Consider the following 144,179-nt stretch of genomic DNA (forward strand, 5'->3'; position numbering starts at 1 on the left):
TTAGATTCCCTACAATTTGCACTGCTTAAATGTCTCTGTATACCATATACTTACAAAGATACTGAGCTTCAAAGCAATGACAAGTTTCTCAAACGAACAAAAAGGTGCAGCTTTCAGCACAGACAAGGTTATTACCACACGCATGTGTGGTGGCACTCAACTCTTGAGATTATCTGGTTGGTATCCAGGTAGTGGAAAATTTTCACTACTACAATCTGGCTGGAAAGCAGTAGGAGGGTGGAGGTGAGCAGGAAGTTCCTAACCACCAGCCTTTGCACCAACACCATGTATTAAATTCCTAACCACTCTACAGTGTCTCAAAATGTGGGCATGCTAAGCTGTTCATTGTTATCCATCCATCAGATGGGGATGTTAAACTCGGCAGCCACCTTTGTGCTATTCCAGAGGCCTATGCTATTTGTGAGTTGCACATTGTCCTTTCACATTATCTATAACAACAACACTACACTGTACTACAACTCATCACAGTCACCCACATGACAGATACACACCTGACACTTCACAACATGTTGGAAAATGGCTCTGAGCACTATGGGACTTAACATCTGAGGTCATCAGTCCCCAAGAACTCAAAACTAGTTAAACCTAACTAACCTAAGGACATCACAAACATCCATGAACGAGGCAGGATTTGAACCTGTGACCTTAGCAGTCGCGCTGTTCCAGACTGAAGCACCTAGAATTGCTCGACCACAACACATTGGAATAAGACATAGTAAACCACCTAAACTACAACCTTGCCTACAACGACAATGCAGGATTCCTGCAGCTGCTCCCCTATGCTCATTTCCTGAGCACGAGACTACTTAGACTGAACTTTAAGTACGTTGGAGCAGCTTACCATTAGGTATTTGAAAACTGTTGTAAAATTATACTGAGCTTCAATTTTGCAACAGTTTTCAGACATATAATGGTAAGTACCTTCAACAGTCAGTGTTTATCAAACCAAAAAGCACCCCTCACCCCTTTTCAGGCTCGCTCGTGCCTACTGCCACAACCTTCCATCACTGCCTTAGCTGTTGTTGAAAATGGGATTTCTTCACATAGCATTGTGGTCCTACTGCTGCACTATAATTCAGTACCTCTACATGTGTCCCCTACTGATAAACTACATGAAAGCTGAACAGATGTGGGATTGCAATCTGCGTGTCAAAAGCGTCAGAGAAATAACTTCCTTCTTCCACACAGCAGGTTATCTTTACATCTACATACATGCTCTGCAATCCACCATACGGTGTGTGGTGGAGGGTACCTCGTACCAAAACTAGCATCTTCTCTCCCTGTTCCACTCCCAAACAGAACGAGAGAAAAATGACTGCCTATATGTCCCTGTATGAGCCCTAATCGCTCTTATCTTATCTTTGTGGGCTTTCCGAGAAATATAAGTTGGCGGCAGTAAAACTGTACAGCAGTCAGCCTCAAATGCTGGTTCTCTAAATTTACTCAGTAGTGATTCACGAAAAGAACGCCTCCTTTCCTACAGAGACTCCCACCCGAGTTCCTGAAGCATTTCCGTAACACTCACGTGATGATCAAACCTACCAGTAACAGATCTAGCAGCCCACCTCTGAATTGCTTCTATGTCCTCCCTCAATCCGACCTGATAGGGATCTCAAACGCTTGAGCAGTACTCAAGAATAGGTCTTTTAGTGTTTTATAAGCGGTCTCCTTTACAGATGAACCACATCTTCCCAAAATTCTATCAATAAACCGAAGACAACTATCCGCCTTCCCCACAACTGCCATTACATGCTTGTCTCACTTCATATCGCTCTGCAATGTTACGCCCAAATATTTAATCGACGCGACTGTGTCGAGCACTACACTGCTAATGGAGTATTCAAACATTACGGGATTCTTTTTCCTATTCATCTGCATTAATTTACATTTATGTATATATAGAGCTAGCTGCCATTCTTTACACCAATCACAAATCCTGTCCAAGTCATCTAGTATCCTCCTACAGTCACTCAACAACACCTTTCCGTACACCACAGCATCATCAGCAAACAGCCCCACATTGCTATCCACCCTATCCAAAAGATCATTTATGTAGATAGAAAACAACAGTGGACCTACCACACTTCCCTGGGGCACTCCAGATGATACCCTCACCTCCGACGAACACTCACCATTGAGGACAACATACTGGGTTCTATTACTTAAGAAGCCTTTGAGCCACTCACATATTTGGGAACCAATCCCATATGCTCGTACCTTAGTTAGGAGTCAGCAGTGGGGCACCGAGTCAAACGCTTTCTGGAAGTCTAGGAATATGACATCCGTCTGATACCCTTCATCCATGGTTCGCAAGATATCACGTGAAAAAAGGGTGAGTTGCGTTTCGCAGGAGCGATGCTTTCTAAAACCGTGCTGATGCATGGACATCAAATTCTATGTCTCAAGGAAATTCATTATATTAGAACGGAGAATATGTTCAAGAATCCTGCAACAAACCGATGTTAAAGATATTGGTCTGTAATTTTGAGGATCCGTCCTTCTACCCTTCTTATACACAGGTGTCACCTGCGCTTTTTTCCAGTCGCTCAGGACTTTACGGTGGGCAAAAGATTCGTGATAAATGCAAGCTAAGTAAGGAGCCAATGCAGTAGAGTACTCTCTGTAAAACCGAATTGGAATCCTATCAGGACCTGGCGATTTATTTATTTTCAACCCATTCAGCTGCTTCACAATCCCATGGATGTCTATCACTATGTCCTCCATATGGGAAACTGTACGATCCTGCTGCGTAAAAGATTTCTCAAATGCTAAATTTAAAATTTCAGCTTTTGTTTTACTGTCTTCAGTTGCCAGGCCAGACTGATCAGTGAGTGACTGGATGGAAGCCTTTGACCCGCTTACCGATTTTACATAAGACCAGAATTTCCTTGGGTTTCCAGCAAGATCTTTTGCTAAGGTATGATGGTGGTAGTGGTTGTATGCTTCACGCATTGCTCTTTTAACAGCAGCATGAACCTCGAATAACTTTTGCCTCTCCTCATTCTCTTGATCTATCTTGTATCATGAGTGCAACTGTCTTTGCTTCCTCAGCATTCTCCGAATTGCGCTGTTAAACCACGGTGGGTCTTTTATGTCTGTAACCCACTTTTTCGGCACATACTTGTCCAATGCGTGATTTACAGTCTGTTTAAAATTTGCCCATAATTCTTCCACATCCATCGTACCGGAAGTAAATGAAGTATATTTATTTACTAAGTGGGATGCTAACAACTGCTTATCTGCTCTTTCTAGTAAGAATACTCTCCTAGCCTTCTTGACTGACTTTTTAACTTTCGTAACCATAGTCGTAATGACAACATCATGATCACTAATCCCTGTCTCAACACTGACACCGTCGATGAGGTCTGGTCTGCTAGTGGCTGCCAGATGCAAAGTATTTCCATTATGCGTTGGCTGTCGATTTAGCTTCTCAAGACAGTTTTCGGATAATGTGTTCAAAAGTAATGGACACGACGGCTTGTATGTACCACCTGTAATAAATCTATAGACATCCCAGTCTATACTAGGTAGGTTGAAGTCGCCTCTGACTAATGTAGCATGATCCGGGAACTTCTGCGATACACAGTGTAGACTCCCTTTGAATGATTTTAGAACTGTCACGGTGGAACCTGGTGGCCGATAATAACACCCAACAATTAACTTTATTTCTCCAAGCGCTGTTAAACGTGTCCAGATAACTTCACAATCACACTCTACTTCGACCACAGTAGACACAATATTTTTGTCAACTGCAATGAAGACACCACCTCCTACAGTGTCTAATCTGTCTTTCTGATATACGTTCCAACCCTCACTAAATATTTCAGAACTTCCTATCTCAGGGTTCAGCCAGGTCTCAGTCCCAAGAACAATTTGCGTGCCACACGCTTCCTGGAGGGCAGTAAATTCAGGAACTTTATTCCGAACACTGAAAATTTACTGCTAATATCTTGACAGCTGAAGTGTCTTTACACTGAGCACGTCCTGATTTCCCTGTCTGCACGTTGACTGGTAAGTGTTCATCAGGACACCTCGCACTACTGCCTAACCTAAACACAATGTTATTACATTAAGAGCGCATTTATTTACTACCAGGACAAGGTCAGCCTAGAAGACAAAAATGGATGCTTAGGAATTTAATAAACTCACATTTGAATGTTGCACCATTTGTCGCATTGAAAGATAATGGTTGCAGCATAACAGGTACTGTGCTGTCTTGATGGGCTTTTGGTATGCTATGCATTCACATCTGTAAAGAAATGTGTATGTTCATTGTGGTACATTCAGAAGCATCTGAACAACACGCAGATATGAGACCATCCTATGTAACCAAGGTTCTCTGAACATCTACCACTCCTTGAGACTACAGAGAAAGTCTCACTTAGTACAGGAACAATTTGTCATAAAGAGGTGAACTGTTATTTAGCTCGAGGAATTGCCATCAACTGCATGACGTAAATGGCAGGAGAAAATTTCGAAGATGTCAAGTTCAAATGAAAGAATAAGATAGTTACTTTAGGCACAGCACCACGTGCCCTGAAAATTGCAGGCAAAAAAGGTACACTCTTCCAGTGAGTTTCCACTGTCAAGGAACTGGTTGGTTGGGGGAAGGAGACCAGACAGCGTGGTCATCGGTCTCATCGGATTAGGGAAGGATGGGGAAGGAAGTCGGCCGTGCCCTTTCAGAGTAACCGTCCCGGCATTTGCCTGGATTGATTTAGGGAAATCACGGAAAACCTAAATCAGGATGGCCAGACGTGGGATTGAACCGTCGTCCTCCCGAATGCGAGTCCAGTGTCTAACCACTGCGCCACCTCGCTCGGTGTGTCAAGGATCTGCTGATAACGCCAGGAGAAATGTTCAAATTTGAGTTTGCAGCCTTTCCAGTGTTTCTTCTCACAGACAACTGTCTGTGAAAGGGCATAAACATATTGAAAGTTGTGTTTACTTCCATCTAAGAATTGGACCTAGGGATCTGCATATACGCAGTAATTGATTTAAGACATCTTCTACATAAAGTGGTATGGAGTACAACTGTAACAGTAAGTTTGAGTTAGTGTGTAAGACAATGTGGACTATGTGCTTCGGACGTAATGCTGTAGTAGTTTTCGGTGGGTATCCCAATAATGATCATTACCAAATCAGCACACTTTGAGGGGCTCATCCAAAACAATTTGTCTTCTGACAACAACAACAACAACAACAACAACAACAACAACAACAACTGCTACAGTAACACAGGATTTTTTTTAAATCCAATGACACCAACAAACAGAAATTCACTCCAGTGCTGATGGTTAAAATGGTAGCAAACGACATTGTTGTTAAGCAGGCAATGGATGCTGATGTGTTGATAATGAAGAGATTGCTGACTATGATAGAGTTACCATCACAGATGAAGACATACACATCACGTTATTGTTGACAGCATAAACCTCTTCTCAAAATAAGACCTATTTCCAGAAGTGCAGGAGGGATAATTGCCCCAGAACTCTGTACTCATCAATATAAAGCAAATTCAATCCAAAAGATGTTCTTTCCTTTCATGCAGCAAGTGAACATGACACTACTTCAGTCCCCTTTGGCCAAATGACAAAGAAAGTCAGCATCATTTACAAGAAAACCTTTCCCTGTACAGGCATGGATGGGTAAAGGAAAGAATCCACCAGTGCAGGCTGGGCTTCAACAAGAGAGGGTGGAGGAGGGATTCCCAGAACAATGAAAAGTCATTTTTATTTTTTTTAAAATGTACCTTTAACTAGTAAGAAATTACACTGTATTAGAAGGAATGGGGTTCTTGGGGTTGTCAGGCTGTGACTGTTACAATCACCTACCACGAAAAAAACTCATTTTTTAAAAATATTTTTTCACAAGCTTAGGAGAAGTAAGCATCCTGTAGGGGTAGGGTTAGGGCGGGGTTGGGTTCTCAACGTTAGGTGGTAGAGGCACCTGCCATTATACTTTTTTAAAAGTTGTACTATTAAATATTAATGCTAAAACCTGTCCTTGTTGATAGTTTGCAAATTTTGTCGACCTTTTTAAGCTCTATCTCGGCATGTAAATGGTGTTAAAGCATAACTGACCAGAGCAAACTGTAAAAAAATTTACACTCTAGAAAAGGGTCCGAGTGCTTTTCGTCGTCACATGAGGCTACGGAAAAAATTTAGAGAGAAAATTCATACAAAATTTTGTCTTTTTCAGTTCACCTCAATTTAGTACAGTGCTCTTGAGAACGAAAACTCTTGAGTCTGCACTGCATGCAACATATTCATAAAATCAGAACCTTTCGTAAGGTCCAATGTACTTACCAACTGGAGTATAAGGTACTGTAGCAAATCTTTTTACAACTGAATGTAACCAAACACTAAATGCCTAGGACTGGGGAAGGTGACTTAAAATTTACATCTTATCAAGAGACCACCGCCACCAAATTGACAAGGTCACTGGAGATTGCAGGTAAGTTCAAATTGGATAAGAATATAAAGGAAATCGGCTATTTCCCTTTTAAAGGAATCACTCCTGTATTTGATTTGCACAATTTAGGGAATTCACAAAAAAAAACTACGTCTGGATTACTATATGCTTCTATGACCACACTATTTCCCAAGTACAAATCCACTGTCTCAGCTGCTGCACCACCTCTAAGTAATTTTGATCAAATTTATGTTGTCAACACTGGCCTTGGGTGCAAAGCAGCTATACACTTACAAATGCAGGTGTTTCTGCTAGATTCTGTTACTTTCACTTTTTTCTGACAGTTTTTTTACAGGTTGGGGGCAAATGATTTTGGAACTTATTGAACTTACGATGCTTTAAGCACATTCCTGACTATAAAATGAAATTACTTACCTTCTTGTCCAAGTTTATTTCTCTTCTATTAATGTAAGATTATTCTGGAAATAGCACAACTGTCTGAGCAACTCGTGTGACAAAATTTGCAACTTCTGCCCTTAGCTTAAAAATCTAAATAAAACTGGATGAAATGGAAATAACAATAAATGCTACAGTTTTACTATTTACAATTTGCAAAAGTTTGTATTCATTTTACAGTTTTGATGCTTTTAAACACATTAGGTCTCTGGAACATAAAATAAATTAGCTAAAATTTAATACATTTTCAGTTCTCAACTACCATCAAGTCCTCACGGTAACCTTTCAGGTCAGCATTGCAGTCACTAGATTGTGAAATAGTCTACATTGTCATCACATTACAAAGGCACTCAAAAGATCTGTGAGAAAGAGTAGATTGTTCTATAGATTCCTGTATACGTAGGTGGAATAACTATTGAAAGCCACACTCTTCCCTTCTGATAAACAATAACAAAATTTCACACACTACTTATGATCTGCAATACATTAAAATTTATTTTTAGTACACATTTTAAAGAGAACATGCCACATGCACCAGATCGTCACAAAATGAGCTGCATCCCGAAGGACCTGAATGATCCACTCCAAACTGGGTGGGTATGTTGCACACCATCAACTGTGCCTGTACCAATGATTGCTTCTGCATGGTCAGCTATACACTCAGGTAGCACGATTGGGACCATGTTATGCTGATTGGTTGACATAAGAGGCCCCAAATGGCCATTCCAGCCAGTGTAACAGCTGGCAGTATCACTATGGCACCACCACAATGTGCACTATGCCCAGGCAACACATGTGGCAGCATGGTCCACAGCTATACGAGTTTGAGAGGGTCTGTATTGTGGGGCTGCAAGATGCGGAGTGTTCCTGTCATCATATTGTGCATCACGGCAGTCACAGGAACACCACCATTCCCGGTTGGTGGCAATGGATACAGGAAAGCAAGTATGCACTACCTGTAGGATCTGGGTGTCCAACATGCTCCTCAAGAAGGGAGAACAGATGGGCTGTCTGCCACACATGTCAATGATAGGCACCACTCAATGGGATGTCCTGTCCTCTATGCAACATCCCGTAAATGTTAGTACCACTGGCAGGCAGTTACGTGACGTAGGGCTTGCTGAATGCTAACTGTTACAATGCCTGCCCCACACACCCGTGCAACATAGTGTCCGACTCACCTGGTGTCTGCAATGGTGTACATGGGGCTCTGCAGACTGGCAGCAAGTCATCTTTATCATTAGTCTCACTTCTGCCTTTGAGGCGACGATGACAGGGTCTATGTCCACAAGGAGTGATTTATGCTTTCCCATCACACACCTGCCCAGCTTGGTGTGGGGACCAATATCCTATGGTGCACATTGAATGTCAGTGTACCTAATGGGTTCCACAGCAGTCACACGGCACATGGAGGACGTAATGCAACTAGTGGCTCGGCTCTGCCACTTGTGACTGCCCACACCCATGCCTTATTTCAGTATAACAACATTCATTCTCATATCGTTGCCACTTCCTGAGCATATCTTGTAGCTATGGATACTCTGCTATGGCCTTCTGCATCACCCAAGTTCTCCCAGATCAAGAATATGTGGGGTGTCATGGAGTGTGCAAGCAGCATGAGATGAAGTATTACAGGACTACATCAAAGACCTGTGCAACTCTATACTGTGATGTTTAGACACTTGTATTCAAAAACCATGATGCCCCGACAGTACGCTAATGTGTAAATTTTGTGATTGTGCGGCACAACAAGTGTAGGTCCTTCAAGGCTGAAAGTGTAATGATTTTGTATGTATGGTACCATTTATTTAGTTGAGATGTTCTTTACATCAGTACTCCCCGCAACCCATAACTATTTTTACATGAAGAGTTTGAATGATTCATTCAGATTCCAATAAAACCTATGGAGCATAATAAGGTACAAGTGCAACACTTAACGGCGATGATGAAGTATATACAGAACTTAAAGTACCACAGAAATGATGTCACTAGACTCCAGCATAGAAAACCTGAATTTGTCAAATCAGGAATCAGCCATATCACAGCCACATGGGGAGCACATGTACCTTAGGAATGCTATGGATATTGTAAATATTAGATTCTGTTGCATGCTACAACCTTCCATCAGTCACCATCACCACTGACATATTTTTATGCATTCTGTAAGAAAGGCTACTCCCTTGGATCTTTGTTTTAATCACAGGAATTCATAGTAGCAAGAACACTGTGGCACATTTTTCTATTCTTGCTTGAGGTGTGAAGTTTATGATTTATTTTGAATAGCATGTAATGTCAATGAATGTGAATTACATGAATGGTATCTTATAAACTCTGAAGAAAATTCATCTCTAGACCTATCATCCTCCCATTCTCCATGTTTCATCATTCTAACAGTCATATAACTATCTTGGGAAAAATTAATCAAATGAAACACATTTATTTACTTTCACCTGTGCACATTAACATTTCACACAACAAAATAAGACGATGGAAATCTCATGGATGCTGAAAGAAAAGTCTGTGTTCAACACAATACCCACTTCATAAACCAAGACAGCAATTAACATCCATTAACTGTCATTGAAAAACAGAACTACGTGATACCACACACAGCCATTTAAATTTCTGAAGACAAACCAGGGATATTACGAGTTTTAAGAAATTCTGTTCTTATTCGGTAAGCTCAATTTGCCTTTCATTACAGAGCATGCATCATGACACATTAGCCGTCACAGCTGAAACTTATATATCCTGGTTAGTATATCTCTTACACGCTTCGATTTCATCCTCAATTTAGACCCGAGTGGCTTCATTTCCACTGTCACTCCTTTTTTTTTTTTTTTTTTTTTTTTTTTTTTTTTTTTTTTTTGACACTGTATTAAACTGCAACAATACTTGACTCACACTTTCTTGTTAATGTACATCAGCAAATTTATTTCCTCATCCCACATGCAATTAAGTATATTTCATTTCTCAATGCACTGTTATGAACTATCCCTGTGTATTAAAACAGTTATATTTCAATACTCCAGTGAATGGATTTACCTAGAGCCTTATATGTATATTTTACTACATCAAAACAATCTAGATTAAAATATATATTGCAATGTAAAATAATCTTCAGGATACTCTTTTCCTTTATTGCTTATTGAGTAAGTAAATATCTCTGAAGTACATAAAATTCTACATATGATAAAATGAATGAAATATTCAACTGATATTTGAACAAATATAAACGATACAATGCAAAATGTCCAATAGCATAACAACAAGCAGACTTATAAATGTGTAGTACAAAAGACTAAAAATACATATATATTTCACAAAGAGACAACAATCAAGTACAAGTAACTGTCTTTATGTACTGCCATCCACTTGGTATAAAACTAATATTGTAACTAATTAAAAAAAAACTTAACAATCTAATACATATAATTTTAAAATGTCGAATAGTAGTGAGTGAATGGAGTAAGTAAAGCTATTCACATGAAATGAACAAACACTAAATTAATATTTGGCACATTGTCTGCAGCTATACTTATATTTAAATGTTGTACTCAAAATAAATTTGGTCCTTTGGTGACAGACTGCATTTTTATTTCATATGTGGTGTGGAATACACAATTATCTGAAGACAATCAACACCAGAGCAGCAGTATGCACATTTTACATTTATGTGTACTTTTAAAAAATTAAGAATACCTGACATTCCACTAACTTAACTAAACAAAAGCTCGCACTTTCACATTTCCCAATGTGTCCAAATATCTGTGTCTTAATGAGTGTATTTTATATTTAGATTGTACTGTGATGAACATTGAGCATCGAAATATATACTGCCTGGTATGTAAATGTTGAAAAAAATATGTAGCAATTTGTAAGCAATCTGTAAAATGACCGAAGTCACCAAAGTGTCATATATGACTTTATATAGCTGCATGCTACAAACACTAGAACTATTTATTTCATTACATGTTCAAATTAGTGTTTTGAAAGACATATCTAAAAATTTTTCTGAACAGGCAGCTCAATTATGGAAATACTATTTTAATTATTTCTCACCTACTAGTATGTGATTTAAATCCCCATTTATTCAGGGACCATTCTGCAACTGCCAACATTTTTCCTGTTATTACCACAACTCTTGATTTCATATCTAATAGTTTTTTTAATAAAATTAAAACAGTGCCGACAGACTAAAACTGATGAACAAGAAGTAGTTGCCCGAAGGAGAGAAGGAAGGAATGAGAGAAGAAAGATCGAGGTTTAAATGAAATCACTGATGAGGTTGCTAAATATGGAACTCAAGATCAGACTGACAATGTCAGGGAAAGAGACTGTATGTGCCTTTTCCAGGGAACTGTCCTAGCTTTCACAATAAGCAATTTAAGGAAATTGCGGAAAACCAAAGTATAGATACACAGATGGAGATCTGAACTGTTATCTTCCCTAACACAAATCTTGTGTCTTAACCCACAGTGGTACTTCACTCAGTTACTTTGCCTAATTGATCATTATTGGTAGCTGCAAAGTGAGATGCTATCTAGTCTGTTAAAGAAAACAGAGGAAAACAGCACACAGGGCATGTATAAAAAAAGTCAATGTTTGGTCCTTATGTACTGTAGTGCTGTGTATAGTGTCTCAAAGTTACTATTATGTTACATAATTATTATTTACTGTAGAATATGAGATTTTATGTGGTGTTCATTAAAAGGCTTAACAAAAAGTAATGCATTGGTGATAGTGACAAACATGTAATATGTATGCTGACATGCCAGTGACAAAGCTGACGGAAAGGCATGCATTTCAAAAGTAGTCATGTAAAGAAAAGTTCATTATAACAATTTCTTTTTGTGCTTTGTTTAAGGACTAACAGTCTTTGCACAAAAGAGAGGGAATGGTAAAGGAGGGCAGGGTAGAGAGAGATTGTCTCTTTTCTTTAGGTCAGGCTTGTAAAAGTAACAACCACAAAGCAGTAAGAACTGCAGATGAAGAGCAATAAGTGACTGGCATTTCACTTATTTCACACTCTTATACTTTTCAGTCTAGCGAATGTCGGAAAATGGAGAATACTTCGATGTTTTTCTGCACTGCCAGTATCTCTGCTTTTGTCCTCTGGAAACCTCATGTTATAGATATGAGGATATGACTCCTTGAACTGTAAAAGAGAAATGTATCAAACACAGTTTTTAACAAAACTTTACTGATGAATACTACTTTTGTTCCAGGAAGAAGTGACCACTATCCGAAGAGAACAGAAAGTATATCTCATGGAGCATCCAGCAAAAATATTGAGCTAAAATTATATATGGTTTTGGGAGAGAGAGAGAGAGAGAGAGAGAGAGAGAGAGAGAGAGAGAGAGAGAGAGAGAGAGAGAGAGAGAGAGAGAGAGAAGTTTGTACAACTAAGATAAAGGACTTCACAGGAAGGAGGCCGACAAACATAATTAAGCAAACAATTAGCAAACAGCATAATTTATAAAACCATGTAAATCCTCACGTGCATTTGTTTCTCTCACACTTAATCTAAAAAAATAACATGACTACATGTTTCAAGGTGCACACTCACTGAAGCACAAAAACAGTAACTACTAAGAAAACCTAAACTACTGTTAGTAAAACAGTACTGCACAAAATTATCAAATGGCCATGAAATGCACATTGATATTGCAGACTCCACTTCTAACACCTGTGTATAATGGACATCTGTATATTGATATCTATTTACTTAAAGAACTGCAGTGGAGGGCCATTATAGATTTGAATCAGGTCAAACTCAGCTAATGAACAACAGAAAATACTTTATTACCTTTTCATCTCTGTATGTGATGACAATTTGTAAACATGACAGCCTGAATCCCAAAAATTTAGCCACAGACAGTAATGAGTTATTGTGTACCAATGTCATGTTCATTCAAATGCACAGCAAATACTGAACAATGGCCCGGTCCCAACTATAGTCTGCCACCACTAGAGCACATGAAAGGACTTGTCCTCAAGTAATGTGTGCCGAGAAATTCATAAAGGTGATATGTTTGTGAGGCAGTCAGTCACATCTGAACCTCACAATATTGCTCATGTGAGGAAGTGCACAAGTCAACACAGTACAGTTCTCCCTACACATGAGCCACACTTTAGCTTCAGCTTGCAGAGTGACTTCAAATGTGTTCTAATTTGGCGAGACTCAGTAATCTAACATAGACGGAAGGTATCTGTCCAGATGAAGTATGTGTATACATCACTGCCTTGCAAAGTGATGAACTGGCTATTGTACAAGGTATGGAAGATACCTTGCACTGTTTGCCAAGTATGCTCCTTAAGCAACACGTCAAACACCCCACTGGACATTTTCAAATAATACCCATGAGAACACATTACAACATTGGTAGATCACTTCCACTTCTGCACATACCTAAATAAAACAGTGTTCACCACACTGGATTTCCATAAGTACCAGTTGAGTCTCAGGACATATCTGTTAGTGATAATTTTTATTTTTGAGGATTTTGTTAGGACTTATGCACTCAGATATAAGGCAGTGATGTCGTTGATGCAGACATTTACTGAAAATTGAAATCTGTTGTGGAAAAGATGGAAAGTGATTCTTGTGTATTGTGGGGTGGGAAGAGTGAATAAAATATGACATGTGGAAATCTTGTTTGTGGTGCTGGTGGTAGTAGTAGTAATTTAATTATTGACGTACATTGTGTCCTCTTGGAACACATACGTATATAATGGCGAAAATCTTACTATTTGTGCAGCAACTGGGTTTTTACTCACCAATAGATGTTGCATAATATCACCTGAAATGAAAGAAAGAATTACAAAGCTTTTTAAGTCTGCACACTGAACTTGTGCCCATCTGAAGTGCTCAAGGCAAGAAGTCTTGTATCCTTGGTGCAGGCTGCTATAAATATGGTTTCTTCAGCACTTGTCAGTGCATGAGAATTGCTATCCCATCCCACAATCGCCAGAAACACTGTCAGCACTATGGGAAAGCAGTACTGGATTCACAACAAATGGTTTGGCAGAAGTACGTGTGCCACTATTATATCACCCTCAATTGCTATTTGTAAGCTGGAACAGCAGAAATAGATTTTTTTTGCTCTGCTAGAATATACCCAGGTGACAGCTCAAACTGATGAGAATATCTGAAATCTCATAATTGTAGATTTTCCGGTTTTGTCATCAGCAGTGACTTGACAAAAACAGTGTCATTTTGTCACCGACAAGGGAGCAGGGAACAGGACTTCTTCACTGTTCTCCACCAAAAATATGACCATAAAATTATTACTATAGACTCCAAATGATCTGACAGTACACCCTACTTGAAAAGTATTAATGTAGCCCTTCCCCAACCTAGTTAAGTAAAAATGTGGTAACGGGTAGATAACTTCCACAGTTATGAAGAAGATAGATCAGTGGAACAAAATATGGGAACTGTCACAGAAATAGCTCCAAAGATAATGAATTAATGAATGAAACAAATTCCTTTTATGAGTCCATGATCATTCATGAATATTTTCTGAATAAAACTACCTAGATTTCTAAATAAAATGTCTTTATTTATTATCATCAAATATAAAAAGCTTTGAATTTCTGCCAAAACATTGTACTGAATAAAGACATTTTATTTAGTGATCTAAACGGTTTTATTCATATAAAAATGACAATGAATGCATTGACAGAGATGTGGTGGGAGGTACAGTGTCTGAATTCCATTCAGAATGTTTGGGATGCCGTCAGGTTGTGTGTGCATACATCCTGCATTCCTCTTCCACCCCCTCCAAACCCAGCTGTAGTAACTGAAGTCTTTCTAGCAGTGACTATTTCAATGTTCTGTGTTAGCGTACATGTACTTTATGCTGATAAATGGCAACAAGGAGTTGTAGTGTGAAAGACCATTCCATAATGATACTGGCCAAATTTGTAATATTAAAAGAATAGTAATGTACAGCTTGAGAGCAGACCCAGTAGATATTTTGCTACCCTATGGATAGTAAAAAGTCAAAGATTTTGCAGTAACAAAGTGACAGTTGCATATCATACAGTTTGGCCCCCAAAGCAACTACTGTTGTGTCAGATGTGTTCCACAATTTGAGTCGAAAGAGTAAAAATCTCTGGACCAGGCGAATAGAACAATGCCCTCAATAACGTTGCCCAATCAGAATTTTGTTGACATCAATTCAACTTTACCACTGACGTACAGGGAAAATATAAACTTTTATCATCTGTGGTCGATTATGGAAACCACAATGAACAAACCAATGCAGATCATTGTTATGACAGTTCATTAAGATGTGATTAGTTCATCAAATAATAAAACAGCTACTGTTACAAAATGTCTATTGTCTGTGAATACACAATTAATTCCACAGATATTTGTGATCTCATAGAAACAAAGCATACTACCAATACAGCATAATTTTGAACACAAACCTCTTGTTAGAATGTTTTGTGAAACAAGACAATCTATGACAACTATTTTTGTAATATAGTGGTGCAATTACTGATAGCACAAGAAATAACACTAACATGATAACAAACCTCTAGTACTTAATTATTGTAGTGAACATTAGAAAAAATACATTTACATTTTAGAATGTAATATTGTGACATGTTGTATGGAGTTGATTACCTGAGACAGTGTTTCTAGATGCTATCTAGTCAGTTTCCACAGAGCTACAGAGATTGAAAACCTTTGATAGATTCATGAGGCAAAATGTTGTCATCACCTTTGGAATGCTTTATAACAGGGATTCTGAGTGGCACGGAGTTGACAAGTCCTTGGTAGTTTCCAGAGGTAAGTGGTACCGTATGTTTATGCACAGACCATGCGATTACCACAAATTACAGGCTGGTGGTTTGTATGTGCAAAACTGGCATCCTATAGTGTCTCAGTTGTGCTCTATTGGGTTCAGATATTGTGAATTTGGTGACTGAGACAGCAACATCAATTAACTATTGTGAATCTCAAGCAATTGGAGTACAATTCTGACCTTGTGACATGGATGGTTATACAGTTAGAAGATCTATTGCCACTGGGAAAGGCATTAGCCATGAAGCAATACAGGCTGTATACAATATTATTCACATAGTTTACAGCTATTGTGGTACCTTCCATTAATAGTAAATGTTCTATGGAAGCCTAGATGAATGTTCTCCCAAAGATAATACTTCCCCTAACAGCCCAAGTCCATGACAGTCTCATCAACCTGATATAGCAAGAAAAGTGATTCGCCAGACCTGGTGAAACGTTTTCATTGGTCCTGTGCTATAACTGACAATGTTGTCGTGTCCACATGGGAACACACAGTGATTTTCTGCTGCAGAACCTCATGTTCAACAATGTGCATTGAACAGTGTGCTCCAAAACATTTGTGCCTGCACCAACACTGAACTCTCTCACTAGATCTGCCACTGAATCACTACCTTTCCTGCTTTACAGTATGGGCAAGCCTCCAACCTCTATGTTCTGTGATGATGCAAGGATGTTCAACACCTTGTCAGCTACTACTTGTTTCAGCATCCTTAAACCATTTTCCGTAGATGTTCACAATAGCAGGATACGAACAGGCAACAACCTTGGCAGTTATCGAGATGATCGTTCCCAGATGCAGTGCCACAACAATGTGCCCTTTGTGAAAGTCATTTATATCAGTGGATTTTCCCCATTTACAACTGTTATCATCACTAGAATGATTACTCATTCTTCTATGCTGCGTTATACACTTTCCTTGCCACATTACATGCCCGCAATGCCACCAGGTTGCACCCAATTGTGCAGTAGGCAGCGGCCATAATGTTTTGGCTCATATGTGTATTCAATACAAGGTGAGGCAAGCTGCAAGAGTAACTCAGTTTCAAGTAGCTGCCTAAACCAGTGACATTAAACCCATAGCACAAGTAGCTGTCATCATCCTATTTTTCATAAAAATTGCCTTCAAGGAACATTTTTCATGATCACTCTATACACATTTTTGTTCGCATTGTGTATTAGTGGAAGATGTTTTTGTGCTTTCCATGTATGCGGTACAAATCTTTGATATGGTGGTTCTTGAAACACAAGACACTTTGGCTACCTTGGTTAAACGGAAACACCGAGCATACATGCACCAACATTTTACCCCCATTCGAATTCACCTAGATCAGACGTAATGTCCTCACAACTACACAGAACACCGTTCTGACCTTGACTGACACTTGCCATGTTTTGAGGACATTGCATGGGTGCCGTTCACAGTCTATTATGCCAGTGCAACTTGCAGGCTTGGCTAGCACCTGCCTTTATGTTCAAGCATGCACTGAATGAGGTGAGGTGAATGAATGGGAAAATAGAAAAATGTGTGAATCTCTCACTAAAACTTACAAACTAAGACATCTTTCTTGTGCATGTATCAAATATCTGAAACGCAAAACTAAACAATAATTTTGGGACTAATTTATTCCTTTTGAAGTAACTGCTGCAACATGACAAACAAAATCACATTTACTTCCTGAATTGCTCCCCCCTCCAATCCCCATCCCACCTTTCCACCTCATTAACATTTATCTTTTAGTCTAACTGTAACGAAATGAAAGGAATGAAAGAAAAATGTTAACAGTTAGTGACAACACAGACTTTATCTCAGTACTTATGAACATTACCTTTCAGATCTAATATCCAAGATCTCCAGATGATTAAATAAAAAGATGAATGAATGTGTATGAACTTTCAATTTAATAATGCTCATACCAGTAATAAAAATTGCTATGAATTTTGTATTTACAAAATGAATATTTTTATTTTTTAAGGATGGTATTTTCATTTTTCACTGATGAAGATTGCAGCAGTGACTAAAAGTAGAAGTATAATTGGTATTTAATTCATTGCAAGAATTAAAGTATGAGTAAAGTGGTTTTCAATTTTTGCTGTTAGAATAAATTATAGAATAAAAATGCATATTCTAATAGTTCACAAGCAACACTTTTAAGAGAGAAAAGTACAGTTTTAATCCATTAATTTCCCACAGTATGAACTTACCATCTTCAATCGTTTCTTTCTTTCTTTAATCTTCATTTTGCGGTCAGACAAAATTTGTTCCAGAAGTTCTGAAAGCGCAATCTGTGAACTCGTAAGTCGCTGTTGTTCAAATTGTTGTGAGGAAACTTGTTCACAGAATGTAACTTTCTCTTCAGTTACCTGCAATGGCAAATCAGTTCATTGCAACTCCATTCACAGAAAGAACCTAGTTTCTGAATTACGCTGTTGGGTTTGTAAGTTCACTTTGAGATGACCGCCCTTTTACAATTCTAACTACAATGGTACCCTGCCATCCTTATCCACTTCCAATGTGAACTGAAAATTCAAGTGGAGTGAATTTAAATATTACAGAAACACAGGTAGTGTTTCTACTCTGTGAGGCTACAAAACAAATGTTTTAGATATTAGATTACATTTCTGGATGTCATGGTAAGAAGACAAGCTGGGACACAGCGCCTTCTGCAAACTTTCTCACACATAGTAACATTTGGAAGCCAGAAGCTGTCATCACCACGCACAATGTGAGAGTTTCTTACATACCTTGTACACAGAGCACATGTGGTTTAAAATCCACATAAGTATGGTGTTCTGGTAAACAAATGTCTAATTCATTCCACAGTGGACTTTTGTCATATTTTAGAAGCACATCTTTAAGAATAGGAAAAATCCTCAAGCAATTTTTGTCAAGTTGCAAAATTGAGGACTCCGTTATGTTCAGTCAAGGAAAATCTTGACCTTAAATAACGCGGCATTTATAAGGTCCCACGGAAGTGTGGGAAGTTTCATATTGGGCAGACATGTCGCAACATGTGAGAACACTGTGTTGAACAACACCAACATATTTGCTTGGACCAAACTGACAAATCAGCAGCAGCATAGCATTGTCTGAACATCAGGCAACACACATTTTGATCAGACTGAATTTTACCCTCAGCATCGCTGTTCTGGGATTGTGTAATTAAGAAAACCATAAATATCTGTATGGCAGACAATCTAACCAACAAGGATGCAAGATTTCAGTTAAACACTGCGTGGAAGTCAGCACTGGCTGCTACTAAAAATGGGAGAAACAAGAATCTCTGTTTACAGACCAGATGCAGTGCACTATATAGTTTAAATTCAGCTTTTAATGACAGAAATATAAAGCTGCACAGTTCTAGCTCATGGGGCACATGCAGGAGGCTTCTCTTCAGCTCCTGGCAGGTGGAGCTATGAGTGCTATTTTTGACCAACTTCTTTTAACACCAGTGACTACCTAAAAATTTCAAACAGGTGCTTCAATGAAATATTGTGGGACTTTAACAATGTTATCTGGTGGCAAACCCAATACATGTATTTGCAATAACAAATTAGCAGAAGAACCTGGACAGAACAGAGCAATCTCATCAACTCATTAAATTCAATGACCCCTCCTCAGTTGGACATAAAAACAAAACGTATTTGTGTGTGCCATTTAGGTGTATCAGAACACTTAATAGTTTGAAAAACATGACTAACATACTAGCTGTACCTTATTGGTATCCTGCAGTACCTGCTGTCTCTCTTTATGTCTCTGAGTTAATGTGCAGACTGTAGGTGGCAAATTTAGTAAATCGTCTTGGTGGGTAATCATAAAGTTCACAATTTTCTCCACAACTTGTCGATTGAAATTTTCTCCACAGTCACTGGATATCACACATGGAGAAAAAGTTGAAATAACCTAGAGAGATCAAATATGATTATTATTTCACACAGAGAATACTTTTTTAACTTCATATTGTCTTTCATATTAAATATCAGGTGTTGACAAATTGAGAATGGAACACAAATGTACTAAAGCATACAGATAAACAAAGTTTATTCAACATTTATGGGTTTTAAATCTCATTTAAGATATCAGAAACGCTATTTCCACGAGAATAAATGACTGTACTAAAATTTAAAGATCTGTAATACCTACTGCACCAGCGTCCTACATGGGTTCATCACAGCAATAATTGATCACCTAGTCCACAAAATATGTGAACTGGAGGAATGACAATTGAAAAGCTTTCTGGAAAGGTGACTAAGGCAGTTTACTCTATTATAGGGATGGAGATGCATGCTTGACAAACAACATGGGGTTACTGACTCATTATCCATGGTGTTCAAAACACAGGCAGGTGGCAGCAGTGGTACAGTGTGAAGGGAGTTAGTTTATAGTTTAATGTACTGTCAATAAAGAGTCATCAGAGAGAGAGAGAGAGAGAGAGAGAGAGAGAGAGAGAGAGAGAGAGAGAGAGAGAGAGAGAGAGAGAGAGAGAGAGACTTACAGACTCAGGCTACACAAGAATTAGGCAGGAAATTTCCAATAGCTTTCTCAATGGAACCATCTCAACATACACCTTAAAAAGAAACCATACAAACCAACATCTGGACTGCTAGACAGAACTTTTCACCCTGCTTCTCCCATATATAAGCCCAAATCCTTAATTACTACCTGTGGTGTACATTGACATGACAGTGCCCACAGGCAGGTTTATGGAACTAGAATCTCACTGAATGGGTGCATGAAGAGGATTAATGAGACAGACTTTTCACAGGCACAGCCACTACCACCTTTCAGAAAACAGATTACAGCCTACAGTCTTCAATGGCACAAAAAATCACCAATTATCACAGATCTACTATGCACTTAAGCAGCCTTTACATTCTCCATGTCTATGTCAACAGTAGATGTCACACTGAACACAGTGGGATTAACTGTAATGCAAAACTCTCAGTGGCATTTTGTTATAATGCCATGATGGTTCACTGTTTTATAGATGTAATGAAAAATCTTACAGATTATTAGGTGGGTGATCATAATTTAGCCATCCCACAGCTGAATAACTCTAAGGTTTTCAATCTCTCAAATCGACAAGAACAACATGAAAGCGGCAAAATACATAATGATTTTCCTACATGTGAAAATCATAATTTTGCGTTATCCACTTACAGCCTGTGGTAAGCAAGGTCAGCACAAATGTGAAAGTATGTTTTACGCAAATTTTGAAAGTATTACATTTTTCCTGTTCATGTTCCTGTATGTACATCTGTCCACACTCTACAATTTAAATATTCTTCCAAAGAAAGAGGTGGTGACTTTTACAGTAACTGTAGTGGTTTGGCATCCACTTCTAAGAGTTTGGAAGTGCCCATATGGAAATATCATCTTTGGTCAGTGAATATTAGTGAAACAGGGTGCTAAAGAGCTACTAACATAAGCTTTAAAGTTAGTCCTCACAAAAAAAATATAGTTTGGTGAGAGCTATCGGCAGCATCATGCAGAAAATGATGTTTACTTTTGTTTTCCAGAAGCAGAAGTAACACATTCACTTGTTTGGTTATTTCTTTCAAAGGATATATTTACACTACACACTAATGCTAGAGAAAATTTCTCTTTTCCACAGTAGTTTCATTGTATGGAGAAAGTATTTCATTTCTGCTACAGCATATAGCAAGAAAAACTACATTAATTGTAAATGTAAACAGTACAAAGTCTTATCTCTCTCTCTCTCTCTCATTTCTGTGTGTAAATGGTTCACCTCATGTTAGCACAACATAATTCAACACTTTCTACTAAATATTTTAGTATACAGGATATAATAATTTCAAACTCTGGCGTGGATTCGGGAAAATGCACCTTCACACATTCTCCAAATAGTATTAATTTTGTTCCTGTAATGTAAGTGATTTATATGTTGATCAAAATAAATTTATAAAATGCTTTAACATACAGTGTCGCAACTCTCAACTTTCTTGTAACGTATCTTCACTCATATGTTATTCAGATATGTGCTGTTATCTAATCCCCTATGAGCAGTGACCATCATATGTGCTTTATTTCAAAGACGTTTGTGGCAAATTTCATTTCTTATTGCTAAGAACACATTTTAACTCAATAGTAAGTGAAATTATTATGTTTCACAATTTTGTGCAGCCATTTACATTCTTATAAATGAAAACAGATAGAAATTTAACAATTTAAATGACCTAAAGGACTTTTAAAGTTTTCACATTTTTACGTGGCACTTAATATGAGTATTTACTTTGGCTTGTCTTGCACAATAAGTTCCCATTTTGGCTGTTTAACACTCTTGCCAAAAAGAGAGAAACTAAATTTGCATGGTTTATGAATGATCACGATTTCAGTCTACTTTGTACTTGGAGTTAGTTTCTGTCACATTTTGAGTGCACAAATATCTATAAGGACAGCAACTGCAAGATGCTTGGTGTATTTAGTCTAAAACAACTTCTGTAACGTGTGTGTTTCAGTAGATTTGTAGCAATCATCCACCAGCAATCATGTCAAATACAAACACCTTCAGTCGTCTAAATTTCCAGTTTTATTTTATTTGTGCTACTGGTTTCAACATTACATTACACTATCTACACGAACTCCTCACAGACTTGCAGGAAGAACCCCACAAGGAAAAAAATTGAGAAACTAGCACGAATACAGAGGCTTAAGACAATCATTCTTCCCACATGCTATTCGCGAGTGGAACGGGGTTGGAGGGCTCAGTCAGCCGTACGAAAGTCCCTCTGGCACAAAGTGATCCTTTCAATTTGTAAAAAAGAAGTTTACAGATACAAGTGACTGCATGCTGGCCCTATTTCGATTGTACAATAGGTGGGATTTTTCCCGCAAATCAGTCAGGTGGCCTGAAGATGACATAATGCTGAAACTGGTAGCACAAATAAAATGAAACTGGAAATTTAGATGGCTGAAGGTGTTTTGATTTGACATTTTATATTGAACAGCCAAGGTCCCACAATCATCTTGTATAGAGATGGACTTACAGAGACTATCTTTAAGTTGTCAGGCAAACAACAAAACTAAATAGAAAAATGTGTAATGCATACGTGCATTCCCATCAAGTGTTTATGCCAAGTATTATGCATATTTATGAGATCAAGAATGCTCAGTAGCAGCCAGGCTACAAGTACATTTGACAATTAAGCGTCAGCAAGGAGCATTACTGATGAAATCATACGAGGCAATGTTGTGCAACCTTAGTAGGGACAAGGTCCGACTATTTGGGAGTAGGATCTTACAATCTGAGACAGTGTTCCAAGACAAACTTCTGTCACAAAGTCTGCAAATGTGACGTCAGATACGCCTAGCAACAGCAATCTGAACGCCCATTGGCTGAAAATTTGGCTGGATAACGAGAGAAGTGTCCTTACTGGCTGAGGGAGAAAAGGGGTGCCTCTCTTGTCCTGCGGGGAGACAGGGCGAATTAGTAGTGAGGCGCCACTCAAAAAGCACGGCTGAGTAACTGGGGGCAGCTCCAAAAGAACGGCCGCGAGAAAATATTCCAGCTATTAAACACGAGATAAATTGAATGTTAGATATCAGTGAACGCCATGTGTCGTGGGCAGTATGTATCACAATTATGGAAAGTCTGAAGGGTGTTAATGTGTTGTTAAGGTTTGAATAATGGCGTAGCAAGGGCCACCATACTGGAAACTCTGTGAAGTGTTTCAAAGTAGGTTTTTTTAACGAGTATAGTACAAAATGTTGTTGACATTTAACAGCTGACATCCTGAAACACTCCACTTCAGCAGGATCGCACAGACATTGAACCTGGCGCCTGAGCGCTACTACTGTGCGATGAGGGACTACCGAAGCAGCAAGACTCCAGGTTAGTGATACAGAAACCAGATAAGCAAGGCAGAGTCGCTTCCTATAGCTACAATGCCACTGAGGGCATTGTAAATGGTCATTCACACTTCGTAACTCACAGGTAAATTATGTATCCACAAAGTTTTTCATTAACTATGTAGTGACATAAAAGGCCAGGAAGCTAAACTCTTTTTCATGTATACGTCCATACTGAAGTGATGAATGAAAATATGTACTAAGTCCAGGATTCGAACCCTTATCTCCTGCTTACTAGACAGATGTGCTAACTACTACGCCACCCTGGCACTGTGTCTTTGCACAACTGTACAGACTACTCTGTGCAGATGTCTGAGACTTGAAAAGATGTCTGGAAACATTACAGATTCATTGGTTAAACTTTTTTGAATGCCAACTATGTTTTCATAACTTTTCCTCCAATGAATTATTTCTGAGAAATCTATGGCTAGTCTGACGCAAAATACATATGTAGTTTTATTATTATTATTATTATTATTCCACACTGATCTACAAATGACTAGTAAGTAGTTAGAATTAATACTGAAGTACTTATAATAAACTGTTTTAAGCTAACACATTCCGTGTTAGTATATAAGATACAATCATTTGTCTAATAAACTTTAAACATAAGAAAATAAGCAAACAGCATTATCACCTGTGGCAAGTCCCATATAGTAGACTGACAGTTCTCCTCCACAGCAATGGATAACAGTGCCAGTTGCTTCATAAAACTCAACAACAATTTCAATCTTGTACGATTGTGTGGAGGCACAAACAATAATAGTATCTGTAGAATTTCTATAAGAAGTCTTTCCGATGTATGCACCCATAAAACAGAGTCTGTAGAAACAACATATGAAGTAGTTAAAAGACTGTGCAGTAATATATCGTACTACTCTAAGTAAATATTTATGTATAAAAATTTCCAGTATTTATGAAACTTATGCAGGTAAACATGGTGGCTTCAGGGCATGGAGGAATGGAATAAGAAAGAAATATATACCCATAATGAGGATAACAGTTTTGACAGCACTTACCAAACCTGTGCCCTTCTACTGTTTCAGGAATACTCTGGCTACTTCCTCTGGAGCTATCTGCAGAACTTGTTGCTGTATAATATGAACTGCTTTCACTTCCAGTACTATCAAGTGATGCTCTGCTCTATAGAATATCATCAAAGCTACAGTTAATACAGGAACAAAATAGTGAACATCTGTTTCACAAAACATGTTAGTTGAGTCAGAAACATGAGAAACACGTGCATAAATTCATGTAACTTGAGATTAACAAGCTCAGGCTTATCACCACACGTAAGACGCAAAGTGACAAAGAAATTTAAGGTACACAATCAGTTGATACTGAAAAAACTGTTCCCAGTGGTTAAGCAGTGCCAAATCTAGTGTGATTTCCATGCTTTTCCCACTTACCAAAAGTATGTTTAATAAACGTTAACGTGCCACAGCAATGCCTGTGCGACGTGCATGGCGTCGTCGCTGGCGGTGCAGTGTACCTGTCTATCGCAGTTTGAAAGCCATTAATTTACTTAGAAACAGTAGTGGACCTAAGATTGAGCCTTGGGGAACCCCATATGTGATTTCTCCCCAGTCAGAATTATCTCCCTGGATTCTGTTGGTTGAATTACTACTAAGTATAACTTTCTGCATTATTTTGGTTAGATATGATATGATCCATTGGTTGGTTATACCATCAGTCCCGTAAAAATTCCATTTATCTAGGAGTATACTACGATTCACACAATCAAATGCTTTGGATAGGTCACAGAAAATACCTACCGGCACTATTTTATTATTTAATGCTGGTAATATCTGGTGTGCGAACAGGTAAATGGCATTCTCAGTAGAGCAACTGTTCTGAAACCCAAACTGTGATTTTCTGAGGATATTATTGTTGCCAAAGTGAGATACTATTCTAGAATATATCACCTTCTCAAAATTTTTGGTAAATGATGTCAACAGTAAAACATGTCAGTAGTTATTGATGTCCCTCTTATCGCCTCTCTTAAAGAGGGGTTTAACAATTGGATATTTTACTCTCTCTGGGAAAATGCCTCGAGTTGGTGATGTATTAAATATTTCAGACAACACCGGACTTATTATATTGGAACAAATCTTTCATACTCTATTGGAAACACCATCAAAACCAGAAGTGCTTTTATTCTTGAGAGACTGTATGACCATCTTAATTTCAGATGTAGAAGTTGTTGGTACATTCATATGATGTAATTTTATGAGAGTTACTTCAACATATTGCTGTGATCTTTCTCTTGACCTGTTAGTCCCTATGCTTTCTACTATATTTAAGAAATGATTATTGAATACATTTGCTACCTGTGATTTGTCATTTACAAACCTTCCACTCGATTCAATAGTAATGTTATCCTCTTCTATGGTTGGTTGTCCTGTCTCTTGCCTCACTATATACCATGTTGGAATAACTCTGTTGTCCGACGTACTGATTTCTCACATTATGTGCATGTTTCTTGATTTTTTAATAACCTTTCTCAGTAATTTTGAGTAGTTTTTGTAATGCACAATACTGCAGAGTCTCGGCTTGTTCTTGGCAAAAGATACATTTCCCTTTTCCTTTCTCAAGATATTTTAATCCCTTTAGTGATCCACAGTTTTTTACATGGCTGTTTAATGTCCCTTCTGATTAGCTTATGTGGAAAGCTATTTTCAAATACAGATATTTGTCATGGATGGATTGAATTTTATATCGGCAATTGGTTCTTATAAATTTCATACCAGATAATTTCTTGTAAACTACTCTAAAAACATTTGATCTGAAGTCATTAATGATTCTGACTGACTTCCACTGAGGTGTATCCACACTGTAAGGCACTATGTTATTTATCCTGACTAACTGTGCATCATGATCAGAGAGATCATTTGTTACTGGGTAAACATTTATTTTCTTGCTTTGTGCCTCATCAAAGAAAACACTATCAATTAGTGACCTACTGTCTTTATCAAACCGTGTTGTAAAGTTAACTACTGAGAGCAAATTGTAGGATCCAAATAAGGTTTCCAGATCATTTTTCCTATCAGAATCCTTTAGAAAATCTACACTGAAGTCACCACAGACTATTAACTGCTTGCTGATGTCTGACTGCCAGCACAGTAAGGAATCCAGGTTCCTCATAAATAATTCAAAATTTCCCAGTGGGGATCTATAAACTGTTACAATTAAAAGTGAACTGTTTTTCAGCAGTAATTCACAAGTACACACTTCTATGCAAAATCTACTTGTGTCAATGCTTCTCAACTTGTGTTCTGTCTTAATATATGCAACACCTCCTCCTTTTCCCATAATTAGTTCTGCATGAGTAAGCTGGCAGACTGTAATCTTATATGTGTAACTTATCTAATCCTGTGGTTATGTGGTGCTCAGACAGACACAGGATGTCTATCTTTTCGTCTAAATTTTGCAAGCAGGGAAGAATAGCTTCTACCTTATTACTCAATCCTGTAATATTTTGGTGGAATAAGCTAACCTTACTTTTCTGTGCATTCTTCTGGGTCTCTTCTGTTATAGTGACTTCTTTCAAAACAGGGTGCCTGAAACTTGATTCTAACCTAAAAAAAAAGGTGCCCCTCTGACACCAGTAACCACAGGGATCTTACACTGTGTGATGACGGCCCCCGTACATACCCTGCAAGTAGTTCAGCCAACCTATCTTTCCCTCTCCTATTCAGGTGTAGGCCATGCCTAGTGTAGCCCCATCTCCCAATTGTATAGCATTATCAAACCAGGGATGGTCATGGGGCTGCAGGACCTCCATGAAACTCACATTTGTGTGTTTAGTTGCTACTCCTGTTTTATACAGGTCACCCCTAATACTTTAATTACTGTTCATAGCCAGGCTAATTCCTGCTCCACATAACCAATCCTCTCTGCGAAAACCTTTGCACAATTTTCCTGTGTCCTCTGTCACCTGGCTAAGGCTAGCACTTGGCTTCACAATACTTGTGACCCTGCTTCTAACTTTTCCTGCACCATCTGTCCTACACCCATCCCATGGCTATCTATGACCTAGCAGCAAGTCTCTTTTCTTCCTAATCTCTTTTGGTACTGACCTACACTGAGTTTCTTGGCTAGAAGCCTGCTGCACCCAACTGTAACCAATAGCTGTATGAGGCTCTTCCCCTCCTACTTTAGGCAACATTCCATATTTATTCAATATTGTCTTGCGGCCACATGTAAGCGTTGCTTCATGCAGTGGAGAATGGCAAAACAGAGGCACGCTGGCGACTGAGGCGTTGCGAAGTAGGCAGGCACAGATAGCCTTGGTGACAGCAGCAGTCTACCAACAGACTGACGCATGGACACACACAGACTGAGTGAAGCCTGGGGAGTGCTACGTAAGGGGAAGTGAGGCCAGCACACTAAGTTACGCTGCAATATACTGTGGGAGTAATAACAAAATGCTACCACCGAAGGTAAAAAACATCCTACTGCAGGATAGAAATAGTGGATCACAGGCAGCAACAGACAGAAGCCATTAGGAAGCAGTTTGGATATGAGGACGGATGTGGTCTGTGTCCGAATGTTCAATCTTCGTAGGTGACGATTCCGGAAGTCTGTTCCAGCTCGCAGGAGTCATCCGTTTGCCGTCAGATGTCAACTTCAGCTCTGGAGGTCGGCCCGAGATTGGTCGGCACCATGGATGACCAACTACAGTGAGAACTTCCAGCAGCACTGTCTGCAGCGAGGTCTTGGTCACAGGCGCCGCTGGGGACTGATGCCTGGACTTCACAGAAACCCGGCCTCGTGGCGCGTGGTCCGTCCACGACGGAACCTCCCAGACATCGCGACTGACGGCTTACCAGCCGCAGGCGTCGGCAACTGACCTCACGGCGACGTGGCTCCGAGCAGCGACGAGTTCATCTCAACCACAGGGCATCCTGGCTTCAGCGGAGCACTCGTGGCCTGAGGCTCCCGAGCGCGATCAGCAGTGTGCATTGTCAGAGAATCTACACAGCAGCAGCCAGGCGGAGGGATCCGCAGGGCTGGTCAACGACGACGAGGGAGAAATTGTGAAGTTCAATAAATAATTATAAAACTCCACGCCGTCTCAGTCTTTGGCACAGCCACTGTGTCTGCTGCTAACAAGGGGTGCAAAACACGTAACAAGTGGTGTCAGGCACACCCACGCCACGGCTTTGACTAGCACCATGTGGAGCAACCAAGAAATACCGAATAGGGTGAGTCCGACAACTGCCTTCTCTCTACGTTTTCTGTGTAGCTAGACATGTCGAGGGTAACGTTAAGGGATGTGAGAGTGTCATCTGAATGGCCAAGCAGCCCTGTAGACTTATCGCAATTTCGTGGGAATGATAAGTCATGTTAACTTAGTACCATCTAAATGTGTAGTGTGTGGATTAACAGGTCACGTCATTCCTTGCGATAAATTTGTCCCAAGCACTTGTGATGTGTGTGGCTTCTATGGTCATGTAATGGGCAATGTGGTAAGTCTAGATGGCTTGCCATTAGACGTGCATGGAATTAACTTGCTCCTGGGCAATACAATTTTATTTTTGTGAGGTGAGGTATACCAACGGAAAATACCAGAGACACGTGCAACCGGCACAAGTGACGCCATAGTCGCATTGACAGAGCAAGTTAAGAAACTGATTGAAGAAAATAAGTTGCAAGATCAGCACATGCAGAGGATGGAGCAAAAATTGTTGCAAAATACTCAATCAGGCTCGAGAAGCGATAGTGTAGAATGCAGGAGCACTGTCTTTTCCGGTATGGCAGATTGTTCAGTGGCTAATTTGATACCTTCCTTCTTGGGTAAAACATCAGAGAATATGAATTTTTCATTGGTGACGTACATAGTACGGCTACACTGTGTGGCTGGTCAGATGAAATGTGTTTGCAAATGGCGAGGTTACGGTTAGTAGGTGTTGGTTGGTTGGTTGGTTGGTTGGTTGGTTGGTTGGTTGGTTGGTTGGTTTGTGGGGGATAAAGGGGGGGGGGGGGGGGGGGAAGAAAAAAAAATCAGACAAATCGTAGGCCATAGGCCAGAATCAACACAAAAACACACACTTACATTAAGCTATAAAATCCCCCTGCCCGAATAAAATGCAGAACTATGTCCGCTATGGAAGAGTCGTCAGATAAAAGCGCAGAGAGCGTATCAGACAGCGCAAAAGTCTGCCTGAGCACAGTTAAAAGGGCGCACTCCAAAAGAATATGGACCACCGTCAAGGACGCCCCACAACGACAAAGAGGGGGATCCTCACGACACAGTAAATAACTGTGCGCGAGTCGGGTGTGGCCAAAGCGGAGCCGACGAAGGACGACTGATTCCCTGCGGTTGGCTCGCATGAATGACTGCCGCACAGTAGTCGTCTCCTTAATACGGCAGAGTTTGTTTGGCACGGGCAGGTTGCGCCAATCAGTGTCCCATAAATCGAAAACTTTGCGGCGTAATAGTGCCCGCAAATCAGTCGCCGGGAGGCCAATCTCCAGAGATGGTGCACTAGTGGCCTCTTTCGCCAGGCGGTCAACAGTTTCATTTCTGGGTATCCCAACATGGCCCGGGGTCCAAACGAAGACCACAGATCTGCCGCAACGGGCAAGAGTATGCAGGGACTCCTGGATAGCCATCACCAGACGAGAACGAGGGAAACACTGGTCGAGAGCTCGTAAACCGCTCAGGGAATTGCTACAGATAACAAAGGACTCACCTGAGCAGGAGCGGATATACTCTAGGGCACGAAAGATGGCGACCAGCTCAGAAGTGTAAACACTGCAGCCAGCCGGCAATGAACGTTGTTCAGAATGGTCCCCTACAGTTAGTGCATAACCGACACGACCAGCAACCATCGAACCGTCTGTATAGACAACGCCAGAGCCCTGATAAGTGGCCAGGATGGAATAAAAGCGGCGTCGGAAGGCCACCGGAGGGACTGAGTCCTTTGGGCCCTGTGACAAGTCGAGCCGAAGGCAAGGGCGAGGCACACACCATGGGGGTGTACGCAGAGGGGCCCGGGAAGGAGGTGGTACAGGGAAACACCCAAGCCCATAGAGAAGCTGTTTGACGCGTACGGCGATCGGACAACCCGACCGGGGCCAACGTTCTGGCAGACGGACGACTGACTGCGGGAACAGGACACGATAATTTGGATGCCCGGGCGAGCTAAAAACATGGGCAGAATAAGCAGCCAGTAATTGTTGGCGTCGTAACCGCAGTGGAGGGACACCTGCCTCCACAAGTATGCTGTCCACAGGGCTGGTCCGGAAGGCACCAGTGGCAAGGCGTATCCCGCTGTGGAGGATTGGGTCCAGCAGCCGCAACGCAGATGGGGATGCTGAGCCATAAGCCAGACTCCCGTAGTCCAGACGGGACTGGATTAACGCCTGGTAAAGCCGTAGGAGAGTAGATCGGTCGGCGCCCCACCTGGTGTGGCTCAGGCATCGCATAGCATTTAGATGCCGCCAACACGCCTGTTTAAGCTGCCGAATATGAGGCAGCCAAGTCAACCGGGCATCAAAAACCACCCCCAAAAACCTATGTGACTCCACCACTGAAAGAAGCTCGCCGTCAAGATAAAGCCGCGGCTCCAGGTGAACAGTGCGTTGCCGGCAGAAATGCATAACGCAGGTCTTGGCTGCCGAAAACTGAAAACCATGCGCTGCAGCCCAAGACTGCACCTTGCGGATTTCGCCCTGTAGCTGACGTTCAGCAGCTGCAATGCCAATAGAGCTGTAGTAAAGGCAGAAGTCGTCAGCATACAGCGAAGCGGAGACAGAATTTCCCACGGCCGCAGCAAGCCCGTTAATGGCTATTAAAAACAGACAGACACTTAGAACAGAACCCTGTGGCACACTGTTCTCCTGGACTTGGGAGGAACTATATGAGGCCGCGACGTGCACGCGGAAGGTACGATACGACAGAAAATTGCGGATATAGATCGGCAGAGGGCCCCGAAGGCCCCATCCATGAAGCGTAGAAAGGACGAGATGACGCCATGTCGTATCATACGCCTTCCGCATGTCGAAAAAGACAGCAACCAGATGCTGACGGCGGGCAAAGGCAGTACGGATGGCCGACTCCAGGCTCACCAGATTGTCGGCGGCGGAGCGGCCTTTACGGAACCCACCCTGAGACGGAGCCAGAAGGCCCTGAGACTCCAGTACCCAATTCAAGCACCGGCTCACCATCCGTTCAAGCAACTTGCAAAGAACGTTGGTGCCGCTAATGGGACGGTAGCTGTCCACCTCCAAAGGGTTCTTCCCCGGTTTCAGAATGGGGACAACAAGACTTTCCCGCCATTGCGACGGAAACTCACCCTCGACCCAAATGCGGTTTTAAAGGTCGAGGAGGTGTCGCTGGCAGTCCACTGAAAGGTGTTTCAGCATCTGAGAGTGGATGCTATCTGGCCCAGGAGCGGTATCAGGACAAGCGGTGAGGGCACTGCGGAATTCCCACTCACTGAATGGAACATTGTACAATTCAGGATGGTGGGTGCGAAAAGAAAGACTCCAACGTTCTATCCGCTCCTTAATGGAGCGGAAGCTCAAGGGGTAGTTGGCAGAAGCGGAATTCAGAGCAAAGTGCTCTGCCAAGCGGTTTGCAATGACGTCGGAGTCAGTACAAACTGCTCCATTCAGTGAGAGCGCAGGGACGCTGACAGGGGTCCGATAGCCATAGAGGCGGCGAATCTTGGCCCAGACCTGCGATGGAGTGACATGGAGGCCAATGGTGGACACATACCGCTCCCAGCACTCCTGTTTGCGTTGGCGGATAATGCGGCGGGGTCGCGCACGCAGCCGTTTGAAGGCAATAAGAGGTTCGATTGAGGGATGTCGCTTGTAACGCTGGAGCGCCCGCCGGCGAGCTTTAATCGCTTCAGCGATCTCAGGTGACCACCAAGGCACAGTCCGCCGCTGAGGGGACCCAGAAGAACGGGGAATGGCAGATTCGGCGGCAGTAACGATGCCGGTGGTGACCGATTGAACCACTGCATCAATGTCATCGTTAGAGAGAGGCTCAATAGCGGCAGTGGAGGAGAACAAGTCCCAGTCAGCCTTGTTCAGAGCCCATCTGCTAGGGCGCCCAGAAGACTGACGCTGTGGTAGTGACAGAAAGATCGGAAAGTGGTCACTACCACAAAGGTCGTCATGCACTCTCCACTGGACAGACGGTAAGAGGCTAGGACTACAGATCGAAAGGTCAATGGCAGAGTATGTGCCATGCACCACACTGAAGTGTGTGAAGGCACCATAATTTAATATCGAGAGATCGAGCTGCGCCAATAAATGCTCAACGATGGCGCCTCGACCTGTTGCCACAGACCCACCCCACAGATGGTTATGGGCGTTAAAGTCGCCCAGTAACAAGAAAGGTGGCGGCAATTGGGCTATCAGAGCAGCCAGGACATGCTGCGTGACATCACCATTCGGTGGAAGGTAAAGACTGCAGACAGTAACAGCCTATGGTGTCCACACCCGAACAGCGACAGCCTCTAAAGGTGTTTGGAGAGGTAAAGACTCGCTGTGAAGAGAGTTCAGGACATATATGCAGACGCCACCAGACACCCTTTCATAAGCTGCCCGGTTCTTATAATAACCCCGGTAGCCACGGAGGGCGGGGGTTCGCATTGCCGGAAACCAAGTTTCCTGCAGAGCAATGCAGAGGAAAGGGTGAAGGCTGATAAGTTGGCGGAGCTCAGCTAGATGGTGGAAGAAACCGCTGCAGTTCCACTGGAGGATGGTGTTGTCCATGGCTGAGAAAGGCTTGAAGGGGACTGGGAAGGGAGATTACGCCGCTGGGTCACCTGCTGCCTCCGATTTAGCACCTGTGATAGTGCTTTCCATGGCGTCTGATGGACCGGCGAGATCGAGGTCCTCAGCGGACGCCAGAATCTCCACCGCATCCTCAGACGCAGAGCTGGAAGGTTGCGGTGGGATGGCTGCCACGAGTTCCTTGGGCTGAGAGCTCTTCTTGGGTTTCTCACGGCGTTCCCTGGGTCGCACCGACTGGGAGGGCTTCACCGATTCAGTCTCCGGGACGGAGGAGGATCATGAAGCCCTACGACCAGCTGATTGCGGGCACTTACGCCACTGTCGGTCGTCAGCCTTCTCGCTGGGGGAAACCTGGGAAGGGTGGGACCCAAGGGACCCTTTGCGAGCGTGAGAAGCCGAAGAAGTTGCGACACTTCTCCAGCTTAGAAGTGGGAACGGACGTCCCCGACGGGTGGGATGGTGTTGCTCCTGAGGTAGGTGGCACAGGAGCAACCCGGTGGGTAGAGACCCCCACTGGCGAGGGGGCAGGAGTAGTTTTACTACTCGTCGATCCGGCCACAATTTGAGAAACAGACGGGGCTAGCACAGGTGTTGTAGCAGCAGCGTAGGAAGATGTCATTCTCACAGGATGGAGTCGGTCGTATTTCCTTTTGGCCTCAGTATAGGTTAGTCGGTCCAGGGTCTTGTATTCCATGATTTTACGCTCTTTCTGGAAAATTCGGCAGTCTGGCGAGCAAGGTGAATGGTGCTCCCCGCAGTTGACACAGATGGGAGGCGGGGCACATGGAGTATTGGGATGTGATGGGCGTCCGCAATCTCGACATGTGAGGCTGGAAGTTGCAGCGAGAAGACATATGGCCGAACTTCCAGCACTTAAAGCACCGCATCGGGGGAGGAATATAGGGCTTAACGTCACATCGGTAGACCATCACCTTGACCTTTTCCGGTAATGTATCCCCTTCAAAGGCCAAGATGAAGGCACCGGTAGCAATCTGATTTTCCTTCGGACCCCGATGAACGCGCCGGACGAAATGTACACCTCGGCACTCTAAATTGGCGCGCAGCTCTTCATCAGACTGCAAAAGAAGATCCCTATGGTAAATAACTCCCTGGACCATATTTAAACTCTTATGGGGTGTGATCGTAACGGCAACATCCCCCAACTTGTCACAAGCGAGTAACCGTCGTGACTGGGCAGAGGATGCCGTTTGTATCAGGACTGACACAGCGCATTTTTGACAAGCTCTCCATCTCCCCAAACTTGTCCTCTAAATGCTCGACGAAGAACTGAGGCTTTGTGGAGAGAAAAGACTCCCCATCAGCCCTCGTACAAACTAAGAAGCGGGGCGAAAAACTGCTACTGCCATCCTGAGACTTACGTTTCTCCCACGGTGTGGCCAGGGAGGGGAACGTTTTCGGATCGTACTTCTGAGCGTTAAACTGAGCCCGAGAACGCTTAGAGACTGCTGGCGGCTCGCCACCAGCGAGAGACGATGTACCACGCTTCATTGCGGGTCATCCGCCCTGATGCCACCTACTCCCACCAAGGGCCCTCCCCACGGGCGCCACCCTGCCACGGCAAGAGCCACCTGGCAGGATGGCCATTGCCGGGAGTCCCGATACCCCAGGAGGATAGGCATCTACTCCTTGGCATACGTGGGGAGTTAACGGCGCAGGCATCAGTAGATCGATCCCTGTGTTGTCAGGGGGCTACAACCAACAGGGTACATGGCGGCCCCACCACAACGGACTGGCTACCGTGCTGGATGTTAGGTAACATGTGGTCCATGGTCGCCGTCGGTGCAGAAAGAGGCACTGCACAGTGCAAGGTATAATCTGCACGTAGAAACAGAGTCATGCCCAAGAGATGGAGAGCGGACAGGACTGCAGTTCAACGGTGTATAAGCTGGCGAAAAGTCTGATCGTAAGATGGACACAATGCACCAAGTAAGGCGCCCTTCCCAAATCGGCTCGCTCTTCGGAAAATTTTGAGAGATGGAGGTCAAACCCAACAGGGGACCATCATATAAGCCCGAAAAGTTTGAGACTCCTTTTAGTCGCCTCTTACGACAGGCAGGAATACTACGGGCCTATTCGAACCCCCGAACCCGCAGGGGGAGGTTAGTAGGTGATGCAAAGACTTATGTGGCATACCATGAAGGGTTAAAGGATGCTACTATGTTCACAGAGTTGGCTGAGGGATTATTGCAAAGGTTTAGGAAACAAAACAGTGCCAGTTTTTTTTAGAGAAAAATTGGGGAGGATGGTGCAAAGAACAGGTGAAATGGTAAAAGAATTTTCAGACAGAATTAGGAGATCGAATGCGCACACGTATGAGTTAACGCAAGATGTAAGTGCAAATGAAGTTCTATTGAAAGAAGCAGAGAATAGAGCTTTAGACGCATTTTTGTGAGGGGTCTTGCCGGATATTTCACGCCGGATACGAATGCAAAATCCAAGTGACTTAGCAGCAGCATTGCGCTGCAGGAAGTGCATTGCATTGCAGGAAGTGGATAGCGCCACTAGAAGTCGCAATTCTTTCGTCTGTCAAAGAGTGTTACCGTTGTGGGAAGCAAGATCATTTTATGGGACAATGTCGGGAACTGCAGTGTTTCAATTGTCAGAAAACAGGGCATAAGGCACAGCAGTGTAAAGCCAAGAAATGGGTTAATGATACAGCAGTTAAAAACCTGTTAAACGAAAAAGGGAGTGTTCCTGCCATCGGGAGGCATTCCCAGTAAAAAGAGGTACTCAGAGAGTGCACGAAGAGGCGGATTGTAATTTGATGGTTTGGATAAAAGATAAGGGGCGAAGAGTTTTAGTGGATACTGGAGCGCATGTATCAGTAGTCAGTGTGGACCTGGTGCGCAAGAAAGGATTCGAAGCTCCGAGGTACAGATTGCGCGCAGTAGGTGATAAAAAATTAGATGCACTAGGGACAACACAACTCAAGTTTAAGATAGGGAATGTGTGGTTCCGGGAGCAAATGGAGGTGTTGTCAACTGTGGGACAGGGATTTTCAGCGATACTTGGGTTGGACTTTCTGATTAAACATCACACCAAAATTGACCTTTCGCAACATATGCTGGAACTCTATGGGAACTTGTTCTCAATGGGTACAGCCGTTGCAAATGTTTCAGAGTCACAAGGTGCACTGATGGCTAGGATGATACCAACTAAACTGCATATAAGTGCATTAAAGGTGATTTCGTGTCACAAAGTTCGAACAGGTACAGGGAAGTTGATCTGGGTACCGGTGGATGTCGATGCGACACAGCAGGGGTTATTCTTGGTAGAGCCACTACCGAGTAATGAGGTTTTAGATGGAAAGCATTGCTTTATTTGTAGGAGTGTATCACAGGTAACAGACATAAATGGGCAGTTTATGGTCCCGGTGAGTTTAGATAACTTTGGGTGGGATGATGTCGATCTGCCGAAGGGATTAGTAATAACCACAGTAGAGTTAATGGAGGAAGAGGACATCAATAGTTCGAGGCTAGACTATGATGTAAAGCAAACCATCAACACGTCTGCACTCTTCGTGACAAGAGTAAATCATTTGAGAGGAAATGGTCATTCGGGTATGGAAGCATTATTACTAAAGTATAAAGCATTGTTTGAAACACAGGGTATGTTACCCGCTACGCCGATAACACAGCATCGTATTCCAACAGGGAATTACGCTCTGGTGTATCGTAAGCCATACAGACTACTGAAACAATTACAACCAGTAGTAGAGCAATTAACAGAGCAACAAATGGAAGATGGGATAACCCAGCACAGTAATAGTCCTTGATCAAGTAGAGTGGTCCTAGTTCCGAAGAAGATACCGGCTGAGTCGAAAAAATTTCACTTTTATTGCGATTACAGACATTTGAATGAACAGGACAGTGGCAACTGTATATCCGATTCTGAATACCACAGAAGCGTTAGACAATCTAGGGCACTGTAAATTTTTCTCCACTATGGATTTCCGAAGTGGTTATCTCCAGATTGAAATATATGTCCAGAGGAAAGGCCAAAAACAGCATTTACGACGCATTGTGGTCACTTCGAGTATAAAATAATGCCGTTTGGACTAAAAAAACGCTCCAGCAACATTTCAGAGGTTGTTGGATGGAGTCCCTCGCGGATTGAAACCGAAAAAAATGCATGGTTTATCTGGATGACATTATAGTTTTTCAAGAGATATAGACCAACATGTGGAACAGTTAGAGGAGGTGTTTAAAAGATTAGAGGCAGTATGGCTGACATTAAGTTTGGACAAATGCCATTTTGTGCAAGCACAAGTAAATTATCTCGGGCATGATATCAGTCAGGACTGGGTACAGACAGATCCTCATGTAACTTCTGCAGTATAAGATTTTCCGGCTCCGCAAACGGTTAAACAACTGCAATCGTATATTAGTCTTGTGAGCTATTATCGAAAATTCGTACAGGGGTTCGCAGAAATAGCGAGGCCACTTACTAAGTTGCTAAGAAAAGGTGTTACCTTCCAGTGGACGTCAGTGTGCGAGAAAGCATTCCAAGAGTTGAAACGGATACTGACATCAAATCTAGTTTTGAAGTATCCAGACATTTCGAAGGGGTTTATACTACAATGTGACGCGTCTAATCACACTCTTGGGGTTGTACTTGGGCAAGAAATTGATGGCAAAGAACATCTGATTGCGTTCGTGTCTCGTCAACTTAACAAGGCGGAACAAAATTACTCCACGACGGAGAAGGAATTATTAGCAGTAATATATGGGATTTCGTACTTTTGATGTTATCTGTATGGTAGAAGGTTTAAGGTTGTGACGGATTATTCAGCTCTGAAATGGTTATTAGGTCTGAAAGACCAAGTGTGTAGGCTAGTGAGATGGGTGCTGAAACTCAATGAGTTCGCTTATGAGGTAATACACAAGCCAGGTCTGAAACATACCAATGCTGACACATTGAGCAGGAAGGTGGCAGTATTACAAGTAACAGGGGTGACTCAAGATGAGTGGAAAAGGGTGCAAGCTGTGGATAGTGAGTGCCAATTGTTCAGAAAGCAACCGCAGTTCCTAGTACAGCACGGGTTACATTGCAGGTCGGCGAAATGCAGATCGCGCGTCGTACCAGCAGTGTTAAGATTCGAAGTTTTGCGACAGGTGCATGACCATTTTCTTTCAGAACATGGCGGGAGAAGAGCTACGGATAGGCAGGTAAGTTCTGGTGAATGACACGACGTCAAGACGTGGACGAGTACGTCGGGAATTGTGTGCCATGCGCACAGTGTGTGGACTTGAGCCATCAAAAGATTCAGCTTCAAAGATTACCAGAGGCAGACAGACCTTTCCAACAAATCTGAATTGATGAATTAGGCCCATGTCACAGGAGTGCAGCAGGGAATAAGTATGCGTTAACAGCGATTGACCACTTTTCTAGGTATTTAGTCATGGTCGCATTACCAGATCAGAAAGCAAGTACGGTGGCACAAGCTTTAGTTAATAATTGGTTACTCAGGTATGCGATACCTCAGTCCTTAATCTCCGATCAAGATACTAATTTCACATCTGATCTGATAAAGCAACTGTGTAAATTACTGAAGATAAAGAAACTACGGACTAGTCCATTCCATCCGCAAGCAAACGGACGAACGGAGAGAGTGCATCGCACAATCGCTGAGATGTTGAATCACTATGTAAATAGTCAACACACCGACTGGGATGTGTACTTGCACTTCGTAACCAGTGCATACAATAGTAAGGTACATACGTCGACAGGATTGTCGCCGTACGAAGTGGTGTATGGGCGTAAGATGCCATCACCTTTTGACATGCTTTGTCCAAGGCTGGGAGTGGAGGGCGAGCATGTAAGGCAATTTGGAAAAACCATTAAGGAAGTATGGCAGAGCATTAAATGAGCTAACATGAAAGTGTTGGAACGACAAGAACAGATGGGAGGTACAACGAGGAAGATGCCACAGTACAGAGTAGGCCATTGGGTGCTACTAGCTAATCCGTATGTTCCAAAAGGGAGAACCAAGAAGTTCACAAACAAGTTCCGGGGACCATACCAGGTAGTGGAAATGACATCACCTGTCAATGTAAAATTACAATTGCCTACCAAGAAAATGGTGGTTCATGTTAGTAGAGTTAAGCCATTCCATGGGGTAGTAGATCCGTGTATATGTACTTCTCCTTCTGGCAGAAAGCAAAAAGAAGCACCAGAAGCAGACAGTAAACCGGGTATTACGTATAAGTTGCATTTGAGGGATGTGTAGTTAGCAGTAATTATTATGTGTGCATTATTTTCGTGCACGGACTAGGGTTATTTTATTGGTATTAAGGGATAGTGATGGGAGTTTTTTCCTTCTCTCTCCATTCTGTAGGTGACGCAGGATGGGGTACAAGTGGATAGTATGGGGCGTAGTCCTCTGGCAGCCGACACAAGCTGGCCAGGTACAGGATATGCCGTTGCGGTGTTGTTTGGGAAACAACCGGATGTGGTCCTCACGAGTCGGCGCTTCAGCTGGCACTCAACATCCTGCAGGTAAGGAATGAGATGTGGCAGCTACAGGAGGTGGTACTGAGTGTGGAAACGGTTGCATCTAAGAACGGAATATTACGGGACATGCAAAAAGAGTACGAGGCTTTGGATAGGTCACGTAAGGAAATGAGGGAACAACTGCGTCAAGTCGTGAGCACGATTCCAGGGAGGAGAAAGAGAGTAAAGAGGGGTTGGTTGAATGCTGGTGGGAGGTTGCTGAAAACAATTTTTGTAACAGCAGATATAAACGATATTGGGGGTTTGAACAATTCTTTAACAGTTATTCGCGACAGGGAGGAGAGCATAGGGAAGTTAGTGGATATACACACACAACAGAGATACAGGGATTAGGTACAGAGTTGTTGAATGTGACACGCGTGGTGCGTGGGATGGCTACATGGTTATGAGCATATATAGAACAAACACAGAAATTATTGAATACGGATCTGGAATAGGTACAAACACAATTGGATATAGCGGAAAGGAAGCTGGAAATGGCTACATTGCTGCAGAAACTGGTTAACAGCATTGGTGATGCACGAGTGAGGATGGATGAATTGCACGGGCACGTGAGTGTGACGTTGATGTCACCAGAAAAATTCAGACATAGTCTGAAGCAGGCAGAGGGAGAGTTTCCAGAGGGGATAGAGCACGTAGTGCCGATAATTGAAGCGAGTATGTCACTTTTTTATCATATGTCTAGGATTAAGGTAATAACGGATCTAGTTAATATGTATATAGAGATTAGATTTCCAGTAACTAGTGTGGGGAGACAGTATCACTGTTACGCAGTGCATTCTTATCTGGTCAGATGGGAGCACATGGGGAAGGGCGTACAGTTAAGGACACAGGAGGTTTTATTAATTTCTAAGGAGGAGGATACTCATGCTACTATGTCAAATTTAGAGTTGAGTAGATGTCTAATGGAATCAGTTTCCATTTGTCCATCATGGGTTGTTTTCACGGGCAAGGGATTGTGAGAGATCCAGTTATTTAGGGCAGAAACAGAAGCTTCGGAGTGTCGGAGAATACTAGTGAAGCCTACGCCACATTTTCAGCAAGGTGGGAGGCATTGGTTGTATTCGCTACGGAGAGGATATCAGACAAGTGTTATGACCATGAGAATCTGACAGCAACTACAGAGATGGAATTACGGGACACTGGTTTGCTAATCAACGGGACAAATTGTAAAATAGTAGGAGATCGTTTCAGCTTACCAGCAACAGTCACGGGAGTCACCAAGGTTACAGATACTCATCTGACGTTGTACTGGCCAGACGCATCATTCAGCATCGCTCCAGGAGAAAATTTGACGTATATTAACAACATCTTGGATGCTACGCTATTGGAAACGATAGATAAACTAGAAGATTCGGAGGAAGGTCAAACTTCAATGCAGCAATTATTAAGGCATGTGGAGGAGTACGATACCAGGTGGAAATGTAGCATAGTGACCATTGGTATTTCAGCCAGTACTTTTACTGTGTTGATTGTATTTATTGATGTGGTATATGTCTTATTAAAACGGAGGATTCAGCATGTTAATGCAAGACCGCTCCATGAGATTCCTGTAGAATGGATTACCAGTAGGGCATGAGTCGGGGCAACCTGGATGTATATAAGGAAGTAGTAGAATATAGGATAGAACTAGAGATAACGTATAAGGTAAATTCGGGGACAAATTTAATTTTTAGGAGGAGGCAGTGTTGCCGCCACATGTAGTAAGTGTTGCTTCACACAGTGGAGAATGGCAAAACTGAGGCACGCCGGTGACCGAGGCGTTGCGAAATAGGCAGGCACAAATAGCCTTGCTGATAGCAGCAGTCTACCAACAGACTGACGCAAAGACGGGCACAGACTGAGCGAAGCCTGGAGAGAGCTAAGTAAGGGGAAGTGAGACCAGCACGCTAAGTTAGGCTGCAATATACTGCGGGAGTAATAACAAAAAGCTACCACCGAGGGCAAAAAACGTCGTCCTGCAGGATAGAAATAGTGGAGCACAGGCAGCAACAGACAGAAGCCATTAGGAAGCAGTTTGGATCTGAGGACGGACGTGGTCTATGTCCGAATGTTCAATCTTCGTAGGTGACGATTCAGGAAGTCTGTTCCAGCTCGCAGGAGTCATCCGCTCGCTGCCAGATGTCAACTTCAGCTCTGAATGTTGGCCCGAGTTCAGTCGGCACCATGGCTGACTAACTACAGTGAGAACTTCCAGCAGGACCGGCTGCAGTGTGGTCTTGGTCACGGGCGCTGCCAGGGACTGACGCCTGGACTTCATGGCAACCCGGAACCACGGCGCGTGGTCCGTCCATGACGGGACCTCGCGGACATCGCGACTGACGGCTTACCAGCCGCTGGTGCAGCAGGCGTTGGCAGCTGACCTCACGACAATGCGGCTCAGAGTTCATCTCAACCACAGGGCATCCTGGCTTCAGCGGAGCACTGGTGACCTGAGGCTCCCGAGTGGGATCAGCAGCGCGCATTGTCAGAGAATCTACACAGCAGCAGTCAGGCGGAGGGATCTGCAGGGTTCGGCAGTGACGAAGAGGGAGAAATTGCAAAGAAAGTTCAATAAATAATTATAAAAATCCACGCCGCATCAGTCTTTGGCACAGCTACTGTGTCTGCTGCTAACAAGTGGTGCAGAAGTAGTAACAATTGATAGCTCAAATGTAAAAGTTGATGAGCTGTTCCCCTTTCGCCCATTGTTTGTTACCTTTACCATTCCCACTGCCTTTTTCCCCTTCAGTCTGTCTAGTTCCAATTTCGCGTAATCTAATCCAGTCTGAAGGGCACAAATCTTTACCTACTGTGCAGCGATTCTCTTGTCTTTTTTGGAGAGCCTACAGTTCCATGGGAGAGCCTCATTCAGTTCTCCCCTACGATCATTCCAGTGGAATTCCATCCCACAGTCTACACATACCACTCCCTCTTTGACTATGCTACGGCAACATTCACATTTATGACACATTGCAAGGCAGATTACACTTAAAAACAGAATTAAATCACTTAACAGGTTTCACACTACACGAATGTTCATTGTTTATGAGCAGCAAAAATTGGGCCTACCGTTTGGTGCTTAAGATGTTTTATAAAACGTAAAAAGTTAGACGTTGGATATTTGCTGCAGATCACAGCATCTCAATCATACAGTTGATTACAAAACGTATAAATGTGACGATGACCAACTAGGACAGACTAAAACTGACATGTCAAAAAACAAAGCAGAACAGAAGTTACCTTTACTGTACTGTACCATATTGTGCTGTCAGTTCATCAGATCAAAATTTTTACTTCCATACATAGTTTCTCTAATTTCCAGTACTGTTCAAAGCAAGCCATCACAGAAAAACATTTTTGTTTTTTAAAAGGTTGTTAGCATTTCCCATACTTGCATGCTGCTTTGACATGTCCATTGATATTTTGCACCCTGTAATTGTTTGCAAACTCTACCGCTTGTTGAGTTGTGCTGAGCCATTTACTCCAATAGGATATAGTGCAGACAATTGTCTGATTGTATCTGGTCATGGATGATCATCTTTTAATTGTTAAACATCTCAGACTAACACACCAACTTCAAATCACTTACTCACTCGACTACAAATTATACTGACTCTTATTGATGAGACATTGTACTGTGCTTACTCACACTGAACTGAACATTAGCTCCTAAAACAGGTGACCCCTACAGTTCCATGACTTGAGGAATGTTCAGTTTACATCACATGAATAGTTGATGTTTATAAGAGGAGAAAAGCTTTTCTTCTTACTTTAATCATAAAGGGCAATTTTACTGCAAGTTGTCCGACATTCAACATTCTCCCCATGATATCGTTACAAATCAACTAATTATTTTGATCAACATTTCAAGATTTTTCTATCCAGCCAAATAACATATTATTACAAGGTCACAAAACTGTGAGTCATATTTTACTTTAACTGTTTTTTCTTTCAGAGGTATGGCAAGACACCACAATACAAATACATAGTGCTGCACAAGTTTAAGTTTAGGTGACAAATTGAAAAGGAACAGTAACATACATGAACTGAACACAAAATTTAGGAACAATATTTATGGTGCAAGTATATCCATAAGTGCTGTTAAAGTGTGCAGCAACCAGTAAGATATGTTTTCAGCAAGTTTCAATAACTTTTGAGGGTCATTGGTGGGATAATGGAGGAATTCTAATCCAGTTTGAAATTTTTTTAAATTTATTTTTGCAGAAATTTATTCTCTGCAGGAGATACTTCATATCCATTAATTGGGCTGAACCAAATAGTATCGGTAGGGAAACATTATTTCATCAAAAATATTCCTTTCCTCAAGATTCAAAGTTTCTTAGTTTAGGTTTTAGTAACACCATCTACAGAATACACTTACTTTATTTGCAGTGTTGTTAGATCCTGGATCACGACTGCAATCCATAAGCTTGCTCAGAGTTTCAAGGGCTGCTTCATAATCCAACTGAATGGATCCAAGATCTTGTCCCTCCACATCATCTACTGATTGTGACAAAGCTGGATTGAAGTAGCCACCAGATTTGCTTCGAAGGTGGTTAATATTTGGTTCTTTGGAAAGTTTTCTATTTCTGTACCAACCACATTTCCCAGGTTTTGGTCTTGTAATTAATCTTTGTGTGCCAACTGCAGTTGCTTTGTGTGTCTCTCTCATGCTTTTCGAATGTTTTGCAAGTGGTTTCGTACACATTTTCTGAGTGACTTCCAACAAATTAGGAGCACTAGCATTTCTTTTTAAGTTAACAGTTACTGTTTCAGGAACTCTGAGTGAACTAACTGTCAATGTGTTCGATGGGTTGTATAACCTTTGGAAATTCTCAGTCTTCTGTGAAATAGTTGAATCAATATTGCACGACTTTACTCCCTTAAGAGAAAAATGTATTGTATCCATTGTCCTTTGAGGAACAATTCTCGTAACTGGGCTGTCTGATGTAAATGCAGTTTCAAAACACAGGTTTGGGGGTAACACGGTATTTAGTAGCTTCTTGGAGCTTATAATTTGCTGAAACTTGGCATCAGAAATTTTATTAGATGTTTTTTGTAATTCTCTTGCAGGGCTTCCTGTTGCTGAAATTTTGTGCACTGACTGGACTTTTAAGTTGTCTCCAGTATCTTGACACTGATATTGTAAAGAATGATTCATTGATTCCACAAACAAATATGCTTGTGTGATAATTTCATACATTGCAAATGTCGTCAGAGGCTCAGTCCAATTACAGAAATAATTCCTTACATCAGACAAAGCATCACTTGTGAATCCCGAAGGCCCTAGAAGAATAAATATAGTACGTAAATAATTTGCGTGTTTCTTAGAAAGGATATTACACATGCATATTTTAACAATAATACTTACAATGAAGAAGGCTATTAATAGCTGAGAGTATATGGTGTGGCAACTGTGGATTGGGAAGTTCATCTTGTGTGACATTTTGCAATATCCATTCATATGGTACACAGCTTGGAAAGAACTCAGCAACTGGTACTTCTGAAAGAAGTTCCTGGAGCCTGAAACATGACAACTGTTTTTAACGTTTGTTACAAGTACAGACAGAATGGCTGGCCGGTGTTTACCTACAAGAGAGAAAATACCTAACTACCAACAAATAGTAAGTACATAACAGTAATTCTATCTTTCAGAACTAAATGTTACTTCTTTAGCAAGGAAAGGGGAATAGTTGGAGAAAGCTGGGTTGGGGGTGGGGTGGGGGGGTGGGGGGGGAGACAAGCCAATCACATCCTAAGTTCCGGGTATGAAGAAACACAAATAAATGAATTTTACCACATGAGAGACAGAGTGAATGTTAACAGAGGTTAAGTGCAGGGACTGGTAGGATCAGATGGTATGGTGAAGTGTAAGTTTTTATGCAAATGGCCCTTGTAATGTAGATCTCTTCCATCATGCTGGAGAACATGCTCAGCAACTGGGTACAGGATGTTTGCAAGAAAGGTAGTTATTCTGCGTTCATTAATGCATTCAGCCAGTTCAGTGGTGGCCATTCTAAAATAATAATCCATACAGTGAACACACTTGATAAACAACACGAGTGGTCTATCATGATGTTCTACCTTTGGTGATGGGTGGGTGTATGGGGTAGGTTTTACATTGGGAACAACTGCTGGGGTAGTAGCTATTGGTAAGCATAATAGTCTGGTAGTGCTATATGGTTTCCAAGGATTTGCAGAGGTGGTGCCAATAAGCCTGAGAGACTGTTACACCACTTGTGCCATTTGGATTTTCCTCACACCAGTAGTTTCTTTAACTTCAGCGATGGGAACTCACTCCAACACACTCTTGTCTCACCAACCTCACATCCTATGATTTGTTATTATGTTTATTTTTTTATTTAATTTTCCTAAACCACCTTACATTAGAATTTAATTACTTATATTTACTTTCTTTTTAGTCTTAAATTTTCTCTCTTTTCCATCCTTTTGCTCTATTTCTTCACTTATTATTGTTTCCATCCTTCACATCTCTTACTTTTTTGAGTATGTCTTTAATCTCACTCTACCATTTTCTGTCTATATGAGCAGCTGGCACTATACTTACCAGTGTAATGTATTAACCCATAACCAAGATGACATCTTTATCCTTGCCTCAATTCATCATTACAGAAGGTAAGTTCTTCTCATCCTATGATTGTTATTATGTTAATTTTTTATTTAATTTTCCTAAAACTGTGTGGAATCATGTGAGATACTGTCTTGGAACAAGTCTCTGTGCAACTCTCAAAATTAGTATGGCGTGGCACCTACTGAAATAGTTGTATTAATGTTACTTCATGTCCTTGCATCTTCATTGATATCATTCCCACCAATCCATTCATTTTATTCCACTCAATAGCTTGTTCAAAGTACAGATGAGAATATACTGATGCATAATGATGTACCTTTTGAGTTAATGCACCCGGAAAAGCTGCACCAGACCCCTTCTGAGATATTGACAAATTGAGGATCCAAATATACTGATACCATTTTATTTAGAAGCCACAAGTAGAAATGAATACATGCAAGTTGATCTGGAAGCTTTAACTCCTGCGCAACAGAAAATTTGTAAGGATAAAATGCACGCTTTTTTTTATATAATGTTCTGATACTGTGATCTTTTAATTCCCATTTGCATCTGACTGAACTCATTACAGTTTTCTAATTATCTCTCTGCTGCTTGCAGTAAACTTGTCAACAAATGCTGAAAACAGTTTTTGGGCCAGATTTATTTTGGTCACCCTGAGTATACCCAAGAAGTAATTTTTAATTAGACTGGAAAATATGAGGTTTATGACCCTTATTTTTCATTTCTGCTAGAAGCCTAAACAAAACTGGACCTGCAGAATAGTGCACACAAAACTATACAATGATTATACAAGTGAATGTCCCATTCCCTTCAGAATTAGTGCATATTATTAATCACCTATTTCATCAGATATGTACAGGTACAACAGAATTAGAATTCCAAGACACCCAACAGCTTGCACAAAGTTTACAAGCTGACACCACAATTCTTAAGTGTGTCATTCTTTTACAGAGTACGAATACTCTCTCTATATGGACACTTGTCCCTATAATACCATGAGACAATTCAAAGTAAGTAAACTTCAGGGTTGTAGTGTCACTGACACTGGAGATTATTCCTCAGTTACACATACACCTGCGCACCTTGTGTCAGTGCTTGCCCCACACAGGTAGAAACACACATGCAGAAGCACGTTCCTTTCTCAACACATGCATATGCACATGTGCCCTACTCTAGTGATCAAGCTGCAGCTAAAGGTTAATCACACTTATGTGGCTGCTCAGTAATAAGTTTTTTTTTAATCATACAGTGTCAAGCATGCTGGGATGTGCACCAGTGAGACTGCAGCATAAACATGCCCTCTAGAGGCAGGCTGATGACTATCTAACATATCGTTAGAAGACTTTCATTACAGTTGCAAAAGATGCTACTTAAGCGATACAAATAGTATATCTGCAACTGCAGAAAATAAGAGAGATCAAAAAACAAAGAAAACAACAGGCATTTGTTATAAGGCTCACAGTAGTGAGATTCTTAACATTTAGAGTGAACTATGCAAGTACACATATTTTACTTATTTTGTGAAATGTGTAATCATAATGATGAATTATAAATATGGAAAACTGTACATGAAAAAAAAGTTAATCTTCAGTCCAACATGCTTGTAAAGGTCTTCAGTTTATATTATGAAAAAACAGATTTCTTCGCTGGCAGAGGTCGCAGACTGAAGCATCAGGAAGGACAGTGTGAAACTTGGACTTTTTTGTTGTTGCTCTGATGAATTCAATTTACTGGCTAAACTGGATGCACTGGAAGTTGAAATTTGTGAAGCTTAGAGAGGAGCATTTTCTGCAGTATAAGGATCTGCAACATACAAGGATTAGCTGGAGGATAATGAAAAAATACTCAACACTGGATGTTGGGTTTTTGGTTCAATATGCAAATCAAGAAGTAAAAAATGTACTTATGGACTGGCATTTCCAATAGAGACTGGATACATGTTCTATTAAATTTCTCATTTTCTTACAAATATATTTTCCAAAGGACGTAAGGAAACTTTGATGCCCTGTGTGCAGGAGGGTAAAGGCCTTATTTGCAGGTTCTACATCATCAGTCACTCTGACCCTGTGTTTTACACAGCTCTGAGAATTTGTAGTGGTGTGTTTCATCATGTCTTCTCCAAGACTAAACCATGAATTACTGCTATCCAACATCATCTACCTCTACTACATGATACAATTGACACTGAAGGAAAACACAAGAAGAGAAGCTGTACAAGTGGCAACTAGACTAGTTATGAAATTTCAGATTTTTGTTACCAGGGGCAAACACTGATGTTTCAAGTTCCAGTTAAAGGTCTCTACTTCAGAGAAATCTAACATAATCCAAGAAGTTTGCCAAGCTAAGGTGAAAGTATTTTAATTTCTCTCTAAACTAACAACACCTAAAAGTGTCATCACAACACAAATCAATGGTGCACTACCTTCACAATCCTACTTGAAGTATGAAAATTATACATTAGTCCTAACTGGAACTTTTGTACATTGTCATATCATAACCAGAATCTAGTCCAAATCCAAAGGCAGGTCATCAATGAAGTACAACACTTAGCAATGGCAGCACATTTATTATGAACACAACATTCAGCCAGAAAATAATTAGACTCCTGGGCACAATTTACAACTATTCAAATATTGAATACTCCACTACAAATGTAAGATGTAGTTCCCAGATTTTGTTGAAGGAAGGGCCAGCAACTTAAATTTGACAATTCTTTATTTAAATTTCTCTCACAACTGCATATAATTTATACTGGTGACTAGTTTTGAATGTAGGCATTCATTTTCAAACTAGACCTGCACGAAAAGTGCTTATCAAAGCAAAATTCCACAGATACTTGGGTAATCTTGACACAACACATAGGCATACAACAGATACAGGGGTGATCTTATTACATGATACATCAAGCTGATGAAACTGCACTACAGTAGATGATCCCCAGTGTTGATACAGCACTTTATTGTGGACCGCTTGGTCTGTCTTCTCTCCACACCAGATTTGAAAGCACCCAAAAATTGGCGCAGACTGGTTTACTCTCTCCCATGTTGTTCCTCAATCAGGACATATCCTCCTCCCCCCTCTTGTCTGTGGTGGTAATGAAGCAACATTCGTTGTAGACTACATTAAACTGCCCTTACTAGACTGGTTCAGCTGTCCCTGCAGACTTAACTTTTGATGAGTTGTGGCTGCTCATGGCAACTAGTGATCCAAAGTTGTCCTTGACCACCTACAGTGCTTATGATCACCACTAGCATGCTAATTTCCTTTGTGAGCCTGAGAGCTCCTCACAAATGACAAAAGCTTTGCAGTTTAGAGCATCTAGATTGATAAATAACTTGTATAGTTGATGAGGGCAAGAGAATGTCTTCAATGGCAAACAACAGTCCAGAGAAATCTGTTTTGTGTAATTATTGAAATAGCTTGGTCAGTCTGGAGCTCTGATCTTTCACAGTCTATGACTGGTTGAGATGCCTGCAACAAGTCTCATTCGAGAATAACACTATACCATATTCTGACAAAACAACCAATTAAAAGGCCTGTGTTCAGTCATTGATAGTTATTCTTGCAATATATGCTCCTGTTGGCTGGACATAATTTCCATCCGTGACTTTCAGCATAAACAATTTTGTATCACAGTACACAGTCTTCTCTAGCCAAATGGTTGACTCGGAACGCAGAGAAAGACAAATCAGCACACAGCCCCCGACAGGTGACACATATGTGAGCATCCTGTCTAAGGGCAGAGTGGTCATAAATAGCAATATCACAAAGTAATATTGATCAGTGGCCTTGAGGCTGCTCATTTATGTCACTACAAATTAAAATGCGGCCAAGGGAGGCCTGTTTAATAAAATGATGGGCCCTGTTAATGGATATCAGACCGAGCATAAAAACACTAAATGCCCCCAAGCAACAAATGATGTTCCTGGCTGGTGGGAGATGTAAAAAACATAATACCACCCTATTCGTGGTTTTAGAGTGTCAGTGTAAATGATGGTAATACCCTGATATTACTGTCTAACTGAGAGGATCATATGCCGAAAGGTCATTGGAGCAACTGAAACTAGGACCTTGAAATACATCAATCCTAATCCTCATCTTGGTATTAACCAAGACAGGGTGTGAAGGCAAAAGACAGCACTTCTACAGAGATTAGTCATAGATCCCGGTCTTGAGGCAGACTCCAACTAGAAATTCCACCCAAGGGCAGCTGTCATGAGGTTGATGCCCCTTGTGTGCAAAAAGGTGATAAGTTGGATGGTTAGGAAATTATTGGATGGTGATGGCATAAGTGTGCGAGAGTGGGTACTATTAGAGCTGAAGAGGGAAGATCCGCACTTTGGCGAGGAGACTGTGAGACTACTTTGAAAGGTGCCAGTGGCCAGTCTCACTCCATGGTGACAGACTGGATCCAACAATTTCAAATTTTACAGTACCACTGAACCAGAAACCTGGCAAATAGTCCAATCACAACGAGTCCACAGTCTGCCTAATACAGAGGAGAATAGCACAATCCACACCCCAAGACGTATGGGCAATGTTTGTTTGTTTGTTTGGTTTTAGGGCAAAAAACAACTAGTCATACGTGCCCGTGTCAAAACTGTAGAACACGAAGACAACTAAAAACAGGGATGTGGAGGAAGGTCTACAAAATATTCCATAGAGAAATGGAGGTCCAGAACTAAAAATTAAATAGGCATTCCGTCAGGAAATGGCGGAAAGTCAGAAGTTGAACACAATGCGCACAAATCGTCTACGAAAAGGGAGTCAGAGAGGCCCGGCAGGAGGCAGGCCATTATAGGGTTAATGGTGATAGCAAAGAGGACAACATTCAGGATGGAACCCTGAGGCACACTGTTTTCCTGAATGACAAGGCAGAACATACATTGAAAAATCGGTCTTTTAAAAATTCCTGAAGGAAACAGGGCACGCAGCCACTGAAACCCTATGCGTAGAAAGTACGGTATTGTAGATTTTCTCCAAATCGAAAAACATGGCTAGTCTGGAATTTCCAAAGAAAATCATTCATAACATGGGTGGACAAAGTGACAAGACAGTCAACTGCAAAATTGAGTGCTCAAAATCCGTATTGTGCTGTGGTCAGTAAATTGCGAGACTTGCCCCACCATACCAGCTGTGCAATAATCATATGTTCCATCATCTAGCAAACACACCTGGTGAGAGAAATGGGGCAGTAGCTAGAAGGAAGGTGTTTGTCCTTACCGGGCTTAGGGATGGGTATGACAGTGGCTTCACACCAGCATTTGGGGAACGTGCCCTCTGTCCAGATGCAGTTGTATGTATTAAGCAGAAAGTGTTTGCCTGCAAGAGAAAGGCGATGCAACATCTTAATGTTAACAGTGTCTGGCCCTGGGATGGAGGACCGGGATGAAGTGAAAGCACGATCTAGTTCCCTCGTAGTAAAGGTGGCATTGTAGCACTCACAATTCGGAGATGAGAAAGGTATTGCCCAAGCCTCTTCTCCTCATTTCTGATGGAGGAAGGCAGGGTGATAGTGGGAGGAGCTCGAAACCACCTCAAAATGGTGGCCCAAGGGGTTGGAGATAACAATAGGGTCCACGATGACATCTCTGCTACTGTCAGGCCGGAAACTGGGGAATGGCTCTTGGTCCCGGGAAGTTGTCAGAGGTTGGCCCACACAACGAAAGAGGAGCTGTGCATTGCAGCATGCCTCAGTCCACCAAGGGACAGGTGCATGGCATGCTAAAGAGGAAGTGCGGGGAAGCAATGTTCTGCGGTAGTAAGGATAACATTTGCAAGATATTGCACCCGGTCATCACAACTGGGGAAATGATGTTCGTCGAAGGTCGCCAGAGAGGAGTAAGGCCTCCAGTTGGCCTTAGTATGCTGCCATTTGGGTGTGCACATAGATGGGGTAGGCATGGGAAATGGTCACTCGTGTGTGTGTCAGGGAGAACGGGCCACTCGAGACGATGTGTAAGTTGGGCAGTGCAGAAGGATAGGTCCAAAAAGGAATAGGTGTGTGTGGAGTCGGAGTCTGAAAGGAATGTGGGTGTTCCTGTGTTAAGGTAGAAGAGGTGAGGGTGACAGAGGAGGTCAGCGAAGAGGGCACTCTCTCAGACAGGTTCTGGGAGAACCATAAAGGGGATGGTGCATATTAATGTCACCGAGCAGGAGAAAGAGGTGAGGTAGTTGCCCAATAAGCTGGAGGAAGTCTGCCCCGGTGACATCAAATGATGGAGGGATGTAAATGGCACAAAGGGAAAAGGTCAAGTAATGAAGCAAAAGGCGAACTGCAACAGCTTGAAGGCAGGTAGTCAAGAAGATGGGTTGACTATGAACGTCATCTCGTATGAGCACCACGGCTCCCTGACGAGATGTAATGCTGACCTCAGGGAGAAGGTCAAAACAGACCAGGAAGAAATGCAAGAGCTCTAAGCGGTCATGAGGATGCAATTTTGTTTCCTGAAGGCAGAAAACAAGTAGATGCTGTGATGCTAAAAGCAGCTGTAAATCCTCTCTGTTGGGCTGGAGGCTGCGAACGTTCCATTGGAGGAGAGTCATGACGAGGAAAAAGTGAAGGGGTATCACCCCAGTGACTGCCGAGTGAAAGCCTGTGAAGACTTGCTGCTACAGGGCATAGAGGCAGAAGGATCCTCCTCCAGGAGGTCTGCAAAAGCATCAGCATTCACTTGCTGTCAGTCTGTGGAGTCCAGGACTGAAAAGATATTGGTGATGAGCACCAGCAACATGGAGATCGGCCTGGCGAGGGTATCACATGTGACACTGTTGAAGAGGATCTCTGAGTCAGCGAAGGAGAAGACCGTTTGATTTACTTGTTCAAGCCTTTCCGGTTCATAGAGGAAGACACACAGATGTTGGTTGGCTGGAGGGATGTAGGATGTCTTCACGGGAGTATTCCTTCTGTCCTTTCCAGCCTGCCGGTTTTCTACCTGGTGACCTCGCCCCCATGAGGTGAAAGTGTAGTGGCATGTTGCACAGCTGGAGGAGAAGATGAGGATACCAACAGGACACTGGGCGATTTCACAACCGTGGTGGTAAATTTGAGGTCGCATGTCTGCATGGCCATGTCCTCCGTGGAGTGACATGTAGCAAGAACAGTACTGTAGGTGCCAGATGGTAGACTGCAGGGTTTCCGACCAGCCAAAAACTTGCGAGTGACTCGGTAAGGCAGTTATTACTTCATTCAGATGTCTTGGGCAGCCCACTCATCGAGATACATGGGAAAATCACAGGAGGCGGCGGCATGGTCACCACTGCAATTGGTGCAGTGAGGTGAAGGAGGTGGGCAATCGCCCTTGTGAGCACCCCTACCACATGTTACACACTTGGGTGGGTGTCGACAGGACTGAAGTATCGTTGTAACGATGACACTGGTGGCAGCAAATTGGGTTTAGAATATATGGCCTGACTGTGATAATTTCATAACCTGCTTATCTATGACGGAGGAACCACTCTATCAAAGGTGAGAAAGAGTGCGTGTCAGCACTAAGGAAGCATTTACTTTCTTCATCATTTGATGGATGGCAATGACACCCTGATCAGAGAGTATGTTTGAATTACAGCCTCGGTCAGCCTGTCGAGCAGCCTAGTGTAACTAACACCACAGGAAGAATTCAGCGTTTGATGGGCCTCGACATGAACAAGATAGCCATGGAGGAGCGAAGCTGCAAGCAGTTGTGCTTGAGAATCAGAAATAGCCTCCAAAAAGCAAAGTGCCATTGCGTGAACGATAGCAGGATTTCACAGAGCCAGGAATTGCATCAACACTTTTTTGAATAATAAGCAGATTTACTCTAGGTGAAGGACTGACCCTTCAGTAAAGGAAACCATGGGGAACCTTGGTGCAGCTGGGAGGGCCTTTGAATCATTAACCTCTTTCCGTTTATGTTTCACAGTCTTTGACTGTGAATATGATTGGCTCGTTGTGAGAAAATCCCCCATGGTTGCATGCGTCTCCGACGGCGTGCTCCTTCCAACTGGAGGCCCCCTTCAGAAGGAGGCGCACCTGCCTTACGGGATTGTTCACACCTCAGGTCACACCTACTGAACACCTCACAGAGGCACCAATCGGCAATTTGGGAAGGTAGCAGCTCAGGCAGTCACCCCTCCCTGGTTGGTTGGCATAAAAGAGGGGGGCACGGACCATAGGTCATCGGTCCCTTGTTCCGAATAAAACAATGCCACAAGGGGCAGAATAAAACAAGCGAGACTGACAACACAAAATGGAGAGAAAGGAAAAACCACAAAAACGGCGGAAGGGCAACAAACACTTAATTGGACAAAAGGGGAGAAGAAAACTTCAGAAATGCAAGAAACAGCTAGAAGAGATTGAAATGACAAAACAGATTATCGTGGCTGGCTGACCATGAGAAAAAGGAGAAACCAGCCACTCTGCAACAAATTAAAACCTCCACCCTAAAAGCACTATGGTGGAGGATACACATGGACAAAGGACATGTGCTAAAACTTAGATCCAAATGATAAAACCCACACTCACAAATAAAACATAAAACTTAATCAGCTGATGATGTGTTGTCAGATATAATTAGTAGCAACAAGTCCAGTAACTGAAGATTTCGTTGCAGGACACTCAAAGTGGGACAGTGCAGCAGAATATGGGCAACTGTCAACCGGGCGCCGCTTCAAAAGAGGCTGGTCGACACGGTGCAGGAGGTAGTTGTGGGTCGTCCAAGTGTGGCCAATGCGGAGCCAACACAAAACCAAGAGCTCTGCGAGAGACCTGCCACACATTGGTAGTCTCCTTAATGGCACACAGTTTGTTGTGCATATTGAGACTATGCCATGTCATCTCCGAAAGCCCAAAAACCTGGTCGCATAAAAACGAATGCAGGTCTGTTATTAGAATGCTGATCTCCATAAGTGGTTTCTGTGTAGCCTGTTTGGCCAGCCTGTCAACAAGTTCATTGCCTGGGATTCTGACATCTCCTAAGGGCCACACAAACATTACTGAACAACTGGGCCATTCCAGGGCACATATGGACTCCTGGATGGTCGCTACCGAAGGATGACGAGGGTAGCACTGGTTGATAGCTTGTAGGCTGCTCAAGGTGTCAGTACACAGAAGAAACGACTCCCCAGGGCATGAACGCATGTGCTCAAGAGCACGAGATATAGCCACCAGCTCTGCAGTGAAAACACTGCAGCCATTGGGCAAGATATGCTGTTCAATATGTCCTCCATGGACATATGCGAAGCTGATGTGACCATCAATCATGGAGCTGTTGGTGTAAACCACTTCGTGGCCTCAGTACGTGTCTAGAATCGAGAGGAAGTGACAGCAGAGTGCCGCGGGGTGAACGGAGTCCTTGGGAGCATGTGAAAGGTCCAGGCAAAGCCGTGGCCTAGGTATACACAAATGGACGTCGAGTATGGGTGGTAATGGCAAGGACTCCACTTCAGACAGAAGAGATTGACTTGGACCGCCGATGCGGGAGATGAACTGCCATGGGTGGGAAAAGGAAACAGTAATTCGGAAGCGCAGGAGAACTATGAACGTGTGCAACATAACTGGCAAGCAGTTGCGCTTGCCTGACATGCAATGGAGTGACTCCAGCCTCCGCCAGGAGGGACTCGTCCTAAAAGCTTCCATCGCTAGTCGAACGCCGCAGTGGTACACTGGGGTGAGTACACGCAATGCTGATGGTGCTGCCAAAGCATAAACCAGACTCCCACAGCTTGGCAGGATTGAGCAAGGGCTCTGTAGAGCTGCAGCAGCGTAGAGCGATCTGCACCCCAGTTGGTGTTGCTCAGGCAGCGGAGGGCATTGAGGTGCTGCCAGCACTCTCACTTAAGCTGACAAAGGTAAGGAAGCCACGTCACTCTGGCATCGAAAACCAGTCCTAAGAATTGATATATCACCACTGCAGTGATTAGACCATCATTAAGGTAAAGTTCTGGTTCCCAATTGACGGTACGAAGCCAACAGACGTGCATAACACACGACTTTGCTGCCAAAAACGAAGCTGTGGGCTACAGCCCATGACTGTGCCTTGTGTATGGCTCCCTGTAGGCGCCACTCAGCAACACCAGTACTGGTGGATCAGTACGAAGTGCAGTAATCTGCATACAGAGAGGGTCGTATAATATAGCAAGGATATGATGTGTCAGACGCTTTTCGTAAATCAAAAGTGACGGCAACAAAGTGTTGGTGTCCGGAAAAAGCTGTTTGGATGGCAGATTCGAGGGACACAAGATTATTAGTGGTAAAGTGACCCAGGTGGAAACTGCCCTGGCACGGAGCCAGTAGGCCATGTGACTCCAGGACCCAACCCAACTGCCTACACACCATACATTTCAGCAGCGTTCGTAAGGCTAATGGGCTGATAGCTATCCACATCAAGTGGGTTTTTGCCGGGTTTGAGCACTGGTATGATGATGCTCTCACAGCAATGTGATGGAAAGATGCCATCACACCACATCTGGTTGAAGATCATGAGGAGATATCGTTTGTACTCATACGAGAGATGTTTAATCATCTGACTGTGAATCAGATCTGGCCCAGTAGCTGTGTCGGGGCAATGTGCAAGGGCACTGAGTAGCTTCCTCTCTGTGAAAGGGGTGTTACAGGGTTCACTGAGGCGTACAGTGAACGAGAGGGCTTTTCCTTTCATCCGCTGTTTGAGTGTGCGAAAGGCTGGGGGTAATTTTCCAACGCAGAGACGTGAGCATAGTGCTAGGGAACCGCATTTGCGTCGGATGATAACACGCCATTTACGTTAACGCCGGGAACATCTCTTTGGGTCTGGAACCCAAAGCCTCATTTGACCTTTGCCCAGACTTGGGAAGGTGACATATGGCACCCAATGGTTGAGAAGTATCTCTCCCTACACTCCTGTTTCCGTCGTTTGATAAGCTGGCAATAGCTGGCACAGAGCCGTCTAAAGGCTATGAGGTGCTCCAAGTAAGGGTGCCACTGTAGAGCTCGCCAACACTTCTTAATCGCCTCAGCAGCTTCTGGTGACCACCAAGGTACTGTCTTTCCCCGGGGGCACCCTGAAGAACGAGGGATCGCGTTTTCTGCCGCAGAAACAATCATTGTAGTTACCTGCTGAACCACAGCATTGATGTTACCATGTGGGAAAGAGTCAACAGTGACAGTAGAGGTGAAGGCTTCTCAATCTGCCTCGTTTAAAGCCCATCTGGGCAGGCGTCCGTGGGCCTGATGCCAGGGCAGTGACAGGAAGATGAGGAAGTGGTCACTACCACACATGTCATCATGTGCTCTCCAGTGGATAGATGGGAAAAGGCCAGGACCACAAACTGAAAAATCAATGGCCTAATATGTGCCATGTGCCACACTGAAATGTGGGGGGCACCTGTATTTAAGAGCCAGAGGTTGAATTGTGATAGTAAATTTTCGACATCTCTGCCTTGGTCACGAAGCATGGTGCCACCCCACAGGGGGTTATGAGTGTTAAAATCTCCCAGAAGTAGGAAAGGTTTAGGGAGTTGATCAATCAGTGCAACCAATGCGTTTAGGGGTACTGCAGCATGTGGAGCAAAATACACGTTTCAGGACATAGACACAAACTCCACCTGATACACTATTATGGTCACTATGGTGCTTGTAATATCCCCTACAGCAAAGGAGGGCAGGGGTCCGCATTTCTGGGAACCAGGTTTCCTGAAGGGCAATGCAGAAACCAAGTGTGAAGCTTAAGAGTTGCCATAGCTCAGCCAAGTGGTGGAAAAAACCACTACAATTCCACTGGAGGATGATGTTATCGTGAGGTGGGGAAGGCTTGAAACGCACAAGGAGGCAGGTTATGCTTCAGGGTCACCCGCTGCCACCGATTGAGTACTTATAGGCATTTCTATGGTGGATGAGGCATCAGTGAGATCCAGGTCCACAGGGGACGCTAAGATCACCACATCCTCAGATGCAGAATTGATAGGGAATGGTTGTGTTGGGGCCACCAGAGGGTCCTGTTTCTTAGCAGACTACTTCTTAGTTTGCTTGCTCTCTCACTTCTCTTTAGGGGCTTGCTGGGAAGATTTTTCCGAAGCACTTTCAAGCACGGAGGAAAACCGTGAAGCTCTTTCTCCAGCAGCTTTTGGCTTCTTGAGCCACTGGCAAGTGTCTGCCGTGGCATTAGTGGAGACCTTGGGAAAGAGATCCCCAAGGGACCCCTTCCGCACAAGAGCAGCTGGAGAAGGCTGTTGATTCTCTGGCAGGAGGGGGAGACAAATATCCTCTGTGTTTGGGGGGCCCTTGCTCCCGAAGTAGGTGCTTTGGGAGCAACGGAGGAAGATTTGCCCCCTATCACCAAGGAGGCGGATGTATTCTGGTGGCCCGGAGGGCACACTTTTCGTGGCACAGAGTGAGAAACAACTGGCACTTAGGACGGGGATGGTGGTGTCAACAGAATGGGGTGTGATCTTTCAAATTTACGTTTAGCCTCTTGGTAAGTCAACTGGTCCAGGGTCTTTTACTCCCTAATTTTCCACTCCTTATGGAGTACTGGTCCGTCTGGCGAGCAGGGGGAGTGGTGCTCTCCACAGTTGATGCAAGTGGGAGGCGACACACATGGAGTATCTGGGTGCAGTGGACGTCCGCAGTCTCGACATGTGGTACTGGAAGTGCAGCGGGAAGACATGGGCCCGAACTTCCAGTACTTAGAGCACTGCATAGAGGGAAGGATGAATGGTTTAATGTCACAGCGGTAAACCATCACCTTGACCTTTACAGGCAATGAATCACCCTCAAAGGCCAAGATGAAGGCATCGGTATCAACCCTGTTGTCTTTGGGTCCCCTGTAAACACGTTGGATGATATGAACGCCCCAACGTTCTAAATTGGTGTAAAGCTCGTCATCATACTGCAAGATGAGATTGCAATGGAAGATGATCCCTTGGACCATCACGAAGCTTTTAGAGGCTTTTGTGGGGAGTGACAGAAACAGGAATATCACCCAGCTTGTCAGAGGCGAGTAATGCTCGGGACTGGACTGGGGATGCTGTCTGAATCAAGACTGTGCCGTTTTGCATCTTGGAAAGCACTATAACTTCTACAAACTTATCCTCAAGGTGTTCAACAAAAAATTGAGGCTTTGTAAGTAGAAAGAAGTCCCCATCAGTTCCACTACAGACTAAAAACTGAGGCAAATATGGTTCTCTACACTCTGTACCCCTATGATCCTCACATGATGTAGCGAGGGAGGGAAACAATTTAGGGTCATACCTGTCGGCATTGCATTCGATCTTGCCCTTCTTAGAGACCGCTGGTGCCATACAGTAACAAGCAAGAGATGACTTAGCCCCTGACAACACAGGGATCGCATTACTGAAGCGGACTATCATCAAATGGGTGCATGACGGCCCCACCACAATGGACTGAATACCGTGGTGGATATTCGGTGCAGAGAAATCCAATATTATCATGGGGGCGAAAGAGGACAGGAGACAAAGGAAGAAGATGACATACCACGGAAAGTGACCTCACCCAAATAGTTGAATCACAGGTAGAGATGCAAAGCCATGACAAGATATTCATGAGATGAAATCTAAGGGCACTATGGATAACTTGTGCACCAAGTAAGGCGTCCCTTCGCATATGGCCCGCACTTCTGTAGAATTTTGAAAGTGGCAGGTCAAACCATAGAATGGGACCTGAACTCATAGGGCTGAAAAGTGAGAGACCCCTTTAAGTCACCTCTTACGACAGGCAGGACTACCTCGGGCCTTTTCTAACCCCCGTACCCACAGGGGGAACTCCTCACTCTGCCTGGCCTGTACCAGGGGGTATGTGCAAATCCTATCTGTCGACCTGGAGCTGCGAATTACTCGTTACCAAGTCACCTGTTACGCGTCAGACGTGTTGGCCGGCCTTCAGGAAGGGGAAGAAGGATAGGAGAAGATGAACGAAGAAATAGAAAAGGAATGAAAAACAGTGGAGAGTATTCTGATATTGACTATCGAAAATGCAGAATGCATTTCCAAAAACAGCCCAGGCATGTTCTCCGAGGGAGGGGAAAAGAAAAGCAAGATTATAGACATGCAACACAGAAGAGAAATGATGCTGCAAAGGTTGAAGCCCTGTGGTAGCCAAGCACGAACCCACCAAAGAGCAGCACACCTCCTGAGGAGAGGGGAGGGGGGTTATAGGCAAGGAAGCAGAGCATTAGGATTTCACAGTCTGGTGTTTAAGTGTCGAATACAGGGCAGCCAGGTAAGCTTTTTATAAAAGGAGTCCCATGTACCAGGACTGTGCAACAAAGTCCAAGCCCTGGGTACCCAAGTAGAGTTCTATGACTCATGTTTTTGCAGCAGAAAATTGGAAGCCTTGGGTAAGACTCAAAAGCAGAAGCTGTTCAGATGGTATCTGGAGCTGGCATTCAGCCAAGGCTACAGAGTGGGAGCTATACCACATGTAAAAGTCATTGACATAGAATGCAGGGGTGACCTGTAGCCAGATGGAAGTCACTAGCCCATTGATGGCAATGAGGAAGAGTGTAGCACTCAACATGGAACTCTGTGATATGCCACTCTTGAACCTGTGTGGAGCTGAGTGATGTACTAATTGCAACCCAAAATAATCTGAGGGATAACAAATGAGGAATAACAATCAGTAGGGAGCGTCAAAAGACCTAGTCATGGAGGGTAAATAAAATGTTATGGTGCCAAGCAAAATGTGATAGTGTTGAAGATGGCTCCCACAACCTCGTCAGTGCAATCTGACAGAGGGAAGGAAGGTGACAAGGAAGGTATGTAAGTGTCAGTTGGCTCTATGAAGAGCCCAATGTGGTAACTATCTCACTGGGTAGTGACAGGTCACTGGGAAGAGGTCACTATCATGAAGATAGTAAGGTTGATGGCCGAAAATGGTGCCATGGGTGGCACTGAAGTGGATAGGAGAACTGCTATTGAAGAGAGACAGAACAAGATCGGAAAGCAGCAGGTCAATCAGAAAGCTCCTATGAGTCGAGGAATTATTTCCTCACAGAGGGGTATGCACTGACATCCCCAAGTAGGAGAAAAGAGTGGGAGAGTTATTGAATTAAGGCAGTCATCTCAATGTACGCGGCCTGCCTGGAGCTAAATAAACGTTACAAATTGTGATTGCTTGGGTTGCGTGTACTTGTCTCGCTAATGCTTCTAATGTGATATGGAGGGGAATCCTGTCACTGATGTCACCTGTGCAACCCAATACACAGAACCTTCCAGATGCCCTCCAACGGACAGTATGATTTTGACAGAATTCAAGGAAATCTTGGGAGTGTTGGAGAATGGTCATCAGTGAAGTTTGGTGAGTAGATAGCAGAATATGAGGAAATTTGTTGTTATTCAAGCAGGTGACACTAATATTGATTACAGTTCCATTGGAGTGTTGTGTGGAAGTTGTTCTGGTTATGAGTGAAGAGGCCAGGGGGACAGGTCACATCCTAGGACCACTGTTTCTCACTGGTATGGGAGTGTATCATCATCAATGAACACTGGTTTACAATCCAACAGTATGGAAGGAACTGATGCCTCTGGGGTCACCACAGTAGTTTTCATCCAATTCTTCTCTTTCAGAATTTTTGATGGTCAAGATTCTTGAGGGGGCTCATCCACTGTGGGTGTGGGGATCGGTGAAGAGTGGGCAGCCCTGGGACCTACAGGCTGAGATCCATGCAGCTGGTAATGGACCTCTGATCAATAGATTTCTGGGAATAAGGGTCTCGAGAGGGATGAGTGGTTCCTGAAAGTGTTGTTTGGTTATACGTACTTTGAAAACCACATGAAGGCACGCACCTTGTTTGTTAAGAGGCTACTGTTCAGGCAGGTGTAAAGCTTGAATTTTTACAATGAATGAAATGTTGCCACTGAAAGGTCCACCATTTCCTACCAGAAGTGATAATGGAACCTGTTTTCTGATCGTGAGTAACCATTTGTTTGTCCACAGCACCCTACTGACGACTATACACCAGCAAGATAATGCAAAACCCCATCACTCCAAAAAGTGCCATGGTTATTAGAGTGTGTTAATTTATGTAGTAACTGTGTCTTTTTATGAATATGAATATTGGCGGAGAAGTAAACAAAAATTCTTGTCATGTGAACAACAGAACAGTAAAATATTACTACACAAATTTGTATTTAAATGAACTCCATACACAAAACAATTTGCTCTCACAGTTTTCAAATGTTAAGCAAGAAAAGAAGATACACTGCATGTGTGTGATGAACACGATCTCAATCTCCCACTCACCTACTTTAAAAATTAATACAAAGAAAACTGTGTTATCATGAATCCACTATGATTATAAACTATATTGTGATATTACGAATAGGTTTAACCGCAGAATAATGATTCTTTGTTAATTTCTGCTTACTACTCCTCAACAATGTTCTGTTAAGAATTAATGGTGGCGAGACAAGTGCTGAAACTATTATTAACAGCATAATATCCAATAAATCTTTAGAGTTAGGGAGTTATGTTTAAGTTTACGGCCACAGAAAGAGATGGCCATTGAAGGTGGAGAAAACTGTAGATACTATTCATACACAAAAACATATTTTTCAATAACAAAATAGTTTCTGTACATATTTTTCAGTTTGTAGCTAACTGTAGTAAGTGATATAGTATTTGCTTGTAAAGCTATTATTTCACTATATTTGTTTACAAATATTGTAAAATTTTGTAGTAGTAACTTACTGTATAACAGAACACACAGTTTCAAATTCCTGGGGAAAAAGTAATTCCGCAGTACAATACAATCCTCCTTACCCCTGTGCCAATAATTTCCCTTTCCTGTCACAGTGACCTTTTGGTTTGTTAAAGAAGTTCTCTGACGAAGTAAAAATCATTTAAAAGTGGTAAAGTCATGTTCACACAGCAATAATAATGTACAGAACACAACCACATGCTGAATATTATTCAATATATTTTAACCGATTTCACTCAAACACGAGCATCTTCATATTCACTGCCCTCATGGCAGCACATTACAGTTAAAAGCACTGCTCAGCACCATACATGACTTGTGGTTGTGTCACATACATTAGTTATAAGAGCTGCTGCATCCCCTGCATGCAATACCTGAGCTTAATTAGCCAATATTTTAAAATAATTATTTCACTTGAGATGTTAAATTTATTAACACAGTGGTATGCAACTTACATCATCTCCAAGTATAATTTCATTAATTTAGGAAAGATGCCTGTTAAGTGAGATAGCTAACAGCTATTGTTATTATAGATGCTTACAACAGTCAAAGCACCTACCTTTCAAAAAGCAGATCCTTCCAGATATACTGAGTGCTGCCGTTCTGTTTTGTGTAAATGTCTGGTGGAATAGAGGCCTGTGAGGTACGGTCAGCTTCACTGCTTTCATCAGTAGTTAATACAGCATAACTTCTACGTGTAGTTGGCAGCACTCTTTTGTCAATCTCACCAAAATAAAACCTGGATTCCTGGTTTGATGGTAGTGACTGTATTCCTTCAGAAGCAGAGTTTCTGGGTTCTGCAGTTGTACTCTCTGTGACGTACTGATGTTTTTGGGATGACTGACCTTGTGTTGTTCTCCTAGTACTACCATTAAGTTTCGGATTGTGGGTACCTCGATATGCATGTGAGTGTTCAGAATACTTCTCATTCTGACTTGTAACTTTATTGGTATCCTGCAAACTAAGACAGGAATGCCTGCTCAGATGACCAACAGAATCAAAACTTCTTGTATTCTGTGATTCCCCCAAAGTCCTTCTAACCATGTTCTTCAAAGCTGGCATGTCATCTTGACACAATTTCTGTACATTGTGATCAAAGGCAACTGAGCCATCCGACTGAGAATACATCTTCAAATTGCAATCATTTGAAGAACCTTTCTGGGCAGTATTATCATTAGAATGTACCAAATTTCCTTTATAACATTTATTAGGAGGTTCGTCTTTATTGTAAGGATCTGAATAAATGAAATTTTTACCCTTAAGATCACAGTAGTCACTGTCGTAGTGTGACTGCATGTTCTGTGGGCCCAACAAGAAATCAGTGGCATATAAATTCTGCAAATTTCTCTTGTTATGGTCAGGTTCTAAACCACACACATCATTTCCAGCCACAATTTGCATGTGATGTATGCCATTTGGATTCCGAATACTGCTGTCACCAGAAGAAGTGTGCTTTCTAGACTGTCGATATGAATTCTGCCTTTGGGGTTCAACTGTTTGTTTTAAATATTGATTGTGTGTTGATTTTCCTGTTGCACTGCACACTTGTTCAGTTGCTGAAGAACCTAGAGAGTACACGTTTTTGCTTTCATTTTGGCAGATATACTGACCTAACCTTTGGGTGCTGGATATCGTATTGTTTCTATTACTGTATACAGTGTGTGGCCCAATTCTAGAATGTGGAACCTGTGAAAACTTCTTTTCATCCCTTGTATTAAAAGCAGATCCATTACGTGTTATAAACCCATTGCTTTGAGCGTGGCACGTCTGTTGCAATAAAATCTCCCGTCTACCACTAAGACTATATTGCTCTCCTGGTTTCTCCACAATATAGTGGCAAGAATCACTTTGTGGTTTGCCAGTTATTGAATCTTTATAGTTAATCAGTCTTGAGGCAACATGGTAAGACTTCGAAGAGACTGGCAGAGAAGAATTTTCCACAAACGGAGGGATATTTTTGCAGAGTCTGAAAAGTAAGATACAAATTAGTTTTGTACATTTTTCTCTTATTAACTACATCAATTATGCTTCAGCTGACTGCCTTTGACATACTTTCAGCATAATGAACAGACACAATTGTATGCACGTATTATTGAAAAATTAACGGCATGAAAAAATATCCTACAGTTAAATCTAGTTTAAAGGAAAAATACACTGAAGTGCCAAATAAACTGGAACAGGCATGCGTATTCAAATACAGATATACCGAAACAGGCAGAATACAGTGCTGTGGTCAGCAATGCCTATATGAAATAATAAGCATCTGTTGCAGTTGTTAGATCAGTTTCTGCTGCTACAATGGCAGGTTATCAAGATTTAAAAGAATTTGAATGTTGTGTTATAGTCGGCACATGAGCGGTATGGCACACAGCTTCTCCGAGGTAGCGATGAACTGAGGATTTTTCCCATATGACGAGAATCGTTCAATGTGACAGAAGTGCAACCCTTCACAAACTGCTGCAGATTTCAGTGCTGAGCCATCAACAAATGTCTGCCTGTGAACCATTCAATGAAACATCATCGATAAGGGCTTTCAGAGCCAAAGGCCCACTTGTGTATCTTTGGTGACTGCACATCATAAAGATTTACACCTCACCTGGACCCATCAACACAAACATTGGATGTAGATGGCTGGAAACATGTTGCCTGGTCGGATGAGTCTAGTTTCAAATTGTATCGAGCGGATGGACGTGTACGGATATGGAGACAACCTCATGAATCCATGTACCCTGCATGTCAGCAGGGTACTGTTGAAGCTGGTGAAGGGTGTGTAATGATGTGGGGCGTGTGCAGTTGGTGTGATACGGAACCCCTGATATGCGTAGATGCGACTATGACAAGTGACACATGCGTAAGCATCCTGTCTGATCACTTGCATCCATTCATGTCCATTGTGCATTCCGATGGACTTGGGCAATTCCAGCAAGACAATGCGACACCCCACAGGTCTAGAATTGCTACGAGTGGCTCCAGAAACACTCTTCTGAGTTTAAACACTTCCGTTGGCCACCAAACTCCCCAGACATGAACATTATTGAACATATCTTGGATGCCTTGTTACGTGCTGTTCAGACGATGTCTCCACCCACTCGTACTCTTTCGGATTTATGGACAGCCCTGCAGGATTCATGGTGTCAGTTCCCTCCAGCACCACTTCAGACATTAGTCAAGTCCATTCCATGTCGTGTTGCAGCACTTCCGCATGCTCGTGGGGGCCCTACACAATATTAGGCAGGTGTACCAGTTTCATGGCTTTTCAGTGTAAATGACTCATAAAATATGTTTTTGTTTCATTGGAGCCTCAAAGACACAACATAATTTACACAGGATATATTGACAATATTTTAAAGAACTAACACAACAACATTCATTACAACTTTCCAACATAATATTCATCATTCTCTTTTCATAAATGTTATATGAGGGTTGGACTTCTGTCTCTATGATGTTCATTTTTGGAACTCAACCTACGACCAGCTTAGAAACAGAAGTGATGACACACTCTGCAGAACCTGACCATCATTTTGCAGGCTAATGCTCAAGCACGTACAGTGCAAGCTGTTACTGATTTATTTGACTGATGAGGCTGTCCTTTAACGGGACCGCGCGACAGCCTCTGTTGCGCGCCGGGCACTAGGCGACAGGGCGGGGGTTGGGGGACGGGACGAGACGAGACGACGGTGTCAAGCGCCAACCGCCAACCCTTCCCTTCCCTCTCCTTTTACTACTTCTTCTTGGACGAAGCCTTCGCCTTAGACGGCGTCATCGTCGCCTTCTTCGAGCGCGGCGCCTTCGGCTTCTTCGTCGGAGCCTTGGCGGCCTTCTTCGCCTTCGACGGCGACTTGGCCTTGGCCGGCTTGGCCGCAGCCGCCTTCTTCGCACCCGCGGGAGCGGCCGACGCCGCAGACGCCGTCTTGGCGGCGCCCGCCTTCCGACCGGTCGCCGCCTTCACGCCGCCAGCCTTCTTTGCGCCGGCCGCACGGGTGCCCTTCTTCTCCTCGCTGGCCGGAGCGGCGCGCTTCTTCTTCCCAGAATGACTTTTCATTGACCCCAACAAACAAAAATCCACCTACTGCACTCCCCTGACTTAAGCCTAATGAGTTCAACTTGATTTCTAAACTGAAGGAAACACTTCACGGCGTTCGCTTCAGAACTGCTACAAATTCATCGGGCAAGAGATCGCGCCACTCGAACTGTTAACACAACAACTGGCACTGCTAAGGGTATCCTATGACTTCCACATCGTTGGCAACAGGTTGTACACAATGCTGGTGACTACTTTGAAGGCCAGTAAAACTTTAAAACACATATCTATTTTTTACGAGCTGTAAATAAATAGTTGCCACTATTACAGTTCCAACCCTCCATTGGAGGAGGATACAAAAAACAGATTTGGCATCTAGTGGGTGAAGTAATTGTGAAATTCCATGACATGAAAAGGACTTCTGTCGAGGCTGACAAATCTTCAATTTGTACAATTGTAGTATGTAAGTGCAAGTGTTTAAATTTCTTCTAAGTTACATTATCATCACTGTTTCTATCACACAAGACTCTTACATTAAAAGAAACCATCTTTTACTTGGCTGACAAGCAACATTGTCAAGCCTGTTAACTGCAACAGTTTTGTCGGTAGTACAGTATAGTGTTACATATCCAGCTGCTGTGACTGCTTATCATCATCATCATCATCATCATCATCATCATCGGTTTTGCTGTCACCGTCAAATATGATGCCAAACTAATTTGAATCTGCTATATTAACTGAGAACATGGGATTATGAATTAAACAAAATTTTGTTTATAATGAGGCCCAGAATGACTTTTCATTGACCCCAACAAACAAAAAACCTCCATGAACAGTCCATCAACACCTGCACAGTCTGTCATGCCTGGCTATGTCTAGGTTTACCCTGGACACAGAGTCCAAATTGACTCTCCACTGACCTGATGCAGAAGTAGTTGGCTACAAACTCGGTCCTGTTGGAAGTGCTCTGGCAGGGCTAACCATTACCATTCGACCAGATCAAACATACTTGATCGAAGTCTTACACCTGCACTGTTGCTACTTTTGAGGAAACTTTCACTATTAGTGATTTGAAGGAAAGGGCTATTTTTTTTGTTGGAGGACACAGGTTTGTTTTGATTTAGCAAGGAAGAAATGAGTCTAGATACACAAATTTAATGATTTCTGTTACACCATAGGTTTATAGGTACACCATAGGTTTAAAACAGATATTCCACTACATCTTAGAGAAACTGAAACGAAATTTGATGACAAGCACTTATTTCACATTGTGTACTTCATTGGAAAAGTAGTTAACCATGACATTAAGTTACAATTATTTTTATTACCAGTACCAGAGGCAGACTGTGTGCTACATATGTGTTTCATATATAAATGTCCATCACATGATTTAATTAATGAGCATATACACACACACACACACACACACACACACACACACACACACAATTATCACTCATATAATAGCATGTGTTATCTAATGGACATTGTGAAAGTTTTCTAATAAAACTGTAGCACTTTCTCACAGTTTATAATTGGAATGACCATGATGTCATTTTTACACTTGCAAATGTGAACTTTTCACACATGAGAGCACAACCTTCAGCATCAGTGTAAATAGACTTTTATGAAACTTTAACCTTTCCATATACCTGACAATTGGTCTTTCCCTTTGCTTCATTGGACAACAAATCAGAATGTACAACACCTCTAGCAAGTATGGTACACCATGGATACCAATGAAATTTGGAAGAAGGTTTCTACTGAGAACTTAGCAACACCTGATAAAGACTGTTTAAAAATTGTGTATAGCTACAAAGAAAACTAATTTTTTCAAATGCAATGGGCACTATAGATGGGGAGCTTGTTAGGGTGAGGAAGCCTGTATTGTAACTATGAAACCTTGGTCTGTGTTATTTGCAACCTGCTGCTGTCCATAACTATAGGTTCATTTTCACAGTCAATGGAGGGTACAGGAAACAAAGTGATGGCAGTAATTTTCAGCTTCCAGCTTGTAGAATTTTCATGAAAATAGTGGGAAGGGGTGGACTTACTTTCATTGGCCTGCAAGCTACCTAGGGTAACAACTGAGACGGTCTTTCTTTTCTCTGGAGCTGAAGCAAACTCAATCTCATGAAATAATTATCCTGATGACAATTTCTGGGTGAATAGAATATGTACAAAGTTATTTCCTTTTAAGCACAAGAAGAACGGTTGAATGCATATATGGTATTATGACCACCACAGAACATTCCCCAAATGCAAAAACTGTTGCTAACAAAGTGGACAGGATGGTCATCAAATTAATTCTTTACTATACATACACATTAAACAAGAAGGTGGTTTGTCAACTTCAGAAAGCAAGTAACTGTAATAGATACAACAAGCAAAATCACACCTTGAAAGGTCATAAAATGTTGAGTTGTTCAAGTAATGCATAATGATTATGTGAGATTGACTTTCAGGTTTTATTTCAGCTATTAATGAGGTAAATTTTGATGGCAAAACCAGTGTTTACATAACCAGAACCATTTTTTTCCATTCTACCCTTTTCTAATTACTTGACATGCTTCTACTATTTTAAATTGGGAGACAGCTCTTATCAGATTGTACCAAGTCTATTTCTAAATGTATTATTGAATTTAACAATCTTTAAACATGTACCTGATAGATTTCGTTAATTTCCATAATTTTTCGAGAGGACTAGTTTGAGATTACTGTTGTGATATTACTGACCCAGTTGATCCAAAAGTGCTTACTCACTTTGTTCTAATTCTGTTTATCCACTCTCAATCATTTTTCATTGGAAATGCTTCTGTAACAGTACTAGAAAACATACTCGAGTTGGTGCCAACACAAATGCCTAAAGAAAGATGTTTCACTAATCCAGGCTTTTCATAAGTACTCTGTGGCAGTTTCATTATTCAAGTAATTATGAAAATTATCTGCAATCACTACATGTCAAGTATTTTGCACACACCATTGTGATTTATTTTTATAACTTACAGTTGCACGTTGGGAATGGCAACATCGAACAGGCACTAGAAGTGTTACTGCATCATGCCTGTAACTACACAACAATATAAAATTGTGTAGTGGGCTCCATAACAATAGAAGCTTGTGGTAACATTATGCAACCTCAATTAAGCTGAGAAGCTATGTGCCAGCTGCATTATCCAGGTAACGTTTCCCAAATGCCACCTCTAAACAAAGCAATTCCAGAAACCACATAAAACTAAATGTTTCCTGATAGCTGAATTTTTAGTTGACTAAGATTAACACACTATGTGATGCACTGTGCAGTCTCCAGGATACCGCAACCTTAAAACGAAATAGAAACCAATAGCATGACACCACTGTTCTAGGAAGGTCATGAGAACTGATCTTAAGTTTCATTAAGACAAGGTTCAAAATACTAAAATAGTTTTTCACACTGAAATCAGTATCGGGACATGCCTCTGCAGTTACGAAAAGTTCAACACTGGATTTCTAAACACAAGCACAGAATGAATATTCTGCTGAGTGCTTAACGTTAGCTCACATCCACAGTAAATGTGAAGTGCCTTTTGCAAAATTATTTTTTCTGTGTAAGATTATATGTTTATTTGAAACAAATGACCACTACATTTTCTCTAATTTTATTCCTTTGGGAATTTGCAGACAATCTGGTGGGAAAGGGCAATAGCAAACACATTAAAAGTTATAGGCTAGGGAGCATCATAATACCTATGTCAACAATTAGCAGTCTGCATTTAGTCTCTCTCTCTCTCTCTCTCTCTCTCTCTCTCTCTCTCTCTCTCTCTCACACACACACACACACACACACACACACACACACACACACACACACACACACACACACGTGTATGTGTTAAAATGGAAAAAAATAAAATAAAACTTCCAGTATTGATACTTGTTACACCATAAAACAAAATGAACCAGGAACACTTTTCGTATAGTAGAAAATATCACTTACTGATATATATCTCCATTTTCCTTGAAACAACTCTCTGATGGATAGGTTGCATTCATCTTTTGAAAGACTCCAGCATGTAAGAACTTGTTAAGTAACTGAATGGTCTGTTCTTTTGTAATGGTTGGATCAAAATTTTGGTTCCTCTGTAATACTTTATGAAACCAAGACACAGCTTCTGAGGCAGTGAAGCAATTTTCATATACTTTTATGTGGCGCCTATGTTTTTTAAGTGGAACACCAGTACAAAATATGTGAACCATTTCACTCCACTGTAAATGAAACATACAATAAAAATTAGACAACCGACCTAAAACTAACACTACAAATAAGTGCTAACAAATTGCCACAGTGAACCCATAACAATAACTGAATGATTCTTAGTGAAAAGAAAATTTATATTTTCCTTCTAGATTGCAGCATAACTTTTATTCTAGAGTAGTATTAACTGAAATGAAGAGAATTAAAACACAATGTAAAACAAAGAAACTGAAAGCTTACCATAGCAATAAGAATAGGTAAAAAGCATTATTACAGTGGTTAACTTCTACAGAATTGGACAAAAAGAGGAAAATGAAGAATGTAAAATATTAGATAAAATTAAAACTAGATTTTAAGATAATTGATAAATGTAGGCCAAGACACCATACTAGAGTGGAATAATGAAAACCACTATTTTCAAACTATTTAACACTTCCAATTTGCATTTTTCTCTCTCTAACAGTATTTAGCACAACATTCTGACACTTTCCAACCATTAATTTCTCTGACTTTTCCCTTCATCTTTTTTCTCCCAACTTGGACTCTATTGCACTGATATGATTAAAGGGACCAAACTACAAAGTCATCAGTCCCTCCACTGCATATGTGCCAAGCTGGGAGGAGTTCCTAGAGAGGAAAGACGCAGAAGACAAATCCTGGTGAACCCAGTTGTAACCAAGAATCAATAAAACTAAGAGACGGAAGCAAGTAGAAGAGTGTGTGTGTGTGTGTGTGTGTGTGTGTGTGTGTGTGTGTGTGTGTGTGTGTGTAGGCGAGCGAGTTGCCCCACCCAGAAAGCAGGTGGTGTCCTCAGGGACATGTTACCTGAGGTGAGACACGCTCTCAGCATCTGACCAGACTGTTCTTACCCTCCATTATCACAAGAAAACTAGCAGTGCTGACTAGCTGATAAAATCTCAGGAAAGAGAATGACAATGATGAGACAGTAAATCAACAACAGATGTACAAAAACTTATAGAAAGGTGGGAAGGGTAGGAGCCAGCCCAAGACCACTAAGCAAGGGCAACCACAGAGACCGTAGTCAGAGCAAGTGACGAGGCACCCCTCCAAACCCCCAAGCAGCCAACGAGGCCAATGTGCCCTATCTCATAGAGAGGACTACAAACCACCTTCATGGGTAAAACATTGAACCAGATCAGACACTCTAGCATTATCCGCTAGCCCCAGATGCAGCACGCAGCATGTCAGCAAGTTTAAGGTCTAGCAGTAAGGTGGACAAATTAGGGCAGTCCAGTAGTATATGGGCCACTGTCAGATGGGCACCATACCAACAGTTGAGTGGATCCTCAAGTCATAAAATGTGACCCCAGGTTAACCAAGTGTGGACAAATATGGAGCTGACAGCATGTTAGAGTCCCCCTGAGAAGCATGGATGGAGGACAGCCCCAAATTCATGGTCCTCTTCATTATTTGCAGTTTGATTGGAGAAACGAGAGTACACGAATCAGTGTTCCAAGACTCGAAAATTAACAGCATACACTTGACTGAAGGTCCTGTCCAGTATCCCCGTCAACCAAAGTCAGCATCCTGATACCCAACTTGGCCAACCAGACAGCAAGTTCATTCTCTGGGCTCTCAACGTAGCCCGAGGTCTAGAGAAAGATAACTGAATGATCAACTTGATGGAGATCACAAAGGAGACCCTGGATAGTCAAAACCAACTAGTGTCAAGGGTAGCACTGGTCAATAGCCAAAAGATTGTGCAGTGAATACACTGCATCCGTTCAGCAAAGAGTATAATTCACTGCACCTTGCATGTGTATAGGCAAAACCAGTTTGTTCATCGACCAGAGAGCCGTCAGTGTACAGTGTATACAACTTCCACAGCTGGAAACACATAAAGGACGGTCAAGAACAGGTGGTAAAACCATGTGGTCAGTAGATGATTCAGGCCTGAAGGATAAGTCAAGACAGACCCAGGGCAGTGTAAACTCACTTTATGTGAACTGCAGTTGTGAATCCAGTCCTGCACTTTTACTGTGGGAGGTGGATCTCGCTACCAGGAAAACTGACACAGTAGTTCAGATGCTCAGGGCAGCAGTGAATGTATATCACATACATGAGCACCAGTCATAGGCAGCTAATTTGTAGTGGATGGATCCATCTCCATGTGTAGGCTGTTCACAGGGCTCGTCCAAATAGCACCTATTGCAAGGCAGACCTCACAATGCTGTATCACATCCAGCATCCGCAATGCTGAAGGCAATGCCGAGCCATATGCCAGACACCCATAGTCACGATGGGACAGGATCAGAGCTCTGTAAAGCTCCAAAAGTGTACAGCAGCCTGTGCCCCCAGCTGATGTTACTAGGGTAGCAAAGAGTATTAAAGTGCGACCAGCATGTTTGCTCAAGTTGGAGAAGATGGGGAAGACATGTCAACTGGGCATCAAAGCCCAGTCCCAAAAAGTTATAAGACTCCACTATATTGAGCAACTGTTCACTGTGTGTGTGTGTGTGTGTGTGTGTGTGTGTGTGTGTGTGTGTGTGTGTGTGTGTGTGTCATCAGTGCCCTTACACTTATGACAACAAACGAATGTGGAGATGAACTAAAACTGTTGTACACGCATGCACTCGAAATGACCACACAGTCATTCTGTATCACATGCACTCTCACATGCACTAAAACCAATTAGGAGAGAAGAGATTAAGAAATTAAAACACAGAGAAAACAAAATACAGAAGAACTAAAAAGCACAGGGACATGTGACTGGCTGATCACTTACAAAAAACTATGCTGAGCCAGCCATCCTTTGACACATTAAGGATATCTCCCTAAAATCTTGTTAAAAATGTTCGACAATTCACAAAACTTTAAAACACTAACCACATTCACTTGATCATTACACAAAATAGGCAGCGATCCACCGGCAAATCCACTGCAGTCCCCTGCTCAGCAAATAAAATGCAGTCCAATAAAATGTGGCACACCGTGATCTGCACGCCACAAGCGCCACACATTGGAGAGTCCTCTCGCCGGATTAACAATCCATGTGTCACAGGGCTGTGGCCTATGTGAAGATGAGTAACAAGGACCTCGTCTTACTGACATGGCTGGAAGCACACCAAAATACCAGAGGTTCATGACACGCACCCTTGGCTGCTCAGTCTGCCCTTTCATTCCCTGCAATTCCAATGTGCCTATGTACCCAGCAGAAAGACACCTCCTTTCTCAGTTTTAGTTATAGGAGGGCATCCTGGATATTCTGGGTACTGTATCTGCTGAGTAAAAACTTTGGAGAGAGAAAAGGGCACTCAGAGAATCTGAGCAGAAGAGAAATCTAACACCAGGAGAAGGTCTCATCTGTTCTAGTGCTTGCAAGGTTGCATATAACTCTGTGTCGAAGACAGTAAATTCTGGAGGTAGTCTGACATTGAGGACATGATCTGGGAAAACAAAAGAGCAACCAACAGAGTCGCCATCACCCCCCCCCCCCCCCCCCCTCCTTCTCTCCAGTTAGACCCATCTGTAAAAACAGCTACATGGTCATGGTACCCAGATAAAATATCAGAGAATATCGCATTAAAAACAGAAGCAGGAGTGCTATCTCTCCTGTATCACACAAAATCTAAACTCACTCGGGGCCTCTCCAGTAAGCAGGGTGGCAGACGGTTAAAACATTGGATCTGGGATCGTACTGGCTCCACACCAAGTGACTCCAGCACAAGCTGTACGCGGATTCCAAATGGCATCACGGCTTGTGGACGGTTGCAAGAAAAGGCGTTCCAGAGGTGGACGAGCAACAGTATGGTGAAGTTGGAGCTGCAAGGAACTTACATGCCTGACGCACCATGAGGAGCTGGCACCGGATGGTAAGTGGCAGTTCCCCTGCCTCAGCAAAGATGCTAAGTATGGGACTGGTCCACTAAGCACCCATGGCCAGCCAAATACCCTCATGATGGACAGTGTCAATGATTCGCAAGTAAGAGGGCTGCTGACCCATACATCGTGCAATTGTAATCCAGCCACAAACACAAAAAAGCACTATAAAAACTGAAGGAGACACTCACTGTACACTCCTCAAGACCTGTTGCTAAGGCACTTGAGGATGTTCTGTGCCTTCAGGGTTCTGGCTTTCAGGTCTCGCAGGTGTGGTAACCACGACAATTTGGAGTCAATTCGACTAAATACCTAGGAATTACAATTATGAGCAACTTAAATTGGAAACACCACATAGATAATATTGTGGGGAAGACAAAACAAAGACTGCGCTTTGTTGGCAGACCACTTAGAAGATGCGACAAACCCACTATAGAGACAGCCTACATTACACTTGTCCGTCCTCTGCTGGAATATTGCTGCGTGGTGTGGGATCCTTATCAGGTAGGATTGACGGAGGACATCGAAAAAGTGCAAAGAAGGGCAGCTTGTTTCATGTTATCACGCAATAGGGGTGAGAGTGTCACTGATATGATACGCAAGTTGGGGTGGCAGTCACTGAAACAAAGGCGGTTTCCTTTGTGGCGAGATCTATTTACGAAATTTCTATCACCAACTTTCTCTTCCGAATGCGAAAATATTTTGTTGACACCCACCTACGTAGGGAGAAATGATCATCATAATAAAATAAGAGAAACCAGAGCTCGAACGGAAAGATTTAGGTGTTCCTTTTTCCCCACGCCCCATTCGAGAGTAGAATGGTAGATAAGTAGTATGAAAATGGTTCGATGAACCCTCTGCCAGGCACTTAAGTGTGAATTGTAGAATAACAATGTAGATGTAGTCAAAAATGAGGTCCAGAAACCGCAATGTCTCTCTAAAATGTAGGATGGTATCCCCCATATTCACGACAGGCAAATTAAAAAGACGACGAGAATGATTAAAATGAATACACACAGACTTATCTGCGGACAACTGGAAACCTATCTTTGCGGTCCTCTCCCCTAACCTCCGCATCATAAGCTGCAAATGACAGCTCGCTGTTGCAACACTGGAGGAGGAACAGAAAACAGCAAAATTGTCTACAAATATGGAGCACTGTACAGGACTCCTTACCGTAGATGTCATACTGTTGATGGCTACGGCAAAGAGAGTACCACTTAAAACACTGCCCTGAGGAACACCATTCTCCTGCTCAAATCGATCAGACAGCATGTCACCAACTCAGGTCTTAAAAAAACTGCTGAGACAGGAGGAAAAAGACTGTATGAAGAAGGGGGAGTGGCCACGAAAGCCCCATTGCTGCAGTTATGTGAGAATACAGTTTCTCCAAGTAGTATCGTATGTCTTACTTATATCTAAGAATATGCCCATACAGTGATGCTTATGGAGGAAACCCTGCTCAATAGGCACCTCTAGGAGGGTCAGATTGTCGACAGTAGACTGATACCTTCAGAATCCACACTGAGAGTGGCTAAGGAGTTGCCTGGCCTCTAACAACCAGACCAGATGATGGTTAACCATTCTCTCCAAGGTCTTTCCTACACAGCTTGTTAAGGCCGATACTCCAATAACTACTGGGGCATGTGCAGTCCTTTCCTGGTTTGAGGAGTGGGATTAGAATTGCCTCCCTCCACGAGTTGGGAAAGTTGCCTGTCTGCCATATTAGATTAAAAGCATTCGAGGAGGGTTTCCTTTGATGCTACTGGCAAATCTCGAAGCATGCAGTAACAGATTTGGTCATGACCGGGTTTAGTGTCACAAATCTGTGTGTTGATTCGAGCTTCCACATGGAGAAAGGAGAGTTGTAGGCCTCACAACTGTTGGACCTGAAGTCCAACTTTTCCCTCTCTACAGTCATATGCTAGTGACGAAACACTGGATCCTGGCGTGTATTGGCAGTAGTTTGTGCAAAATGTTCGGCCAGCATCTGAGCAATGTGTCTGGGTGTTGTTTGGAGGCACCCCCATTTTAGCACCACTGCTATCGGTAAAAGTCTGCGTTTGGCGGAGGTCCTCCGGGTAGGCTTCCCACACTTTCATAGAAGTAGTACAACAATTGATGGAGTCCAGTAACGCTTGCCATGACCTTTTCTTACTCTCCCTAATGACATGTCTAGCCTTGGCCCTCATGACTCGAAAGGCCCTAAGGTTGTCTGCTGTCAGTCAGCATTTAAAATGTCGAAGAGCCGCACACCTTTTCCACATCATATAACGGTACTCATCTGTCCATCAAGGTACTGGTCGCCTCCTAAGATGACCTGAGGAATGTGGGATGGATAGGTCAGTGGCACGATGGATCACTCGTGTGATGTTAACCACCCATTCTCGGATGCTGACGCAGTGTTCAAACACAGTCAGCTGGCTGAAAGGCATCCAGTTAGCCCTGCTGACCATCCATTTTGGGGGCTTAACTTTAGGTGGTGAGTCATTTAGTAGATGAAGATGGATTGGGAAGTGGTCACTGGAATGAAGGTCATGAATGACCACCCACTGAACAGAGTCAACGGGGGCAGAGGAATAGAAAGAGAAGTCGATAGCTGATAATGACCCAGTAGCAGTAGAGGAATGTGTGTGAGTACCCGTGTAGAGGATGCACAGCCCGTGAGAAGTCAAGAGGTCCTCCAAAACCCGACCCTAAGGGCAAGCCCCACAGGACGTGATGGGCACTGAAGTCTCTCAGGAGGAGGAATGGTTGCAGGAGTTGTGCGATAAGATCTGTGACAGCCTCAGAGTCTAGTGCATCTTGTGGAGGTAAATACAGTGAGCAGTGATCCTTCGACACACTGAATTTGAACTGCAACTGCTTGCAGGTCAGTAGCCAAGGGAGGGCAGAGGAGTGGTGCGCATTAGTGACAAACACTGCGACACCTCCCTTTCCCCTAATAGGTCATCCTTGCGGTACAGCGTTTATCCCAGTAGCACAGGGACATCTGTATCTTTAAAATGAATTTCTTGTAAATAAAAGCACATGGGACGTACCTGTGCTAGGAGTTTCAGATCCTCCACATGAGTCCTGAACCCACCCATGCTCCAATGTAGTATGGAAGCCATGTCATCAGTGTGGTTTTAATTTACTCCAATCTTTGCACTGCAGATGTGAAGCACTCTAAGAGCGAAGGGGAGTGTAGGGACTGCCTGAATCCAAGGCATCTCACTCCATTATACCCTCCTCATCAGTCAGATGGGAAAGAATGATGTCTGAAAGCGTTCAGGACAGTGAGGTGGCAAAGACAGAGGATTTCATCGCCCCCCCCCTTTCTTTTGGCTATGGCATAGGGGCCCCCCTGGGTCACTTATCTCCTGTATTTTGCATTCTTCAGCAAAAACAGGGCAGTCTCAGCTCCAGACTGGATGGTTCCCAGAGCAGTTGATGCAGATCGCTGGAGACGGCAGGCAGTTCCAGCATCATGAGCGGCTTTTCCGCAGATCCTGCAGATTGCTTCACCTCCACAACTCATGGTTGTATGACCGAAATGCTGGTGTTTATAGCACTGCATAGGGTTTGGAATGTAAGGCCGAACATTAAGTCGAAGGAACTCTGCCATAAGATGTTCAGGCAGTGTCAGAGAATTGAATTCGACTATAAAAGTGGCAGTCTTTTCAATTGCTCCTTTATTCCTGCGCATTCATTGCTCTTCACCAACTATTCCCTGGGATGTTCATTCTTGCTTCAGTTCTGCTATGTCCATGTCCATGATACCTCGGCATGTGACAATGCCCTTACTTGAGTTGAGAGAGGTGTACATCTCAACAATGATATCACAGTCACCCAGTTTCTACAATTTCTTAAGAAGGTCTACCTGCTTTGACCTGTTAGTTTCGACCAACAATAAGCCATTACGTAATTGTTTTATAAATTTTAATGTTTCAGTGAGGCATTCCTTACCCTTATTGATATAAAAGGGGGGTCACTTTTCCAAATGTCCCCTCCTCCCTCTTTATCACCAGAAACACATTGTTATTCATGACTCCATGAGCCCTGTCACTGCAGTCCAAAGCATTCTTATTATCAGGAAGACTAGCCTCTCTCATTCTTTTTGGATGAATGGGTGTGGATACTTCCAGGCAGTACACCCTTCCCTCCAGGAGGAGAAGAAGATTTTGAGGGTTCCATCTCAGTCCCATGAACAGATAGGGTAATAAGGGTCCATTCAGACAGAGCCCAGCGTGCCTGAGTAAGCCTTATACAACTGAGGTGCGGCAGGTTCCCCAGAGGTTGCTTGCTAACGACTGTTCCACCTCAACAGCTATGTATCCATCAGTGTGCAGCACACCTTGAGATTGAGGGTCTTTTTTATAGAGGTTTATCCAATCCTCATGATCTGGGCGGTCAAGCCAAGATCCCCGTTCCCTGAGACACAAAATGTTCCACTGCCACGCCATGTGATGGTCGTTGAAGCATGCCCAGAGCTTCCAGTGACGGGATTGGTGGTGCTTACCGGTCCCCAGCTCAAGAACCCCATGGATGCCAAGCCCACACCCAGCAAATCAATGCTGAGCTCCTGAGGGCACACTGAGAGAGTCCTGGCAGCAAATGAACAGCACGATGGACACAGAAGTGCATTATGCATGTCTTGGTGGTTGAAAACTAGAAGCCATGGATGAGATTCCAGGACTGCTCCTTTCTTATGGTAGTTTTCAGTCTGCTTTCAGGAACACCCACAGTGGAGGAGCAACAGCAAATGCACAAACCATCAGCAGACACAGAGGGTGTCACTTTAGACCTCACAGCTGCTGCTGTAACATTGACAGCCACTAGAAAAAGGGGCATACACTATACGGAACCATGCAGGACCCCATTCTCTTGTATGTGGATGGGGAGGGGGGTACTGTTGAAAGCACTAACTTAAACCTGGACACTACAGAGTGACAAGAAGTTCTGGATAAGAATAGGGAGCAGGACCCAGAGACCCCACTCACGTAGGGTACAGAGGATGTGGTAACACCATATGGCATTGTAAGCATTTTTCAAATCAAAGAATACTGCAATATGATGATGTCGCCGAACAGATAGACTGACTACAGTCACACCAAATTGTCACCAGTAGAATGGCCTCATGGCACAAACCACCTTGGGATGGAGCCAAACATTCCCAATTTCCAAGATACCGACACAGCCACCAGCTCTCTGTATGTTTGGGAAACCCCCAGAGAACATTAGTGAGACTAACTGGGCAAAGGCTGTCCACCTCAAGGGGATGTTTACATGGTTTCAGTACTTTGACAATGATGCTTTTGTGCCACTGAGATGGAACTCACCCTCACCCCAGATATGGCTGGGAAGGGCAAGGATGTCATATTGGTAATCCACAAAAAGGTGTCTGAGCGTTTGGCTATGGATGCAGTCTAGCTCTGGGGAATGTCAGGACCAAAAGTTAGAGCACTGAGGAAGTCCCATTCACGGAATGGAGCATTCTATGGCTCCAGATCATATACTATGAAAGGTAGCTGAATTCACTCTGCCCACTGTTTGAGGTCACAACAAGGAGGCTGACATTTCTTGTAAACAGGGGCTCAAGCATACCACAGGGCGAACTGTTTGACAACAGCATCTAGGAAAGTGCAGATAACACCATTCAGGGAGATACCAAATACATCTGTGGGGGACTAGTGCCCACAGAGGCACCCTTGCCCAAACCTGTGAAGGAGAGGTACGTGGTCAAATGGTAGTAACATACCGTTTCCAGCATTCTTGGTCTGGCATTTTATTAGGTGATGATCCGTACACTGAGCCATTTACAAGTAATGAGGTGCTCCATTGATGGATGTCACTTACGGCATTGGAGAGCCTGTCCGTGATCTCTAATGGCCATGGCGATATCTGAAGCCCATCAAAGTACTATCTTCGCTTTGGGGGGGGGAGGGGGCTGAGGAATGGGGTATCGCTAAATCTCCTGCTGATAGAATGATAGTGGTTTTGCTCTCGACAGCCACACTGAAACCTCCACATGGTGAAGTGTTAATGGTGATGGCAGAGGCAAATACACATCTGGATGGCTGCTCACGGGAATGTTGCTAAGAGAAGGACAGGATGATCAAAAAATGGTCACTATAGAACAGGTCCCTATGGACTTTTCAATGGATGGAGGGGAGAACACCAGGGTTACAAATGGAAAGGTCACTGGCCAACCAAGGTTGCACTCTCGGTTCAAAAAAGAACACACAAATGACTGGCAAAGGTTAGTAGAGATTTGTGGGTCTGTGCAGAATTCTGTGCGAAGCATACAACAACTACCACTGTCATACCTTAGCAAAAGATCTGGCCAAGAATCTGAGAAAATCAGTCACTCGTTGACCAGTCTGATGTGGCAGTAGAAGATGGTAAAACAAAGGCCTAAGTTTTAAATTTCACATTTTTAGTCATTCACAAAGGAGAATCATACAAACATACCATCGTTTGATCATCAGAGCCCTGTGTGAATGACAGAGTAATAAGCATACCTGGCATAGAGAAACAATTGAAAACATAATTCCCCAGGTCCATCCAGCCAATTCCGTTTTACAGAGAGTACTGTATGGCACTGGCCCCTTACTTAGCTTGCATTTATTGTGAATCTCTCACCCAGCAAAAAGTCCCAAGCGACTGGAAAAATTGCAATAAAGAAGTACAAAATAACACATCTACAAAATTACTGACCAACACCCCAAACACTGTTTGCTGCATAATTCTTGAACATATTCTGATTTTGAATACAATAAATTTCCTAGAGACCGGAAAGCCTCTGCCCACAAACCAGCTTTTTAGACAGCATTGTTCATGCAAAACTCAGCTGACATTCTTCTTACACGATATACTGCAAACTATGGATGAAGAGCAACAGGTAGATTCCATATTTCTAGATTTACAAAATGCATCTGACACAGTGACAGATTCAGAGAGATAATGTGCAATCTTAGATTTGACATTAGATCCACAAAATCAGAATGACTGAAAGAAGACAAGGTACAAGCACAAAACATAGCTACATACCGGGTCTATATATAACAATCAACAAACAGCTTTTCTAATCAAAGATTCACAGAGTTCATGACCTCAGAAACGGATAAATACGGGCAAAAGTACGCTTTCCCTTATCTAGGAAAGGATGACATTATGCCAAGTGATGAGGATCTTGGTGGTTTTGTTGTGAAAAAATTGAGGCAACCTTAGCTCAATAAAGGAAGAAATGCCACATGTGATAATTTTTTCACCTCTTTGGCTCCCTCTGAAATCTTGAAAGCAAATGCTACAAGTCTAAGCCTAGTTGGCATCATACATTGATCTTGCAGGGAAAATCCAGTCTGTATCAAGAAGGCAAAAGAAATGTTATACAGCACAGTATTGCTGAAGAAGAATGATACCACACTGACAGTTTACAAGGGAAAGAACAACAAGAATGTCTCGACTCTCAGCACTATGCACCCTTACATAAAATTGAAGATGGTCTGAGAAAGAAGACAGATGCAGTTGCATTTTATAGTGGCTCTAAATAAGGAGTGGATGTGGTGAATCACCTGGTTCGCAAATACTCTGTCAAAGCACCACTGAGATGTCGGCCTGCTCAAACGTTTTACATATTGCTGGCTTTGGAAGGGATAAATGCCTGAGTATTGTACAGTGCTCTAAACAAGGAAAAGTTGAAATGCAAAGACTTCAAACTGCAGCTGGGGAAGGAGCTTGCTGAGAAGGATGCAGCAATCAGGAAGAATAGTACCTCCGTCACAACTGAAAACATTCCTGAGAGACAAGAAAAGCAAACACATCGCCTTGTAAAGTCTAACTGTGAAGGAAACAAATCATTTGTAATGTGTCATATGTGCAAGAAAATGTCCGCAACAAATTTACATCAAAAGACTATTATTTGTACTAATTATGTGACAGTAGCCAGTGGTTCCTGAAGAGGGGCAGCAGCCTTTTCAGTAGTTGCGGGGGCAACAGTCTGGATGATTGCCTGATCTGGCCTTGTAACAATTACCAAAACAGCCTTGCTGTGCTGGTACTGCGAACGGCTGAAAGCAAGGGGAAACTACAGCCGTAATTTTTCCCGAGGGCATGCAGCTTTACTGTATGGTTAAATGATGATGGCATCCTCTTGGGTAAAATATTCCGGAGGTAAAATAGTCCCCCATTCGGATCTCCGGGCGGGGACTACTCAGGAGGATGTCGTTATCAGGAGAAAGAAAACTGGCGTTCTACGGATCGGAGCGTGGAATGTCAGATCCCTTAATCGGGCAGGTAGATTAGAAAATTTAAAATGGGAAATGGATAGGTTAAAGATAGATATCAGGGGAATTAGCGAAGTTCGGTGGCAGGAGGAACAAGACTTCTGGTCAGGTGAATACAGGATTATAAAAACATGGACGATAAACAGTTTGGATAAGAAGAGAATAGAAGCTTTCGAAATGTGGTGCTACAGAAGAATACTGAAGATTAGATGGGTAGATCACATAACTAATGAGGAGATATTGAATAGGATTGGGAAGAAGAGGAGTTTGTGGCACAACTTGACTAGAAGAAGGGATCGGTTGGTAGGACACGTTCTGAGGCATCAAGGGATCACCAATTTAGTATTGGAGGGCAGCGTGGAAGGTAAAAATCATAGAGGGAGACCAAGAGATGACTACACTAAGCAGATTCAGAAGGATGTAGGTTGCAGTAGGTACTGGGAGATGAAGAAGCTTGCACAGGATAGAGTAGCATGGAGAGCTGCATCAAACCAGTTTCAGGACTGAAGACCACAACAACAACAACAACAGCCAGTAAAGGTACCCAGCAAATAAGTAAGTTTTTTAAAGTAATAAATGATAAGTTGTTAAAAGCTACTTTATTTTTGCAGTTCTAGGTATGTCCAAATATAAGTGGTTGTAGTGTTAAGCAATAGAACCCAGTATGTTGTCCTCAATGGCGAGTATCATCAAGAGTGCCCCAGGGAAGTGCGACAGGGCCACTGTTATATTCTATGTATGTAAATGATATGGCGGACAAAGTGGGCAGCAATGTGCAGTTGTTTGCTGGTGGTGCTGTGGTGTACAGGGAGGTGTTGAAGTTGAATGACTGTAGGATGGGACAAGATGACAGACAGTTGGTGTGATGAATGGCAAAAATTTAGAAAAATGGAAGTTAATTCAGATGAGTAGGAAAAACAATCCTATATGTTTGTACACAGCTTTCATAGTGTAATGCTTGACACAATCACATTGTTTTAAATATCTGAGCGTATCATTGCAAAGTCATACAAAATGGAACAAGCATGTTAGGATTGTGATTCATCTGTAAAGGAGACCACATATAGGACACTAGCAGACCTATTCTGAGTACTGCTCGAGTGTTTTGGACCCATACCAGGTCAGATTAAAGCAAGACATCAAAACAGTTCTGAGGTGGGCCACTGGATTTGTTACCAGTAGGTTCGAACAATATGCAAATGTTGTGGAGATGCTTCGGGAACTCAAATCGGAATCTCCTGAGGGGAGGTGACATTCTTTTTGAGGAACAGTATTGAGAAAATTTGAAGAACATACACTGAAGCTGAATGTACAACTATTCTACTGCTGCCAACATTCATTTCACGTAAGGACCACGGAAATCAGATGTGAGAAATTAAGGCTCATGTGGAGGAATCTAGACTATTGCTTTCCCCTTGCTCTGTTTACGAGTGGAACAGGAACAGAAATGACAAGTCATGGTACAGAGTACCCTGCACCATGTATCATACAGTGGATGGCAGCGTATATGTAAAGACTTAGATTAGGCTCATATGCCACACTAAAGTGTACGGAGGCACTGGTATTCATGAGACAAAAAATTAGCTCTGTAAAGAAAGTGGTCACAGTTCCACCCAACAAAGGGCTGTGGGCACTGAAGGCTCCCAAATGTGGAAGTGTGGTGAATCTAAGTAATCAGTGCAGACTTTTCCGAGGCATTTCACCACTGGTTGGGAGATTCACATTACAGATGGTAAAATCCACAGCAGTTCTCACACGAACAGCCACAGCCTCCAAAGTCATACAGAGTGGCCTGTGTTGCTGTCAACAGAGTCCAGAACATACGTGCAAACTCCGCCCAACACACTGCCATAGTCAGATCAATTTCTAAAATAGTCTCAATGGCTGCAGAGGGTAGGGGTCTGCATTTGCTAGGAACCAAGTTTAATGGAGCGCAATGCAGAAAGCAAGGGAAACGAAACAAACCACATAGCTCAGCCAGATGGTGGAAAAAACTGCTACAGTTCCAGTGGAGGATCACACAATCAGTATCCTGTGGGGGGGCAGAAGGGGACCAAGAAACCAGGTCATGACCTAGGGTTGCCTGCTGCCCAAGTTACACATTTATTCTGAATCACTTTGTGTGGGGCTCTAGTGCCACAGGGACCACTGGGAACTCCACCTCTGAACAATTGGGGTCCATTGGCACAGAGCACCACTGGAACTTCAGTCTTGGAGGATTTCTGTTTCTTCTTCTTCTCCTCCTCCTCAAACAGTTTCTGGTTTCATGGACAGAGGATGAGCGCTAAACCCTATGACGAGGAACCTGAGGCTCCTTCAGCCACTGGTTGGTATCCAGTTGCAGATCAACAAAATTCTAAGAAGGGAGCATCTTGAGGGTCCCCTTCCTGCAGAGAGATGCTGGAGGAGTGAGTTGCTTCTACAGATGCGGCTTGGAGAGGGTGATTGTACTGTTGCCAAAGACAATGATAATGGGGTAGCCACAGTAAACAACATTGTGATATGTACAGGATGCAAATGATCATATTTCTTCTTGGCCTCCTGATATGTGAGTTGATCAAGGGTCTTGTATTATTGGATTTTCTGTTTTCTTTGATTGGTTGGTTGGTTTGGGGAGAGGGGGTGGGTAAGGAACCAAACTACAAAGTCATCAGGTCTCGATCCATGATTGGTGCATTTGGAAGTAGAGCCGTCTACCAAGAACGTTTTCTCATCTAGTTGGAGATGCACAACAATAAAAGTGAGAAACCTAAGAAGGTAATGGACATATTTTTTACCATCAATAATAGAAGCGACATGGAGATAGGGAATTCAGCAGGTGAGTGCCCCGGGGCTCTGCATTCGACACAAAACATCCCATTGACAGCTGTTCCATCCTTGATCCATTATAGTCATGAGCGCCCTCTATTCAACAAAGTGCTACAACCACAGCAGAAAACTGGGCACAACAGAAAGGAGACAAACTAAATCTAAAAGTAATTAAAAAAGAGTATAAGAGCGATAAAAGGGTAGCCTTGTCAAGGAGGTAGAGTAAGGGATCCTCTAGACCTAGATACAGTGGGAGATGTCACTTTCCCAACTACTTTAGTCCTGCTCTGGAGGGAGACTAAAGCTGAGAATAAAAACCACTTTCATCGAGAAAACTGAGAATCATTTCAACCACCCGTGAATCATCTGCCAATATTAGAGGTAACGAGTCTGGTAGTCCACACTAAGATGGAGAGCCAAAAGGAGGGGGCATTCCATCAAGATATGAGCTACTGTCTGTTAGACTCCACAACAACAATGTGGGGGTGACTCATTACACAAAAGAAAACTATGGTTGGTTGGTTTGTTTGGGAGAGGGGAGCAAAAAGTGAGGTCATTGGTCCCATGATCTAGGATGGCAGAAAGCAAGGCAGGAACAACACAAACAGCACAGTCCAATCATCACACAAACAGAGGGGGAAAAGGGATGTCAGCGCAGCAGGAAGAGGAAAGAACAGAACGGGGGTTGGTGGAAACTGGGAGAGTAGGGGTGTCTCAGAAACACCACGTACAGTGGGGCATCGGCACCACCACAGACCTGTCCCAACACCCACACACCAGACCATTATCATGATACAACAGGGCAACACCGGAGCAAGAAGATACAAGTAAAGAAGAAACAAAATAGCACTACAGGGCAGACAAAAATGCAGGAAAAAGACGAGCCATGGAGGAAAGGTCAAAGCCTCCATAGCCAGTGCCTATGCTAACTGAGTGATGAAGTCAGGAGGAAGATTCAAGGACTTATACTGGAGAGTGCAAACCACTTACAGAAAGGACACTGAGAACAGTTGTAACCATGCAAGGGTTGTCTGGTAACACTCAAGACGAGGAAGGTGGGTGGGCATATGTAGTGCGAAGGGCCAAAAGGCAGGGAGAGACAGAGGAGACATAGCGCTTCCAGCATTCCTTCTTATTGTGTTTGATTAAACAGCGAGCCTCAGGACGAAGTAACTTGAAATTGATAATGTTTCTCTTCAAAGGATGTCATTTGAACCATTACAGGATTTGTAGCCAATCCTGAATCTCTATTGCAATGTCTTTGGTCCACCATGGCACCAGCTGACAGAGGGGGGGGGGGGTGCTGTAGAAAGGGGAATAGCAGTTCCAGAAGTGTGGATGATCACATCTGGTTTGTCTGGGGGTGCCAAGGAAACTACAGGATCATTGGAAAGTGGTTACAGTCAGGAAGGTTGTATTATGGTGAACAATGTAGCAAAGCTAAAATATTAGGGAAAGAGATCATTAGATTTATTGCATGCCAACATTGTATAAGGCACCAAATGGTTAAAATTTTCTGAGTCCCAGAGCAAAGCTGCCTTGCTTATCTTACTGCAGTGTCGACACAAGGTGGTCATGAAGAATAACATTTCACCACCGAGAGTGAGTTAGGGGAAAACACAACATCTACGCTTCTGGCATGCCAGACAGTGGGCCTCAGCAGATTCTAGTAGGACAGAGCAGCTAAACAGGATCACGCCAAGTTTGTTTTGTGATGAAAGAAACACTACTGGCAATGCAAAAATGCTTGCCAAGAGCTTTAACAAACATGTCCTATGCTATAACAAACTCGTCAAGCAAGCACGGCAGCATGAGAACTGCTGCCACCTTTGTAATAGCAAGACCTATGCGGTTATGACAAGTGATACTGGGTAAACATAAGCCACTACTTTGCTCTATAAATACGTCAGCAATTTAGCTTGTAAGGCAGTCAGTACGATGGACTGATGGTGTACATAATGTTTGCATTCAGTTCCCTGATTATAGTGAAATGACTTCCGACACAAGTCTGCTGTGGATTTCCTGCACACTACTGAGTAATGACTGCCACTACTGAGGAGATGGCTACCTTGCCATAATCAGCACTCGCAGAGTTCTACAACACACACTGCCACTGTTGCAAATGGGTGGACCTGCTGGTCTTCCACATCACACCAGATCAGGACACCAGCAATCCTGATACTTGGGCAGCCAGGCCACGGCCTACCTGAAAAGCAGGACAAGATCATTTCCCTACATGGTTACATGATAATCATCATCACTGTTTGACAGAGAAAGCAGAACAGAGCACCTCTCAAATCAGTGTTTGTACGTCCAACATGTGCTGCCTTCACTCACAGCAGTGGAATCTTAGTATGGCCAGCACTAGAGCCACCCCAAGTGGCAACCACTATAGCAGCAGCCGGCCAGAAACGGTGTGTGCGGCATTAGCTACCTTGAGAGAACTGAAGGCCACTTATGGTGTGATTCGTCAACAAGCATTAACAGCCAAAGTCAACAGCAAGTCTAGACACTGACTGTTAACTTATGGGAATAAATAACTATTCAGAATCTTCTTTCCCTGCACCTACCAGCAACAAAAGGACACCACCATTCTTCTAAGGAAAACTGTCATAGAGTGAACGGGGAGATTGCCTCCTGACACAGAACCATACTCTACTTCTGCCCTCCCAATAGTCGCATCTTGCGGATCAATAGCTGGAAACGTGCCATGGGGTACTAAAGTGGGTAGGAGAGCCATCACTGAGGAGGCACAGATCATGGTCTGCGAGAAGCTAGTCAGTTAGAAGGCTCCTACCAGATGAAGTTGTACTCCCTCGTAGTGGGTGGTGCGTGTTGAAGTCCCAAAGCAGAAGGGGGTAGGGGTGGACATTGTTGGATTAATATGGCCAATTCAACAAATGTAAGTGGCCTGCCTAGGGGGGTAGGTAAACACTGCAAATGGTAATCACCGAGTTTGGTTGCACCCACACTGCTATTGCCTCCAATGAGGTATGAAGGGGAATCCATTCACCAATGACTTCTGTACCAAACAAAGTATAGATCCCTTCAGATGCCCTCTCAGGACCTGCATGGTTCTGAAAGAATGTATGATAAATAACCACAGTGTCCAAGAATGGTCACCAAGAAGTGTGTTTCTCAGAGAACAGTGCAAACCAGAGAAGAAAAGGAAATAAGGTGGTGGTGTTCTGGCAGGTCACAGTCGACTGAATGATCACGTAACTGGTGTCCAGGATAGGCTTGAAGGGGCTCGGATGGCAGTCACACTGCATGATCTCTGCCTGTCACCAGTGGGGATGGAACCACATCTATAAATATCAGCTCGGAGTCTGAATGTGTTGGCAATCTAGCACCTCCAGGGGCACAGGAGGTGTCTTGTCCCAATTCTTATTCCTGATATTTTTTACTTCATAACCTTTGGTGGGCGCCATTTATTCAAGGGGATATCTGCACTGAGGTTGTGTACAGTTCAAGAGTGGACAGCTCTGGAACAAATAAGCTGTGGCTCCTTCAGCTAATGTTTGCAGGGTGGCTACTTGGAGAAAAAAATCCTTGACAATTCCAAGTAAAAAGGAAGATAGTGTCAAGAAGCTCCTGATAAATTAATGGCAAGACGGGGAGGGGGGCAGCACACCCAAATAATGACTTTTCTGTTTTCTCAGCTGAGCTATATACCAGCCATAAGCAGTAGTTTAACCACAGTTTAAACATTGATAATTTATATGGAATAATATTCATACAATTAACACACTTGGGGATGAAATATTAAATATTTTAAAATTTGTGATTTATAAAATTCAATAGCAATGCTAGGTTAAAAATGCAGAAGTTCCCAAGATTTTATTTAATTCGTGAAATTTCCCTGATTTTTCCAGGTAAAACTAACTTAAATGGGAATTTCAGTTTTCTAGAAGAAAAGAAGAAGGTCTCCAACCCAGGTGTTACCAGGGAGAGGGAGCCGTCACCAGTAGGTGCTAAAGGAGGAGGATGCTTCTCCATTCAGGTGCAGAAAGTGGTTGCCAGAGCAGGCACTGCAGGAACAACAGGTGAGGAGGGTGGTGGAAGATCTAGTTTGGGGAAGGTTCTACAGCTATATTGCTACTCTGCATATCACACTTAATTGCCTAGCAGAGGGTTCATTGAACCATGTTCACACTGATTCTCTGTCATTCCACTCTTAAACAGTGTGCAGAAAAAAACAAAAACCTATCTCTGTCCATGCAAACTCCAGTTCTGGTTGGCTGGATTAAAAGAGGGAGAAAGGGACCAAACTGCAAGGTCGTCAGTCCCTTGTTCTGAATAAAACAATGCCACAAGTGCGAGAATAAAACAAACGAGACTGACAACTCAAAACGGAATGAAAGAGGGGGGGAGGGATGGGGGGGGGGGGGGGGGAATCACAGGAACAATGAAGGGCAGCAAACATGTAAATGGACAAAGGGGGACAAGAAAACCACAGAAATGCAAGAGACATGGTGGAGAGATTTAAACAACAAAGCAGATTACCATTACTGGCTGACCATGAGAATAAAAAAGGAGAACCCAGCCCTTCTGCAACACATTAAAACCTCCACCCTAGAAGCACTAGGGTGGAAGACACAGAGGAACAAAGGACATGCACTAAAACTTAGAGCAAATCATAAAACCCACCCTCACTGATAAAACGTAAACTAAATCAATGAGGTGCTGTCAGATAAAATTAGCGGCAACGAGTCTGGTAACCCAAGATTTTGGCGCTGGGCAGTCAAAGGGACAGGACACAAGAATTTGGGCCACACTCAACCGGGCGCCACACAGACACTCAGGCAGGTCTTCATGGCACAGGACGTAACTGTGGGTCGCCCAAGCATGGCCAATGTGAAACCAGCAGAGGACAACTGATTCCCTGCGAGCGACCTGCATGGAAGACTTGTGCACATTCGTAGTCTCCTTAATGACACACAGTTCGTTATGCGTACTGTTACGTCTCCTAAGGCTGAAAAACCCTATGGTGCAAGTCAGAAGGCAGGTCAGATTCACAGATGCCCATCTCCAGAAGCAGTTTCCGTGTAGCGTGTTTGGCCAGCATGTCGGCAAGTCCCGGGGTCCACACAAACACCACTGAACAACAGGACCAGTGCAGGGCATAGGTGGACTCCTGGATGGACGCTACCAAAGGATGGCGAGGGCAGCACTGATCGATAGCTTGTAGGCTGATCAAGGAGTCAGTACACAGAAGAAATGATTCCCCGGGGCATGAATGGATATACTGAAGTGCACGAGAGATGACCAACACTCTGCAATGAATACACTGCAGCCATCAGGCAAGGAATGCTGTTCAAAATGGCCTCTGTGGACGTAGGCGAAGCCAACATGACCATCAGCCAATGAGCCATCGGTGTAAACCACTTCAGAGCCCTGGAACACACAAAGAATTGAGAGGAAATGACAGCGGAGAGCGGAAGAATTAACTCAGTCCTTAGTGTCATGTGAAAGGTAAAAATCTGCAGCCTAAGCATACACCATGGAGGTGTATGCAGACAGAACTGGATGGAAGGTGGTAAAGGGAAGGACTCCAGTTAATACAGAAAGGATCACACACGAATCGCAGTCGTTAGCCCTGACCTGGGGAACCAATGCGGGAGACGAACTGCCACGGGTGGAAAAAGCAGACGGTAATTCAGATGCTCAGTAGAACTACGAATGTGCACAATGTAACTGGCGAACCGTTGTGCACGGTGGATCAGCAATGGAGGGACTCCAGCCTCCACCATGACACTGGTAATCGGACTCGTTCTAAAAGCTCCCGTCGCTAGGCGAATGCCACAGTGGTGCACTGGGTTGAGCACACGCAATTCTGAGGGCACCGCTGAACCATAAATCAGATTCTCATAGTCAAGGTGAGATTGAACAAGGGCTTCGTACAGCTGCAACAGAGTAGAGTGATCTGCACGCCAGTTGGCGTTGCTCAGGCAGAGGAGGGCATTGAGGTGCTGCCAGCACTTACACTTAAGCTGACGAAGGTGAGGTAGCCAAGTCAATTGGGCGTTGAAGACTAGTCCTAAGAATCGATATGTCTCCACTACAGTGAGTGAGTCGTCATGAAGGAAAAGTTCTGGTTCCGGACGAACAGTACGATGCCGACAGAAGTGCATAACACACGACTTTGCGGCTGAAAACTGGAAGCCGTGGTCTAGAGCCCATGACTGTCCCTTGTGGATGGCTCACTCACTGTAGGCACCGCTCAGCAACACCAGTACTGGTGGAGCAGTACGAAATGCAGTAACCTGCATACAGAGAGGGTGAGACATAAGGTCCCACAGCTGCTCCTAGACCGTTGCTGGCCACTAAAAATACTGATACACTCAATACAGAGCACTGTAGGACCCCATTCTCCTGGATAGAGAAGGGGTGAAGAACTATGGGAGGCACCAACTTGGACATGGAAAGTACAGAGCGACAGGAAATTGCTTTGCGTGGAGTATGGGACTGACAGGAAATATGTTTTGCGTGGAGTATGGTCATCATCATCATCATCATCATCATCATCAGATCAAAAAAGACGGCAACAAGGCGGTGGTGTCTGGAAGAGGCTGTTCAGATGGCAGACTCAAGTGACCCGAGATCATCAGTGGTAGAGCACCCCTAGCAGAAGCTGCCCTGAGATGGAGCCAGCAGGCCTCTTGACTCCAGGACCCAACCCAACCGCCGACACGCCATATGTCCCAGCAGCTTACAAAGAATGTTGGTGAGGCTGATGGGCTGACAGCTATACACATCAAGCAGGTTCTTACCGGGTTTGAGCACCGGAATAATGGTGCTCTCCCACCATTGCAATGGAAAGTCGCCGTCGCACCAGATCTGGCTGAAGATGACGAGGACATGGCGCTTTTAGTCAGACGACAGATATTTAATCATCTAACTATGGATCCGATCTAGCCCAGGAGTTGTGTCGGGGCAATGTGCGAGGGCACTGAGGAGCTCCTACTCTGTAAATGGGGCGTTTTAGGGTTCACTGTAGCATGTAGTAAACGAGAGGACTTTTCTTCCAATCTGCTGTTTGTGGGTGCGAATTGCTGGGGGATAGTTCTCCGATGCAGAGGCTCGAGCAGTGCTCAGCAATCGCGTTTGCGTCAGTACATAGCATGCCATTCATGGTACCACCAGGGACACCAGTTGGGGCCTGGTACCCAAAACGACATCTGACCTTCATCCAGACTTGGGAAGGTGACGTATGGTACCCAGTGGTCGACATGTACCTCTCCCAACACTCCTGTTTCTGTAGTTTTATAAGCTGGTGTACATGAGCACGGAGGCACTTAAAAGCTATCAGATTTTATACTGAAACATGTCGCTTATGTCCCTATAGAGCTCGCTGACGCTCTGTAATTGACTCAGTGACTTCCAGGGATCACCAAGGGACTGTCCTTCGACAGGGGCACCCTAAAGAGCGAGATATCGCATTTTCTGACACAGAAACATGGTAGTCACCTGCTCAACCATCAGATCAATGTTACCATGTGGGGGAGAGTCAACGGTGACAGTAGAGGTGAAGGCTTCCCAATCTGCCACGTTTAAAGGCCTTCTGGGCAGGCGTCCGTGGGCAGTGACAGGAAGATGGGGAAGTGGTCACTACCACACAGTGCTCTCCAGTGGATAGATAGGAGATGTCCTGGGCTACAAACAGATAAAACAATGGTCGAGTAACTACCATGAGCCACCATGAAATGTGTGGCAGCCCCAGTATTCAAGAGGCAGAGGTCGAACTGAGACAGTAAAGTTTCGACATCTTTGCCTCGGCCAGTACACACGGTGCCACCCCGCAAGGCGTTATGGGTGTAAAACTCTCCTGAAAGTAGGAAAGGTTTAGGGAGTTGATCAGTCAGTGCAGCTAATACGTTCAGGGGTACTGAAATGAAATGATCGTATGGCACTGTTGGCTGGAAAGCCCCATGTGGGAGAGTTTGGCCTCCATATTGCAAGTCCTCTTTAGTTGACGCCACATCGGCGACTTGCGAGTCAATGATGATGAAAATGTTGATGGGACACATAACACCCAGTTCCCTGCCGCGAATGAAACCCGGGCCCCTTGTGTGGTAGGCAGTAACGCTACTGCTACGCTATGGAGGTGGATTTTCAGGGGTACTGCACCATCTGGAGGAAGACATACATTGCAGACAGTTATTTCCTGTGTCATCCATATTCTGACAGCCACAGATTCAAGAGGGGTTTGAAGAGGCACAGGTTCACTACAGACTGAGTTTAGGACATAAACGCAAACTCCACCTGTCACTACGGTTCCTGTAATATCCCTTATAGCCACCGAGGGCCAGGAACCAGGTTTCCTGGAGGGCAATGCAGAAAGCACATATAAAGTTTAACAGTTGCCTTAGCTCAGCCAGGCAGTGAAAAAAACTGCCGCAGTTCCACTTGAGAATGGCATCATCATGAGACTGGGAAGGCATGGAACATTCAATGAGGCATTTTACGCCTCAGTGTCACCTGCTGCCACTGACTTTTTGTCTGAGCAGTCCATATCCATTGTGTCTGAGGGTCCGGTGAGATCCAGGTCCTCAGTGGACAGCAGAATCTCCACCCCATCCTCAGATGCAGAGCTCGTAGGTTACAGTGGTGTGTGTGCCACCCTAAGTTCCTTTTTCTTAAGGTTCTTCTTTTTCGAGTTTTCACGCTGTTTCTTGGGTTTCCCTGGCTGGGAAGACTTCACTGAATCAGTCTCCAGGACTGAGGAGGAGCGTGAAGCCCTATGACTAGCTGCTTTTGGGCTCTTCAGCCAATGGTGGGTGTCATCTTTCCCACTAGCAGAAACCTGGGAAGAGAGTGACCCAAGAAACCCCTTCTCAGTGAGAGGAGCCAAAGAAGCCTCACGCTTCTCTCGCTCAGAAGTGGGGACTGAAATCCCTGATGGTTGCAGGGGTGTTGCTCCCGGAGTAGGTGGTATGGGAGCAACAGAGTGGGATGTGCCCCCCACCGTCAGGAGGGGAGGTGTAGTCTCCTGGTTATGGGAGGCAACAGGAATTCAAGGCACTGATGGGGTGAGAACTGTTCTCGTAGTGGCGGCACGTGAGGAGGTCATAGCCACAGGATGTAGGCGCTCAAATTTCCTCTTAGCCTCCATGTAGGTCAGTCCTTCAAGGGTCTTTTATTCCATAATTTTCCTCTCCTTCTGCAGAATCCTGTAGTCAGGTGACCAAGGTGAATGATGATCTCTGCAGTTGACACAGATGGGAGGCAGGGCACATGGAGTATTGGGATGCGATGGACGTCCACAATCTCAACAGGTGAGACTGGAAGTACAGAGGGGAAGACATAAGGCCAAACTTCCAGAACTTAAAGCACCGCATTGGGGGAGGGATATATGGCTTGACATCACAGCGGTAGACCATGACCTTCTTGGGCAATGTGTCGCCCTCGAAGGCCAAGATGAAGGCACTGGTGGCAACCTGGTACCCTGGACTATATTTAATCTCTTATGGGGTGTGATGGTAACAGAATCATCATCCCAACTTGCCACAAGTGAGTAATGCCAGTGACTGGGCAGAGCAGGCTGTTTCTATCAGAACTGACCCACAGTGCATTTTGGACAAGTCCTCCACCTCCTCAAACTTGTCCTCCAAATGATCCACAAAAAACTGAGGCTGCATGGACATGAAAGATTCCCCATCAACTCTTGTAGGTACGACATACTGGGGCGAATAAGCTCCACTGTCATCCTTGGCCTGGCATTACTCCCATGGTGTGGCCAAGGAGGGGAACAACTTGGGATCATATTTCTTAGCACTGAAGTTAGACTTTGCCTGCTTGGAGACTGCTGGGGTGGGGGTGGAGGGGGGGGGAGGGGACCACCAGCAAGAGATGACATACTATGCTTCATGGCGTGTCATCCCCTCTGATGCAACCCACTCCAACCAGGGGTCCTCCCCACGGGTGCCACCCACCTGCAGCAAAGGCCACCTGGCAGGTTGGCCATTGCCAGGAGTCCCGATGCCGCAGGGTTACGGGAATCTACTCCTTGGAATACGTCGGACGTTAATGGCACAGGCACAGCAGAGCGCTCCTTGTGTTATCAGGGGCCGGCCGCAGTGGTCTCGCGGTTAAGGCGCTCAGTCCGGAACCGCATGACTGCTATGGTCGCAGGTTCAAATCCTGCCTCGGTCATGGATGTGTGTGATGTCCTTAGGTTAGTTAGGTTTAAGTAGTTCTGAGTTCCAGGGGACTGAGGACCACAGATGTTAAGTCCCATAGTGCTCAGAGCCTTTTTTTTTTCTAAAAAAAAATCAGGGAGCTATAACCAACAGGATACATGGCGGCCCCACCACAACGGACTGGCTACCATGCTGGATATGAGGTACAGAGAAGTCCATGGTCATCATCGGTACAGAAAGTGACAATGCATAGTGCATGGTGGAAAATGCACCCAGGAAGGTGTCCTCGCCCAAGAGATGGAGAATGGGGAGGATTGCAATATGACAATTAGAAAGTGGGCTAAAAAATCTCAATGCACGATGGACACGATGCACCATGTGAGGCGCCCTTCCCCAATTGGCTCGCTATTTGAGAAAATTTTGAAAAATGGAGGTCAAACTCTACAGGGGACCAACACATTAAGGACAAAACGTGAGAGACTCCTTTTAGTCGCATCTTACGACACGCAGGAATACCTTGGGCCTATTCTAACCCCTAGACCTCCTGTTTTCCTTACTGTATAATAATGATGATCATTTCTCCCTATGTAGGTTGGTGTCATCAAAATATTTTCGCACTTGGATCAGAAAGTTTGTGATTGAAGTTTTGTGAAAAGATCCCATCGTAATGAAAAATGCCTTTCTTTTATGATTTCCACACCAAATGCTGTATCACGTACATGATAGTTTAGTCTCACCCATTTCTCGATAATGGAAAATGTACTGCTCTTCTTTGAACTTTCTCAATGTACTCTGTTAATCCTATCTGGTAAGGATCCACAATGCGCACTAGTATGCAGTCTGTTTAATAGATCTGTTGCAACTTCTAAGTGGTCTGCCAATAAAACACAGTCTTTGGTTCCTCTTCCCGACAACATTTTCTCTGTGTTCTTTCCAATTTAAGTGGTTTGTAATTCTAATTTCTAGGTATTTAGATTTATTTACGGCCTTTGTATTTGATCGATTTATTGTGTAACCATAGTTTAACGCACGGCTGGCCAGAAATTCTGCACATGTGCAGAGCTGCTGCATATGCGTAACTTCCTGATCAAAGTGTGCACACTTACCAGACATGTAAACAGGGAAATGGAACCATCACTGCTCATTTAGTGTATATATCTAACAGATGTCGCCACTTCACTTTACCCAGTAGCTGTGATACACTGTACCTGGGGCACTCTGGTGCTCTTTTCACAGTGTGCAATACAATCAAGGAAAGGTATCACGTTATTCCATCACCCTATCAACAAACGCCACGGTTCTAATATAAAACATAGAAAAACACGTTGGCTTCGTAAATACCCTTCATGACAAGGGTATCAAACATCTCTCTGAACAATTAAATGATGATTTTTAAGCATGTAAGTATACCTTGAACAACTGGTTTAATACCAAATTTATCAGTAACTACGTTTCACCTATGTAACATGGAGCATGATGAGGCACAGCTAGTAAATTACAATTTTAAACTAGGGGAAAAAAAATTATAAATCTGAAAGATGTTTACCAGTGGTGATGAGAAATGATAAAGTTAATGTCTAGCACAAAAGCACAGCACATTGATAAATGCAAGCAGTTGCAAAGATTTTCATCACTAATACTCAATTGAAACCTTGCTTTACTCATTTTCATTACAGAGAAAACTCTCTCACACAAACAAATAGATCGAAACATGGACATAACTCTCATAACTTCGTGACGCAGGTGTGCAAATTCTTGCTGTGGAAAGTGTTCATAGAACTCTTTTGTACTTTGTACTGCAAAGAACTTGTCCTTCAGTTGTGTACTGCACTGCAGGTCAATCAGTTCCATCTGTAGATGATTCAGAGCATCTTCAAGCGACGCTGCAAACGGCCGTGCAAAGAAATGAATGCAAGCACACACACTCAAACATCCACAAACCACACTAGAAATTGTTCCATAATCTTTACAATTATTCTTGGATCTAGCACTTTCGTCAGCCAAACCAAGGCTAGGGAAATGCACAGTGTTTTCAGACAAAAGTTAGACCTCCCAAAGAGCAAGCTTCCTTTCAAAAGAATTTAATTTTTCCAATATGCCAGAAATTAAATTATTTTCACCTCACAAAATGACGTTCAGGTTGTTCACGTGAGATGTAATGTCCACAAGCAATGCACGACCCAATTTCCAGCAAGGATCTTCTAATTTCAGTTCACTCTTTCCCTTCTCATGTAAGAAATGTACTACGGCCAAACATAAATAATTTTAAAAAATCTTTTCAGCCTTTTATCTCAACTGAGCCAGCATAATTCAGTATAGTAAGGCATGTCGCCATACTCCTCTCCTAATTCCTCCAAGAACTCCCGTAATTGGCGATGTGTAGGCCCATGGGTTTTCAGATAGTTTACAACATGACTTTTCTAATGTTACTGATTTTGCACAAAGTGCCTTTCTATGTAGAATGCAGCGAATTCCATCAAACATCTCTTCTGTGCATCCTAGCTTTTTATGCATCAGTGCTACGAATACTCTCTAATGGCCTCACATTGGTGGTGTTTTATCTGTGGTCACCAAGGTTAACTGATTCAAATCCATATTGAGAACATCAATTGCTTGCTTGAGTTTAGAGTAAGTCTTCACCTGTTGTTGTCCCTTTCAAAGGCAATAAGTCCCAAATTTCCTCTGTTACACGCAGACCATTATCGACACCTTGTCTGTATATCAATACCTGAGCTGTATCTGAAGATCTGTTGCTTCATCCATTACAACAGAGAAAGCAACTAAGTCCTTAGCCTGATTTATTAACTGCCTGTGCACTTCGCTAGCCATAACACTTACACGTCGTGTCACTGTTTGTTTGAAAGGATAATTTCTTGAGACATGCTAACATTTGTGGGACACAAGAAGCCTGCAGCGTCAATGAGACAGTCTTTTACAAACTCCCCTTCAGAAAACAGTTTCCCAGATGTTGCTATTCTTAATGCAATTTTGAAACTTTGTCGCAGTGCAGATGTATTGTGATTGTCATTCTGGAAAACTAAACACAGTATGTTGTACAGAAAAATACATACAAGTGTAACACAAAAAATGAAGAGTTCAAGAGGTATCAACTACTATGACTTATACTAAAAACGTGTTGATGTGTATCATCCATTTTCTTATGCGCACTTAATTTGACTTGCCATCCTTCAGTGTTCACTACACTACAATTGTCTTTATGAAAAGAGCTGTGGCGTGTTTTTCAATCATTAATTTGCGTTGACCGCCTGTTATTCAGCAGCACAGCAAACACCGAGTTTTAAACTACAGGTGTAAAGAAAATTGCAGTTCCCAGTTGTGTTTAAATGTCAGAGAATACAGATCGCCCATTCTTTGCTTTTTTGCAGTACTTGTCTTTTCTTGGTACATGTCATGTAAGGCTACAGTTGCCAGAGGGCAGCATGACTGGGAGTACTTTCATCATCCTGGTACTGCGTAGACAAGGAAGTGGATCCGTCGTCATTGATTTGGTATACGTGTTTAGTCACAGACGTCACAGTTCCGATTTGCACACTGGCTGAGATGTGCGCACCTGTCCTGTACTTCCACATTTTTGCACAGTGTGCAGCATCTGGCCAGCCGTGGTTTAAGGGATTCGTTTTTGCACTGCTGTGGATGACCTCACACTTTTCATTGTTTAGGGTAAATTGCCGATTTTCACACCATACAGAAATCCTAGGTAAATTGTTCTGCAATTGGGTCTGATCTTCTAAGGACTTTACTAGACAATAGAGGCATCATCATCTGAAAAAAAACGAAGACAAGATACTCAGACTGTGTCCTAAATCATTTATATAGATAAGGAACAGCAGACGGCCTATAACACCACCTTGGTGAATGCCAGAAATCACTTCTGTTTTACTCGAAGACTTAACATCACTTACTATGAAATGTGACCTCTCCAATAGGAAATCACAAATACAGTCACATAAATGAGATGATATTCCACATGCACACAATTTGATTAAAAGAGGCTTGTGACGTATGGTCTCAAAAGCCTCCTGGAAATCTGGAAATACAGAATAAATGTGAAATCCCTTATTGATAGCACTCAACATTTTGTGTGAGGAAAGAGCTAGTTGTGTTCCACAAGACTGATGTTTTCTGCATCTGTGTTGATTATGTATCAATAGTCTCTCCGAGGTAACTCAATGTTTGAACAATATACACTCCTGGAAATTGAAATAAGAACACCATGGATTCATTGTCCCAGTAAGGGGAAACTTTATTGACACATTCCTGGGGTCAGATACATCACATGATCACACTGACAGAACCACAGGCACATAGACACAGGCAACAGAGCATGCACAATGTCAGCACTAGTACAGTGTATATCCACCTTTCGCAGCAATGCAGGCTGCTAATCTCCCACGGAGACGATCGTAGAGATGCTAGATGTAGTCCTGTGGAATGGCTTGCCATGCCATTTCCACCTGGCGCCTCAGTTGGACCAGCGTTCGTGCTGGACGTGCAGACCGCGTGAGACGACGTTTCATCCAGTCCCAAACATGCTGAATGGGGGACAGATCCAGAGATCTTGCTGGCCAGGCTTGTTGACTTACACCTTCTAGAGCACGTTGGGTGGCACGGGATACATGCGGACGTGCATTGTCCTGTTGGAACAGCAAGTTCCCTTGCCGGTCTAGGAATGGTAGAACGATGGGTTCGATGACGGTTTGGATGTACCGTGCACTATTCAGTGTCCCCTCGACGATCACCAGAGGTGTACGGCCAGTGTAGGAGATCGCTCCCCACACCATGGTGCCAGGTGTTGGCCCAGTGTGCCTCGGTTGTATGCAATCCTGATTTTGGCGCTCACCTGCACGGCGCCCAACACGCATACGACCATCATTGGCACCAAGGCAGAAGCGACTCTCATCACTGAAGACGACACGTCTCCATTCGTCCCTCCATTCACACCTGTCACGACACCACTGGAGGCGTGCTGCACGATGTTGGGGCGTGAGCGGAAGATGGCCTAACGGTGTGAGGGATCGTAGCCCAGCTTCATGGAGACGGTTGCGAATGGTCCTCGCCGATACCCCAGGAGCAACAGTGTCCCTAATTTGCTGGGAAGTGGCGGTGCGGTCCCCTAAGGCACTGCGTAGGATCCTACGGTCTTGGCGTGCATCCGTGCGTCGCTGTGGTCCGGTCCCAGGTCGACGGGCACGTGCACCTTCCGCCGACCACTGGTGACAACATCGATGTACTGTGGAGACCTCACGCCCCACGTGTTGAGCAATTCGGCGGTACGTCCACCCGGCCTCCCGCATGCCCACTATACGCCCTCGCTCAAAGTCCGTCAACTGCACATACGGTTCACGTCCACGCTGTCGCGGCATGCTACCAGTGTTAAAGACTGCGATGGAGCTCCGTATGCCACGGCAAACTGGCTGACACTGACGGTGGCGGTGCACAAATGCTGCGCAGCTAGCGCCATTCGACGGCCAACACCGTGGTTCCTGGTGTGTCCGCTGTGCCGTGCGTGTGATGATTGCTTGTACAGCCCTCTCGCAGTGTCCGGAGCAAGTATGGTGGGTCTGACACACCGGTGTCAATGTGTTCTTTTTTCCATTTCCAGGAGTGTATGTTCCAAAATCCTGCTGCATATCAACGTTAATGATATAGGCCAGTAATTTAGTGGATTACTTTGCTTTATCGGGAGCATTTGAGGTAAGAGTGGTACATCTATAAAGGAAACTGCATATAGGATGCTGGTGCAACCTATTCTTGAGTACTGCTTGAGTGTTTGGGATCTCTACCAGGTTAGATTGCAGGAAGACATCAAAGCAATTCAGAGGAAGTCTGTTAGATTGGTTACTGGTAGGTTCAAACAACATGTAAGTGTTACAGAAATGCTTCAGGAACTAAAATGGAAATCCCTGGAGGCAATGCAATTTACTTTTCGAGAAACACTATAGTGAAAATTTACAGCACTGGCACTTGAAGCTGACTGCCGAACGATTCTACTGCCGCCAACATACACTGCGTGTAAGGACCACGAAGATAAGATATGATAACTTAGGGCTCATATGGAGGCATATAGACAGTCATTTTGCGCATGGAACAGGAAAGGAAATGACGAGTAGTGGTACAGGGTCCCCTCCGCACACACTGTACAGTTGCTTGGGGAGAATCTATACAGGGTGTTACAAAAAGGTACGGCCAAACTTTCAGGAAACATTCCTCACACACAAATAAAGAAAAGATGTTATGTGGACATGTGTCCGGAAATGCTTAATTTCCATGTTAGAGCTCATTTTAGTTTCGTCAGTGCTTGTGTTGACATGCGACTCAATGCTCTACAGTACTAGCATCAAGCACATCAGTACGTAGCATCAACAGGTTAGTGTTCATCACGAACGTGGTTTTGCAGTCAGTGAAATGTTTACAATTGCGGAGTTGGCAGATGCCCATTTGATGTATGGATTAGCATGGGGCAATAGCCGTGGCATGGGATGTTTGTATCGAGACAGATTTCCAGAACGAAGGTGTCCCGACAGGAAGACGTTCGAAGCAACTGATCGGTGTCTTAGGGAGCACGGAACATTCCAGCCTATGACTCGCGACTGGGGAAGACCTAGAACGACGAGGACACCTGCAATGGACGAGGCAATTCTTCGTGCAGTTAACGATAACCCTGATGTCAGAGATCAGAGAAGTTGCTGCTGTACAAGGTAACATTGACCACGTCACTGTATGGAGAGTGCTATGGGAGAACCAGTTGATTCCGTACCATGTACAGCGTGTGCAGGCACTATCAGCAGCTGATTGGCCTCCACGGGTACACTTCTGCGAATGGTTCATCCAACAATGTGTCAATCCTCGTTTCAGTGCAAATGTTCTCTTTACGGATGAGGCTTCATTCCAAATGTAAATTTTCACAATCAACATGTGTGGGCTGACGAGAAGCCGCACGCAATTTTGCAATCACGTAATCAACACAGATTTTCTGTGAATGTTTGGGCAGGCATTGTTGGTGATGTCTTGATTGGGCCCCATGTTCTTCCATCTACGCTCAATGGAGCACATTATCATGATTTCATACGGGATACTCTACCTGTGCTGCTAGAAAATGTGCCTTTACAAGTACGACACATGTGGTTCATGCACGATGGAGCTCCTGCACATTTCAGTCGAAGTCTTCATACGCTTCTCAACAACAGATTCGGTGACCGATGGATTGGTAGAGGCGGACCAATTCCATGGCCTCCACGCTCTCCTGACCTCAACCCTCTTGACTTTCATTTATGGGGGCATTTGAAAGCTCTTGTCTACGCAACCCCAGTACCAAATGTACAGACTCTTCGTGCTCGTATTGTGGACGGCTGTGATACAATACGCCATTCTCCAGGTCTGCATCAGGGATTCCATGCGACTGAGGGTGGATGAATGCATCCTCGCTAAAGGAGGACATTTTGACATTTCCTGTAACAAAGTGTTTGAAGTCACGCTGGTATGTTCTGTTGCTGTGTGTTGCCATTCCATGATTAATGTGATTTGAAGAGAAGTAACAAAATGAGCTCTAACATGGAAAGTAAGTGTTACCGGACACATGTCCACATAACATATTTTCTTTCTTTGTGTGTGAGGAATGTTTACTGAAAGTTTGGCTGTACCTTTTTGTAACACCCTGTATAGATGTACTGCCTCTCTTAAATATTTGTGTGAACTGTGCAACTTTCCAGTCTTTGAATATGGATCCTCTGATGAGCGAGTGATAGTATATGATTGTTAAGTATGGAGCTATTAAATCAGCATACTCTGAAAGGAACCTAACTGGCTACTGTCTGGACTGGAAAAATTTGCTTTTGTTAAGTGATTTAAAGTTTCTTTGTGGAAACTATTATAAGCATCTCACATTGAAGTCTGCAATAAACTTCGAGCTTCACTAATCCTGAGGTTTTTGCATTAATTTAAATTTGCCCTGCTTTTTTGTTGTTTCTGCAATATTGTCCTGACTTGTTTTATGTACTATGGGGGATGAGCTCTGTCTTTTGTTTATCGGATCTAGCCCAAATACAGAAATCATCCATATACAGAGCAGACGTGACCAATGGTCCAGCAGAGGCCACTTAATATGGAGACATGGGGAATGCCATTCTCCTGTGTCTACAGAGAGCTCAGAACATTGCCAAACTGGACTCCCAATTACTAATAGGACAGGTATTGGCAAATAAAAACCAGGAGGGGACCTCGAAGATCCCACTCAAGCAGTGTAAGGGGGATGTGATGGCACCAAACTGTCATAAACCTTAATGGAGACTGAAGAAAACTGTGAAACGTTGGTGGCACTGAGAAAAAGCCTACCAAACTGCGGTTTCCAATCAAAGCAGAAGATCAATCAGAGATTGTCGCTCCCAAAAGCTGCACTGGTAATGAGATAAAAGGTCCCAAGATTCAAGAACCCAAATGAGTCGAACAGCCATCACCCATTCTAGTAACTTGCAGGGGACATTGGTCAGACTGATTGGTTGTCAACTATCATGTTATGACAGATCCTTGTCAAGCTTAAGGACAGGAACCACAATACCATCTATCCAATGAGAGGGGAAAATGCATTGGAGCCAAATACAGCTGAATACTTTGAGGAGATATTGTCACTAAGGAGGACTGAGGTGCTGAAGCAATTGGTTATGGGCAGAATCATGGCCAGCAGCTGAATCATGGGAAGAGAGGGCCATAAAAAGCTCTCATTCAGTAAAAGGTTCATTATAGGATTCCACCTGACAACTGGTACACCATATGTGGGAAACTTTAGCCTGCTGTTTCTGGAGAAGGAAGTCAGCTGGATAGGAGACTGACAATGATACCATCACAAAATAGGGTACATGGTGTCCTGCTAGAACAAAGAGATCTTTACAAAGGCTACCTGGAAGGGCAAGGCCCGGAACAGAAGACTATCACTGACAACGTTGGAGGGTGCGGCGTTTAGCCCATACCCGTGATGAAGGAACAGAAGAACTAATAGAAGAGACAAAAGTGTCCCCAACACATTCACTTGCTCTGTTTGATTAAGTAACAGGCTTTCACATGAAGATGTTTACAGGTAATAAGACCGGCAGAGGATGGGTGCCACTTAAGATGTTGCACGGCATGACGACAATCATTGACAGAGATGCCAATGGCTGTGCTCCACCAAGGAACTGGCTGATGGTAAACAGTGCCTGTAAAGCAGAGAATGGCAATGCTGGCAGCTAGGACTGTTGATAGTTTTAAAAATATCGGGAATCCAATATATCGATATCTAAAAAAATATAATTATTGCCCCTCAATATATTGAGGGAGGGAAAAATAAAGGTATCAATATATTGGCAGAAAAATATCTACGTACCAGACTACAAATATTGGCTATACATAGTAAATATACTGCCAGTATTAGAGCTGTATAGTTATGTATTGGTATGTTATTAGATATTCTGTACATCAACAAGGTAGCAGCATACCTATGCCCCTTAAAGCAAGAACTGGAAGGAAAACAATGCACCTTCATACTTGGCAATAACCAATTTACTAATAATGGCATCTGTATGTAAGTGGCACAAATAACAGGTGTCCAATGAGCCCATTGTTCGGTTTAATCACATTTAGATTTGTCCAGAATACTTCATGTTCAATTCCCAGTTTTATTTCAATTCTGCGAACGCCAGCAACCTAGCAGTTGTAGTGTCAAAATTGCTTGGTGAAGTAAAACGTTAAAGTTTCAGTTAGTAGTACGAAGTGCCATCTATGGCAACATTTCACTCACATGCCTCTGCCTACTGCAAAGACCATTCTTCTCAATTAGATTTTTGTTCATAATTTTCAGCAACTGTTTTTGATGAATGTAATGTGAAGAAATAGCAACTAGTTGCATTAAAAATTAAATTTTTAACCCACTGTTATGCTATTTCTTCACATTGGAAATCTTATTATTCCATTCACACGGCCACCCCTTCTTTGCGCCATCTATACTTGCTTCATACAGTCAAAAAGAAAAACTCGACATATTGAAAGCTCATAGAGTAGTGAGCCATGCTGAAAGTAAAATTACATTTTATTTCAATTTCAAAAGAAATGTTTCAAATATTTTCCAGAAAGTGCAAAAAAATATGATATAAAATAAAAATATCAGCACTCGATATTGCCATTTTTTGGAAAAAAATATTGATATTTTATCAATGTCCCTAGCAGTAGTGGATTATCGCATCGGACAACACAGATTACTCCATCAACAGAACCTGACAAAGAAGATGTAAACACGACCTGGGACATATTCAGAGGCCAATCAGCATGATGGAAAGCTCAGTGGGGTAAACTGGTCACTGGGAGGCGGGACAAGAAAGAGAGAAATGAGGAGAAGTGGTCACTATCACAGAGGTCATCATGTGGTAACCAATGTAAGGAAGGAAGAAGGGGAGGGGAAGAGAGCGAAAGAGAAATTGCCATAAGCAGCACTAAAATGAGTAGAGGAACCATCATTAAGAAGGCACAGGTCATGGTTCGCAAGAAATTGGTCTGAGAGAGTGGCAGATGTTAACAAAAGCCACATGGATCAATGTGCAAATGCCACCGAAACCCACGAAGGGTCAGTGAGTGAGCAGCAGCAAAATCAGATTTCTGTAGAATGAAACAAGCTAATGAGTAAAAGGCAATAAAGGACTGCAACTCTGTGAGGTGACAGTAGTATTCACTGAATAAGCACGGAGTGGGTTTCCAAATGGGAGGCAAATAGGCTTGAGCCAATCACACTGCCGGGTCACCAACAAGGATGGGGTGACATCCATAAATAAAGGTGTCAGGATATGGCACAGCCGGGATCACTGGTGAGAGGGGGGAGGCAGGGAGGAGACTTGTCCAAGGATTTATGGTTTCTTCTTCTTCTTCTTCTTCTTCTTCTTCTTCCTCCTCCTCTTTCATATGTTGAGGTGGTCAGTGCACAGAGGGAGAACAGGCTTCTGCAGGATCTGGAACCGAAAAAGAGCAGGCAACCTTGGGGGTGCACAGGCTGTCTCTCCTGTGGCCAAGTTGTGGTAGCAGGCAGCTGGCCTGAGAGACGTCGGGGGTAAGGGGTCCTGGGAGGGACTGAGTAAAAGGGAAAGAAAAAAGGATCTTGGCCGGTCTTGGCCGGGGGGGGGGTCAGGAATCTCCAAACACAGCTTACATTGGGAGACACCCCAACCTTCACCACCCTGTCCCTACTCCAGAGTGAGATTAAAAACCCTAAAACTGAGAATAAAAACCATTTCACAGAGGAAACAGAACCAGTTCGACCATCTGGGAATCGTCTGCCAATATTAAAGGTGAAGTGCGGGGAAGCCTGTACTTAATACACAGAGCCAAAAGAGGGGGCATCCCACCAAAATGTGAGCTACTGACTGGAAGGCTCCACAACCACAAAGTGGGGGTGGCGGAAGGAAGAACGCTACGGAACAGGTTTCACTTTAACTGCACGAAGTTTATTAGACAAGGAGGTAGTCTCCCAAGAGTTGGCCCATGATTGTGCGACGAAATGGGATTTGATGTGAAGCTGTAAATCTGCCGCAGGAGGGGTTACAGAGAAGGAGGGTAAGTGACTGCTCCCCCAACCAAACGATCAGCAAGCTCATTACCTAGGATACCCACATGGTCAGCGATCCAAAGCAAGTCAACGGAACAAGCAGCATGGTGAAGATCAGCGAGATGGTCATGGATGGCCGAGACCAAGGGATGGTGGGAAAAACACCAGTCAATAACCTGAAGGCCACTCATTGAGTCTGTAGATAGCAAAACACTGTGGAGTTGGGACTTTTTAATAAAGGTAAGGGCCTGGTAAATTGCCATCAATTCCACAGTAAACGCCCCACATGCTGTTGGCAGGAGATGATTTTCCCTGCCCACAGAGGACGTGCAGGCATATCCCACACGATCAGCAGATTTAGAGACATCGGTGTAAAAAACAACAGCATCCTGAAACTTCCATAAAATTCAGCGGAAAAAACAACAGAACACAATCGGGGGAACGGAATCTTTCGCACCTTGGCGGAGATCCATCCAAATCCAGGGCCGAGGAATTAACCAAGAGGGGGTGTTGGGGAGGGAACGTGGGAGACAGGACAAAGAAGGAAGCTAAACACCATGAGAGATGCAAGGCGGAGCCCAACTGGTAAACCCGCCCGAGGCTGGGAATCAGGTGGGCGACGTCCTTGGTCTGGGAACAGGATAGAATAGGAAGGAGGAGTGGGAGAGGAATGGACAGTGATTGCATTATAAACTAGAAGCTGGAACTGCCGAACAGAAAGGGGCGGGGGAGGGGTCGCTATTAACAGGGTTAGTAGGGAAGGCGCTGGTGGCCCCAAACGGACACCACGATGGTGGACCGGATCCAGCAGGCGCAGTGTGAAAGGAGCAGCCGAACCATAAACTTGACAACCATAGTCCAAGCGAGACAGCACTAAACACCGATAAAGGCGGAAAATGCTGGAGCGGTCCGCACCCCAAGAGGTGTGTGCAAGGAAGCAAAGGACATTGAGTTTACAGAAACATCTTACCTTCAGAAGTCTGATACAAGGCAGCCAAGTGAGCTTGTTGTCGAAAAGAAGACCCAGAAAACGAAACTGTGGGACCACAGGTAATCGTTGTGCATCAAGCTAGAGCTCCGGATCGGGGTGGACCGTAGTATGGCAGCAGAAGTGGACCACCCGTGATTTTAAAGGAGAGAACTGAAACCTGAGTGAGAGGGTCCATGGAGAGGCACACCATATAGCTCCCTGGAGCTGCCGCTCTACAGAGGCCATCGAAGAGGAACTAACCCAAATGCAAAAATCATCCACATACAGAGCAGAGGTGACCAAAGAACCGACGGACGCCACGAGTCCATCTATAGCAATGAGGAAAAGATGTACACTCAATATGGAACCTTGTGGGATGCTATTCTCCTGGGTCGGTGGAGAACAAGGAACAGTACCAACTCGAGCCCTGAACGACCGATGGAACAGTAACTAGCGGATAAAAATCAGGAGTGGGCCAAGAAGACCCCTCTCATGAAGTGTAAGTAAGATGTGCTGGCACCAAGCCATGTCATAGGCCTTGTGAAGGTCGAAAAATACTGCAACCAAATGGCGGCACTGGAAAAAAGCTTGCCGAACTGCGGATTCCAAGCGAAGTAAATGATCGAAGCCTCTTGGAAGCCACACAGGTAAGGGCACAACATATCCCAAGATTCGAGGACCCAATGAGGCCAACGGGCTACCACCCGTTCAAGCAGCTTGCAAACAACATTTGTCAGACTAATTGGATGATAGCTTTCGACAAACAGGAGGTTCTTACCAGACTTAAGGACAGGAACCACGATGCTATCCCTCCATTGAGAAATACGACTAAACACCTGGAGAAGATGTTGCCGTTGTGGAGCACTGAGATGCTAAAGCAGTTGGTAGTGAATGGAGTCTGGGCCAGGAGCTGTATTATGAGAAGAAGAAAGTGCAGAAAGAAGTTCCCATTCCGTAAAAGGTTCATTGTAAGATTCTGATTGACAAGGGGTAAAACATAAGGCAGAAGCTTCAGCCCACTCTTTCTGGTGAAGGAAAGCAGTCGGATAGGAGGCTGATGCTGTTGCAAAATGGGTCGCAAGATGTTCCACGAGAATCAATGGGTCTGTGCAAAGGCCATCCGGGAGGTAAAGGCCTAGGAGGGTGCACTGTCTATGGCAACCTTGGAGAAAGTGAAGTGTAGCCCACACCTGTGACATAGGAACAGGAGAACCATGGGAAAAAACAAAGTGTTCCCAACACATCCATTTGCTCTGTGTGATTAAGTAATGGGCTTTAGCATGAAAGCGTTTAAAGGTAATAAGGTTGGCAACGGATGGGTGCCTCTTAAGGCGTTGCAAAGCTCGACAGAGATCATGGATGGCAATGGCAATGGCTGTACTCCACCACGGGACTTGCTGGTGGCGAAATGGTCCAGATCAGCGTGGGATAGCAAGGCTAGCAGCGCGAAGAATCGCGTCAGACCCGTCATATAGTACATCATCAATACAACCCAACAAAGAGGGAGAAAAAAAAAACGACCTGTGCAGTATATAGAGGCCAATCAGCACGTGGAAAGACCATTGAGGTAACTTGTCCATCGGGGAGCGGGAAGGGAGCGAGAGAATCAACGGGAAATGGTCACTATCACAAAGGTCATCGTGTGGTGACCAGTGTAATGAAGGGAAGTGGGAGGAAAGAGAAAGAGAAAAATCACTGGCAGAAAAAGTACGATGACTGGCACTGAAATGAGTAGGGGAGCCATCATTAAGAAGGCACAGGTTGTGCTCTGCAAGACTATGAGAAGACCCCGACTAGATGGAAATGCACTGCCCCACAAGGGATGATGAGCATTAAAATCCCCGAGATGGAGGAAGTTGCTGAAGAAGGGCAGTGAAGGCAGCAGGTGTAAGAATCCTGTGAGGAGGGAGATAAAGATTGCAAACCGTGACCTCATAGTCCAGGTGGACCCTAACAGCAACCACTTCCAATGTAGTTTGAAGAGTAATCCACGTGCTAGCAACGTCCATACGGACCAACGTACAAACGCCACCAGAGGCCTGCAGGGGGCCAACCCGATTTCGACAGAAAACACAGAACCCATAGAGGGTCAGTGAATGGTCATCAGTAAAATGAGATTCCTGTAGAATCACACAAGCTGCAGAGTAAAATGAAATAAGGTATTTCAACTCCAGAAGGTGATAGTAATATCCATTACAATTCCATTGGACAACCAGAGAACAATGATTCAAATGGGGGGTGAAGTGGCTAAAGCCAGTTATGCCGCCGAGTCACCAACTGTCACCGACAAGGATGGAGCGACATCCACGAACAACAGGTTGCTAAGGTGGAGATGGGACCTCTGGCGATACCAGAGGCCCCTTGTCCCGCGACTTATGTTTCTTCTTTTCTGTTTGAGATCGAGGAAGACTGTGTGACAAAAAGGAGCCAGCTGCATTAAGATCTGGAACAGAAAGATATCGGGCGACCTGGGGGCCCACAGACCGTGGTTCTCGTGGTCGTTGTGTGGCAGCAGACCTTTGGCCTGGAAGGTGTAGGGAAGGGGGATCCTGGGAGGGGTGCCCTTGACCGGCAGATGCCGGGGGGAGCGGCGCCCACAGGGGAGGGTGTGGGAGCCGCAGCAGAGAGGGGGGGGGAGAGGAGAGGGATTCGGGACTGCAGTAAGGAAGGGGTGAAGATATAACTAAAGCATAGCTAGACATCATGGGCACAGGATGAAGACGTGCATACTTCTTACGAGCTTCAGTGTACATTAGACGATTAAGGGACTTATACTCCTGTATCTTCTCTTCCTTCTTATAAACTGGGCAATCTGGTGAATGTGGATGACAATTAACACACACAGGAGGGGGAACACAGGAACTCCCGTCATGGAGAGGACGTCCACAGTCACCACAGAGAGGGGCCTGCGAACAGTGGGAAGACGTGTCCAAAACGCAAACACTTAAAACATCTCATAGGTGGTGGGATGTACAGCTTCACGTCACATCGATAAACCATAATCTTGACCTTCTCAGGGAGGGTATCCCCTTCAAAGGCCAGGATAAAGGCACCAGTATCAATGTGATTGTCCTTCGGAACCTTTTGAACATGCCGAGAAAAGAGAACACTCCGCCGTCCGAGATTGTCCCGAAGTTCCTCATCAGTTTTAAGGATGAGGTCCATGTGAAAAATTACACCTTGAACCATATTGAAAGGCTGGTGGGGGATAATGGACACAGGGATTGTGCCAAGATGGTTACAGACACGAAGGGCCACAGACTGGGCAGCTGAAGCAGTTTTGATCAACAACGAACCTGACCGTATCTTACTCAGAGAGTCCACTTTGGCAAACTTGTCTTCAATGTGTTCCACAAAAAATAAAGTTTCGGTATTTGTGTAAATATCCCCATCAGTCCTGGTGCAAACCAGATAACAGGGGAAAGGTTTTGCCCCTAGCTGATGTGCCTGACCCTCCTCCCAGAGGTGGCCATGGAAGGGAAGGCCGAAGGGGCAGAAGCAGCAGCAATAAAAGGATAATTTCCATGCATAGAGACAGCCATAGAAGAATGGCCAGAGTTCTGGACCCAAACGCGTTTCATTCACATAGCATCCACCCTGATACCACCCACTCCAACCAGGGACCCTCCCACCATGGGTGCCACCCAGCCAGGGCAAGGGCAGTTTGGCTGAGAGCTGCGATGCTCCAGAATGGCAAGCAACTGCTCCTAGGCATACATGGGGAGCCAATAGCTCAGGTATCAGAAGTGCGATCTCTATGATGTCAGGGGGCTCAGCCAGCTGGGTACATAACAGACCAACCACACGGACTGGCAACACATGCTGGTGACCAAGTAAGGTGGAGGAGGCTGTGGGGGGGAGGAAGAGTGGAAGGAAGGGGAGAGAGGAATCCACACTGTAGATGCTACTCCTTCTCCAAATAGCTCTCACTACAGAGAGAAAATTTAGAAGTGAATTATAATAATCTTTCCCATCTGAGGAGAATGCTGGGGCCTTGCAGCCACCAGCAGAAGAAAGTTTAATTCAATTGATGTGTGAACCTTCTGGCACAGTAACACCTGCACCATGGCACCACCCAGCCATGGCAACGACTACCTGGCCAGTAAACCATTGCCCAGAACCTCCATGTCCTAGCCATGATGTGCATATACCCCTTGGCTTACATGACATGAACAGTGCAATCCCTGCATGGTCAGGGGACTACAATCACACAGGTATTTGATGACCATGCCCCTCCCCCAATGGCTACCATACTGGGTTTTTGGCTTAGTACCTTTGCGAGAAAGTAAGGGTGCAAGGAAAGAAGGCACAAGAGGTGGAATATAAGCTGCACTGGGTGACCTTCCCTGCATGATACACACTTCTAGCAGTAGCAAGCCAAATCCAATAATGGAACCATAGTCATGAATGTAGTCATTTAGAATGCCAGAAGGGAATAAAAGGAGTGTCCAAAATCACAAACCATATCCAAGAACATTCGGTACTAAGATGACAAACCAATGGAAAGGCAGAGAGGAGGAAAGAATAATAGAAAGATAGACCTACAACGAAAGGAAAACTGCTGCAAGGGGTGGGCTCCATGGTGGCCAACCATTTATTCACAAGACATGTGAACCCTGCGGGGGTTTTTCTCTTTAGAAGATGGTGCAGTCTGGTGAACAGGGGGAACAGTGCTTCCTGCGGTTGACACACGCTGGCAGCGGGGCATATGGAATGTCTATGTGAAACTGATATCCACAATCCTCACAGATAGGGCTGGCATTACAATGTGAAGAAACATGCCCAAATCTCATGTATATGAAGCACCGCATGGGAGGGGAAATTTAGGGTTTCACATTGCATCAATACATGAGGACCTTGACCTTTTCAGCCAACAAGTCACCTTTACAGGCCAAGATGAAGACCCAGTATCAACCCTATTGTTCTTTGGTGCCCCTGGACACAATGGACAAAATGCACATGGCATCATTCCAAACTGGCACATAACTTTCCAGTCCTTAATACGAAGTCGTGGTGTAAGATGATACCATGTACTATATTGAGACTGTTATGCAGGGTTATAGTTCCAGGAATGTCAGGGGAAGTGGGAGAGGGGATGAGGATCCTAAATTGTAAACCTAACCAGAGCAAGATCAGCACCAAGAAGACCATCAAATGTGGATAGGCAGAGGGGGAGGGGGCAATAGCTTAACACAAAGTCATCACCCTCCGTAACAACCTCTTTTCGTATCGTGCAATGACATCCCAGATACGTGACATTGGCAGCCATCAGATAACTGAAATAGACAGTACACAGGGGAAGACATTACCACAGTTAACCACTCTGAAGAGGACCAGAGGAAGTTAGTCCATGTGTCCGCAACTTACTTGTTTAAATGTTTTATAATGACACACCCTAATAACCACAATTATTTTATTCAAAATGGCCAACACATTAATGAGAATGCCATATTAAAAAGCAGCCACCACTAACTTCACATCTAGGAAATAAGAACTTTTAGATACTGTTGCCAGCTGGTAAAAAAGTACAGAAAAATCAATCAAAATCCTAACAAAAACATCGCTGCAAAGTTAACTTCCAAATGGACACCTCTGAAAATAAAAGCTCTGCTCGCGGTCTGAACTTAATGAGCCCCAGCAATTTATTTTGGTCTATACCAAAGCATAAGGTCTGAATTCTTGAAATTAATTACCGAAGCTCCCAGTACAGGTCAACTTCCATTTACTAGGCCTAATAACTCCTTAAAGGTAAAATATTAGTAGCAATGCAGTTCCTGTTGATCATGTAAACGGTGTTCTCAGGTGTAGATAGCATCACACAAGCACCTGAAAAGGGTAGCTCCAAAGCAGTGTCCAACACACAACAGAAGAAGAAGAAGAAGAAGAAGAAGATGATGATAGATATATGCTGAATATGAGCCACAGGGATATCTCTGCAACCCAACCAAACATGAAATTATCCAAAGACCGTAACAGATTCTACAAGACAAGCTCCATATTCCGACTAATTACTATTTAGTAGATAAGGATTGTTATACTCTAGCATCTCATTGTGAGATCACCAAGCAGAAAATTTAGTATAGACTAATCTCTTGTACTAAACCAATATTCACGGTCCTAAAGTCAGCTTCAAATTCAGATTATGGTTATAAGTATCATACTGTGGCACTCAACAACATAAAGCATGTGTGGTGATGCCTTTGGTAATAATACTATAATTTAACACAAAGCACACAAAAAATGAAGCTGCTACTTAGTTATTCACTGAGGAGTGTGCTTCATTGGATTGATTGTGTCACCATGCTGACTGGAATAGTTTGACCTATTACATGCTGGCATGTCATTAGTGTTTCTGTTGGCTGTATGCAGGAGTCAAATGCTCGTTGGGTAAGGCAAGTGATATCAATGTATCTGACTATTGCTAGATTGTGTGCATCTGACCTACTAGACACTATCTCTGAGGTTGTGCAGTTACTACTGTGCAAAAACACACCACTGGATTAAGGGCATACCATGAGCTGCTCACTGCTGCGAAATAGTGCCACTTACCATGGGTATGAAGATGACGGAGGTTGCATCTGACTCACGAATTCTGACAGCAGCTAGACTGGCATATTTGCAGTTGCCAACACAATGGTGGGAGCACGTAAAAGTTAAGTAGTAGAACCCTCTTGCATTTTTTTGTAGTTTATGTAAGATACACTTCTACACCCAATCTAAGATGATGCATCCTACCAACAGGGCAAACAATTCAGGCATCTTCAAGTGTGGAATATGTACACGGTATGAAAAAGAGCAGCTGACACCTCTAGCTATGTTTCTTGTTAATGAATAATAGGGGAACCAAATGTCCAATCATATCCACCTGTTTGTTTGTCTACAGCACTCCACATGCAGCATGTACCCCTCAGTGAGACAATGCACTACCCCACCTCCAATTTATCAGAATGGTCAAATGAACACTAAACAGACGTGGGACTTTTTTTTTATGGCATCCCAGGTCACCTAATGTCTCTCACTGTGATCATCTGGGGTGTCATCTAGCAAGATATACACATTGAAATCTGTCCTGTCTCCATTCATTGTGGACAACAGTTGAGCGAGATAGCTGTCAACACTTTTGTGGACACCATGTCACAATGCCACTACATCAGTGAAAGGGGGTGCTGAAGATCTCTTGTGCAGGTGTATAGTTAGTTCACAACAACAACCAATGATAGCATCTGCTTGGTCACGCCTTCTAGGCCTAGTCTGCTCATGGTTGTTACAGCAGTCTATTACATCAGATGGAAGTTAATAGTACACAATGTTTGTGGACATTAACATGCTCTTTTATTTATTTTCATTGCGATTTTTGTTTCTCTATGCAGCATGTTCATTTTATACTATCAGCTATTGGAAATTGGCATTGAGGTATGTGTATAGAGAGATGACAACTGTACTGTTCCTGCAAACTAAGTTGACATTCAGTGTGATGGCTGATAGGAGTGACCATAAAGACATTACCCATTCACAGTCGTTCCCATTTTCAATGCACTAAGTGTCAACTTACTTTGTACAAATAGTACCCCAACACAATGTTATTGCTTTCCATGTTCCATTGATAAACACTGTTATTCTGCTGTAATTCAGTTACTGAGGTATGTATACAAGAAGCAGTGAGTAGCATATAATTATGAGAGTTAAATGCATCCTACTTTCTATCCCAGTTTATAGTGTCTTTGCCACCTGTCAGTTTGGTTTGTGTCACAATCAGCCCTCTTCAATAAAGTTTCCACATCCCAATGGTCACTCTCCTGAAGCAAAAGGAAATATTTTATAGGTCACAAAGTGGCCACTCCTATCTCTCTCTCAACCTCAGACTAACTCCCCATATCTCTATCTTTATCTCTCTCTTTCCAGGCTGTCAGGCCTATTATTTTATTAACTCATTCATGTTTGTACATTATAGGTTAGAAGATTGAGCAGAAATCTGTGATTCCCTATAATGATACACAATTACTCAGATGGACACAATAATACATAATTTGCCCTGAAACTTGCAAGCTGAAACTATTTGGCTTGATGTTTTTATTAGGTGCTATTGTGCCGTGCTGTACATAAAATCTTTGATTTATAATACGAGACTTCACTTTTTAACAAAGATTTAAATCTGTATCACTCTGGTAATCACCCTAACACAATCGTTTGGAACGTAATTTTGCAGTTCTGTTTTTTTTCTGTCATATAGAAAATCCTTAATTATTACCAAGTTACACAACAAAAACATAATGCATGAATCCAATGAATGTCAGTAATGGGGCAATACGTATAAACACTACCCCTTTTGCTCTTTATAGTTCTTTTATCACTAAGGCTCTACAAAATCACAAAAGAGCTATGACTGGACAGCAGCAGGCCCTCATCACTGAAACATCAATCATACAGCAATTTTAATAGAGTATAGCACTCTTTTTGCATGTTGTTCTAACATACTTTTGATGTGTTAAGCCTTTCAATTGTGAATATATTCATACAAAAATTAGTAATTGAAATGGTCTGGTTTAAATGTACTTCATAGCTACATATTATAGTAGGGAGTTCACATGCTACGGCTGCGTGAGTACACACAAAGGTAACGCATCTGCCACCTCAAAGGCCATCCCTGTATCTAAATCAATTATAGTATGGCCTGAACAAGATATTACAGCTGTTCCACAAATGGTAAAAAGGGGGGGTACTGGTTTTGGAAACTCGACTTAAAGAAATGTGTGTAAAAGTTCACATTATACTGACAATGTTTTAGTAACTTCCACACTACATCAAAACTGTAGACAGTACATCACAAAACGACAGTTTGCACATTACAGACGAAAACATGGTTTTCAGTGCTGGCTCGGGACTTTTTCAGCGCTGAGTAAAGTTTTATCAAGGATGGTATTTCCTCATACATCAACTGTCGTCACACTAATCAAAACCGAATTCTCATATTAGGGCAAACAGTCTCATTCCTGAAGTCAGTTCTACGAGACATACATTACAAAGAATAAATCTATTACGAAATTTGATAAGGTATGAAGATACATTTGAACAACAAGGACAAGAAACTGGTGGAGCACAAGTTGTATCAAACGGAGCTTGTACAATACATCCAAAAGTGATTAAGAAAACACGTAAGGAATTTTCGAAGTTCGTTTGTTAAAACACTTTCGCGTATCATTAAATGAAGTAGTTTAATTACTGACAGTTGGATTCTAAATGAAAACAATAAAAAAGGCAACGTCCTAACGGCAGTGGGATGTTATTTCTGCTCATCAAAATACACTGGACACCACAGATAGCTAGAGTTCTTATGGCCCCTAATTACACAGGCTAAGTAAAAGCAAGCAAATATATATCTCTAACGACTTTCAAAATATCGGCACACCATAAACGTTACCAGACGTAAAATAGTTGCTTACCAATTTCGTTGCCCTGTAGGGCCCAGAAATTTTAGGTCCCTCCATACTTGACAATCACTCACTATCAATAAAATCACTGTATTTATGTCACAAATATTGTTTTTTGCATCACACTCCTTGTAAACCTAAATTTGAATTTCGAAAGCCGTGTATCACAACATCACACTTGCGTGCCATTGGTGGATGACAATTCACATGCCAAAGTACATCATTGCCGAAGAGAAACCACATGAGCGCTGCTAGCAATGAAAATATCCAGCAATGAATTTATCGTTTCGGTTATCTGTACGTAGTCAGTCATCTCGCCACCAAAACGCCGAGTGCCCTAACCATAATACGATACGATAACTGCAAGTTGAGAGAGTCAACAACTTTGTTATGATCACTTTACTTAGCAAGACTCATTTAAAGAGTCGCTAAGTGTCACAGACTCACAGCCAGACAAACGATGTGTACATTTTTCCCCAGTTGTGTACAGTATCATCAGCATTAGCGGCACGAGAGCCTTTCGTGAGCCTTAGCCTTCTGCAGAAGGCTAATCCATTCTTTCTTATTTAGTGCCGAACCCACCCAATTCTGAGTTCCAATTTTCCTTATGTCCTCTCCGACACCTTCCTCTCACCTAACCTATGGTCTTCCAACCCTCCTGGTTGCTTCAGGCATTGCAGTGAATGTCTTCTTAATCATTCGGTCATTAGCTCTTAGTTCACATCCTCACGATTCTCAAGCAACTGACAGTGTCAAGTTCATTACCAGTCCAGTCGTGGTTAAATAGGCCAAACAGCGGAAAGTTCTGAAGAAGTTTTCTAGACAAGCTTCACATATCCCTTCGAGGATGCCGTATCAGAATTTTCGAAGTCCCACCAAAATTTCGCTCTAGAAATGGGTCAAAAACGGAAAAAAACTCGAAAAAGTGGGGCTTTCTTTATTTTTTGCTTATAACTCCGAAATGACGCAATTTTAGGCAAAATAAAGACGATAATATTTCACACAAAATAGATCTCAGAGAAACTTTTTTCGTCAGACTATCCGTATGACGTGTAGCATGTATTGAATTTAGCGCATCTTAAAAGAAATTCGATCTGCTGAGCCGGATTTTGATTTAAAAACCATCTATTTGCTGGAGTGGCTCGGCTATTACTCCACATTTTGGGGCTTAACAAAAAAAGCTTTCAGCCAATCGACGGAACCTAGTATGTAGTATGCATAAGCTGGGACTGCGAGAGACTGTTCTAACCCTTCCTGAGAGGCAAAAGAGTGAATAAGGATGGTCAACAATATGTCAGATTGAACCGGTACCTGACTTGGTTGAAGCAGATGTTAGTACCTCATCAAACACATTAAGGTCCAGTACAGCAATCCAAAACAGGTAGGAAAACGAAAAAAATAATGAGGTCCATATGTCAGAGAAGTTGATGGTGGTATGCAGCAAATTTTCAACTATCTCAGTGAAAAAATGAGAAGTCTCAGTTTTCCCTTCAGCACATCCATGGCGACTACCTTCCTGATGTCAAGACTGTGAAAGCTGAACTATTTAAAAAGTATGCAAGTGATACGGTGACCCCTTCATCTGCGAAGAAATCAATTGTTTTTTTCTGTGTTTTTTGAAAAAAAACTGCACTGTTCTTACAGATAGTTGGTATCAGTCAAAATGCCACTCCAGAGGAAGAATGTTAGTGCGTGGTTGTTGAAGGTATTCGATTGCTGATTCACTGCACTGCACATTGAAATATCCTTTTCTGGACCAGTTTTTTTGCCAGTGAATGCAGTCCTCGTCACTGATACTGTCCAAAAAAATTTTACTCGGCTAGTGATGAATAAATAGGAGACCAAAAGTATGGCCATAGGACACAATATGGGGGCAGCTGTCAGACCCAACTCATTTTTGTTACCACTGCAAGTTGGCCTGGCTACATTCATCTACAGGGTGAACATTAATAAAACTGACAAACTGCAGGAATGGGTCCCTGGCTGGAAAGAGAGGAAAAAAAGATCGTATGAACATGTGCCCAGAAATGGATGGCATGTGTGTAACGTCCCAGGAGACAGTGCAGAGCTGCATCTAATCCACATGGTAACACGTTTTAAGTGGGACGCAATGCATGCATTCACACATCTCATCATTGATTGCCACACACTTTCACACATTCCAGCTTCTCTCTAAATAGTGTCACAGGCATTGTGAACACACTGTTGAAGGGCCTCCACATTAGGAACTGGTTCAGCATACACAACGCTTTTCAAATACTCCCCCCCCCCCCAGAGGTTAACATTCAGGAGATTTAAGTCCAGTGATCTAGCAGGCCATGCTACAGGGCCTCTGCGTCCAATCCCACATCTGAGGAAGATGCTGTTGAGCTGCTGGCCAACTGTAATGCAGAAGTGGGGTGGTGTTCCATCAGGCAGAAAGATATAACCTGTCGTATTGCCCAAGGCACATTCTAAAGCAGCCCATGCAGAGTATTCTGCAGAAAGTCCAGATATGATCCTCCATTGAGGGGTTGTGGAATAATGACCGAGCCAAGTACGTTCTTGCCAAGAATACCTGGCCATACATCCACGCTGAACTGATGCTCCTGAGATGCTTCAGCCATTCCCCGAGGATTGTCTGTAGCCCACAGATGACAATAATGCCAGATCTGATAAAGATTGCTTCATAGGGAAAGAGGACTTGACAGAAATCCCATAATTGTGATGGTATGGTGCAAAAACCATCGACAAAATGCTTCCCATAGAGAGAAATTTGCTGCTGGTAATCTTGGCACTTGTTGTAGGTGATAGGGATAGTACCAGTTGCCGTGCACGATACACATAATGGTACTTTGGCTTACACCATGTTGATGGGTCACTTGTCTGGAGTTGGTAAGAGGGTTTGTCTCTTTATCCTGTAGAACCTAGTCTTCCAAATCAGGAGTACACACAGTCCGCTGCCTCCCTGCACCTTCGTCTGCCTGAAAGGATCCACAGTCACGTAAACGCCCAAAAAGAGCTTGAAATGTTGTGTGATATGGTTGGTGTCTGTGAGGGACTTGTATTGGAAAAGCTGTGCTGCCTCTCGATCGTTTCCATCTTCCTGACGATACACAAACACGATCTCGGCTTGTTCCTGTCATGAATATCGGACCAATCTGCTGCTTATGGTATGCTGCGTCGATCACACAGCGTGCAATACAAGAAGACACACAGCATTTGGTCTGAGGAACTTTCATTTGTCAGCGCCATCTGCTGTGGCAATGATGCATTTCCAGACATATGCTCCTATGCTCTTTTTTCCTTCATTTCCAGTCTGGAATCCGTCTTTGTAGTTTGTCGGTTTTATTAATGTTCACCCTGTAAAAGATGTATGACTCTCAGAAATTAGTTGGTCTGCTGTCTGCTTTAGGATGGAGTGCCTCCTACATAGAAGAAGTGCCTCTTGAGGTGTTAGCAATGACGGCAAAGAAATTATAATTTGATCCATCTATGTCATTTCAAATTGTCTCCCGAAATGCTGACTACAAAACCCAGTCTCTTGCTGGAAACAACAGTTTCCACGTAATGAGGGGAATCCGCTCTGTAGCACACCACATGAAGGTAAGCCATATTTCCCATTTTTGTTATTATAATTTCCCATTATGAAATTCATGATCTCATTATTGTAACAAACACTGTACATTGCTTTCAACTCTAATTATTTACCTATTGTGTGGTATGAACCGAAGAGTAGTCATGTATTATCTTACTTAGCTGTAACGTATCTACACTCCTGGAAATTGAAATAAGAACACCGTGAATTCATTGTCCCAGGAAGGGGAAACTTTATTGACACATTCCTGGGGTCAGATACATCACATGATCACACTGACAGAACCACAGGCACATAGACACAGGCAACAGTGCATGCACAATGTCGGCACTAGTACAGTGTATATCCACCTTTCGCAGCAATGCAGGCTGCTATTCTCCCATAGAGACACTCGTAGAGATGCTGGATGTAGTCCTGTGGAACGGCTTGCCATGCCATTTCCACCTGGCGCCTCAGTTGGACCAGCGTTCGTGCTGGACGTGCAGACCGCGTGAGACGACGCTTCATCCAGTCCCAAACATGCTCAATGGGGGACAGATCCGGAGATCTTGCTGGCCAGGGTAGTTGACTTACACCTTCTAGAGCACGTTGGGTGGCACGGGATACATGCGGACGTGCATTGTCCTGTTGGAACAGCAAGTTCCCTTGCCGGTCTAGGAATGGTAGAACGATAGGTTCTATGACAGTTTGGATGTACCGTGCACTATTCAGTGTCCCCTCGACGATCACCAGAGGTGTACGGCCAGTGTAGGAGATCGCTCCCCACACCATGATGCCAGGTGTTGGCCCTGTGTGCCTCGGTCGTATGCAGTCCTGATTGTGGCGCTCACCTGCACGACGCCAAACACGCATATGACCATCATTGGCACCAAGGCAGAAGCGACTCTCATCGCTGAAGACGACACGTCTCCATTCGTCCCTCCATTCACGCTTGTCGCGACACCACTGGAGGCGTGCTGCACGATGTTGGGGCGTGAGCGGAAGACGGCCTAACGGTGTGCGGGACCGTAGCCCAGCTTCATGGAGACGGTTGCGAATGGTCCTCGCCGATACCCCAGGAGCAACAGTGTCCCTAATTTGCTGGGAAGTGGCGGTGCGGTCCCCTACGGCACTGCGTGGGATCCTACGGTCTTGGCGTGCATCCGTGCGTCGCTGCGGTCCGGTCCCAGGTCGACGGGCACGTGCACCTTCCGCCGACCACTGGCGACAACATCGATGTACTGTGGAGACCTCACGCCCCACGTGTTGAGCAATTCGGCGGTACGTCCACCCAGCCTCCCGCATGCCCACTATACGCCCTCGACAAAAACTTTCAACTGCACATACGGTTCACGTCCACGCTGTCGCGGCATGCTACCAGTGTTAAAGACTGCGATGGAACTCCGTATGCCACGGCAAACTGGCTGACACTGACGGCGGCAGTGCACAAATGCTGCGCAGCTAGCGCCATTCGACGGCCAACACCGCGGTTCCTGGTGTGTCCGCTGTGCCGTGCGTGTGATGATTCCTTGTACAGCCCTCTCGCAGTGTCCGGAGCAAGTATGGTGGGTCTGACACACCGGTGTCAATGTGTTCTTTTTTCCATTTCCAGGAGTGTATGTTTATTCTCACTTTGCTGAAGAATCAAGTGGCGTACAAAGCGTGAAGAGAATGGAATTTCTTTAAAAATTTAATATGAATAATATAATATTATGATAATTATTATTGTTGTTTCCAAATGCGAACCAAAGCATAATTATTATGTCATTTACATAAGTTATTTGAACAGCTTTTAATTGTAAGAGTGATGAAAGCTTTCATTTTGACTATAGAATGAACATCATAGCACGTTGCGAGATGAGAAATTGGGTTTGGTTATTCTGCCTAAAATCATGCCAGCTTGAGAGCTGAGAAATTGGGTTTTGGTGGTAGCGCCTGAAATCATGCCAGCTTCAACGGGCACTACACGCCAAATAGTTGATCTGACGAAAAAAAGACCAATTTGTGGGAAATTTTGAGCTCTTTATATTCGTATCTAGTCAACTTTACCGATTATTGCACAATTTCCAAGTTAATAGCGTAAAACCCAAAAATTTCCATTTTTCGCCTTCTTCCCAATTTTGATCCACTTCTGAGCCACAATTTAGCGTCATTTTGAAAATTCGGATCCAGCACTCTGGAAAACAGATAAAAAGCTTGTCAAAAAAATTCTACAAAACTGTCCTCTAAGAATCACCATTTTGCTGGACTATATATACAGAGTGTCAAAGGAGGGATGGTCGATATTTAGGGATATAACAGGAGGATTGTTTGAAGCAAAAAAGTATAGTAAACATGCGCTCCAAAGTGCCTACCATACCTTAAGAGCAATGAGCACTCGCCATCTTCGATATTGTGAAACAAATCTTTTCTACTCCAAGATTAATTTAACAATAATATTAGGCTGTTGTTCTTGCAGGTTCAGAAGCTGCGAAGATGTAAACGTCGACCACCTTTTGAGTATAAAACGAAAACATATTGAAGTCGAATGGAGTACAGCAGCAGTTGGAAATGAAATGAAGTACCATGCTTCTTGACAGATCATAGGGGAACGATGAGGGAGACCTGCATCACCGTACTGGGCAAGGTCCTAACGGAGGTGGTTTGCCGTTGCCTTCCTCCTACCATAATGAGGATGAAAGATGACGATGAAGACTACACAAAACACCCAGTAATCTTGGGGCAGGTGAAAATCTTTGACCCCGCCAGGGATCGAACCCAGGACCCCATGCTCGGAATACGAGGACACTGCGGACACAGCAGCAATTACTCCACGATTATTGCGGCAGATTGCTCGTGTTTCGAAATACAGCCACCAGGGAGCATTGGTGGAAGGCAAGTGAGTCACTAAGTGTAACTAAGTTGAACTTTTTGTGGCATGCCAGAAGTTATGGCTCTCAAGTGACGCCCCTGAAAACTGGATGTTTCAAGCGAAACTGAAGTGCCACTGCATTATGCCAATAGCTATGGTGTCACATTAATTTCATGTGTGAACCAGCTTTACAGTATGAACTCTAGAGCCAATGATCCTAGACAATTTTTTCTTGTTTTGGTTCTTACTACTTCCTCTCAAAATATTTAAAGCAATGAGCTTGCCATAGAAGAGATTCGTTTCACAATCTCGAAGAGACATAAGTGCCCATGGCGCTTAAAGTATGCGTTTTAGACTTCGACCATAAATATAATAGACTGGCCCTGACGCCATTTTCGTGGCACCAACATCTCTGGGCTAAAGTCAAGTGAATGTTGGCAAAACATAGCTGTTTCGTATTGCGCTTATGGCTGTACTCAGCGTTTTGTCGAGGGAAGTGGCATTACTATTCATGTGCAAGTGTTTCTACGACAGTGCACATGCGTTTATTGAAATCTGCTGAAGTGACTTTGATATGTTTTTTACACTTGAAATAGAGTATCACGTAAATTAAAGTGTTGAAAGTGATGCCTGCAAAGTCAGACTCATATTACATTTTGAAAAGTATCTGTGACAATTCGGTTACAGAAGTAAGTATAACTGTTTCTCGTTCCTACTCATAGGTTCCCTAAGGACGAAAACCGAAGGCAGCTTTGGATACAGACCCTGAAAGGGAAAAACTTTAAGCCATCTGCACATACGCGCCTTTTTGTATGTACAAGTGAGATTATAATAAGGTAAGAGCACCTATAGACGACACATGAAGAGAATTTTTTCTACCTTCTAATACTATTAAATAAATGTAGGCTCTGAAATTATTTTCTGAAATTTCAAAGTCTCACCTTTCACCTAAAATATCATTTTTTAAACTGATAGTTTAAACTTTTGTAAAATAGTAGGAACTGAACCTTTGAAGTTCACCTAAAATTGATGCTCTAAAATGTACCTGTTGCTAAAGTCGACAATTTTGGCACCTATAGTTGACATAATTCCCATACCCCATTTTCTTTTAAAAGTGTATAGAGCTCAAAACGAGGCGAATCCGATGTTTAAAGTTTTGACACGAGTCCACTCTTACTGTTTAAAAGAATTTTAACGACATTTTACTTTAATTGATAGTTTATAGTAATTTCGTCCCGCTGCCCACCAGAGGGGCGTTCGATGTATTTGTTAGATTTTATAAATGGTACCGTGAACAAATCCAGGTCAAATGTACACTCCTGGAAATGGAAAAAAGAACACATTGACACCGGTGTGTCAGACCCACCATACTTGCTCCGGACACTGCGAGAGGGCTGTACAAGCTATGATCACATGCACGGCACAGCGGACACACCAGGAACCGCGGTGTTGGCCGCCGAAAGGCGCTACCTGCGCAGCATTTGTGCACCGCCGCCGTCAGTGTCAGCCAGTTTGCCGTGGCATACGGAGCTCCATCGCAGTCTTTAACACTGGTAGCATGCCGCGACAGCGTGGACGTGAACCGTATGTGCAGTTGACGGACTTTGAGCGAGGGCGTATAGTGGGCATGCGGGAGGCCGGGTGGACGTACCGCCGAATTGCTCAACACGTGAGGCGTGAGGTCTCCACAGTACATCGATGTTGTCGCCAGTGGTCGGCGGAAGGTGCACGTGCCCGTCGACCTGGGACCGGACCGCAGCGACGCACGGATGCACGCCAAGACCGTAGGATCCTACGCAGTGCCGTAGGGGACCGCACCGCCACTTCCCAGCAAATTAGGGACACTGTTGCTCCTGGAGTATCCGCGAGGACCATTCGCAACCGTCTCCATGAAGCTGGGCTACGGTCCCGCACACCGTTAGGCCGTCTTCCGCTCACGCCCCAACATCGTGCAGCCCGCCTCCAGTGGTGTCGCGACAGGCGTGAATGGAGGGACGAATGGAGACTTGTCGTCTTCAGCGATGAGAGTTGCTTCTGCCTTGGTGCCAATGATGGTCGTATGCGTGTTTGGCGCCGTGCAGGTGAGCGCCACAATCAGGACTGCATACGACCGAGGCACACAGGGCCAACACCCGGCATCATGGTGTGGGGAGCGATCTCCTACACTGGCCGTACACCTCTGGTGATCGTCGAGGGGACACTGAATAGTGCACGGTACTTCCAAACCGTCATCGAACCCATCGTTCTACCATTCCTAGACCGGCAAGGGAACTTGCTGTTCCAACAGGACAATGCACGTCCGCATGTATCCCGTGCCACCCAACGTGCTCTAGAAGGTGTAAGTCAACTACCCTGGCCAGCAAGATCTCCGGATCTGTCCCGCATTGAGCATGTTTGGGACTGGATGAAGCGTCGTCTCACGCGGTCTGCACGTCCAGCACAAACGCTGGTCCAACTGAGGCGCCAGGTGGAAATGGCATGGCAAGCCGTTCCACAGGACTACATCCAGCATCTCTACGAGTGTCTCCATGGGAGAATAGCAGCCTGCATTGCTGCGAAAGGTGGATATACACTGTACTAGTGCCGACATTGTGCATGCTCTGTTGCCTGTGTCTATGTGCCTGTGGTTCTGTCAGTGTGATCATGTGATGTATCTGACCCCAGGAATGTGTCAATAAAGTTTCCCCTTCCTGGGACAATGAATTCACGGTGTTCTTATTTCAATTTCTAGGAGTGTAGTTCTGACATAATTTTTCGCAAACAAAATAGTAATTTTTGTTGGAAGCGTTTGGCAGTCAATTGAGAAATGTGGGTAAAATACGATACAAACGTAGGATGGCAGACCGCTGATTTAAAATCCCGCCACGTTTTGACAACAGTCACGTCGTTTATGTTGGAGTCACACCAGCCCTATAGCTTCTGCACAGCAAGGCCAGTCTACTAGAATCTATGGTTGAAGGTTTTAGAGCCTATGTTTACTCGACGTTTTTGCTTCTAAAGATTGTTCCTGTTATATTCCCGATTATTAATCATTCCTCCTGGGACACCCTATAGATTAAGACCTATGTAGTTCATTGCTGAATCTCTTACTCTGTACAACATTACCTCCAATGGCCCAAGAATTTGTCTCCGGAACTTTCTTTCAACACCTACATTATTTCACATAAGCTTTGTAGTATCTTACAGGTATCTAGTCTGGTCTTGATGCCTTTCCATTACTAAGTGACTGTAGTTGCTTTTCTACTCCATGATCTGCAATTTCGAAATTTGTACGATTGAAAGGAGGAACCGTATTATGATCTTCAGTGGTGAAACAGTTTCAGAAGACCAAATGCAGTATTTTGGTCTTCTCTCTGTTATCTTTTTTTTTCAGACAGAAGGTTCATGACAGAAGGTTGTATATGGGGAAGTGGCCTGGAGGCATCGGAAGATTTGAGATAGATTATATAACGGTAAGACAGAGACTTAGGAACCATGTTTTATACTGTAAGACATTTCCAGGGGCAGGTGTGGAGTCTTCTGATCACAATGTATTGGTTACAAACTGTTGATCAAAACTGAAGAAACTGCAAAAAGGTAGAAACTTGAGGAGATTGGACCTGGATAAAATGAAAGAACCAGAGGTTGTAGAGAGTTTCAAATGGCTCTGAGCACTATGCGACTTAACTTCTGAGGTCCTCAGTCGCCCATAACTTAGAACTAATTAAACCTAACTAACCTAAGGACATCACACACATCCATACCCGAGGCAGGATTCGAACCTCCAAGTGTAGCGGTCGCTCGGTTCCAGACTGCAGCACTTAGAACCACATGGCCACTCCAGCTGGCCATAGAGAGTTTCAGATAGAGCATTAGAGAAAGACTGAAAAACACATTGGACAGAAATATAGTAGAAGAAGAAGGTGTAGGTATGAGAGATGGAATAGTGAAGGCAGCAGAAGATCAAGCAGATAAAACACGAGGGCTCGTAGAAATCCTTGGGTAACAGAAGAGATGTTGAATTTAATTGAAGAAAGGAGAAAATATAAAAATGCAGTAAATGAAGCAGGCGAAAAGGAATACAAACGTCTCAAAAATTTGATCGACAGGAAGTGCAAAATGGCTAAGCAAAGATCGCTAGAGGACAAATGTAAGGATGTAGAGGGGTATAGGGAAATTAAAGAGACTTTTGCAGAAAAGAGAATATCAAGAGCTCAGATGGAAAACCAGTCCCAAGCAAAGAAGGGAAAGCAGAAAGGTGGAAGGAGTATATAGAGGATCTATTCATCTACATCTACATTTATACTCCGCAAGCCACCCAAGAGTGTGTGGCGGAGGGCACTTTACGTGCTACTGTCATTACCTCCCTTTTCTGTTCCAGTCGCGTATGGTTCGCGAGAGGCCGAGGTACTTCAGGAGAATATTATGGAAATGGTAGAGTACACAGATGAAGATGAAATGGGAAATATAATACAGCATGAACAATTTGACAGAGCAGTGAAAGACCTAAGTTAAGAAAATGCGCTGGGAATAGACATCATTCCATTAGAACTACTGATAGTCTTGGGAGAGCCAGCCATGACAAAACTCTACCATCTGGTGAGGAAGATGTATTGGGTACTGTCAAGTGGGGGGTGCCCCAGGGATCAGTGTTGGGGCCACTCCTGTTCCTTATTTATACAGTATAAATGATATGCCCTCTAGTATTATGGGTAATTCTAAAATATATCTTTTTGTTGATGACACTAGCTTGGTAGTAAAGGATGTTGTGTGCAACATTGGCTAGGTATAAAATAGTGCAGTACATGACCTAAGTTCATGGCTTGTAGAAAATAAACTAACGCTATATCACAGTAAGACTCAGTTTTTACAGTTTCTAACACACAATTCAACAAAACTTGAAGTTTTAATTTCACAGAACGGGCATATGATTAGTGAAACTGAACAGTTCAAATTTCTAGGTGTTGAGATAGATAGTAAGCTGTCATGGAAAGCCTACGTTCAGGATCTTGCTCAAAGACTTAATACTGCCATTTTTACGATTTGAACGGTATCAGAAGTGAGAGATCGTTCGACACAAAAATTAGTCTACTTTGCTTATTTTCATTCGCTTATGGCATATGGTATTATATTGTGGGGTAACTCTTCCCATTCTAAAAGGATATTTTTATCGCAGAAACTGGCGTTCGGGCAATAAGTGGTGTAAGTTCATGAACCTCTTGTCGACCTCTGTTCACGAGTCTGGGTATTATAACATTGACCTCTCAATGTGTATATTCCTTATTGTCGTTTCTTGTTACCAATATAAGTTATTCCCAAGAATAAGCAGCTTTCACTCGGTTAATACTCGTCAGAAATCACACCTACATTTGGATCGGACTTCCTTAACTCTTGTGCAAAAAGGTGTACAGTACACTGCTGCATCCATTTTCCATCACCTGCACACTTTAATTCAAAAATCTTAGCAGTAATCCACGCGCTTTGAAATCGAAACTGAAGAGTTTCCTCATAAGTTACTCCTTCTATTCTGTCGAGGAGCTCCTTGAAAAATAAAGCTCATTCTTATTGTATTACTGACAGCGTTTACTTAAACTTATGGACTGACATTTTTCAGGTTCATGAACATTTATTTTTAACTGTTATTACTTTTATGTCGTAATTTCATGTTCTGACACGTTCCATAACCTTGAAGATTTGCTCCTCAATTTGGTACTACGGAACGTGACGAGTAAAAAATAAATAAATAAAATAAAATAAAATAAAATTACATGAGACAGACGAAATACGCTCAGACTTCAAGAAGCATATACTAGTTACAATCCCAAAGAAAGCAGGTGACGACAGGTGTGAAAATTACCAAACTATCAGTTTAATAAATCATGGCTGCAAAATACTACACGAATTCTTTACAGACGAATGGAAAAACTGGTAGAAGCTGATGTCAGGGAAGATCAGTTTGGATTCCATAGAGATGTTAGAACACGCGAGGCAATACTGACCCTACAACTTATCTTAGAAGATAGATCAAGGAAGGGCAAACCTATGTTTCTAGCATTTGCAGACTTAGAGAAAGCTTTTGACAATGCTGACTGGCATGCTCTCTTTCAAATTCTGAAAATGTCAGGGGTAAAATACAGGGAGCAAAAGGCTATTTACAATTTGTGCAAAAAACCAGACTGCAGGCATAAGAGTCGAGGGTCATTAAGGGAAGCAGTGGTTGAGAAGAGAGCAAGACAGGGCTGTAGCCTAGCCCCAATGTTATTCAGTCTATATATTGAGCAACGAGTAAAGGTAAAAAGAGAAAAATTGGGAGTAGGAATTAAAATCTATGGAGAAGAAATAAAAACTTACAGGTTTGCCAATGACATTGTAATTCTGTCAGACCTGGTAGAATAGTTGACTGGAATGGACTGTGTCTTGAAAGGAGGATATAAGATGAACATCACAAAAGAAAAACGAGGATATTGGAATGAAGTGGAATTAAATCAGGTGCTGAGGGAATTAATTACGAAATGAGACACTTAAAGTAGTATATGAGTTTTGCTACTTGGGGAGGAAAATAACTGATGATGGTCGAAGTAGAGAGGATATAAAAACTATACTGGTTATGGATAGGAAAGCGTTTTTGAATAAGAGAAATTTTTTAACATCGAGTATAGATTTAAGTCTCAGGAAGTAGTTTCTGAAAGTATTTGTATGGAGTGTAGGCATGTGTGGATGTGAAACATGGATGATGAATAGTTTAGACAACAAGAGAATAGAAGCTTTCGAAATGTGGTGCTACAGAAGTATGCTGAAGATTAGATGGGTAGATCGTGTAACTAATGAGGAGGTACTGAACAGAATTGGGGAGAAGAGGAACTTGTGACACAACCTGACAAAAAGAAGGGATTGGTTGGTACGACACGTTTTGTGGCATCAAATGATCACCTATTTGGTATCGGGGTAAAAATCGTAGAGGGAGACCAAGAGATGAATACACTAAACAGATTCAGAAGGATGTAGATTACAGTAGTTATTCAGAAATGAAGGGGCTTGCACAGGGTGGAGTAGCATGGAGAGCTGCATCAAACCAGTCTCTAGACTGAAGACTACAACAAAAGTGTTAAAAAATGGTAGAACACGTGTCATCTTCTGCGAGTGAAGTATCATTGTAATTCTCCTGGCAGTTGCAGGTCACCAAATGAGTTGAAACAGTATGCTGTATTTGCGTTTTTCATAACTTATAGCACCCAGTGGTTGCTGGTACCTCTAGCAACATCTAAATTCACAATATCACATTCACCAGTTTTCCACATAGTCTTCAGTAATGTATCCCAAATAAACATATCACAGAATCCTGGAATATTGAATTTGTTTCTAAGGAACTTAAGTAGGTCATTATTTGTGATGCCTGATCAGGTAGGACTGCTATTGGCTGTTTTTCAAATATTTATGAATAAGACCAAGCCCTTTCATGTACAGTTTCAGGTATGGTACTTTTCCGATGGCTGAGGCTTCCATCATGTGGACATGTCTTCTTGTTTCGTCTAACTGCATTTGGGAGTTTTACGCATTCTTGACTGTTTGAACAAGAGCTGCAGCACCACCGACGAGAGAGTCCACCGCCCAGAGAGCAGAGAGGGCTGTAATGAGGAATGGAAGAATACCACCAGTCATCTTTGGTATTGGTAGAACTGAAGGTGCTTTAACTGATTCTCTTCTTCTAAATTCACAATATCACATTCACCAGTTTTCCACATAGTCTTCAGTAATGTATCCCGAATAAACATATCACAGAATCCTGGAATATTGAATTTGTTTCTAAGGAACTTAAGCAGGTCATTATTTGTGATGCCTGATCAGGTAGGACTGCTATTGGCCGTTTTTCAAATATTTATGAATAAGACCAAGCCCTTTCATGTACAGTTTCAGGTATGGTACTTTTCCAATGGCTGAGGCTTCCATCATGTGGACATGTCTTCTTTTTTCGTCTAACTGCATTTGGGAGTTTTACGCATTCTTGACTGTTTGAACAAGAGCTGCAGCACCACCGACGAAGGAGTCCGCCGCCCAGAGAGCAGAGAGGGCTGTAATGAGGAATGGAAGAATACCACCAGTTATCTTGGGTGTTGGTGGAACTGAAGGTGCTTTAACTGATTCTCTTCTTCTTTCCGCATCCCTTCTGCTTCAGAGCGTTTTTAGCTGCATACGTTGTTGTAGGGACACAGTTCTTCAAACATCTTTGTTTCTTAGTCTTCTTCTTCTTTGGTGCACAACATGCAGCATTCATAGCTCGCATGAAATTCATCACTCCTTAACCCTATTTGATATTTCCATGCATGGTTTTATGAACTGCACTGTTTCAAACCGAGCCAATGATGCACACAACATACTTTACTACCAAGGTAGTGTCATCAGCAGACAGAAATATTTTAGAATTACCTGTAATACTAGAGAGCATATCATTTATATAAATAAGGAATAGGAGTGCCCCAACATTGATCCCTGAGGCACCCCTCACTTGACCATACCCCACTCAGACCCCACATCACAGCCATTCTCAACATTGTGAATAATGACCTTTTTCTATCTGTTGCTAAAGTAAGAGATGAACCAATTGTGAGCTACTCCCTGTATTCCGTAATGGTCCAACTTCTGGAGTAATATTTTGTGATTAACACAATCAAACTCCTTAGTTAAATCAAAAAATATCTGTAGTGTTCGAAACCTTTTGTTTAACCCATCCAGTGCCTCACAGAAAAAAGAGAATATAAAATTAGCAGTTGCTAAGGGATTTATAAAGCCGAACTGTACATTTCATAGCAAATCGTGTGATCAATTATCCTTACAAACACAGCTTTTTCAGTAACTTTAGCAAACAATGATTGAAAAGAAATAGGTCTAAAATTGTCTGCATTATCCATTTCTCCCTTTTTATAAAGTGGCATTACTACTCAGTACTAAAATCGTTCAGGAATCTGATCATTCTTAAAGGAAAAATTATGAATATGGCTAAAACAGCGCTAATGTGTGCAGCACAGTACTTAAATATTCTTCTAGGCACTGCATCATAACCATCAGAGTCCTTAGTCTTCGGTGATTTAATTATTGACTCACTCTCCTCCTTTCATGTATCACAGAGGAGTATTTCAGGCATCAATCTCGGCAAGGCATTTGGCAAGAGAGTGATATGATTCCTTGTAGAAACTAAATTTTTATTTAATTCAGCAGCAATGCTCAGAAAATAATTGTTAAATACTGTACATATATCTGATTTATCTTGCGAATTAGCTATTCTATTCGCATACCACATACTTTTTGCCTTCCTAATAACATTTTTAAGCACCTTACATTACTCTTTGTAACTGCAGCTTGATTATGACTACTTCTAACATTTTGGTATAATTCCCACTTTGTCCTCGGACTGCCTATTACTGCTAGTACCCCATTTAGAACGTTCTAATGGAAAGCAACTCTCAAAGAGCATGAGAAATGTGTTAAGGAAGGTATTATATTTATGATCTATGTTATTGGCACAAAAAACATGCTGCCATTCTTGTTACTTGACAAGTTTTTCAGAAACTTTCTAATGCTGTTGGATTAACTTTCCTACATAGTTTGTAATTACATGTGACATTTGTTTCAGTACAAAAGCCTTTTAGTGTTAAAATTTGTGCATAATAGTCTGAAAGGCCATTCGTGCTTTTACTAACACAATGGCCATCTAGTAATGAAGAATGAATAAACATATTGTCTATGGCTGTGCTACTGTTCCCCTGCACCCTAGTTGGGAGAAAGACACTCTGCGTTAGATCATATGAATTTAAGAGATCTGTAAACATCCTTTTTCTTGCACTGTCATACACATAATCTGTACTGAAGTCACCACATATAACTAATTTCTGGTACGTCCTACTAAGTGAATCAAAAGCTCTCTCTTACTTGAGCAGAAATGCTCTGAAGTCAGAGTTAGGGGACCAATTAACAACAACAATTAGAAGTTTAGTTTCACTAAATTCAACTGCTCCTGCACGATATTCAAATATCTATTCAGTGCAGTGCCATGATAGGTCTATGGAATCAAATGGAATACTGTTTTTTTACATACATAGCCACTCCCCCGCCCTGTAAGGAACTGCTTGAAAAACAGTCAGCTAATCTCTATCCTGGTAAAGGAAACCTCTGAATTGTCAAATTATTTAAGTGGTGCTCTGACATACCAATAATTTCAGTGTCATCTTGTAGCAGTTCAGTAACTTTATCTCTAAAACCTTCTATATTTTGATGATATATGCTAATTCCTTCTCTGCATGGAAACATGACATCCTCTGAAGGTGAGCCCTTAGTTTGAAACACTTCCTTTAAGCAGGAATACCTATCAGTTGGCTTCAATATAAAAAAAGGTGCACCTCTAACACCAACTACTACAGGAATTTTTCCATGAGTGATCCCACCACCACCCACTACTACACTGTCATCTATAAGCCTTGCCAGCCTCCCCTTCCCATACCTATTGAGGTGGAGGCCATACCTGGTGAAACCTGATCTGCTGATGGACAGAACTGGCACAACTGAAATGTGACCCATGCCCTCTGCCATCAGCGCCCTCTCCAGCCCATGTTAACGCACCTAACAGCCGCATTACGATGAGGCCGATTATGGCGCTGAAACGGTTGCACGAAATGCACGTTAGTGCCACCAGTTTGAGTATCTATCTTTACAGGTCACCACCTACATCATATTCCCCATTCCTATCAAGACTGTTCCCAGCTCCACCCACCATCACTACATGGTCTCCTCTGCAAAATTCCTACATAACTCCCCTATGCTGTCAGTCATCTGAGCCAACCCTGCACTAGGCTTCGCAATGCTACTGACCTGGTACTCACTCGGCAACACTTCCTGCAACTGCTGCCTCACATCTCTACTGTGCGAAGTAACTAGCAGCAGAACCTTCTTCTTTCTGTTTGACTTTGAAACTGACCTAGGCCTCGTAAATGTTGAGGACTGCTGCATGTTCCCTATATCTACTGCTACAAGAGGCTCCTCTCCACTCTACTCTGACAGTTGGTCAAACTTACTGCATATACGCAAAATATAACTGTCTGAATACCTCCTCCTCCTAGCTGCCTTCTTTCCAACTGCCAGTTCCCATTCCCCACCATCTTTCACCCTCCTCAACGTATCTACACTCCTGGAAATTGAAATAAGAACACCGTGAATTCATTGTCCCAGGAAGGGGAAACTTTATTGACACATTTCTGGGGTCAGATACATCACATGATCACACTGACAGAACCACACGCACATAGACACAGGCAACAGAGCATGCACAATGTCGGCACTAGTACAGTGTATATCCACCTTTCGCAGCAATGCAGGCTGCTATTCTCCCATGGAGACGATCGTAGAGATGCTGGATGTAGTCCTGTGGAACGGCTTGCTATGCCATTTCCACCTAGCGCCTCAGTTGGACCAGCGTTCGTGCTGGACGTGCAGACCGCGTGAGACGACGCTTCATCCAGTCCCAAACATGCTCAATGGGGGACAGATCCGGAGATCTTGCTGGCCAGGGTACTTAACTTACACCTTCTAGAGCACGTTGGGTGGCACGGGATACATGCGGACGTGCATTGTCCTGTTGGAACAGCAAGTTTCCTTGCCGGTCTGGGAATGGTAGGACGATGGTTTTGATGACGGTTTGGATCTACCGTGCACTATTCAGTGTCCCCTCGATGATCACCAGAGGTGTACGGCCAGTGTAGGAGATCGCTCCCCACACCATGACGCCGGGTGTTGGCCCTGTGTGCCTCGGTCGTATGCAGTCCTGATTGTGGCGCTCACCTGCACGGCGCCAAACACGCATACGACCATCATTGGCACCAAGGCAAAAGCGACTCTCATCGCTGAAGACGACACGTCTCCATTCGTCCCTCCATTCACGCTTGTCGCGACACCACTGGAGGCGGGCTGCACGATGTTGGGGCGTGAGCGAAATACGGCCTAACGGTGTGCGGAACCGTAGCCCAGCTTCATGGAGACGGTTGCGAATGGCCCTCGCCGATATCCCAGGAGCAACAGTGTCCCTAATTTGCTGGGAAGTGGCGGTGCGGTCCCCTACGGCACTGAGTAGGATCCTACGGTCTTGGCGTGCATCCGTGCGTCTCTGCGGTCCGGTCCCAGGTCGACGGGCACGTGCACCTTCCGCCGACCACTGGCGACAACATCGATGTACTGTGGAGACCTCACGCCCGACGTGTTGAGCAATTCGGCGGTACGTTCACCCGGCCTCCCGCATGCCCACTATACGCCCTCGCTCAAAGTCCGTCAACAGCACATACGGTTCACGTCCACGCTCTCGCGGCATGCTACCAGTGTTAAAGACTGCGATGGAGCTCCGTATGCCATGGCAAACTGGCTGACACTGACGGCGGCGGTACACAAATGCTGCGCAGCTAGCGCCATTCGACGGCCAACACCGCGGTTCCTGGTGTGTCCGCTGTGCCGTGCGTGTGATCATTGCTTGTACAGCCCTCTCGCAGTGTCCGGAGCAAGTATGGTGGGTCTGACACACCGGTGTCAATGTGTTCTTTTTTCCATTTCCAGGAGTGTAGTTCCTCCTATGCGCGTTGTAACTGCGCCTGAAGGGCACAGATCTTACGCTCCTGCTTCTCTATCAACTTATTTCTGCTTTAGATTCTGCATTCCCAGGAGAGGATCTCGCTAGAATGCCCTCTGGCTTCCCCACTGCATTCCCCACAATGAAAATACTTTGAACAAATCCCACACCGAAATCCACTACTCACAAACCTACGACGAGCCCACACTTCTCACTCATGGTAAAATTTTACAGTCACTGAAAAAATTATACATCTACTTTACTTAAGTTCAGTTACACCAGTAGAACTATTTATATAACTAATAATAGCCGTCTCTCAATTCGCTGTCTACTAAGAAAAGAACTACGTACTTGTATTAATACTACTACACCACTGCTAATACCAATACCAACAAAACTTCACAAAATTATTAGTTAAAACTAAAAATTTAAGCAGCCACAGGAACACTCAACGAATTTAAAATAGTGAATGAAAATTTTACTGAAATATTTCACTAGAAACAATAAGAAACGCCAGCTGAAAACTAAAGCACAAGGTTTACTAAACGACTTCAATGCACAGAAAACTCTAAAAAACATAGCGAGCGAACGGTTCCAAAAGTTTATTAAATTGTTCTTTCGCCACAAACAGCACAAAACACCGCTGAAAATAATAAATTTAGTAACTGTATAACAGTGTACAAATACCTTTGTCAGTACTTAACTTTATACCCGCTACAGCTGCAACTAGACGCCCCAAAATAGATACAATATAATATAAATATAGCACATTACTGAGGCGTGAGTCTTGGACGAACGACATAAGCGCCCTCACGAATAACAGACCACTCGAGTCAATAACACAAGAAGAAAGACAGTGATTAACGAAAATCCACTGATAAGTTACTTTTACAGCAAATATTAACACAAATAAACTTTAAAATAAGTAACTGAAGACTAAAAATTTATAAAATATTGATGAGCAACTTCAGCAGCAGTCCAGCACACGTTACGTCACACCAAAGCTGTTGTTGTTTGGATTAGTTTATTTGTTATTTCGTTACTGCCTAATTATTACATGTTTATCTATTCGCTTCTGAGCGGGCGAGCAGTCTGTACTCTACTGGTTTTTCGTGCGCCACGTTATATTATTTCACTGCCATCAGCCACATAACGCTACAGTTGGCTAAACGAAAGATTTTGCAGAACCACGGAAATTACTTAAAAGTGCGTGAGAATTCTGTAATGAATATAAACTCTGTACTTCAGGGGGCAGGCAAGTGCGCCCTCTTGGCACGTTCGATCTTCCAGTCTCCTATGGTATTAACTTTAAATTTTTCATAAGAACCATATACCACGCACAAATGAACGAGTAACAATGAATAGTTCCCAAAAAGGAGCGATCACTAGTGAACTAGTTAGTAAGGATGGACGAGTTTGCCCATCTCTAGAGCAAACCATTCAACGAAACATCGATATGGGCTTATGGATCCGACGTCCCTCTTACATATCCTTGATGACTGCATGACACAAAGTTTTATGCCTCGCCTGGGCCGGTCAACACTGACATTGGATTGCTGATGACTGGAAACTTGTTGTCTGGCCAGACGAGTCTCGTTTCAAACTGTGTTAAGCAGATGGATGTGTACGGGTGTGGAGACGATCTCATGTACTCGTAGACCCTATATGTCAGTAGGGAAGTGTTCAAACTGACGGAAGCTCTGTAATGGTGTGGGGTGTGTGTACTTAGACTAATATGGGACACATTATACGTCTCTATATGACTCGGACAGGTGACACATTCGTAAGCATCCGGTCTGATCACCTGCACCCATTCGTGTCCATTGTGCACTCTGACAGACAATTCTAATAAAACACTCACCAACCGCAGTGACAAAGTATTGTAACACAACCACTGTTCACATAATAAAGAACGCAAATTTATGCTACTGTGACCCATTGATGGCAAACTCCATCCTAGCAGACCATTCTTCATTCATTACAGACATTAGCAAAAAAACTTATGAAATTGAATAGAATATTCCAGTAACCTCACAATTACTTAAATAATTGAACTATCATGTATAAAATAGGTTCAAACTTTTGATAACTTTAGAAATAAGTTTTTTGTGTTAAATATTTGACAACACACAAACACAAAAAAATTTACAAATGGTTTGAAGTTATACTTACTATTTGTTGGAAATCATTAAGTGCTCTCACTGTGAAACACTGGATAAATATTATCTGGGTAATTTGTGCTCTGTTTTAACAACAAGAAGCTATTCAAGCACCTCAATGTTTACGATGTCTTATCTCCTGAACTGTGTGTCATAGAACGATACAATTTTGCGTATACGAGGTGCGACAATAAATGAAACTGATGTGAAAAAAAGTTTATTACCGTTTTTGTCAAGTTTAGTGTTGTCTCCTTCAAAGTAGTTCCCTTCTGATTGCACACTCTTTTTCCAGCGCTTCTTCCATTGATGGTAACATTTCTGGAACTCATCTTCGGTAATATCCTCCAAGACCTTAGTCACAGCTTTTTGGACATCTTGTGTTGTCTGAAAATGGTGTCCATTGACCGACGTTTTGACTCTTGGAAATAGAAAAAAGTCGCACAGAGCGATATCTGATGAATAAGGTGGCTGTGGTAGTACTGAAATTTGTTTTGAGGTTAAAAATTTCTGTACTGACAGAGCGGTATGGGGTGGCGCATTATTGTGATGCAAAATCCTTTTACCAGCAATGTTGGCACGGACAAGAAGAACTCTTTTACGAAGTCCTTCTAAAATTTCTTTGTAGTAACATTGGTTAACTGTTTGTCCAGGAGACACCCACTCTTTATGGACAATTCCATTGGAATCAAAGAAGCATTCAAGCATGCATTTCTCTTTTGACCTTGACATGCGAGCTTTTTTGGTCTGGGTGATCCTTTAGAACACCATGGCGAATTTTGGGGTCTTGTGTTTGGATCATACTGAAAAAAAAAACAACTTTCATCACGAGTGATAACACTGCCCAATAATTCTGGATCGATTTCCGTTTGCTCTAACAGATCTGCTGTCACATTTTTCTGTGTTTCTCGCTGTTGTGGTGTGTGGTTTTTGGAGACCAGTTTTGCACAAATATTTCTCCTACCAAGATCTTCAGTTATGATTAGACGAACCGTTTCTCGATTGATGTTCAGTTCTTCTGCAATCATTTTCACGGATAATCTTCAATCAGGTCATACGAGTTCATACACCATGGCCAAGTTGACATCTGTCTCTGAGGTTGATGGTCGTGCACTACAGTCTCCATCTTCAACATTCGTTCTGCCTCCACTAAACATTTTATGCCAATGAAAAACTTGAGCTCTTGACATAACCTACTCTCCAACAGGCCTCTGCAGCTTACCATAAGTTGTCGTCGAGTTTTCACCCAATTTAGGGCAAAACGAAGTGGCATATCTTTGCGCAATATTATGTGGTTCCATTTCCGTGACGAGAGACACAAACATGTGTTAACTTATTACAGCACTACTCACGACTGAGCAGTTGCATCGATGTGCCACTTGGACTAGAAGCAGCTTATAGACCATGGTCAAAGATATTGTGCCTATGCAAGCCAGCAGGGTTGCCACATCTTGCAAAAAAATCAGTCTCATTACTTTATTGCCACACCTTGTACATTAATTGCTAGATATGGATGCAGTCGTTAACCTGTTTTGTGAATATAGTTGGTAGTAAAGAAGTAGTAAATTGAAATGTCATGCCTCATGATGAAGTGTTGCTGCTTGCACAGCAGAAGCCACCTAGTGATACAGATAATAACAAAAAATTCAAGTTAAATTACAAAACATAGTTCTGTTAAAAACATGTTAATGACAGAAAATTTGAAAGCAGTGTATTCAGACAGCGACACAAATACTAAATAGATTAGTTTTACTTTATACAATTATTATTACATTGATGTATAGCCTAAAAACAAAAGGCAAGTAAAACCGTAAAAAAAGGAAAGCTGCAGCACTTGAAATTTAAGCAGTGTAATAAATAATCTGGAAGTGTATTATGACCTGTCTAGGAAGAAAATACTGAGGGATATAATATTCTGCATAAAATAAAAAGGAAAGAGTATTGTGGATTTGTCAGAGAAACAAAGGACTTTTTCATTTAGACAATTTAGACATAAGGCAGAGAACTACTTAAAAGATGTCTTTATAAGTGAGGAAAGAGGAAAAGTGATAAAACTGTCAGAGACTATATGCCAACTGAAATATTATAAATGTGATGTAGCTCTTTAGGAACAGTAAACACATTCAACATATGAGATAAATTGATAAGATGAAGTAAAACAGATGGCACAAGGAAAATACCAAAAATTTCATGTATGAGGCACACCACTGCAATTATCACACCAACTGAGAAAGGGTTTCCATCCTTATATAGGAACCAAACGTAAAATATTCATCTGGCTTAGGTGATGTTACATCATATCTCATAGAAGAATGCAGGGAAAGCATATTGAAATTCTCAAGTAATTTGTTTAATACTACAGTAGGGGGAGGTATTTTCTAGAGACCACTACTAACATGTAGAGAGAAGCCAGTATTTAAGAAAGAGAAAAGAGGTGAATTAGGAAACTATAGGCCAGTATTATTGATTATTTATTTCTTCACTGATTTCAACTTTTCTAAAAAAAACTATGAAATGATAATAATGAGTAGCATTTTACATTTTGTAACAAAATTTAAAGTACTGAATTCATCACAACATGGTTTCAGATAATGAAAGTCAATGATAACTGGAACAATAGAATTAGTTGAAGATGTTCTGAGTTGCCATTCCAAACTGATGTTCAAATTTTATGTGTATGGCATTTAAGGGAAATACTACGGTATAATAAAATTAGTCATGATAAATAGGAAACGGTACACTGAAATCAGACAATTTATGAGAGAAATATAATCAGTCACAGAACTGAGCTATAAATTTTCAAATATGGTGTGCCACAAGATTCTGTACTAGGCCAATACTACTCATTCTCCACACAATTTATTTTTCAGACAGTATAAGTCATAAAATTACAATGTATGCTGGTGATATTACAGCCATCAGTGTAGCTAAGATGAAGAAGGAACTTGAAAAAGAAGAGGTCTTGAATGAAATAAGTATCCATTACTAGACAATCTTCTTCTAGATCATTGTAAAACAATGTATTTGGACCTGCAAACCAAACAGAGTGAAGTTTAAATTGTAAATATTAAAGTAAATACAAAAGCATTTAAGAAAGTAAGTGGAATAAAATTTTTAGGAAATATTGCAGGTAAGCACTTCACTTGGCTGGGACATATAGATGCACTATGTAAACACAGATTTTCCTTACTTACAAAATGACAAATGCTGTGGCTGAATAAGTTGTCAGGACACTGCTACATTCTTGGATTCCTACATCTATCAAATTCAATCCACGTATGAAAGAATGCTTTAGGTGACTAATTGAAAACAATATTTCAGAAAATGGCAGTTAGGTGTGCCATCAAAATACCATCCAGGTATGTGATCTCTCAAAATTTCTTGGCATGACTGATTACTGACTTGCATCTGGGTGTTCTGCTGATTTGTTTCTTTCCATTTTATGCATAAACTTTGGCAGCTGACCCCGTCATATTCTTCGGGTGCTGCATCTGTACTTGCATCTGTACTTGCCAAGTGGACTCCAAGAAAACAGGCTGCTTGAAGTCCAGGCAGTAAGTATACATAAAGCAAAAGTCACAGCACCTGAAGACGACAGCTGTGCCTTTGCATAAAATTAAATACAACTTGGCAGAACATCTAGAAACAGGTTATTAAACACCCACGGGGTCATGTAGATCGTATGCAAGACAATATTATGCTAGTGCACTCACTGAATTACTTCAGAATGTTGAGATAGTGGGGGAAAGTAACAATCAAAATTTTTATAAAAATGTACATGATCACACAATAAGAGGGAAACAGGATTATTGCACAGGACAACATAACCTCAAATAATTAAATTATAAATTTGTAAGGTAAAATGTTAAAACTTTTTAAGGCTCTCTTTATGAGTCTGTGAAACTTAAATAATGAACTGAGATCAGACACCCTATTATTTTAAACATAAAATACACTCCTGGAAATGGAAAAAAGAACACATTGACACCGGTGTGTCAGACCCACCATACTTGCTCCGGACACTGCGAGAGGGCTGTACAAGCAATGATCACATGCACGGCACAGCGGACACACCAGGAACCGCGGTGTTGGCCGTCGAATGACGCTAGCTGCGCAGCATTTGTGCACCGCCGCCGTCAGTGTCAGCCAGTTTGCCGTGGCATACGGAGCTCCATCGCAGTCTTTAACACTGGTAGCATGCCGCGACAGTGTGGACGTAAACCGTATGTGCAGTTGACGGACTTTGAGCGAGGGCGTATAGTGGGCATGCGGGAGGCCGGGTGGACGTACCGCCCAATTGCTCAACACGTGGGGCGTGAGGTCTCCACAGTACATCGATGTTGTCGCCAGTGGTCGGCGGAAGGTGCACGTGCCCATCGACCTGGGACCGGACCGCAGCGACGCACGGATGCACGCCAAGACCGTAGGACCCTACGCAGTGCTGTAGGGGACCGCACCGCCACTTCCCAGCAAATTAGGGACACTGTTGCTCCTGGGGTATCGGCGAGGACCATTCGCAACCGTCTCCATGAAGCTGGGCTATGGTCCCGCACACCGTTAGGCCGTCTTCCGCTCACGCCCCAACATCGTGCAGCCCGCCTCCAGTGGTGTCGCGATAGGCGT

General features: G+C 43.3%; 1 protein-coding gene across 1 annotated transcript; it reads right to left on the reverse strand.

Annotated features, from left to right (window-relative positions):
• Positions 1-10,010: 10,010 nt before the first annotated feature.
• On the reverse strand, positions 10,011-118,694 carry LOC126298731 (DEP domain-containing protein 1A-like). The gene is made up of 10 exons (XM_049990171.1): positions 118,426-118,694; positions 71,120-71,388; positions 63,679-65,085; positions 45,226-45,377; positions 44,236-45,140; positions 24,599-24,722; positions 24,217-24,401; positions 19,425-19,613; positions 17,915-18,073; positions 10,011-12,049 (listed from the first exon to the last, which is right to left on the reverse strand). The coding sequence occupies exons 1-10, from the start codon at positions 118,468-118,470 to the stop codon at positions 11,915-11,917; spliced, it is 3,570 nt and encodes a 1,189-aa protein (XP_049846128.1). The 5' UTR covers positions 118,471-118,694; the 3' UTR covers positions 10,011-11,914.
• Positions 118,695-144,179: the final 25,485 nt, after the last annotated feature.

The sequence above is a fragment of the Schistocerca gregaria genome, chromosome X (assembly GCF_023897955.1).
Source record: "Schistocerca gregaria isolate iqSchGreg1 chromosome X, iqSchGreg1.2, whole genome shotgun sequence".
Taxonomy (NCBI): Eukaryota; Metazoa; Arthropoda; class Insecta; order Orthoptera; family Acrididae; genus Schistocerca; species Schistocerca gregaria.

Excerpts from the sequence above, each read along its gene's own strand:
- LOC126298731 (XM_049990171.1), bottom strand. The coding sequence starts at position 118,470 with ATGGAGGGACCTAAAATTTCTGGGCCCTACAGGGCAACGAAATTG. Across the intron at positions 71,389-118,425 it reads CCTACAGGGCAACGAAATTG|TGGAGTGAAATGGTTCACAT; the intron begins GTAAGCAACTAT and ends TTTCATTTACAG. Across the intron at positions 19,614-24,216 it reads CTATATGGGACTTGCCACAG|GTTATTTCAACTTTTTCTCC; the intron begins GTGATAATGCTG and ends TGATCTCTCTAG.